General features: G+C 47.1%; 2 protein-coding genes and 2 pseudogenes across 2 annotated transcripts; 1 reads left to right on the forward strand and 3 right to left on the reverse strand.

Annotated features, from left to right (window-relative positions):
• Positions 1-8,007: 8,007 nt before the first annotated feature.
• Positions 8,008-10,183, forward strand: LOC123075871 (MEIOTIC F-BOX protein MOF-like). The gene is made up of 4 exons (XM_044498373.1): positions 8,008-8,995; positions 9,095-9,358; positions 9,437-9,663; positions 9,835-10,183. Exons 1-4 carry the CDS (start codon positions 8,066-8,068, stop codon positions 10,181-10,183), a joined length of 1,770 nt encoding a protein of 589 aa, XP_044354308.1. The 5' UTR covers positions 8,008-8,065.
• Positions 10,184-38,953: 28,770 nt separating this feature from the next.
• Positions 38,954-65,457, reverse strand: LOC123075878 (probable glucan endo-1,6-beta-glucosidase B; annotated as a pseudogene).
• Positions 65,458-73,519: 8,062 nt separating this feature from the next.
• Positions 73,520-110,958, reverse strand: LOC123075888 (uncharacterized; annotated as a pseudogene).
• Positions 110,959-115,704: 4,746 nt separating this feature from the next.
• On the reverse strand, positions 115,705-119,737 carry LOC123103811 (beta-galactosidase 1). The gene is made up of 11 exons (XM_044525494.1): positions 119,504-119,737; positions 119,093-119,368; positions 118,890-118,982; positions 118,627-118,779; positions 118,432-118,520; positions 118,191-118,296; positions 117,997-118,084; positions 117,740-117,861; positions 117,276-117,634; positions 117,000-117,088; positions 115,705-116,875 (listed from the first exon to the last, which is right to left on the reverse strand). Exons 1-11 carry the CDS (start codon positions 119,669-119,671, stop codon positions 115,923-115,925), a joined length of 2,496 nt encoding a protein of 831 aa, XP_044381429.1. The 5' UTR covers positions 119,672-119,737; the 3' UTR covers positions 115,705-115,922.
• Between the last annotated feature and the right edge of the window lie 24,442 nt (positions 119,738-144,179).

Raw genomic sequence — 144,179 nt, forward strand, 5'->3', positions numbered from 1 at the left:
TCAGATCTCACTCTCGTAAGTGACTGTGAAGGGATTGACAACCCCTAAGCGTTGGTTGCGAGTTGCTATCGTTTTGTGTTGGTACGAGGGACTTGTGCGTGGTCTCCTACTAGATTGATACCTTGGTTCTCAAAAACTGAGGGAAATACTTACGCTACTTTGCTGCATCATGCTCTCCTCTTCGGGGAAATCCAACGCAGTGCTCAAGAGGTAGCAAGAAGAATTTCTGGCGCCATTGCTGGGGAGGCTCACGCAAGCAAGTGAACCATACCAAGTACCCATCGCAATCCCTATCTCTCGCATTACATTATTTGCCATTTGCCTCTTGTTTTCCTCTCCCCCACTTCACCCTTGCCATTTTATTTGCCATCTCTTTCCCAATCTCCTCCTCTCTTTCCCGTTTGCCTTTTTCTCGTTGCCTTTCTGGTTGCTCGTGTGCTAGTTTACTTATTTGCCGCTATGTCTGAAATTGGGGAGATTATCATCAATATGGACAATAATGATAACACAAAAAATCCCGAGGCTCCGGCTGATGAACCTCCTATCTTGCATACCAAAAAGTTTCGAATCGGTAGTGGTAACATCATTGACAAAGGTGTTATTCAAGATTTCTTTACTTGTGCCGGTGCTTTACCTTCCATGGGCTGTTCTATTGTTCATAGAACTGGTAGTCTTGCAGATGCTATAGCTATGCTTGTAGTTGAACTTGAAAGACAATTTATGCATATGCATCCTTGCATACAGAGAATTTTCTTAGAATTCTCTAATATTGAGCACTCTTCTATTAAGCGCGCCGTTACTATCTTTTTGGCTCATGAATTCAGATTTATCATAAGAGAAGTCAAATAAATCTTTGCGCACTATAGGGTGGACGCCGGTCATCCACCCATAGAAGCAATCCTCTATGATCAAGAGGAAATTAGACGTTTTCAATCTTCGGACTATGTCGCTTTCAATGAAAACTTTAGAAAAAAGGTCCCTATGAATGTCTTGGTTGATTGCATTAACGAGCTTAATAATGATTTTTCCCTTAGAAATAATGAGCTAGGATACTCTCTCGAGTATAAGGTCACAAAATTTTGCCAAAAGAATGATTTCAGTGATGAAATAGTTGTGCACTATGAAGGGCCAAGGGAGGAACCCATTCCTCCCGTGATTGATCTTGGGGATTTTTGTCCCGCTAAATTTAGCCCTTTTGATTATTTTTGCTTGCCTCAAAGGAAACTTGCTGACGAACATAGAGAATACGAGATGAGCTTTCAAGATATATCTTATTATTACGGCACTACCTAGATCTATCCTTGCTTTTATGCCTAGCTAGGGGCGTTAAACGATAGCGCTTGTTGGGAGGCAACCCAATTTTATTTTGTGTTTTTTGTTTTTTATTCTGTTTAGGAATAAATAATCCATCTAGCCTCTGTTTGGATGTGGTTTTATCTTTTAATTCGTGTTTGTGCCAAGTAGAACCTATAGGATAACCTACGATGATAGTTGATTTGATTCTGCTAAAAAACAGAAACTTTGCGCGCACGAATTTAGTTATGATAAATCACAGGAACGACCTTTTGCGTTGATTCTTTTTGATGCTGTTGAATAAACAAATTTTACAGGACTTCCCATTTTGGTAGAATTTTTAGAGTTCCAGAAGTTTGCGTTAGTTACAGATTGCTACAGACTGTTCTGTTTTTGACAGATTCTGTTTTTCGTGTGTTGTTTGCTTATTTTGATGAATCTATGGTTAGTAAAATAGTTTATGAACCATAAAGAAGTTGGAATATAGGTTTAACACCAATATAAATAAAGAATGAGTTCATTACAGTATCTTGAAGTAGTATTTTGTTTTCTTTCTCTAACGGAGCTCACGAGATTTCTGTTGAGTTTTGTGTTGTGAAGTTTTCAAGTTTTGGGTGAATTCTTTTGATGGATTATGGAACAAGGAGTGGCAAGAGCCTAAGCTTGGGGATGCCCATGGCACCCCCAAGATAATCCAAGGACACAAAATGTCAAAGCTTGGGGATGCCCCGGAAGGCATCCCCTTTTTCGTCCACTTCCATCGGTAATTTACTTGGAACTATATTTTTATTCACCAACATGATATGTGTTTTGCTTGGAGCGTCTTGTATTATTTGCGTCTTTGCTTGTTAGTTTACCACAATCATCATTTCTGTACACATCTTTTGAGAGAGCCATACATGATTTGGAATTTTTTTTAGAATACTTTATGTGCTTCACTTATATCTTTTGAGCTTGATAGTTTTGCTCATAGTGCTTCACTTATATCTTTTGAGCGTGATAATTTTTGCTCTAGTGCTTCACTTATACCTTTTAGAGCACGGTGGTGGATTTGTTTTAAAGAAACTATTAATCTCTCATGCTTCACTTAGATTATTTTGAGAGTCGTTAATAGCATGGTAATTTGCTTAATGTTAATATACTTGGTGTTCAAGGTATGTGAACCTTTATTTTTGAGTGCATTGAATACTAAGATAAGTTTGATGCTTGATAATTGTTTTGAGACATGGAGGTGATAAAATTAGAGTCATGCTAGTTGAGTAGTTATGAATTCAAAGAATACTTGTGTTGAAGTTTGTGATTCCCGTAGCATGCACGTATGGTGAACCGTTATGTGATGAACTCGGAGCATGATTTATTAATTGATTGTCTTCCTTATGAGTGGCGGTCGGGGACGAGCAATGGTCTTTTCCTACCAATCTATCCCCCTAGGAGCATGCACGTAATACTTTGCTTTGATAACTTCTAGATTTTTGCAACAAGTATATGAGTTCTTTATGACTAATGTTGAGTCCATGGATTATACGCACTTTTTCCCATCCTTCCACCTTTGCTAGCCTCTCTAATACCGCGCACTTTTCGCTGGTATCATACACCCACCATATACCTTCCTCAAAACAGCCACCATACCTACCTATCATGGCATTTCCATAGCCATTCCGAGATATATTGCCATGCAACTTTCCACCGTTCCGTTTATTATGACACGCTCCATCATTGTCATATTGCTAGCATGATCATCTAGTTGACATCGTATTTGTGGCAAAGCCACCGTTCATAATTCTTTCATACATGTCACTCATGATTCATTGCATATCCCGGTATACCGCCGGAGGCATTCATATAGAGTCATACTTTGTTCTAAGTATCGAGTTGTAATTGTTGAGTTGTAAGAAAAATAAAAGTGTGATGATCATCATTATTAGAGCATTGTCCCAAGTGAGGAAAGGATGATGGAGACTATGATTCCCCCGTAAGTTGGGATGAGACTCCGGACGAAAATAAAAAGAAAAGAAAAGAAAAGAGGCCATAAAAAAAGAAAGGCCCAAATAAAAAAAATGAGAGAAAAAGAGAGAAGGGACAATGCTACTATCCTTTTACCACACTTGTGCTTCAAAGTAGCACCAAGATCTTCATGATAGAGAGTCTCTCATTTTGTCACTTTCATATACTAGTGGGAATTTTTCATTATAGAACTTGGCTTGTATATTCCAATGATGGGCTTCCTCAAAATGCCCTCGGTCTTCGTGAGCAAGCAAGTTGGATGCACACCCACTTAGTTTCTTTTGTAGAGCTTTCATATACTTATAGCTCTAGTGCATCCGTTGCATGGCAATCCCTACTCACACACATTGATATCTATTGATTGGCATCTCCATAGCTCATTGATACGCCTAGTTGATGTGAGACTATCTTCCCTCTTTTTGTCTTCTCCACAACCACCCTTGTATTCCACATAGTGCTATATCCATGGCTCACGCTCATGTATTGCGTGAAGATTGAAAAAGTTTTGAGAATGTCATAAGTATGAAACAATTGCTTGGCTTATCATCGGGGTTGTGCATGATTTAAATATTTTGTGTGGGGAAGATGGAGCATAGCCAGACTATATGATTTTGTAGGAATAACTTTCTTTGGCCATGTTATTTTGAGAAGACATGATTGCTTTGATTAGTATGCTTGAAGTATTACTATTTTTATGTCAATATGAACTTTTGTCTTGAATCTTTCGGATCTGAATATTCATATCACAATTAAGAAGATTTACATTGAAATTATGCCAAAGTATCACTCCGCATCAAAAATTCCTTTTTATCATTTACCTACTCGAGGACGAGCAGGAATTAAGCTTGGGGATGCCTGATACGTCTCCAACGTATCTATAATTTTTGATTGCTCCATGCTACTTTATCTATTGTTTTGGACTATATTGGGCTTTATTTTCCACTTTTATATTACTTTTGGGACTAACATATTAACCGGAGGCCCAACCCAGAATTGCTGTTTTTTTTTGCCTATTTCAGTATTTCGAAGAAACGGAATATCAAACGGAGTTCAAACGGAATGAAACCTTCGGGAACGTGATTTTTCAACCGAACGTGATCCAGGAGACTTGGACCCTACTCCAAGCAGTGCCAGAGGCGGTCACGAGGGTGGAGGGCGCGCCCCCCTACCTCGTGGGCCCCCTGACGCTCCACCGACGTACTCCTTCCTCCTATATATACCTACATATCCCCGTACGATCAGAACAGGAGCCAAAACCTAATTCCACCGCCGCAACCTTCTGTATCCACGAGATCCCATCTTGGGGCCTGTTCCGGAGCTCCGCCGGAGGGGGCATCCACCACGGAGGGCTTCTACAATAACACCATAGCCCCTCCGGTGAAGTGTGGGTAGTTTACTTCAGACCTTCGGGTCCATAGCTAGTAGATAGATGGCTTCTTCTCTCTTCTTGGATCTCAATACAATGTTCTCCACCTCTCTCGTGGAGATCTATTCAATGCAATCTTCTTTTTGCAATATACATGCAACACAAAATACAACTCAACCCCCCCCCCCCCCCCCCCCCCGCGCAGTCGAAGCGTCGCCAGAGACACAGAGTCTGGACCGAAACTCCCCAAAGACGGAAGTAGGCAACCCCTTAGTCATCACATCAGCAAACTATTGCGACGTCGGCACATGAAGAACCCGAGCACGGCCAAGGGCAACCTCCTCGAGCACGAAGTGAATATCGAGCTCAATATGCTTCGTACATCGATGGTTGCTACCTCTTGAGCACTGCGTTGGATTTCCCCGAAGAGGAGAGGATGATGCAGCAAAGTAGCGTAAGTATTTCCCTCAGTTTTTGAGAACCAAGGTATCAATCCAGTAGGAGACCACGCACAAGTCCCTCGTACCTACACAAAACGATAGCAACTCGCAACCAACGCTTAGGGGCTGTCAATCCCTTCACGGTCACTTACGAGAGTGAGATCTGATAGAGATAATATTTTTGGTATTTTTGATAGATAGATGCAAAGTAAAAAGTAAAGGCAAAGTAAAACAAAGCAAGTAAATAAAGTGATAGAGATTGATATGATGAGAATAGACCCGGGGGCCATAGGTTTCACTAGTGGCTTCTCTCAAGAGTATAAGTATTCTATGGTGGGTGAACAAATTACTGTTGAGCAATTGACAGAATTGAGCATAATTATGAGTATATCTAGGCAATGATCATGTATATAGGCATCACGTCCAAAACAAGTAGATTGAAACGATTCTGCATCTAGTACTCATCGACCGCTATCCAGCATGCGTCTAGAGTATTAAGTTAAAAAAAGAGTAACGCCTTAAGCAAGATGACATGATGTAGAGGGATAAATTCATGCAATATGATAAAAACCACATCTTGTTATCCTCGATGGCAACAATACAATATGTGCCTTGCAACTCCTTCTGTCACTGAGTAAGGACACAGCAAGATGACATGATGTAGAGGGATAAATTCATGCAATATGATAAAAACCACATCTTGTTATCCTCGATGGCAACAATACAATATGTTCCTTGCAACTCCTTCTGTCACTGAGTAAGGACACCGCAAGATTGAACCCAAAGCTAAGCACTTCTACCATTGCAAGAACTACCAATCTAGTTGGCCAAACCAAAAAGGATAATTCGAAGAGACTTGCAAAGATAACTCAATCATACATAAAAGAATTCAGAGAAGAATCAAATATTTTCCATAGATAATACTGGATCATAAACCCACAATTCATCGGTCTTAACAAACACACCGCAAAAAGAAGATTGCATTGAATAGATCTCCACGAGAGAGGTGGAGAAGATTGTATTGAGATCCAAGAAGAGAGAAGAAGCCATCTATCTACTAGCTATGGACCCGAAGGTCTGAAGTAAACTACCCACACTTCACCGGAGGGGCTATGGTGTTATTGTAGAAGCCCTCCGTGGTGGATGCCCCCTCCGGCGGAGCTCCGGAACAGGATGTGGTTTTTATCATATTGCATGAATTTATCCCTCTACATCATGTCATCTTGCTTAAGGCGTTACTCTTTTTTTAACTTAATACTCTAGACGCATGCTGGATAGCGGTCGATGAGTAGTAGATGCAGAATCGTTTCAATCTACTTGTTTTGGACGTGATGCCTATATACATGATCATTGCCTAGATATACTCATAATTATGCTCAATTCTGTCAATTGCTCAACAGTAATTTGTTCACCCACCATAGAATACTTATACTCTTGAGAGAAGCCACTAGTGAAACCTATGGCCCCCGGGTCTATTCTCATCATATCAATCTCTATCACTTTATTTACTTGCTTTGTTTTACTTTGCCTTTACTTTTTACTTTGCATCTATCTATCAAAAATACCAAAAATATTATCTCTATCAGATCTCACTCTCGTAAGTGACCGTGAAGGGATTGACAGCCCCTAAGCGTTGGTTGCGAGTTGCTATCGTTTTGTGTAGGTACGAGGGACTTGTGCGTGGTCTCCTACTGGATTGATACCTTGGTTCTCAAAAACTGAGGGAAATACTTACGCTACTTTGCTGCATCATCCTCTCCTCTTCGGGGAAATCCAACGCAGTGCTCAAGAGGTAGCAACCATCGACGTACGAAGCATATTGAGCTCGATATTCACTTCGTGCTCGAGGAGGTTGCCCTTGGCCGTGCTCGGGTTCTTCATGTGCCGACGTCGCAATAGTTTGCTGATGTGATGACTAAGGGGTTGCCTACTTCCGTCTTTGGGGAGTTTCGGTCCAGACTCTGTGTCTCTGGCGACGCTTCGACTGCGCGGGGGGGGGGGGGGGGGGGGGGGGGGGGGTTGAGTTGTATTTTGTGTTGCATGTATATTGGAGTTGTGGCCCACGTCCTAGCCTCGTATAGTTGAGGTAGAGGCCTTCCCTTGTAAGTATATATACGTGCACGAGCACCCCATCAATACAACGACTATTGTATTGCAAACTTTCCCGTCTACATCGGCAAATGTGGACTGGACGGCACGGAGTGGTCAACTGCAGACGGCCTTACCATGTGGCTCGTCTTTGCCGGGTGCCCCATACGTGATCTCGGAATACGCTCTATAAACCGAGTTCTTTGGTCTAAACTGAGTGTCGCCTTGTGGGGGCTCGGCAAATTCTCTGATATGCGGTGCGCCAGTGTGTGCCGTGAGCCGTACTCAACTTAGATGTCTTTTGCCGTGATCATGTGTTCGCGTACTCGGTATAGACAAAAGAACTCGGCAACGATAATTTTTTCAGTAGTGTGAACTACCCTGATTGATGATGAATAGATCGGAAGTTGTCATGGAAAAAAATTCTTCCTTGCTTTAGCAAAACTTTTGTTTTGTTTTGTGTCTTAGGGAGAAACATACTGCACGAGTTTGGATTCAGGCATGCAACCGTACGTAGTACCCTTTCCTAAATATAAATCCTTCTAGAAATTTTAACAAATGACTACATATGGAGCAAAATGAGTGATTCTATACTCTAAAGTATGTCCATATATATCCGTATGTGATAGTCCATTTAAATGTGAAATCTCAAAAAAAAAAGTGTATGTTTAGGAACGGAGGGAGTATTAGTTTTTCTTTTAGGGAAGAGGGCGATTTTAATGGTACCAACTCCGTAAACCCCCGCTTGTTTCTTGGAAAGGAATCCGTTCATATATTGGACGACTTTTTTTTGATACGGACATTGGACGACTTCGATCTGTAGGGATACGTAGAGAAGGGGAGGCCGGGAAACAACCAAAGCAGCGTGCATGAGATGAGAGAATCTCCGGCGGGCGACCGGCTGAGCAACCTGCCGGACTGCCTCCTCCACAGCATCCTGTCCCGTCTCAACTGTCGGCAGGTGGTGCAGACCCTAGCGCTCTCGCGGCGATGGCGACACCTCTGGCTCGACGTGCCGTGCCTCCACATCGACACCCGAGAGTTCCGGATCCGATCTGCGCATGAAAACCAGCACCAACACGGGAACAGGATCGAGCAGCAGAAGGAGCGGGAGGTGGAGTTTGGCAAGTTCGAGGACTTCGTCGACTACCTCCTGTTCCACCGCAGCGCCGCCAGGTCGACGCTGGATACCTTGCGGCTGCACATCCATGACAACTTTGGCCGGATCACGACCTACGGCCGGTGGGTTCGCCGCGGCCTCAGGTGCTCCCCGGAAACGCTCGACGTCTCCCACGGCGGAGAGCGCGAAGTTGTCGTGTTACCTCCGCTGTCTTCCTCCTCCGGTGCCCATCGCCTCACAAAGCTACGCCTTGTTCGCGTGCTCCTCCCCTGGAATTTCGAGGAGCTGCTCAGCTCGGGCCTTCCCGTCCTGGAAGACCTGGAGATCAGGAGCAGCTCGTTGCACGGGGTCTCCGGTATCGCGTCCACCAGTCTCAAGAACCTCATTGTCGACCCCTACAGCTGCACTGCAGACTATGGCAACCTGAGCACCGCCTTTGCTGTGGTCGTCCCACGCCTCGCCTCTCTGCACCTCGGCCTTGAGCAATGCGGCAGCTACAGGAGCCAACGGTACCGTGATATCACCGTGGCGCCTTCTCTTCTTCTCCAAGCATCCATCCGCCTCTCAGCCAAGATGGATGATGAGAAACCGGAGGTGGCTGCATACTTGCTAACAACCTTGTGCAAGCTTCTCAGCTCTCTATCCAACGTTAGTAGATTGGAGTTGTCAGGCTTCCAGAAAACAGTAAGTATCTTCTCTTAATTGTTTGTATATGATGCATCGTTTCACTACTTAATTCACGTCAAAATTAACTCGATTGGTTTTGGTGTTTCCAACACACAGATGGTAGCCAAGCGCACGTCACATGCACCTCCTCCGTCTGCATATCCTGGGTCTCCATTTTGGACAGCTCCCCATCCTTTTCAGGGGACCGCGGCGGCGATACTTGTGGCGATACTAGACAAGGATCATTATGGCTTACCAGTATTCGATAACCTAAGAACCCTTATCTTTGATAAATGTGTGATGGGCAACATCATCAACACATTACGTCATTTTCTGACATACACCCCTGTCATCGAGAAGCTTCTTGTGCAACATTGCAAGGTAATTCTAAGCACCTTTTATCTTGATCCATCTTAGCTCTTATGGGTGGTGCTAACATTCTTAAATCCATTCGCGTAGTGCGGAAAGTTTGTGGTTTCTTCGGAAGAGAAGAAGCAACAAGAGAGCCGAAAGCTGAGTGCAGCCTCCAGCCTGAAGCTAGTAGAAATTAAGTACATAGATGATGATCGTCATGACGACCGTCTAGGAAGAGGACAAGGTACTCGACGCATCAATAAGATTTTGCCCATGCTAGAAGAGATGCTGCCGGCAACCACCATTATCCGAGCTACCAGAGATGAAAAAAAGTAGGTATTTTGATTATCTTTATTACGGTTGCTTCTAGCATCCTCTCCCCACATGGAAACACGATATTTGATAAAAAAATAAGTTATTTGCAAATGCTAGTTATACGTAGTTTGTTAACTTTTGATAGTTAGGTAGATATTTGCAACTACTAATTCGTGTAAAAAATGCAGCGCATCCATGGCCTGGAATGAGCCATGGAATGTCGACTCCTCAAGCGACAGCGACACCAGCAGTCCCGCTTTAAGCGAGGATTTGGGTACGCCGCCACTGCCCGACACCAGCAGTCCCGCTTTAAGCGAGGATTTGGGTACGCCGCCACTGCCCTTCGTCCCTTACACTTTGGACGACTTCAACTTTATCAAGGTCATCGAAGGGACAAAGGAGACCGACTCAGAGTTGGAGTATCCCAGGTTAGAGGAGGAGTTGGACAAGGACAACGACGACCATCCGATGGTCAGCAGCAAGCGTCCTCGCCCAGATGATGACCCGGATGGGGCATCCAAGAAGAAGAAGGACTAGATGCCAAGTACTCTAGCTAGTCTTAGTTTGAGGGTCCGACTTATGGAACCGTAATTTGGACATTGCTATTTTGGTTGTGGTATGACATGTTATTTATATATCGATGCATGCAAGGTTTTGGTTACCGGTCAAAATTTCAAGATTTCCCATGGTTACCGCATATTTCCGTGCCCCTCGATAAATCAGCATGCAATGGTTTATATGTTTATTTATATATGATGTGTCTCCATTTTGGACATATCCCCATCCTTTGAATCCATTTCAGCGGACGATGATTCTAGACAAGGATCATTATGGCTTACCAATGTTACATTTTGTTTCGAAAAGGAGGATTACCCCAGTCTCTGCATCAAAATGATGCATATAACTATATTATTGATCAAAGTACCCACCAAGTATGTAGTACGATGCAAGAACTCAAAATGAGCTAAAAAGAGATGAACAAAACAACAACCGTCAAAAATAGGACTTGATGACTATGCACATATCTATTGTTCGACTGGCATCCAAACTAGTTGTAGGTATCCGGTGGTACCGTCTCTCAACGGTGGCATCTATATTTCATATGTTTCTTGACTTCCGCATGGCTGAGTAACGATCACATGTGGATCCAACCATTTTCTCTATAGATAACCTACCAAAAGTTTTGTTTATGTTTTGTCTGTTAAAAATCACGTCATTCCGACAGTTCCATATGGCCCAAAGTAATGGGCACACTTCGACTCTAATAAGCGCCGCTAGTTTAGGATCTACCCCATTTAGCCATGTCCAAATTAAAGTGGCTATGGTAATAGGAGGACTGACATTAAAGGCCACATGCACTATGCGCCACAGTAGCTTGGCTAGTGGGCATTCAAGTAAAAATATGTTGGATCGATTCATCTTGATAACAGAAACAACACCGTTTACTACCCTCCTAACTATGTTTTGCCAAGTTATGTTTATAAAACTTCCTTGTGAACAAACCACATAAAAACTGGAGTATCCTAGGTCGGAGGGGCTGGTGGACGAGACAACGATGACGACGACCAGCCAACGGTCAGCGGGAAGCATCCTCACCCAGACGATGGCCATGAGGGGGGCATCCAAGAAGTAGAAGGACTAGATGCCCAGTATTCTAGCTAGTATTAATTTGAGGGTCCGACTTATGAAACCCTTGTTTGGACTCCCAAGCAGACACCAATAACCTAGAGATGAGCGCTGATGGAAGAACAACTGACTCAGGAGGCCCTTCCAGTATAACTTCATCATTTGCCTGAAAAGTTGGTGCCGTGAGTTTTCTCTAACCATTGGGACCAGAAGTCTCTGTTCCAAAGCGATCTCATCTGGAGCCCTATTTTGATACTCTGCTGGAGGGGCAAACCATTGGGAAGGCTATCTTCATTAACCTTACTGCCTCCATGATGATATGTGAGTATGTACCTGTGAATTCCCAATATATAATCTTGGCAACAGTATGGCAACTACTCACCTGGAAAATGAAAATGAACTGCATGCATACATTGATCCTTTTGTGAGAGAATAAACCTGGGGATGTGACTCGCTGATACCCAGGATGTAGTCCTTCACATCTGTTTTGGTGCCGATCATTAGCAACTGAATGATTCAGGATTTTTTGTGTGTGGCAACAGTAGGGTGGACCTAAAGTGTTTTTCCTTGCATACATTTTTGCATGTGAGTAGTGAACCCGCATGTGTTTGAGTTGATCAGTTTAGCAACTAAATAGCTCAGAAAGTAGCATGTACATGTAGTTGTTCTTTAGCTTCGTTAATTTTGGTTTAGTTTCTGGGCAACTGCTTTTGCTGCTGTGTTTTCCAGCCAGTATAGTATTTCTTGTTTATTGCTCTCTCTCTCTCTCTATCTGTCCGGGAAAGTAACACTTATGTATAGATGCATACAGCACTCAGACTTACATACCGATGGTCTTCACCGAGTGTTCTTTTTTGCATTTTGCACTAACATTAAGGAGGAAGGGGTACAAATATTGCCCTCTCTCATGGTGTTTTTCCCCTCTGTGTTTTCTTGAACAGGGGTAAGGGGTGTCGAAATGCTAAGGAGGAAGAAGAGCCGACTGACTTTGGGTGCAAGAGAATATGGTGAGATAGGGCACAATTTTTTGTAAACGTTCCCCATTAGAAAGAATTGAGAATGTAACTGAATGTACAATGCTCATCACAAAATTGATCCATCTTCCACTAAATCCCAACTTTAGCATCATGGCTTAAATATTCCCACTCCACCCTATCATGCACTTTCATCATGTCCAATTTCAACTCACATACCTGGTCTTCCCGATCCCTCTTTTGCTTCATGAAATCTAGCTACTCATACGCTATGATTATATTATTGGAAATAAGACATCCAGGAACGAAGGCCGATTGCTCCTCAAAAATTATCTCTGGCAAGATGAATCTGAGTCTACTAGCCTGAACCTTGGACACAATTTTCAGCACCACATTACATAAGCTAATAGGACTAATAGGACCGAATTGGGCCTTGAACTTTTGGCATAGTCATGGAAGCACCAACATCCTCCAATTTATGCCAGCCAATGATATACTAGTAGTAGATAACAGAAAATAGAAACGTCCAAATTTCCACATAATAAACTTCAAACATAACTCCTTCCATCCAGTATTGCCAAAAGACAGAACCAAAAAATTCAATATACCACATCACAACAATATAAACATAGAACTTAGTTCACTACAACCATTACTTGATCCATTAAATCATGGAGCGGCTACTGACACTACTAGGGAAAGCCCTACTAGTAGCACTGGTTTTATAGATATCAATAGCGCTTGTACAAGGGCTATCAGTAAGGCGCTACAGCTAACTAGTTTTCTAGCGCTACTGCTATACCTAGTTAGCAGTAGCGCTAGGTAGGGAAAAGCGCTACTGATCATAGTAAGTGGCAGTAGTGTTTCTTTTGAAAGGCGCTACTGCTAAATTTTCCTGTATTTTTAAAACTGCAGCTTATTGTCGTTGTATTTGTATAGGTTTTATATATAGTAATTTCATCATATGATTTTATGACCATGATTAGTTATTATAATTTTTAAAATTGCAGCTTATTGTCGTTGTATTTGTATAGGTTTTATATACAGTAACTTCATCATATGATTTTATGATCATGATTAGTTATCCAGAAATAAGAGATGAAACCTCCTACAAGGCTCCTCAGAGCTCAGCGACTCTCGGCCATCGGATCGATTTTTTGATGCGTTCTGGACCGTTGGATATCGCTCCCGATCGACCTCGTCCATCGGATAAAAAAAAGTTACTACTGGAATGAATAGTTACCGTTGTTCGTGCCACCGCGTGTAATTACCGTGCCCCCACCGGGGCATTTTGGTCATTTCGCAGAGGGGTGGTATAAAAGGGGCGGCTCCCGTGGGAAAAAACCCTAGCCGGCTCCCCTCCCCCTCCCGTGCGCCTCCTCTCCCCCTCTCTCTCGTTCCCCTCCCTCCCGCGCGCCTCCTCTCCTCCTGCCCACATCGCCGCCGCCACCGCCACCCACCGCCTCGAACTACGCCGTCGGCATCCATCCACTGCTCCGGCGCCGTCCAGATGCGACCCCTCCCCTTCTCTCCATGGCCACGAATCCACCCCAGTAGCTCAGGCAGCGGTCTGATCCGGCGACCCCTTCCTCCAACTCGCGCCGTACGTCACCCGGAGTGGAGAGGAGAGGCAGATCCCGCTGCCACCGGCGACCTCCCTCCCTCCCTCCTCATATGGACGTACGGGGCAACACCGCCTGAAACCCTAGCCCCGCCCCTCACCCACCCATGGATGGACGGATGGGGATGGGGTGATGACGGCGGCAGCTTCTTTACTGCCGCCGCGGCGGCGGCCCTCGACACCGATGAATGATGGTTCTTCCTCCTCATCCACGACGCCCATCTCCGGCCATGGCAACCTCGGATCTCCGGCCCTGGTTGGTTCCCTCATGTCCTCCCTCCCCTTGTCTTCTCTGTTTCTTCATCTCCCTCCCTCTCGTTCATCCTGTCTTTGATTTGTTTTGTTTTGTGTGCAGGTTGCTCAGATGTTGTTGTTGCTGCTGTAGGTGGATGTGGTGAGCTCCATCCCATCTTTTTACCCTGCTGAAGCACATACTAATTATGTGGAGTTTTTCGAGTATGTTGAAGCAAAACTCATCTGCTTTGATATTCGGCCAAGCACCTGAGCATATGTGTTCCTGACCTTTGTTTCAATTTTTTAGACTGCCAGCTATAAAGGTCACGGAAGAATAGGGCAACATGGATTCATAAACCCACGGTTGGTGGATGGTGAGCTGTTGGTACTCAATGGCAAGGTAAAAAAACATCTGACGCTTTTGGTTTGCATTTGCAGCAGCACTGCTAGAATTCTACTGAAATAAATATGCAGTTATAAGCTCTTTGATTACGTTTTGTTCTTAATTTTTTTTTGAGAATGTGACTGACTAACGTAGTTAAGTACGTTCAAGAATTAATCTTTCTTTTCTACTCTGGTCGTTTGCCGCTGATGTGTAGTCTATCGTATATTTTTTATGGTTGTTGTACCGTAAATTTGATTAATATAACAACAAAGACTTCCCCAATGAAATATCGGAGATCAAAAGGCATATTAGGGAACATGAAACATGAATTTTCTGTTTCGTCGATGCCATGGAAGAACTGCTAAAGTTTCAATCGTTATGTTCCCCCTCAAATTAGTTTGGCGCCGCAGTCTAGCTCTTTGGGTAGCTAAAGGTTAGACCTTTATGCTTTGGACTATAGTGCAAGTTGGTGATTTTTTTCTGTTCAAAAAATAACTTGAAACTACCTCCCCAAATGTTTCTTTTATTTTCATCCATTGTGGACTCATCAGGTACTAACAAACTTCTTTTTGTGATGATGCAAATCATGATTTAATTACCTTTTCCACTAGGCCCAGGGCGAGGCTGCCGGGCTCCGCGCCGAGGTCAAGCGCCTCTAGGGCCTCCTCGACAGCTCCGACTGTGACGCCAATGGCCCCGGGGGCGCCGGTGGGGACCTGTCCACTGTGCACCAGTAGAAGCTCGCCCTCGAGGAGGAGATCAAGGCCCTCAAGGCTTCCACCGCCTCCACTGCCGCTGACAATGAGGGGGTGGAGGAGGAGGCTGTCGCTCGGCCAAGGAAGGTCTGGCGGTGCCTCACGGGAAGGTGGCCACCTCTACCGCTGCTGGAGCCGCCACCACTGCATCCATCGGGGTGGTTCTCCTCAACCTCAAAAGGTAATCTGGTGCTCCGAAACGAGGCGATGGAAGTTTTTGCTCTGCTACTATGTATGGCTCGTATGAGACTGGATAATCTTTTTTTTGTCGGTGGCGCTGTTATTACTGGACTGGTAGTGTTATGGATTTACGTTCTGCTGGTTAGTAGCTTGATTAATCTGGAGAGTTGGGGTCCTGTCGTGAGCCCTTACCGTTTATGCACTTTGCCTTGCCATGGTAATAATATGTGAAGACTACGTGAAAACCCAGCTATTGGTTGATCACTCGTGTTATTGTTCTGCATTCTGCATTTTATTATGCTGCTGCATCTTATTTCTGTTCTTATTTTATAATGGTATGAACTTCTATTTTGCTGCAAGATTGAAGAGATTCTTTTCAAACACAATATATTTTATGTTGTGGAGTAAGTTTAGCCACAACATGGTCTCTATTTTGTCAATCTTCTGTAATCATTTATGTTGTGGAGTAAGTTTTAAACAAATTCAGTAGAGTTCTGAACCATTGCATCAGTAAGTTTTAAACAAATTCAGTTGAGTTTTAAACAAATTACTAGATCATTAAGTTCTGAAGCATTGCAAATTCTGAATTTTTTTAATCGACGACGACGGCTCCTCCCATCGATGACGTGCCGTCTCCTGCAAGCCCCTCGCCTCCTCCTTGACTGGCGGCAGCGCTGACCCCGACGAGGAGCCCATCCTGCACCTCCTCTAGGAACTAGCAGTAAGCCGTTGATTCTCCTCTGGCCCTTCGTATCTACATTCAGTTAAATATTTGATGAAGATTCGAAGAGGTTCTGATTGTGTTGATTTGTTGCTAGGATAGCTTGGTGCTCCCACAAGTAATTTGGGCTTCTGTCTTGATGTAAGCAGTCACTATCCCCTTCTCAGCTTCGATTGAAACTCACCTGGTTGCTAAGATTATTTGGGTTGTCATCAGTTAATAAAAACGGTTACCTTTAACAATAGAAGTAAAGGAAAACGTAAATGGTTAATGTAGACACTTGTGTACGTAGATTGTTTCAAACAGAATAGGCAAGCAGCATTGTGATGACCCCAAAGGATAGTTAAGTAATGCGTGAGTTTCCTTTGCATTTACTGTCCTAACACCCATGAAATTCACTTTATGAAATGTAACCAAGCTTTATGATTTTCAGCACAAGAATCCATCAGAATTCAATAGCCGATAGTCATGCTGACATGATGGATCGGGACGAACCATTTGATCCCATATTTAGCTGACCTATGGGCAACCCATTTGGTATTTTGGAGCCAAATTTTGTTGAGAGAGCCGCTGCTGGTTTCTTTGGTTGGGGACCTCAGGTTACACATTGCAGGGATGTGCGGCAGCTACCTATCACACTAATAATCCTCAAACTGGAAGGTCTGGTCAGTGCAGGGTGTTATCACCTCATGCCACTGTCCATTGTACTTTTAGTTCAGCTTTCACTTCTATACTCAATTTTTTGTATACATAGACTGCTTATTGTGTTGTCTTTTATTATAACTAGTCATCAACCCGTGCACCTGCACGGGCTAGCGACCTTGAGTCAAAAACTTGGTATTTCATATACTTTGAAAAAATAATGAACATCACAAATCTGATATATGTCCAGAAGCACAATCACTTTTTCAGCCTTTGAATCAACGCACAACCATAATCATTGGCAATGTACAAATCTGATATATGTCCAGTACAAAGTGAAGAAATAATCCCTAAGTCGTGGTGGTAATACGCAAAAGTGCCAAAAAAAATTGAGCTTGTAAAATTATTGGAGAAACTGATACATTATTGAAAAACAGAAAAGTACAAATTAAACTGATACATTATATATGTTTGTGAGTGTACATTCTTTAGTCAATATAGAAATTCTTATTCCTTGGTAAATGATCAGAAGTGTCGAGAAGAATTAGGCTGTTATAAAAAGAATTAAATTATGTGCTATTTTAGTCTTCGAGTTTTTTTCAAGGGTTCTATACGAATACTGTCTTGTTTTCATAGTTCGAATAAACACTAACTGTTTTGCAATAAAAAATTAGAAAACGTTTACCTATTACGTATCACTTGTATGCATGCATGCATTCTCTACTATGACCGATTTCTATTCTCATATACGTACAGATTCGCTCGCTGGTAAATCTGCAAGTCATGCCAATTTGATTAATCAATTAAGACGTGTCTAATTAAAAAAATCATTGAGATGTGCAGCTAGAAAAGCTACTCGGACGTGTTTTTATAATGAAACCTAGAGGAGACGTGTTGGTACGGGCTTTGTTTTTCCCTTGATGGCATGCGTGTTTACTTTGGAAACTGCAAGTTAATTTTTTTTATTGTAATCTCGACTTATTGGAACTTTGTACTAACGGTGACTATGGCTCTTGTTTTTTGAGGGACTATGGCTCTCTTTTTTCATAGCGTGAAGCATGAGGGCTCCTTTTTTTACCTGATTTACCTTTTTATAATAAGACAGGGTCTATTCTGTATTTTTTTGCTGGATTCTATCCTCTATGGGGACGTGTTAGAATGGGCCTTTTTTATTGCCTTTGTTCATGGCCAGATGGAACGTGTCTATTTTTGAAACTGTGCAAGGACACGTTTATTTGTACCGTAATCTCATAGGACTATTAGTATAGATCTTTTCTTATCCTAGCCGTATATTTAACGATCTTACGGTTATTATTGTTGTTTCTCTAGATTAACGTGAAGCCTCGTATGGTGCCTCCAATTAGTAAATATAAGATTTTCTGCAATAGAAATGCTTGCCATAAATGATAATGTACATCTGCTCTTTTCTAAGAATGAAGTCTGTAACCCTCCTTTGGATAAATGCCTATGAACAAGCCAGTTTTATATACCGACCTGTCCCCATGAACAAGTCAGTTGGTAGTTGTTTCTTCAAATAGCACCCGTTTTGTACTCTAATCATGTGAATTACTCCTATTCATGAACAAGAGAGTATCTGCTCATAATAGAGATCTGCCTCCCCGTGACGAGGAGTTCATTATTTAAATAGTTGTCCATGCCATTTTCAATAAGCATAAGCATTACATAAATATTCATTTTGACCATAGGGCAAAAACAGAGGAAATTGATTATATTCCCGTTTTTCTTAGGACCAGGAGCAGCTGCAGGCTATCACGGAACCAGTTCTTTCATTTGTTCTGCAATGCAGTAGGCACACTCCACAATCTCAGTTCCTAATCTTTGTTATGCGCTGAGAGGAGGGAAGAAGGACATTGCGGTCGCAGCCCTATCGGCACCCTTCTCACCTGATTCACCCGCATCACGCCATGCAGGTGATCTTCTCTATTGATATATTAAGAATATTGACTGCATTTCTTCTCTATGTTTCCGAACATTGTATATATTCTGTGCAGATGATGAAGTTTTTAAACTTCTATCTCCTGTAGCAATAGTCTCTTTTGTTCTTGCAAAAATAGGCAACAGTGTATATGATTGGGCATAATCTGCATACTGAGCACATCGTGTGACCCTTAATTATCTAATGATCATGTATTACAAACAGAGAGAGAGAAAATATTACAGGTTAATACTCGGGTTAACTTTCTCAACATTACTGATTCGAATTGGTTTATGAAGTAAATTCATTGTTCCTCTACCTCCGCCACTTGGTCTTGCATTCATGGGAAAACTTCATATGGGTTCTGGCTACAATAAGTTCTATTTCTATGGGTACTGGAGTAACATTGGTTGATGGTCACAAAATGAAAATGTATGCACAAGTGTCCCTCCTCCTCCAAGTCTGTAGTTTGATACAATACAAGTCTGCAAGTGCTCTGAAATTCTGTTTTTATACCCTGTATATATGGTGCCTAAGTTACAGTAAGTTAGTGGTTAACTGAGCTACTGAAGATTGTACTGAAGATGCATGAGTAACAGTAATCTATTGTTGTTTTGGAGGTGTTGATTGCCATTGTGCAATTTGATTCCGTTTTAAAATAATGCACATCTTGGTTTGGTTCAGTTTGAACGTGTGCAATCAAATTGATTTGAAGTAGAGCTGGATCCACGGTGAGAAATGGATTTATAATAGAGCTGGATCCATTGTTCTGAGTTTCTTATGCAGTAGGGTTGGATCTTTAGACTCACAACATTTCTTTTGCTCTGATTCAGGTTCGTTTTTGTGTATTGCTCTTTACTGTCAAGTCTGGAGTTGGTGGTTCTTGAGTGAGCTGCGGAAGCTACTACCGTCTGTTATCTGCTCCATCTGTGCGCCGACGAACAAGTTAATTAGGTGGCTTGGTGTGTGCTTGTCGACCGCCATGGCCGACAACTCATCGTCCTCGACATTACATTCCTTTGCACATGTGTTTGGCCATCTTTTGGTGCATGCGATGGTCTTGTGGACTGCTGTGTTTGTTGTTTGTGATTCAAGCCATCACTAGCTACTGTGATATGTTGTGCAAACTACTGTCATCTCTAAGAATTATGTAACATTCTTTATGTTGACTACATATTAGTTACACTGATGCACTTTTGGTTCTGGAGCTTTAGCAGAACTATATGGTTTGCTTTTGCTATCTAATAACCCAACTATAGTACTTGCTGAGGACCCATCATCTTGGCTTAATTCTGCAACCAATTATATATCTGTATTTCCAATTTGGCATGAACTTCCACATCAACTGTTCTATTTTGCATCCTGCTTGCTTTGCTTTTGTTATATCCAATTTTACTGCCCCTTTGTATTGCTTTGAGAAAATGTTCCAGGCTATTGATTTAACTTAGTGGGTTGAACTATCATAAGCAATCATTTTAATTCTCATTTGCCAACTGTACTGGGTTCATCCATCCCAAACAATCATTCTAATTCCCATTTGGCAGCATTAAATGCTTTGTTTAAGCGCTTCAATAGTACGTTGAGCCAGGCACCCTCGCGCCAAGGCGCGTTGCCGGTCTAGTTATATATATCAGTGGATGAAATGAAACATGCGGTGCACATCGAAAGTACTACTAATCCAAACTAGATCAAGTTTGGATTAGTAGTACTTTCGATGTGCACCACGTGTTGCCTCCACTTGAATCTAATCCATGTTCATTTCACCCACTCATATATATAATAACTCATCATGCTCACAAATATAACAACATAGCATCACGCATCATCATAATAATAAATAACTCATCATGGTTATCATAATAACAAGTCTTACTCATCATCATTATACAACTTCTATTCGTTATCATAATAACAAGACCTACTCATCATCGTACAACTTCTACTCGTTATCATAATAACAAGTCATACTCATCATCATAATAGTCATCTAACCAACCCTACTTAATTGTTCTTAGCACATGATCATGAGTATTAGCTAGGACCTACTACTACCCTCTCCAAGGTAAAATAGCATAAAACAAGATAGGCCCTGACTCTCCCTTATGGAGAATGGAGATTATCCTGTCTCTAATTCTTGCGCTTCGCACAATGTTGCTTCCAAGTAGCTCCCTATGAGTGTCCATACTTTTTTTTTTCTAATATTTGATTGTCATGTCTTGATCGGTTTTAGAAATCTGGTATGAACAGCAGTGAAGCCTAGGATGACTTGGCCGTAAGCTAATAACATCAAGGCGATCACAATCCTTCGGGATTTTTTGTTGAAAAACATAGTAATAACTTCGTAATTAGCAATGTAGTTTAGCTTTAGAAGAATTTATGCAAAATATGCACGGATGTCATAATAGTAAAATATCTTACCATGCCATCTCCATGGATGTTACCGTAGTTCAACACGTGCACTAGTGGCACGTATTGACCATAGTGTGCAGGAGTTTGATAACTGATATTGTAATTCTGAACATCATTAATAAATAATATAAGATGACCTTCTACTGATAAGTTAATTCTGCGCCATCAGTGTAGTAGGTTCTGTCTACCATATTCCGTACACTTTTTGAAGAATGAAAATAAGATGTTAATGGAAATAAGCTGTCAACTATTTTGAAATAAACAATATAAATTACTTAATAAATATGTTTGAGAAACTCACGTAGAGGTAGAAGTGGAAGCGTATCAACAAGGACACAAATGCCATTGTCTTGATCACCAAGATCGAAGGTGACATACATACCCTCGTAAAAATCATATGCCTTTCACAGTGCTTCCCAATTCGAGCAACCAAAATAGGATACGCTCTCCGAATTGTATAGCCTTACAGCAAAAGCATAACCATGATGGGTCCTGAGATGAATTATCTTTGTCTCCATATTTTCATGATCTTCGAAATCCAGATGCTCAAAGACATAGCGTCTTGCATAGCATGGGATAAGCTAGTCGGATGGTAAAAGACTAAAATTACACGTTGAAGAAGCATAAGTCATGCTTAATTAAGAAAAAAGACTTGTCGTTGTGTACCATTTCAACATCGAAGGTCTCATCGAGCTTAACACTGAAGCGTCGACCGTCTACCAGGTGAGGCCTGTCGCATAGACCCCGGTCGTCACCGCAGTAGTCGCACTCCGGTATCCTATCGTCATCGTCAGACATTTCTTATGTCCATAATTTAAAGATTAAACTTGTAAAATTCAATATATGTACTACAAAAACTAAATTAGATCATTATTATTCATCACGGGTTGACTGTCGGTCTATCGACTCTTGAAAACTGTCATCTCATCTCATGTGGTGTATATGGTGGACACTCCCTCAATGATTTTCGACCTTCGGTGATGGTCGTTACTCCTTCTTCCCCTCGTGCATAACAAAGGTATAGCACCCGGAGAAGAAGGAAAAACGACCCCCCACGACCATAGTCGGGATTCTTCGTCCTCTCTCATATATGGTGCACACTCCCTAACTGATTTTTCGACCGTCGGTGATGGTCGTTACTCCTCCTTCCCCTAGTGCATAACAAAGGTCTGGCACAAGGAGAAGAAGGAGAAACGACCCCCACGACAACAGCCGGGATTCTTCTTCTCTCATATATGATGCCGACTTTCTCCCTCACTCATTTTTTCACTGTCATGTATGGAGCCCCGACAGACTTAAAGTCTACCCAAAATGTTGTTTAATTATCTTTCTACAAAATCCGGGCCACTCGATATTTCCTACATATTCTAGCACAAGTCATACTAAAATTCACGAAAAAATCCGCATGACCTTTGCTAAAAAGGACATATATCGAGCGCCTAAAATTTGTCAGAATGGAAATTAATCAACACTCCGGCAAAACATAGGCCACTGTGAGGTGTTCCCAGCAAACATAGGCCAGTCATGTAGCTACTACTCTACTACAACTATAAAAACATCTACATCATCATCGGCATGGGGATTTGGTTGGTCTCACCTCGAGGTCGGAGGTGGTCGTTGACAGGGACGACGGTGGGGATGATGCAGGGGCTCCTTGATTTCTGCAAAAACAAAATATAAACAAAAACATTATTATCCTCATCGTAGGACTTAGTGAAACCCTATGTGTAAAACATCCTAGGTGTAACCCTAACAATTACTAAAAATACCTTGTTCTAACCCTGAAAATTGAAAAGACCTATACATTTACTAAAAATACCCTAGTTCTAGCTCTACCATCTGTCCATCCATCCATCTATCTATATATCCTCATAAACCCTAGAAAAATACACTAGTTTTTAACTACTGTCTACTTCTTGAATCATAGAAAATGCCCTAATTTCACATAACTTAGAGTTTGAAACCCTATGTCTAACACAAAAACAAAAGACTTACATGTACTGAAAATTTTCTAATATTTTGTTCTATTGTACATTTACTAATTTTCTATTCTATTCAAAAGAAGAAAAATTACTAAAAATTTCCTATTCTATTCAAAAGACCTACATTTACGAAAAAACATATTCAAAAAACCTACATTTACTAAAAATGTCATATAGCATCCTAATACATTTATGTACCTAATGCATTTCTATTACTAAAAAATTCTATACCTAAATTTTTTTACAGAGAGAGGTGGGAGGAGGAGGAGGAGGATGTGAGGGCTTCGGGTGGCTGGGGGAGGGAGGAGAGAGGAGGGAGGAGGGAGTAGGGCGGTCGGAGGAGGTGGGAGGAGAGCATCGAGCGCCGGCGGAAGGAGAGAGGAAGGCCGCCAGAGGGAGGAGAGAGGAGGGCGCAGGCAGCGACAGGAGGAGGCAGGGAGGAAGGCATATACCTTGGGGGCAACGGTGGGTGACGGCAGGCGGCGGCGGCGGCGGCGCGCGGAGGAGAGAGAGCGAGTGAGAGTGCGAGGGGAGAGTGAGGACGCGCATGAGCCGGTGTGGATATGGTGCCCGTAGTAGTAGCGTTGGTTGGTAACCACCGCTACTGCTAAGCTACATAGCACTAGCGCGTTAAGGGAACCAGCGCTACTGCTATGATAAATAGCAGTAGTGCTTTTAATGAATCAACGCTACTACTAACGCTAAGCATGTAAAAAAAGTATCAAAAAAGCATTGGTCATCAATGATCTTTTTGTGTAGCATCTAAATTGTCAGTATGAATCTTCACTAGTTTAGGAACCGACGAAGATTCATATTGCCACAGATCCTACATATACAGTACAATGAAGACCAAGTGGTTGTGATAGTTTGAGAAGCGCCATATTTAAGATGGTAAACATTCCGTTCGTGGTGCGAGGTGGGACTAAACTTGGGTCTAAGAAGGTGGATGAATTTAGCAGTAGCGCTTGTTACAGGAAAGCTCTATTTCTAAGTACTCCCTCCAATCCCTTATACAAGGCCACAAACTCATATTACAGGTACCAAGATAAAATTTAATGACTCCTTTGCAATTCAACTTTTCTTTTCGTTAATCGGGATCATTAATACACCACAAGCATGCAACGAATGAATGGGAAGGAAGTGGTGAAGTGTCATTATGGCTACATGCATGTAAGCATTAAAAAGTTGCTAGTATGAGGAAATATCATTAATTTTTGCCTCGATTACTGTTGGTGGCCTTGTATTGATGCAAAATGTATTTTAGATAGTGGCCTTGTATAAGGGAATGGAGGGAGTACAATAGTAGTAGCGTTGTTTATGTATGAGCGCTACTAGTATACCTAGCCTGTCGGCAACGGTCTGCCAATTATAGTAGTAGCGTGTTTTTTAACTACCCCGCTACTGCTATGTGCATAGTAGCAATGCTCTTTCTGCTCAAGCGCTATTGCTAATTAGCAGTAGCGCTTCCTTTTAAAAAGCGCTAGTGGTAAGCTGTTGTGTATAAGGTTATCCCTAGTAGTGTGAGGGGTGGCTGGGCGCTAGTTGCCGCATGGTTCTGTGCGGTGACGAAGGTGGAGTGGCGTTCCGTCTAAAGTATCAATGACGGCGAGTCTTGGTGGCAAGGTGCAACGGGGTCTCGGCGCTGGATACCATTTGATGGGTGCGTGCTGGAGGCTGGTGTTTTCCAGAATCGTGGTGGCGTCGACGATAGAAGGGTCTGCCAAGATCAGTGCAGTGATTGATCTTGAAGATGGGAATGCGGAATAGGGCTGTGTCAGACTCTTCAGAGTGTGCATGCGGTGCATGTTGAGGGTCTGTCAGGCCGGTTGGTGCTCGTGGCACGAGGTCAGGGACATCAACCATGTAGGTAGGAGGCGGCAGCTTCTGTGAGGAGGGTGGCTTTGGGTTGATCTATGTATTTATTTTGTAAGGCCTTGTTGAATAATGCAATGAAGATGACTGTATGCATCGAACGATGCAGAGGCCGGGCGCCGGGTAATCCTCCTTTTTGAAAATATGCATATGTACATTAAACATGTACTAGTGGGGAATCCAGACTCATGGAACGGTTAGCCTTATCAATTCCATCATTGCCATTCCACTGGTGGAAAAAGAGGCTTCCGTCCAGCCCCATTAGTCGCGAAACTGTAGGAACCGCGACTAATGAAGTCTTTAGTCGCGGTTCGGCAGATGAACCGCGACCAAATGCCTGGGCCCAGGGCGCTCGCGGGCTTTAGTCGCGGTTGGCCAGGCCAACCGCGACTAAAGGTGCCCAAAGGCCTTTAGTCGCGGTTGGCCAGGCCAACCGCGACTAAAGGTCCTCCCTTTTAGTCCCGGTTTGTGGCACGAACCGGAACTAATGGGGTTGAGACCTTTAGTCCCGGTTCGTGCCACGAACCGGTACTAAAGGTCCCATTTTCAAACTCTACCCCCCCCCGTGGGATCGCCTTTTCAGTTTTAAAAAAAATAAAAGAAAATAATGGAAATGTCAAAAAAATAAAAGAAAATAAGTTTCTCATGTGATATGTGGTCTAGTTGTTGGGAAAATTTGCAAATGTGAATTTTGACTTTATTTGCAAAATCTCTCTGAAATTTGTAAAAATGGGCATAACTTTTGCATACTAACTCGGATGAAAAAGTTTTTTATATGAAAAATCATCTACTCGAAAAGTTACATCCAAATTTAACATGGGGAACCCCGTTAAACATTTTCAAAATCCTCAAAAACCTAATAGAAAAAAAGTTACGGGGCTTGTAAGATCTAGAGTGGAAAAAATTGAAAAAAATTCAAACAGTGGGCAAACTATGGTCAAACAATGGTCAAACTAATTATTGTAGAATATTAGTGTTACTAAATAATTATTTTAATTATTTCAATTTTGGTCAAATCTGGTCAAACTGTGGTCAACTGTGGTCAAACTGTGGTCAAACAATGGTCAAACTAATTATTCAAGAAATATTAGTGTTACTAAATAATTATTGTTTTTTAAAACAATAGTTTCAAACTCAAACAGTGAAATGTGTCACTTCATGCTCAAGCAAAATTCCTGAAGGTTAATAGGATTGACATCTTATTATTGTTAGGAAAACAACAAGTGCAGACTTGGAGCGTGGGAGAATAGAACCCGGAAGTTAAGCGTGCTTGGGCTGGAGTAGTGAGAGGGATGGGTGACCGGTTGGGAAGTTAGATGATTTGGAATGATGAGGGGTGATAAAAGAATAAATTGAGAAGTGATGAGGGGTGGTGATTAGAGACTAGAGGTTAAAATAATTCAGAAATTTGAAAAAAAAATTCAATTTTTTTTTCAAAAACCTGTGGCGGCCTTTAGTCGCGGTTAGCCACAAGAACCGCGACTAAAGGTCCTCCGCCCCGAAGGCCACCTGGCGCCCACGTGGACGGGCCTTTAGTCGCGGTTCTTAAGCAACCGCGACTAAAGGGGGGGGCCTTTAGTCGCGCCCGTTCGGTCGCGGTTGCGCAACCGCGACTAATGGCAGTTGCGAACCGCGACCAAAGGCCCTTTTTCCACCAGTGTTCATTCTCTCTTCTTCTTTTATTTTAATCTTGCACTTTAGTATAAGTTACCAATCGCTCGCAACATTTTCAAACTTTCATTTTCACTTTGCTTTGAACCAAGTCATAAACTTTCAAGAACAACTCATAAACCTCAATAAGAGGCTAAACCCCTCCTCGTGCTCCTTGTGGTATCACACTCTTACTTTGAATAGTTACAACTAAACTATGTGCACTTGAAGATCATCAGCTACCAATATGGGGCCCTCCCCGCACAACATCTTCACCGGCGCACTCCGGAAGAGGAGCGCCGGCAAGGTATGACCAAAGCTAGGAAAAGATGGGGTGGAGCGGCAACAAGGGTGGACACCCAGCTGGCGGAGAACTACAGTGGCTAGCAACTGCAGCCCTCGGTTGAGGCTGAGGAGGGTCCCCCTGTATAGGCTCGATGCTAGAGGAATTGTCATCCAAAGGTCGCCGCCACCATCAGACAGATTGAGCGGAAGGTCGGCCTATCAAGGGCAGGGGAGCCTCAATAGAAGGGCCCTCCAAGTCTAGTTGAAGGACAAGCTCCCACCCCACCGTCCTGAAGTAGAATTGCGACATCACAAAACCATCAATCTCGGATGGGTCCGAGCATAGAACCTGGATACACACAGGACCCCCCCCCCCCCCCCCCCCCTCGTTAGTGACCACTCATCTAATGCTACCATCTTACTTATGGCCTCCTAGACCACTATAATGATGTGGTCCTTCTTGGCTTCCTTGGGTATCCCATCAATGAACACATGTGGAGAGAGCGAGGAGGTCACCTCAGTATTGATACTGAAGGGCTTGACGTGACCTTGATCCTGTTAACCTGGAGCGTGATCATGTAACCCCGCAAACACATGTGGAGAGTCTCATCGAAAGTGAGGCCACTGCGATTCCAATGGAATTGTCATTTGCTAAGACAAGTATTTTGTAGTTGTCCTATATCTCTCTAACGTAGGCTGACAAAGCAATCAATTTCTTTTTCCACTTTAGCAACTTCTTTCTTATTGTCTTCTTCTATAATGAATTAGAATTTTTTTTTAATTAGTGTGATGATTAGACGAATTACCCAAGTTGCTAGAAATATGTACATAGAGGATCTGGCATTTGTCGGAAAATATAAAGCAATCGGACAAAACCAATCTATTATTGGTTTCATAGACCAATTTGATAATTGCAGTTATCTTGTTGACTTTAGAGGTCGAATAATGTAGGGGTAACACATTAGAGCACTTTGTCGACGGACAATCACAATAATCTAGTTAATTAAATTTATATTTTCCGAAATTGGACCAAAAAAAGTAGTAATAGAAAAAATTATGTCTTCACATAATCAAGTGGAAGCACGCACAGAGTCGTTCTAAAATAATTTTTAAACAGGGGCTATATAGAACAATAATTTCATACTAAACCTTTATGTTTATTTCAAATTAATTCTACCATGTTAAAAATTAATCGGTATATTTGTTACTATTAACTATAGTAGTTAGTCAGATAACAATGTTTGTAAATAATTTTATATTATTTTTGTTGTAGAGTTGACGTGTATATCATTGCAAATTTCCTGCAAAATTTAAAATGTATGATGTCAAAAAAAATTATCTTTTTAGTTCAAAAAATTCTTTTATATAATACATACACATATATTTGCATGCACACGCTTGTGTTCATATATCTTTTTATATTAATATATATGATGGTAGAGATTTGTAAATCGTATACACTAACAAATATATTAATTGTGGTTTCTAGCTAGGGTACATTAGGCAATCATAGTGATATTTGTGTGACACTGGAGTTAACTTTTCTTTACCATTTGGAGTTATCTTAATGGCGGTCTGTCGCGTGCGCGTCACCTACGCAATCCCACTCCTCCGCACGTTCTGCGTCGTCAGTGAAGCTGCCGGAGAAGACGCCAAGGATATCCTTGCCTTCAGCCTGGGCGGCGTCCTTGCCTTGGGTCCTTGGGAAACCTTCCTGACGATGAGATCTCTGACGCAGTGCGTGCCCATGTCACCGCCGGTTGTGTCCGCCCCACCTCGTGCCTCGCGGCTGCAGTAAGCCTCGAAACTGCCGTGGCGTTCCCGGCGGCAGCAGCCCCATGAGTCGGCCCTGGAAGAGTTAGATTGGAGTTGGGCCAAGCAATCCCCACATGATATTGGTTAATCACCAAGAGAACAGGGGTTATCTTGTGTTTAAGTGGATCGTTGGAGATCCCACCTTTGATCGGTGCCGTTCAGCATATATCTGATGGACCACGACAAAATTTTCAGATTTTTCAGTAGACACCTATTTTCACTGGATACTTCGCCTTAAATCATTTTGAAGCATAATAACACAAACCTCACATCATTACACAACAACTTAGTTTCTCATGTTACTACAGGATATACGGCCTATAGTCCAGCATGGACCAGAAGACCTTCACTTGAAGCTTGGCAGTACCACAAGAGATATCCTTTTTATCTTCACCACGGTGTCGTGGTGTGAATTCAACGTTCCATTGTCTAGTAGCAACAGCACCACCACCAGGGACTGCAAAGCCAAATGTGAGCATACCATTCAGACGGAGGGTCATGACACGCCGCCGCAGCGTGATAACTGCACGGTCTTCACAAGACATCACACCATCTTCGTCACTATTATAAATCACAATCCTAGGCTCGATGCCCTCGATGCCAGCCATGATCTTTCCATAGAAACGTCCCTCGAGTAACTTGATCTCAAAGGTACTCTCGGCCGCATTAAGAAGAGTTGCATACCTCACCTCCACAATACTAAACCAGCTTTCAAGCATTTGATGTGCAACAGCAACCTTTTTGTCTCTAGGCAGAACTCGTCCATCAATCATAAGCAAACCCTTGCTGATTTGCTCGCCTAGAGGCTCCTCGCCAAGCTTGATTTTAAGATCAATCTCCAGATATATGAAATCAAGTAATACCAGACCTCGACCTGGGCCAGTTAAGATCAAATTTTCATCCTGTGAAAAGCAATAGCTCAAAATATTAGATTAAGAAAATCCAAATACCAATAAAACCTGCAACGGAATATACAATAGAGTTACAAACTAAATAAAATCAAGAGGCATGCACATAAGCAGTGATTTTGAAGCAAAGACGTACGTACCATAGACTTGATAGGTTGGCAATTGTCCCCGGTGCGGTTAAAGAGGTACATGCACTTGTGGTCGATGCTGTCTCTAGCGATAATAGTGCCATACACATTGATGGGGAAGCCTTTATCCGAGGAGACTATCTTAACAGAAAGTATGTTTGCAGTGTCTTGGAGTTTCAAACCATGTACATACCTCTTGGTGTATCGCATTGGAGGGATAGGCGCTGCGATGGAAAAAACAAAAGCAGCAGCAGCTAATTGTGAGGGACAAAAGAATTATGTAAAGCAAAAAATGCAATACAATTCAGTTTTCGTATTCACATTAATACTGCGGGAAATTCATTTTTCAGACCATGTTTGCCTCTCATCAACACAGCAAAGTATTCTTATTTCACTTAGCTTAGACAGTACAAATCAAGCCACTCAGCAACAATAGCATATATAGTTGATGCAAACTAACACGAGGCAGATAAATAACAAGACGTGGTAAGAATGAAACATTTCCTGTTAACTTTTACATTAATCAGGCTTTGAGTCGGCAAGCATAACAAGTAAGGGTACTGAACGCAAATCGTTTTTGGTCTCAGGAATCTATAACTATACTACTCTTGTTACTTTTGTTAGTATATTCATTCATTTCAAACAATGAGCCAACAAATGAGCAGTAATCGACAACGCATCATGTGCAATTGTTCTGAATTATCAAATATGGCACTGAATATTGTGCAACTGTTCTAAACATAACTACGCATGCAAGGAAGATTCCAGCAGTGGGGCTAGCAATCCTTTGAAATAGAGTCGGGTCAGGATCTAGGTTTCGATGGGCAACTTACACTCCTCGTTGATGTCGAAGACGCCGAAGTCGTTGAAGGAGTAGCGGGTGTAGACCTTGCGCTTCGTCTTGGGGTCGTACTCGACGATGGATGCCATGACCCGCTTGTGATCTAGGCCTCGCCGCCGTCTCTCCTCCGCCTTCCGCGCCTTCTCCTCTTCCTGCCGCGCCTTCTCCTCTTCCTCCCGCCGGGTCATCTCCAACGCCCGAGCTCGCATGGCTAGATCACTCGCCTCATCGTAGAAGAAAGGCTCCACGAAGCAGTCATCCTCCTCCTCCTCCACACAAGCCATGATCCCTGTCGCCGCCGTCGCCGATGAAGACCTGCTTGCCCGACTCCGCGCCCTCCTCCTTTATGTTCCTATCGCTCTGCTAAATCCTTTAGGCTAGGCCAAGGCCCAACGGGCCTTTGTTCACTGCGCTGCTTCTTTGGATGGGTCCATTTAGCAGAGGAAGCTAGCCGCTGCGACAGCTGACGACCAATTTGTAGGAATTTTCACGAACCTCGAGCAAGATTTTGGGAAGGTTCCGAAGATAGGTATTTCTATATTCTGTTTGTACTGGTTTTGGTTATCGTTCTCTTTCATATTTACTTTTCTTTTTTTAAAAAAAGTTTATTTTTCGCTTTATTAATTAACAACTATAATTAGCTAACATTTTCAAATTATAGAAAAAATTCAAACTTTGGAAAATTTATAAAATTCGTGAAAATAAATTATGTTCATGTGAATTTTGAATACAAGACTAACCTACAAATTGGTGAACATTTAAAATTTTCAAAAAATTTAAAATTTGAGAGCATGTTCTAGATTTGTGAAAATAATTCAAATTTTGAAAGTTATTCAATTAAAGGCTAATTTTCAAATCGACGAACGTTTTAGTAATTCAAGACTATTTTATTTTTTTAATATTTGAAATTTTTACAAAACAATCATGACCATTTGTTTAATTCGGATATTTTTCAAAATCGTAAACATTTTCATATTTGCAGATTTAAATTCAGGAACTTTTTCAGAATCATGAACATTTTTCTAATTTTTATGAATTTCTCAAGGTTCACAAACATTATTTCAATTCATGACATTTGAAAAAAATCATGACATTTTTTGAATTCATAAACATTGTTTCACTTTCAGCTCTGTGATGACCTTTTATTTAGCCAAAGGCATCTTTGTTGTGCTGTAGCTTCGGCTACACTAGACTCTTTATTTATGCATGTGGCCTAGACTCGGCTGAATGTTGCCCTTCGGTTGTGGCAATACCCTCGAAGTGTTATGGTTTGTTCATAGTGGATTGAAGCTCTTTGTGTATAGTGGTGGTGCTCATAGTGCAGACTCTCATTGGTGACACTGGTAGAGGTTGAAGGCCCTCCTTTTCTCTATGGCTACTCATTCTTCTTTGGACGTGCTAGAGATTTTCCACGATGATCTGAGTGGTAGACGTGTGTTATGAAGCTCTCTCGGCTAGGACTCAGATACTTGATGCCCTTATAAAATTTGCTGGTGATTCGTTGTTGGGTATGATAACCTTGGTTGTGCATGCTCTTTGTTTGGGTGTGGACTAGGTTGCTCGTTGCCCTTAGGTTGCGTAAATAATTTTTAGGCGGCATGGTTTTGTCTTGTCCGATTGGACCTCTTCATCTAGGATGGCGGAGCATCTCGAGCATACCGCCACTAGTGAAGCTGAGGAAGTTGAAGTTCCGCCGTTTCTTCCTTTTTTGACACATGCCCTGTTGTCTTCTTGACGCAACTTGTCTTTTTGGTCGTTGTACATGATGTATTCCAAACACTCTTAGCGAAATAAAACAAACCGATGGTGTTTTTCGTAAAAAAAAGTTGCATTCTTCTAAAACGTCATAACCGAAGCCATGCGGAAAGAGATGTAGTAATGAAGAAATTATGTGGAATCCGGACAATACCTGATTAAGATTTTTCTTCTTCTTTACTTTGATGGATCTTGGAGGCTACAATAGGGATAGCCGAGTCCACAGGAGCATGGTACACCAGCCTGCCCGATCATAGCATCCACAATTGGGATAATCTTCAAGAAGTCTTCATCAAGAATCTCCTGATGACCTACAAGCGGACAAGAATGTGTGGCATCTTGCCCTTTGTGTTCAAGAGGAGGGTGAATCATACTAAGAATACCTCCACCGTTTCTCCGTGAAGAAGAACCACCCAAAGGACATCACAAAGGGCGAGGTCATCTCTGCCTTTCAAAAATGTGTCCGGGACGAATTCCTGACTCACATGTTAGGGCGAGTATGTCCTAGGACCACTCACCATCTCTTTGACCAAACCAACAAGTACACCATCGTCATTGAGGCCGTCCACATCTAAAACAGATGACTAAAGAAAAGATAAAAAGGATTCCCATGTCTTTTCAAAGCTAAAGGACAGTGTCAAATAGTCTACGAAAAACAAAAACCACAACAAGCACAAGAGTGGCGTAGGCACTAGTGGAGGTGAACTCATTGACGATGCCGACATTACAATCAACGCTCTAATCATCTATTTGAATGGCGTCAACCACCTCCCCATTCTCTTCACTTCACCTGCTATTTAGTCACCTCACCTCTCCTATCATCAACCGGAGCACACCTCCAATGAAAGATGCCATCCCACTAGGCTATAGTCACGTGTGATAATAAAGGCCCAGTAACCACATTGTGGCCCAAGCCCACGACTCAGAATCCACGTACACATCTTCACCTTGCCGCACAAGACATGCAATCTTCGATAGACGTACCACAAATTCATTAGCTAGGACAATTCTTAGCCGACTCAGGACATGGACCCCCCCCCCCCCCCCCTTTTTTTTTGCGGGGGAAATATTGAGAGCTTTATTGCTTGAAAGTGTTCGCTGGGCAGTCAGCCAGTAGGCTACTGATCAGGAAGCTAGGAGTACTTTCGATCCAGCTTTCGGTCACGTCAATTGTGCAAGCTTGCTTGGCACAAATATGAGCAGGACCATTAGCCGATCTTACAATATGGCGAATATCAAAAAAAGTGAAACTACCAGAGAGCTCTCCAATTTCTAACAAAATGGGTGCCACGACCGATCGAGAGTCGTGGCGATTGTTCCAGAGGTTGGCGACCTCCGAGCAGTCCGTCTCCACAATGACGCGTGAAAAACCCCTTAGACATGCGAAGATAACTCCGTCGCGCACTGCCATCGCCTCTGCAATGAAGGGATCCGTAACTCCGGGGTATGGCTTACTCCATGCACCCAGGAATGAGCTAGAGGATCGGGCGACACCCCTGCTCCTCCTTTGTCATCTTCTCGCTTGATTGCCGCATCGGTGTTGATGGTGACGAAACCCTCTTCGGGTGGCCGCCACCCATGCCCGGACATGGTCAGTGCTAGCTGCCGCGGCACCTCAAGAAGAGATAACGCCTCCTGAGTGCGTCGTACAGAGCTTGCCGGATCAAGCTTATCCTCACCGTGTGTCAATCTGTTCCTCGAGTGCCAAATGGACCACATGACCGAAACGATCACTGCTCGGTCCCTGGAAGTAAAGTGATCATCACAAATGATGTCTTCTGCCCAGGTCACAGGGTGTAGCCGCGGTAACTTGAAGTCGAAGAGCTGCTGCGCTTCTTCCCAAAATTGTCCCGCATGTGAGCACTCCAATAGTGCATGCAATAGGTTCTCCTGTGAAGCCAGACATATCTTGCATAGATTTTGTTGTTCAATGTGCCGGTGCATGAGTGTGCTTTCATCTGGTAAAATGCCTCGAAGCACTCGCCAAAAAAACACACGCACCTTGGGCAACACATTCAATTTCCAGAGATCATTCCACATCCGTTGTTTATCTGTTGAAGATCCGGTAGCCTGCCCTTCCTCTAGAGCCTGAAGCTCGTTACGAGTCACTAGAGCGCGGTACGCCGACTTAACGGTGTAGTTGCCTGATATTTCATGTGCCCAAGCCAAGAAATCATCCCCTCCTCCAGCACGTAGTGGGATATTCAAGATTGCTTCTGCGTCCGGAGTGATGAAGTTTTCACGGATAAGATCCCACTGCCAAGTCCAATTGTCCGTGTCAATGAGGTCGCTTACCAATGTGACGTTTGCTGCGGGTGGGCGAAACAGTGGAGTCATGGTGTGTGTTGATGGTATCCACCGGTCATCCCATATAGAGATTGTCGTTCCATCTCCCACACGTTTGATGAGCCCCGTGATCAAAGCCTCCCTGCCCGCTATGATGGCCCTCCAGGTGGCGGAGGAAGAACTTGGAGTTGTAGCGTGCATGAAGTCTGTGTCGGGGAAGTACCTGCCCTTGAGTACTCTTGCACATAGGGTATTAGGCTTCGTGATCAAGCGCCAGCCTTGTTTACCCAGTAGTGCTATGTTGAAAAGGTGGGGATCTCGAAATCCCATCCCACCCTTACACTTTGGTGTTGTCAGTTCCTTCCAAGAAATCCAGTGCATAGACCTCTTATCGATTGAACTACTCCACCAATACTTGGCCATACAAGACCTCAAGCTCTTGCATACCTTTTTGGTTAACAGGAAGACACTCATGCTGAAAGTTGGGATAGCCTGAATGATTGATTTTAGCAACGTTTCCCGCCCAGCACAAGCAAAGAGTCTTTCTGACCAGCCTTGCATTTTACTTCTGGATCTTTCCCCTATGTGATCGAAGGTGCCGCTGGTGATTTTACCCACTGCGGTGGGGAGCCCCAAATATCTCTCGCTGAATGCCTCGACATGAACATCCAGTATGTTTTTGATAGCTTGCCTGCATCCATGTGTTGTGTTCGGACTGAAGAAAATTGCACTCTTTTCTCTGTTTACTCTTTGTCCCGAAGCCGCGCCATAGATGCGCAATATACTGTTCAATCTTGCCGCACTCCCGGAGTCGGCCTTCATGAAAATGAGGTTGTCATCTGCAAAGAGCAGATGATTTACCCAAGGTGCCCGAAGATTCGCTCTTATGCCTATGTCGACAACACCATAATGTTTTAGAAGACAAGAGAAACCTTCTGCACATAAAAGAAAAAGGAAGGGTGACATGGGGCAGCCTTGGCGCAGGCCCCTGGATAGATCAAAATAAGGTAATAGCTTCCCATTCACCCGAACTGAGAACCGAACGGAAGTCACACACTTCATGATCAGTCTTACAAAATTTGCCGCGAAGCCAAACTTGAGCAAGATAGCTTCCAGGTAGCTCCATTCAACACGATCATACGCTTTCATCATATCAAGTTTGACAGCGCATGCATAGTTCTTCCCCTTCTTCCTCCGTCGCATTGTGTGAATGCTCTCAGACGCCACAAGGACGTTATCTGTGATCAGTCGCCTGGGGATGAATGCACTTTGTTCTTCACTAACAATCTCATCCATGAATTCTCGAAGTATGTTGGTGATAACCTTCACCGCTAGTTTGTATAGGACAGGGCATAACGAGATTGGACGATACTGAGAAATTGACTGCGGATTCCGTACCTTGGGAATTAGTGTGATTGAGGTGTCGTTCATGCCCAACGGTAGTTCTCCCCCGTTCAAAAAATCCAGAACTGCAACGGTTACATCTTCACCAAGAAGTTTCCAGTGTTTTTGAAAGAAACCTGCCATGAATCCATCGACCCCTGGTGCTTTCGATGGTGACATCTGAAAAAGAGCCGTGCGCACTTCGCCTGGTTCGAAGGGTTTATTCAGTGCATCGTTCATGGCGGGTGTGACACGCTCAGGGACATGTGATAGCAGCTCGCTGGCGTCCGAAGGCCCCTGCGATGCATACAATTTCTGGTAGAAGTTCAAAATCTCCACCTGATCCTCCTCTGCATTAGCACAAACTGTTCCATCCGGCCTTCGCAGTCCAGATATCATATTGACTCTCTGTCTCTGTTTCGCTTGCGCTTGAAAGTATCCCGAGTTGCAATCCCCGTCGCGTAGCCATAGCACACGCGAGCATTGACGAAGCCAGATTTCCTCCTGGCGAAGAGCTTCCCGTAATTTGGCCATCGTGTTTTTCTCCTCCTCCGAAGGACCTCGTTCAACTGACTGCCACCGCAATTTATCCAGCTTTTGCTGTAGTTTCCGGACTGTCCTCGCGAGGCATCCGAATTCTTTCTTTCCCCAAGGTTCAAGTTTCTGCTGCATGGCACTCAGAGAGTTCAACACTCCTTGCAGGTTAGGTGTGCGTTGCTGGTCTAACCAGCATTCAGCCACCACGCTCTCATAGTCCAAATGTGTCTGCCACACATTTTCATACCGGAAGGGTCGTTCACCCCTACACATTGTGTCACCGCGCTGCTCCCTATATTCCATGCGCACAAAGCAATGATCTGACTCGACTGCGCTGATGTGACGAACTACAATGTGCCCGAACTGTTGCCTGAATGCCTCGTTTGCGAAGGCCCGATCAATTCACGCTTTTACATTGGCTCCACCCGCCTGACGGTTGTCCCAAGTAAAAGGAACCCCAGTCCAACCAAGGTCTTGGAGCTCACACTCATCAATAGCTTCCCGAAACGCCCTCATCTGCCCCTCTGGACGAGGTGAACGACTATAGTGCTCTTCTCCATAGAGCGTTTCGTTGAAATCACCAATGCATAACCATGCATTGTGAGGAATGGCGTGCAGAGTACGAAGGAACCGCCAACTGTGCTTCCTGTCTTCGACTCTTGGAGCGCCATAGAACCCTGTAAATCTCCACTCAAAAGAGTTTTGATCTTTCTTCCGCACCACTGCATCGATGTGGCCAGAACTAAAGTTTTTAAGTTCAACTGAGACATTTCTTGACCAAAACAATCAGATGCCTCCGCTTAAACCAACACTGTTTACTGCAAAACAACCCTCGAAACCCAAAGTGAACTTCAGGTTCTCCACCCTTGCTGCCCTTATCTTTGTTTCCATGACAAAGAGTAAGGTAGGCCCTTCTTGCTTCACGACGCTGCGAAGCTCCCGAACTGCCTCGGGGTTCCCAAGCCCCCGACAGTTCCAACTGATGACACTCATTGGGATGGGCAGCGCTGCGCCGCAGCTGCTGCCGAGTTCTCTGGTGTAGGTCTCTTTTTCTTAGGCTCTCTCTCCAAGCCCCTAAGCTCATCCCCTTCTGCGTCCCCACTCACTCCCTCTGCCCCTTCTGGGTGTTCACTGTGGTGATGTTCATCGGCAGTAAGGAGTAGAGGGGTTTCAACTCTACGATAGACCTGCTTCGGTACATCCTTCCGTATAGCATTAACCCTGTTTTTTACCAGAGAATTGACCTCTGCAGTTTCTCCCACATTGCTTGAGTTTTTGGATTCTCTCTTGCTGCTGGGTCCAGATTTTTCCTCTTTGTTCTGGTGCTCACCCGATGCAGCTTTCCACTTATCGTCAGGTGCTCTCAGCTTTGGTCCGAACATGAGATCTCCGTTCTTGTCCCGAGGGCCAGGTGCTGGGCAATATAGATCACTATGTCCCAAGCGGCCACAAGAGAAGCAAAAGTGGGGGACTTGTTCATATTGGATATCATATAGTTCCTCTTTCTTTCTCTTGGCCGAGTTGATCAAGATCCACCTCCGGAGAGGTTTATTAACATCGATTGACACTCTTGCTCGCAGAAAACCCCCAATATGGTCAAAGTGGACTGAAGTAGCGTTCTTATCGATCTGCTGAGCAATCAGACGCCCCCAAGAATCATCTCTCAGATTATAGGGCAGATTTGGGATCCTAACCCACATGTGTAGACGGTCAAAAGTGACCTCATCTAGCCTCATATGATCCTCAAAATCAGCAAGAATTACTGCATGCTTGCTAACATGCCACGGCGAGCCCGCCCAGATGCGATCGCGATCTCTCTGGGTCTCGAACTCTGCCACAAAGGTGTTCTCTCCCATGGATCTGAACTGCAGACCCCTAGGGTTTCCCCACGCTGGCCTAAGTGCGTTGCGTATAGTCTGGATGTGTAGTAGATGGCGATGGAGCACCTTCCCGGCCATTAGCCACTTCTGCGGCTTCCCTTCATCAGCATCATCGATCACAAGAGGCGTAGCCTCTTCGTCGGTGATCCCTAGCTTCCCGAGTTCCTCTTCCAGCCTCACCCGGGCCGACCGAGGGGAGTCGGGGTCCGCCCCTCTGCTTGCGCTTGAGGGCGACGCTGCCATCCTTCGTCGGAGATCAGAAGCGGCCCGCCCGATCAAGTCCGGCGGCCGCCGTCAAGTCCCCCCCGAAACCCCAGTCGCCCAAGGGTTTTTAGGTTTCGAGAGGAAAACAGCTCCCCCCCCCCCCCCGTCATTTGAGGAGTGTTACCAGAATAAATTACATCATCAACTTGACTTTACCAGAAAAATTACATCATAAAGCTCGTCCAAATCTTCCAAGTAGTTGCTAGTTAATTCATTCACTAGTGCCGATTTATTTTCCTCAAGCATTTGTAAAGGATATATATCCATTCTTTATCATCCACTCCATACTCCAGTGGTTGTTAACGTTCTTGTAGGTCCAGTAAGCCCATCCAAAGGTGGCTTGCCAATACACATCCATTTGTGCATTCCCGAACCTCTGGTAATCTTCCTTCATTGCACCGGATACCTTCCACTCAGCCACCCATTCACCTGCACAGAACATGGGATGCATGAGATGTTGTAGACCTAGTTAGGTGGTGTTTGGTTTTCTAGTCCTAGGACTTCTTCTAGTCCCTAGGACTTTTTGAAAAAGACTCTCAGAGGGTGTTTGTTTCCAGGGACTTATTGGTTTAGGGACTTAAAAAAGTCTCTATAAGTCCCATTTAAACCAAACAGGAGGGACTTATAGGGACTTAAAGTGGGCATTTGGGATTTATGAAATAAGACTCTCAAGGAGAGTCTTATAGGGACTTATAGTTGTAATATGGTCTTATAGGGACTTATAAGTCCCAGGAACCAAACAGGTAGGGACTTTTTAGGGACTTGGGACTTATCAGTTGGGACTAAAAAAATCCTAGGACTTATGAACCAAACAGGGCCTCAAGGAGGTGCTTCTAAGGTGATGTTTGGTTCTCTAGTCCTAGGACTTTTTCTAGTCCCTATGACTTTTTAAAAAAGACTCTTAAGGAGGTGCTGGGTGTTTGGTTCAGGGACTTTTTAGTCCCAGAGACTAGAAAAAGTCTCTAAAAAGTCCCTAGGAACCAAACGGAAGGGACTATTTCTACAGGGACTAGAAAAAGACTCTACTGGAGAGTCTTTTTTGATTAGTCCCTGGGACTAGAAAAAGTCCTAGGACTTCTAAACCAAACACCCTCTAAGGATTTTTAGCAAAAAGTCCCAAGAAAGTCCCTCATGTTTGGTTTGCTAGGGACTTTTTTAGTCCCAACACAAAAAACTCCTTGAAACCAAACACCCTCTAAGGACTTTTAACAAAAAGTCTCAAAAAGGTCCCACCCTATTTGGTTTGCTAGGGACTTTTTCTAGTCTCAACACAAAAAAGTCCCTGGAACCAAACACCCCCTTAGTTTTCACTGGAAACACTCCTTGTATGAGTTTGCAGAAAAGAATGACGGAGCTACAGGTGGGCGAGGGGGAGCCATGCCCCATATATACTTCAAAGTTTCATGTGAAATAGTAAAAGAAATTGTGTTTGGCCACCACAATGATTGGTAATTTCATCTATTCGTAGCCCCTTCCCTGGCAAAAATTTCATGCATGCTCCAACTTCCAAGCAGGACCCGATTTTTACAATATCACACACTTACCAACAAATGTGAGAGCGCCAATTCTCCTTGAGAGAGTCCTGAGATCATTGGCAATGGTGTTCCTCACGTAATCAATGTTCTGCTGCACAGTGAAAGTATTAAACTTGTTGTCGAACAGTGTGTAGTAGTGCACGTCAATGACATATCTCGGGAACATTCCAGCAAAGTCGAGGAGCTCGGTCGAAGGTGCCGCCAGACGGTTCGACATGATCACATAGGTCGTAAGCAAGTGCTTCCTGACTGTGTTGTACGCGTCTCGGTAGTACCTTTTCAGGCTATCCAGGGACACATCAGGAGCCGGCGGTTCGTTCATCAGCTCCACCGCGAGGAGACCTAGTCGCCTAGCATACCTGTATGTACATCAAATGTGAAGAGGAATTAACAAGGAGATCAAATTACTCAGCTGGTCTCCTGAATGCTAGAAATAATCTTGCCCTGTGCTGCTAGGTTTATTTTAATATGTTATTAAGATATTTGGTATTGCCTTTTTTTATCTTATTACGGCAAACTTCGTAGCCAATCTATATATACTAAGAAAATGTGACTTAAATTTTGTTTCACTTTTTAGGTGAATTAATTAACAGATAGTACATACCTAGCTGCGAGGAAATCGATCACTTACACAGTTTGCACGATGTTAGAGTCGGTGGTTCCCCAGCTCTGTGTGCCGTCCTTTGTAGAGCAGTGCTCATTGGGGCTCTGCCCCCCAGGAGCTGCATGCAAGTCTATGATCATGCCCAGCTTGTGTGCCCTGAATGTACATCCACAAAAATATTCATAAATAGTTCCTTTCAAAAATTATTGATAACAAATCTGATGGCTCTTATTGAAGTTTTTAAATTAGACTACGTACTCTGCCCATCTGAAAGCATTGTCCAAGGCTTGGAGAGAGCCTCCAATGTACGGAGCCGGAGGATTATCGCCGCTGGCGATCCACCATCCCACCGGGATCCTTACTGCGTTTAGCCCATTTGCCGCCATGAAGCTGAAGTCGTCTTCGACGATGTATGTGTTCCAATGGTTCTGCCAAGTGCCAAACATGGAATCAACAAAATTGAACTGCCAACAAATGATACTTATTCAAAATTGCTCGAGATACTAACCTTTATAATTACTAGAACACTGAAATTAAATCAATATAAGAACTCTAAAGACTATGGAGCTACCAATTGAAACACCAGGTAGCTTGCTAGGCTAGAGATACCAACCGAAAAAGAATTGGCAATTTGTTTTAATCGAAACATTAGCTACCAATAAAGAAGTCAGGCTCAGCTTACTTACCCTCATGACCACTGCAGCTTTCTCTGCGCCATAGCCATTGCAGACTTGGTACTCCCCTTGCAGGCCCCCAACACCGACGGGTCATCGTCCCCCCAGCTCGTACTCTCGCCGGAATCAGCCGTCAATGAACCATCTTTGTTTGCCTGCCAACAATGAGAATTGACTTGTAATTTAGGAGTATGAATATAGTACTAAGAAATTAATGAGGTCAACTGAGTAGCACTTCAAAGAAGAAAAGAAAAATATAATGATGTCAACTGATCAGGACAGTGTTTACTCTCAACCAAAAAAAAAACTGATCAAGACAGTGTTACCTGCAGGAAGAGCATCTCCAGCCGTTCGGCCCCCCAGTGCGCCGAAAAAGGGCGGCCTGGGGGCGAGCCGGCACTAGATCGGCCCCTAGGGTTCGGTTCGCTCCCAGTCACAGGCCCACGGTTGCCGTGGGTTCGGCGAAGTACAGTTCAATTTTTTTTTTGCAAACTCGGCGACTTTTGCATGAACTCGGCCATATTTCCTCGAAATTTGTACAAAAACTTGAAAACATACATGAACTACGCCTAATAACTAAAAAGCCTAGCCGCTACCGCCGCCTTCTACATGCCGAGAAGCCTGTAGAAGCGGGTGTAGTCGCCGTCGTCGTCGTCGTCGCGCGCCCTGCTGCAGCCCTCGCCGGGGTCCCTGTATGCCCGACGCTGGTGGCGCACCTGCTCGCGGACGTAGTCCTCCTTCACCCATTGGAGGGCGGACTCGTCGTCGGGGGCCACCATGGCGGTGTGCTCCGGCTTCACGGGGAGCATGTCCGGCTCAGGCTTCGGACGGACCAGGCGGAGGGAGCGCCTCGTCGGTGTTGTCGCTGGCGAGGGCTCGTTGATGACGAGGGCGCCGTTGCGAACGCGACGCCCGAGCGGTGTCCCCTCCGGCTCAGGCTTGACGGGGCGGAGGGTCGGCGAGCCGGAGCCCGACGACGAGGATGACCCCAGCTCCATTCGCCGCGGCATCCAGGAACTACCGCGGTGGCGGGAGAAAGAGGGCCGCGTCGGGTACTCGAGGCGCGGCACGTTGCCGGTTTTGATGTGGTTGAGGACGGCATCGAGTGTGCTGGCGGGGACGCCCCACCACACACGCCGTCCTTCGGAGTTGAGGCGGCCGCGGGGGATGATGCCGTTGACGGAGGCGATCTGCTCCTCGCGGCGGCACTCGAAGTACAGTGTCCATAGCGTTTCGCTGTCGGGCGCGTACCTCGGTTCGTTCCGCTGCTCCTCCGTCAGCGACGAGCGGATGCGGGCGATCTCCGCCCGCCGTGCCGCCCCTTCGGGCACCGGCAGCACCGGGACGCCGGCGGCGCTCAGTCTCCACGAACCCGCACGCGCATGTCGGGGGACGCCGGGTACTGGGCCTCATACAGAAGGCGCGCCTCCGGCTCCTGGAGGTGTCGGCGGCCGAAGCCGTTCGCCGCTCTGCCGTCACCTGGGTATCTCTCCACCATGGCTTCGCTCGTCGGCGGGCAGGGGTGGTGGGGGAGCTCGTGGGCGGGGAGAAGGCTTTCTCATGGGAGGGAGAGGGGGAGGCTGTGGCGCTCACTGGCGGGGAGGGGCGCCTTTTATAGCTGAAGCGGGGTGGCAGGGGGGGCATGCGGGCGGGACACGCGTCAGCGGCGTCTTCAATGCGCCACTCGTGAGGCATCAACGGAGGCTGACCGGCGCGGCAACCTTCACACTGATTCCCGCGGGAACCGAGGCGATGAGGTCGACGAAGCGGCCGTCTCGCTGACTCGGCGGGCCGGTGACTGTTTCGTGCCAAAACACTCGCCCCGGCGCTCCCGGGCGCCCCCCGGCGCGTCGGGTTTGGCCTGGGTCCGCCGGCGCTGATTTCGGCCCAAGCCGGTGAAAAACGGGCTCCTGGGGCGCGACTGGGCCGTTTTTTCGGTGCCGGCACAAAAAAATGCCTGGGGAGGCCGTTCTGGGGGCGCGGCTGGAGATGCTCTAACTTGAACATCTCAGACGGCCCCGGCGAGGTGACCGTCGCCACCAGAATGCCAGTGCTCCCGACGCCCACAAACTAGTTGCCGAACACCTTGAAGTTGAAGGTCGTCTGGTAGATCCGCCAGAGCTTGAAGGTCTCCCAGCCCGATGCAGTAGCCCGGTTCGCGACGAGGGCCCCGCCGCCACCCTGCTCGGCAGCCACATAGGCATTATGCGTCACGGACTTGTACTGCAGCTGGGTGCCATCCTGCTCGGCATGCAGAAATCACGAGATCAAGTTAACACCATATGCCATTTTCTGAGAGAAGTTAGAGAAACTAAGCTAGCTAGGTCAATTGCTTACGAGGAGATCTTTGTTGGGGATGCCGTCAAAGACGGAGGGCAGGATCCAGCCCTCAGTGACATGCCAGCCGCCGAGGTTCACCGCCCGGATTCGGGGGCGAGGAGAAACCGGATTCAGGGGCGGATTAAGTGCTATCTGAGCTTGGGAGAGGCGACACAGCCATGAACAGTAGCACAGGAGGAGGAGACAGACGTAAGAGCATCTCCAGCCGCGCCCTCAGAACGGCCTCCCCAGACGATTTTTTTGTGCCGGAGCCGAAAAAACGGCCCAGTCGCGCCCCAGGAGACCCTTTTTCACCGGCTTGGGCCGAGATCAGCGCCGGCGGACCCAGACCGAATCCGACGTGCTGGGGGGCGCCCGGGGCCGCCGGGGCGAGTGGTTTTCGCGTGAAATAGCTGCAGGCCCGCCGAGTCAGCGAGACGGGCACTTCGTCACCCTCATCACCTCGGTTCCCGCAGGAATCAATGCCAAGGCTGTCGCACTGCCGCCGCCGGTCAGCCTTGCCATTGATTCCTCACGGGCGGCGCGTCACGGGGCGGCGCGGCGACCCCTCCCCTCACGCCACGCGTACACACGGGCGTGGCTATATAAGCCGGTGGCCTCCCTCGCCTCTGGCCACACCAGCCCTAGCCGCCGAGGTCTCCCTCTTCAGTCGGCCGCCTGTCTGAAGGAAATATGCCCTAGAGGCAATAATAAAGTTATTATTTATTTCCTTATATCATGATAAATGTTTATTATTCATGCTAGAATTGTATTAACCGGAAACATAATACATGTGTGAATACATAGACAAACATAGTGTCACTAGTATGCCTCTACTTGACTAGCTCGTTTATCAAAGATGGTTATGTTTCCTAACCATGGACAAAAGAGTTGTCATTTGATTAACGAGATCACATCATTAGGAGAATGATGTGATTGACTTGACCCATTCCGTTAGCCTAGCACTTGATCGTTTAGTATGTTGCTATTGCTTTCTTCATAACTTATACATGTTCCTGTAACTATGAGATTATGCAACTCCCGTTTACCGGAGGAACACTTTGCGTGCTACCAAACGTCACAACGTAACTGGGTGATTATAAAGGAGTACTACAGGTGTCTCCAACGGTACATGTTGAGTTGGCATATTTCAAGATTAGGTTTTGTCACAGCGATCGTCGGAGAGGTATCTCTGGGCCCTCTCGGTAATACACATCATTATAAGCCTTGCAAGCAATGTGACCAATGAGTTGGTTACGTGATGATGCATTACAGAACGAGTAAAGAGACTTGCCGGTAACGAGATTGAACTAGGTATTGGATACCGATGATCAGACCTCGGGCAAGTAACATACCGATGACAAAGGGAACAACGTATGTTGTTATGCGGTTTGACCGATAAAGATCTTCGTAGAATATGTAGGAACCAATATGGGCATCCAGGTCCCGCTATTGGTTATTGACCGAGAATGGTTCTAGGTCATGTCTACATAGTTCTCGAACCCATAGGGTCCGCACGCTTAAGGTTTCGATGACAGTTTTATTATGAGTGTATGAGTTTTGATGTACCGAAGGAGTTTGGAGTCCCGGATGAGATCGGGGACATGACGAGGTGTCTCGAAATGGTCGAGACGTAAAGATCGATATATTGGACGACTATATTCGGAGTTCGGAAAGGTTCCGAGTGATTCGGGTATTTTCGGGGGTACCGGGGAGTTACGGGAATACGAGGAAGAAGCATTGGGCCTCTTGGGCCAAGTGGTGGAAGAGAGGAGGAAGGGCGCGCGGCCCCCCTAGCCCAAACCGAATTGGACTAGGGGGCCGGCCCCCCTTTCCTTCTTCTCCTCCCTCTCCTTCCTTCTCCTTCTCCTCCCCTTCCTTCCCTTCTCCTAGTAAGGACTTGGAAAGAGGGGGGAATCCTACTTGGAGTAGGATTGCCCCCCTTGGGCGCGCCTCCTCTCCTTGGCCGGCCCCCACCCCCTTGCTCCTTTATATACGGGGGCAGGGGGGCACCCCATGACACACAAGTTGATCTACGGATCGTGCCTTAGCCGTGTGCGGTGCCCCCCTCCACCATATTCCACCTCGATCATCTCGTCGCGGAGTTTAGGCGAAGCCCTGCGTCGGTAGAACATCATCATCGTCACCATGCCGTCGTGCTGACGGAACTCATCTCCGGAGCTCGGCAGGATCGGAGTCCGGGGATCATCATCGAGCTGAACGTGTGCTGAACTCGGAGGTGCCGTACGTTCGGTACTTGGATCGGTCGGATCGTGAAGACGTACGACTACATCAACCGCGTTGTGCTAACGCTTCCGCTTACGGTCTACGAGGGTACGTGGACGAACACTCTCCCCTCTCGTTGCTATGCCATCACCATGATCTTGCGTGTGCATAGGAAATTTTTTGAAATTACTACGTTCCCCAACAGTGGCATCCGAGCCTAGGTTTTATTGTTGATGTTATATGCACGAGTAGAACACAAGTGAGTTGTGGGCGATATAAGTCATACTGCTTACCAGCATGTCATACTTTGGTTCGGCGGTACTGTTGGATGAAGCGGCCCGGACCGACAGTACGCGTACGCTTACGCGAGACTGGTTTTATCACCGTGCTATGCACACAGGTGACTAGCGGGTGTCAGTTTCTCCAACTTTAGTTGAACCAAGTGTGGCTACGCCCGGTCCTTGCGAAGGTTAAAACAGCACCAACTTGACAAACTATCGTTGTGGTTTTGATGCGTAGGTAAGAACGGTTCTTGCTCAGCCCGTAGCAGCCATGTAAAACTTGCAACAACAAAGTAGAGGACGTCTAACTTGTTTTTGCAGGGCATGTTGTGATGTGATATGGTCAAGACGTGATGAGATATAAGTTGTTGTTTAAGATGATCATGTTTTGTTGAAGTTATCGGCAACTGGCAGAAGCCCTATGGTTGTCTCTTTGTTGCATAAAGATGCAAGTGCCAAATAATTGCTTTACTTTATCGCTATGCGATAGCAATAGTTGCAAGAGCAATAGTTGGCGAGACGACCATGTGATGACACATTGATATAGATCAAGATGATGAAGATCATGGTGTCGTGCCGGTGACGATAGAGATCATGACAGTACTTTGGAGATGGAGATCAAAGGCGCAATATGATCATGGCCATATCATGTCACATATTTTGATTGCATATGATGTTTATCTATTATACATCTTATTCTTGCTTTGATTGACGGTAGCATTTTAAGATGATCTCTCACTAATTATCAAGAAGTGTTCTCCCTGAGTATGCACCATTGCCAAAGTTCGTCGTGCCCAGACACCACGTGATGATCGGGTGTGATAAGCTCTACGTCCATCTACAACGGGTGCAAGCCAGTTTTGCACACGCGGAATACTCAGGTTAAACTTGACGAGCCTAGCATATGCAGATATGGCCTCGGAGCATGGAGACCGAAAGGTCGAGCGTGAATCATATAGTAGATATGATCAACATAGTGATGTTCACCATTGAAAACTACTCCATCTCACGTGATGATCGGTTATGGTTTAGTAGATTTGGATCACGTGATCACTTAGATGACTAGAGAGATGTCTATCTAAGTGGGAGTTCTTAAGTAATATGATTAAATGAACTTAAATTTATCATGAACTTAGTCCTGGTAGTATTTTGCAAATTATGTTGTAAGATCAATAGCTTGCTTTGTTGCTTTCATATGTTTATTTTGATATGTTCCTAGAGAAAACTGTGTTGAAAGATGTTAGTAGCAATGATGCGGATTGGATCCGTGATCTGAGGTTTATCCTCATTGCTGCACAGAAGAATTATGTCCTTAATGCACCGCTAGGTGACAGACCTATTGCAGGAGCAGATGCAGACTTATGAACGTTTGGCTAAGCTTAATATGATGACTACTTGATAGTTTAGTGCACCATGCTTAACGGCTTAGAATCGGGACTTCAAAGATGTTTTGAACATCATGGACCATATGAGATGTTCCAGGAATTGAAGTTAATATTTCAAGCAAATACCCGAGTTGAGAGATATGAAGTCTCCAACAAGTTCTATAGCTAAAAGATGGAGGAGAATCGCTCAACTAGTGAGCATGTGCTCAGATTGTCTGGGTACTACAATCGCTTGAATCAAGTGGGAGTTAATCTTCCAGATAAGATAGTGATTGACAGAATTCTCTAGTCACCATCACCAAGTTAGTAGAACTTCGTGATGAACTATAGTATGCAAGGGATGATGAAAATGATTCCCGAGTTTTTCATGATGATGAAATCGATGAAGGTAGAAATCAAGAAAGAACATCAAGTGTTGATGGTTAACAAGACCACTAGTTTCAAGAAAAGGGCAAAGGGAAAGAAAGGGAACTTCAAGTGGAAAGACAAGCAAGTTGTCACTCCCACGAAGAAGCCCAAAGCTGAACCAAAGCCTGAAACTGAGTGCTTACACTGCAAAGGAAATGGTCACTGGAAACGGAAATGCCCTGAATATTTGGTGGATAAGAAGGATGGCAAAGTGAACAAGGGTATATTTGATATACAGGTTATTGATGTGTGCCTTACTAGTGTTTATAGTAGCCCCTGAGTATTTGATACTTGTTCGGTTGCTAAGATTAGTAACTCGAAACAGGAGTTACAGAATAAACAGAGACTACTTGAAGGGGAAGTGTCGATGAGTGTTGGAAGTAGTTCCAAGATTGATATGATCATCATCGCACACTCCCTATACTTTTGGGATTAGTGTTAAAGCTAAATAAATGTTATTTGGCGTTTGCGTTGAGCATGAATATGATTTGATCATGTTTATTGCGATATGGTTATTCATTTGAAGTTAGAGAATAATTGTTGTTCTGTCTACATGAATAAAACCTTCGATGGTTACACACCCAATGAAAATGGTTCATTGGATCTCGATCGTAGTGATACACATATTCATAATATTAAAACCAAAAGATGCAAAGTTAATAATGATAGTGCAACTTATTTGTGGCACTGCCGTTTAGGTCATATTGGTGTAAAGTGCATGAAGAAACTCCATGCTGATGGGATTTTGGAATCACTTGATTATGAATCACTTGATGCTTGCGAACCATGCCTCATGGGCAAAATGACTAAGACTCCGTTCTCCGGAACAATGGAGCGTGTTGGGGAACGTAGTAATTTCAAAAAATTTCCTACGCACACACAAGATCATGGTGATGCATAGCAACGAGAGGGGAGAGTGTTGTCTACGTACCCTCGTAGACCAAAGCGGAAGCGTTAACACAACGTAGAGGAAGTAGTCGTACGTCCTCCCGGTCCAACCGATCCAAGCACCGTTACTCCGGCACCTCCGAGTTCTTGACACTTCATGTGACCTTGTTAATCAAATAACAACTCCTTGTTCATGGTTAGGAAACATAACCATCTTTGATTAACAAGCTAGTCAAGTAGAGGCATACTAGTGACACTCTGTTTGTCCATATATTCACACATGTATTATGTTTCCGGCTAATACAATTCTAGCATGAATAATAAACATTTATCATGATATGAGGAAATAAATAATAACTTTATTATTGCCTCTAGGGCATATTTCCTTCAGTCTCCCACTTGCACTAGAGTCAATAATCTAGATTACACAGTAATGATTCTAACACCCATGGAGTCTTGGTGTTGATCATGTTTTGCTCGTGGAAGAGGCTTAGTCAACGGGTTTGCAACATTCAGATCCGTATGTATCTTGCAAATCTCTATGTCTCCCACCTGGACTAGATCCCGGATGGAATTGAAGCGTCTCTTGATGTGCTTGGTTCTCTTGTGAAATCTGGATTCCTTCGCTAAGGCAATCGCTCCAGTATTGTCACAAAAGATTTTCATTGGACCCGATGCACTAGGTATGACACCTAGATCGGATATGAACTCCTTCATCCAGACTCCTTCATTAGCTGCTTCCGAAGCAGCTATGTATTCCGCTTCACACGTAGATCCCGCCACGACGCTTTGCTTTGAACTGCACCAACTGACAGCTCCACCGTTTAATGTAAGCACGTATTCGGTTTGCGATTTAGAATTGTCCGGATCAGTGTCAAAGCTTGCATCAACGTAACCATTTACGATGAGCTCTTTGTCACCTCCATATACGAAAAACATATCCTTAGTCCTTTTCAGGTATTTCAGGATGTTCTTGACCGCTGTCCAGTGATCCACTCCTGGATTACTTTGGTACCTCCCTGCTAGACTTATAGCAAGGCACACATTAGGTCTGGTACACAGCATTGCATACATGATAGAGCCTATGGCTGAAGCATAGGGAACATTTTTCATTTTCTCTCTATCTTCTGCAGTGGTCGGGCTTTGAGTCTTACTCAACTTCACACCTTGCAATACAGGCAAGAACCCTTTCTTTGCTTGATCCATTTTGAACTTCTTCAAAACTTTGTCAAGTTATGTGCTTTGTGAAAGTCCAATTAAGCGTCTTGATCTATCTCTATAGATCTTAATGCCCAATATGTAAGCAGCTTCACCGAGGTCTTTCATTTAAAAACTTTTATTCAAGTATCCCTTTATGCTATCCAGAAATTCTATATCATTTCCAATCACTAATATGTCATCCACATATAATATTAGAAATGCTACAGAGCTCCCACTCACTTTCTTGTAAATACAGGCTTCTCCAAAAGTCTGCATAAAACCAAATGCTTTGATCACACTATCAAAACGTTTATTCCAACTCCGAGATGCTTGCACCAGTCCATAAATGGATCGCTGGAGCTTGCACACTTTGTTAGCTCCCTTTGGATCGATAAAACCTTCTGGTTGCATCATATACAACTCTTCTTCCAGAAATCCATTCAGGAATGCAGTTTTTACATCCATTTGCTAAATTTCATAATCATAAAATGCAGCAATTGCTAACATGATTCGGACAGACTTAAGCATCGCTACGGGTGAGAAGGTCTCATCGTAGTCAACCACTTGAACTTGTCGAAAACCTTTTGCAACAAGTCGAGCTTTGTAGACAGTAATATTACCGTCAGCGTCAGTCTTCTTCTTGAAGATCCATTTATTCTCAATTGCTTGCCGACCATCGGGCAAGTCAACCAAAGTCCATACTTTGTTCTCATACATGGATCCCATCTCAGATTTCATGGCTTCAAGCCATTTTGCGGAATCTGGGCTCACCATCGCTTCTTCATAATTCGTAGGTTCATCATGATCTAGTAGCATGACTTCCAGAATAGGATTACCATACCACTCTGGTGCGGATCTTACTCTGTTCGACCTACGAGGTTCTATATTAACTTGATCTGAAGTTCTATGATCATCATTATCAACTTCCTCACTAGTTGGGTTTGACGTCACAGAAACCGGTTCCTGTGATGTATTATTTTCCAACAAGGGAGTAGGTACAGTTACCTCATCAAGTTCTACTTTCCTCCCACTCACTTCTTTCGAGAGAAACTCCTTCTCTAGAAAGGATCCATTCTTAGCAACAAATGTCTTGCCTTCGGATATGTGATAGAAGGTGTACCCAACTGTCTCCTGGGTATCCTATGAAGACACATTTCTCCGATTTGGGTTCGAGCTTATCAGGTTGAAGTTTTTTCACATAAGCATCGTAGCCCCAAACTTTAAGAAACGACAACTTTGGTTTCTGGCCAAACCATAGTTCATAAGGTGTCATCTCAACGGATTTCGACGGTGCCCTATTTAACGTGAATGTGGCCATCTCTAAAGCATAACCCCAAAACAATAGCGGTAAATCTGTAAGAGACATCATAGACCGCACCATATCAAGTAAAGTACGATTACGATGTTCGGACACACCATTACGCTGTGGTGTTCCGGGTGGCGTGAGTTGCGAAACTATTCCACAATGTTTTAAGTGTAGACCAAACTCGTAACTCAAATATTCTCCTCCACGATCAGATCGTAGAAACTTTATTTTCTTGTTACGATGATTTTCAACTTCACTCTGAAATTCTTTGAACTTTTCAAATGTTTCAGACTTATACTTCATTAAGTAGATATACCCATATCTACTTAAATCATCAGTGAAGGTGAGAAAATAACGATATCCGCCACGAGCCTCAACATTCATCGGACCACATACATCTGTATGTATGATTTCCAACAAATCTGTTGCTCTCTCCATAGTACCGTAGAATGGCGTTTTGGTCATCTTGCCCATGAGGCACGGTTTGCAAGTACCAAGTGATTCATAATCAAGTGATTCCAAAAGTCCATCAGTATGGAGTTTCTTCATGCGCTTTATACCGATATGACCCAAACAGCAGTGCCACAAATAAGTTGCACTATCATTATCAACTCTGCATCTTTTGGCTTCAACACTATGAATATGTGTATCACTACTATTGAGATTCATCAAAAATAGACCACTCTTCAAGGGTGCATGACCATAAAAGATATTACTCATATAAATAGAACAACCATTATTCTCTGATTTAAATGAATAACTGTATCACATCAAACAAGATCCAGATATAATGTTCATGCTCAACGCTGGCACCAAATAACAATTATTTAGGTCTAATACTAATCCTGAAGGTAGATGTAGAGATAGCGTGCCCACCGCGATCACATCGACTTTGGAACCGTTTCCCACGCGCATCGTCACCTCGTCCTTTGCCAGTGTTCGCTTAATCCGTAGTCCCTGTTTCGAGTTGCAAATATTAGCAACAGAACCAGTATCAAATACCCAGGTGCTACTGCGAGATCTAGTAAGGTACACATCAATAACATGTATATCACATATACCTTTGTTCACCTTGCCATCCTTCTTATCCGCCAAATACTTGGGGCAGTTCCGCTTCCAGTGACCAGTCTGCTTGCAGTAGAAGCACTCAGTTTCAGGCTTAGGTCCAGACTTGGGTTTCTTCTCTTGAGCAGCAACTTGTTTGCTGTTCTTCTTGAAGTTCCCCTTCTTCTTCCCTTTGCCCTTTTTCTTGAAACTAGTGGTCTTGTTAACCATCAACACTTGATGCTCCTTCTTGATTTCTACCTCCGCAGCTTTCAGCATTGCGAAGAGCTCGGGAATCGTCTTATCCATCCCTTGCATATTATAGTTCATCACGAAGCTCTTGTAGCTTGGTGGAAGTGATTGAAGAATTATGTCAATGACGCTATCATCCGGAAGTGTAACTCTCAGTTGAATCAAGTGATTACAATACCCAGACATCTTGAGTATATGCTCACTGACAGAACTATTCTCCTCCATCTTGCAGCTATAGAACTTATTGGAGACTTCATATCTCTCAATCCGGGCATTCTTCTGGAATATTAACTTCAACTCCTGGAACATCTCATATGCTCCATGGCGTTCAAAACGTCGTTGAAGTCCCGGTTCTAAGCCGTAAAGCATGGCACATTGAACTATCGAGTAGTCATCAGCTTTGCTCTGCCAGACGTTCTTAACGTCGTCAGTTGCATCAGCAGCAGGCCTGGCACCCAGCGGTGCTTCCAGGACGTAATTTTTCTGTGCAGCAATGAGGATAATCCTCAAGTTACGGACCCAGTCCGCGTAGTTGCTACCATCATCTTTCAACTGAGCTTTCTCAAGGAACGCATTAAAATTCAACGGAACAACAGCACGGGCCATCTATCTACAATCAACATAGAAAAGCAAGATACTATCAGGTACTAAGTTCATGATAAATTTAAGTTCAATTAATCATATTACTAAAGAACTCCCACTTAGACAGACATCTCTCTAGTCATCTAAGTGATCACGTGATCCAAATCAACTAAACCATAACCGATCATCACGTGAGATGGAGTAGTTTTCAATGGTGAACATCTTATGTTCATCATATCTACTATATGATTCACGCTCGACCTTTCGGTCTCCGTGTTCCGAGGCCATATCTGCATATGCTAGGCTCGTCAAGTTTAACCTGAGTATTCTGCGTGTGCAAAACTGGCTTGCACCCGTTGTAGATGGACGTAGAGCTTATCACACCCGATCATCACGTGGTGTCTGGGCACGACGAACTTTGGCAACGGTGCATACTCAGGGAGAACACTACTTGATAATTTTTAGTGAGAGATCATCTTAAAATGCTACCGTCAATCAAAGCAAGATAAGATGCATAAAGGATAAACATCACATGCAATCAATATAAGTGATATGATATGGCCATCATCTTCTTGTGCTTGTGATCTCCATATCCGAAGCACCATCATGATCACCATCGTCACCGGCGCGACACCTTGATCTCCATCGTAGCATCGTTGTCGTTTATGCCATCTATTGCTTCTACGACTATCACTACCGCTTAGTGATAAAGTAAAGCAATTACAGGGCGTTTGCATTTCATACAATAAAGCGACAACCATATGGCTCCTGCCAGTTGCCGATAACTTCGGTTACAAAACATGATCATCTCATACAATAAAATATAGCATCATGTCTTGGCCATATCACATCACAACATGCCCTGCAAAAACAAGTTAGACGTCCTCTACTTTGTTGTTGCAAGTTTTACGTGGCTGCTATGGGCTTAAGCAAGAACCAATCTCACCTACGCATCAAAACCACAACGATAGTTTGTCAAGTTGATGCTGTTTTAACCTTCACAAGGACCGGGCGTAGCCACACTCGGTTCAACTAAAGTTGGAGAAACTGACACCCGCTAGTCACCTGTGTGCAAAGCACGGCTGTAAAACCAGTCTCGTGTAAGCGTACGCGTAATGTCGGTCCGGGCCGCTTCATCCAACAATACCGCCGAACCAAAGTATGACATGCTGGTAAGCAGTATGACTTATATCGCCCACAACTCACTTGTGTTCTACTCGTGCATATAACATCAAACCATAAAAACCTAGGCTCGGATGCCACTGTTGGGGAACGTAGTAATTTCAAGAAATTTCCTACGCACACACAAGATCATGGTGATGCATAGCAATGAGAGGGGAGAGTGTTGTCTACGTACCCTCGTAGACCAAAGCGGAAGCGTTGACACAACGTAGAGGAAGTAGTTGTACGTCCTCCCGGTCCGACCGACCCAAGCACCGTTACTCCGGCACCTCCGAGTTCTTGACACGCGTACAGCTCGATGAAGCACCCCGATCTCTGATCCAGCAGAGGCGCGGGGAGGAGTTCCGTCAGCACGACGGCGTGGTGACGATCTTGATGTTCTCCTGTCGCAGGGCTTCGCCTAAGCACCGCTACAATATGACTGAGGTGTAATATCGTGGAGGGGGGCACCGCACACGGCTAAGGAACGATCTCAATGATCAACTTGTGTGTCTAGGGTGCCCCCCTACCCCCGTATATAAAGGAGGGAGGGAGGAGGAGGCCGTCCGAAGGGGGAGGCGCGCCCTAGGGGGGCAAACCTACTCCAAGTAGGTTTGGCCCCCCCTTTCCTATTCGGAGTAGGAGAAGGAAGGAAGAGGGGGGAGGAGAGAAGGAAAGGGGGGGCCGGCCCCCCTCCCAATTCGGATTGGGCTTGGGGGGGGGGTGCGCCCCCTCCCTTGCTCCTTCTCCCTCCATCCCACTAAGGCCCAATAAGGCCCATATACTTACTGGGGGGTTCCGGTAATCTCCCGGAGCTCCGGTATATTTCCAATCTCACCCGGAACCTTTCTGGTGTCCAAATATATCCGTCCAATATATCAATCTTTATGTCTCGACCATTTCGAGACTCCTCGTCATGTCCGTGATCACATCCGGGACTCCGAACAACCTTCGGTACATCAAAATACAAAAACTCATAATGAAACTGTCATCGAAACCTTAAGCGTGTGGACCCTACGGTTCGAGAACAATGTAGACATGACTGAGACATGTCTCCCGTCAATAACCAATAGCGGGACCTGGATGCCCATATTGGTTCCTACATATTCTACGAAGATCTTTATCGGTCATACCGCACAACAACATACGTTGTTCCCTTTGTCAGCGGTATGTTACTTGCCCGAGATTCGATCGTCGGTATCCAATACCTAGTTCAATCTCGTTACCGGCAAGTCTCTTTACTCATTCCGTAATACATCATCTCACAATTAACTCATTAGTTGAAATGCTTGCAAGTCTTAAGTGATGTGTATTACCGAGAGGGCCCGGAGATACCTCTCCGACATTCGGAGTGACAAATCCTAATCTCGAAATACGCCAACTCAACAAGTACCTTCGGAGACACCTGTAGAGCACCTTTATAATCACCCAGTTACGTTGTGAGGTTTGGTAGCACACAAAGTGTTCCTCCGGTAAACGGGAGTTGCATAATCTCATAGTCATAGGAACATGTATAAGTCATGAAGGAAGCAATAGCAACATACTAAACGATCGAGTGCTAAGCTAACGGAATGGGTCATGTCAATCAGATCATTCAACTAATGATGTGACCTTGTTAATCAAATAACAACTCCTTGTTCATGGTTAGGAAACATAACCATCTTTGATTAACAAGCTAGTCAAGTAGAGGCATACTAGTGACACTCTGTTTGTCCATATATTCACACATGTATTATGTTTCCGGTTAATACAATTCTAGCATGAATAATAAACATTTATCATGATATGAGGAAATAAATAATAACTTTATTATTGCCTCTAGGGCATATTTCCTTCAGAGCGAGCAACTGACTTATTGGAAATAATACATACTGATGTATGCGATCCAATGAGTGTTAATGCTCGTGGTGGGTATCGTTATTTTCTGACCTTCACAGATGATTTGAGCAGATATGGGTATATCTACTTGATGAAACATAAGTCTGAAATAGTTGAAAGGTTCAAAGAATTTCAGAATGAAGTGGAAAAATCATCGTAACAAGAAAATAAAGTTTCTACGATCTGATCGCGGAGACGAATATTTGAGTTACGAGTTTGGTCTTCAACTTAAAACAATGTGGAATAGTTTCACAGCTCACGCCACCTGGAACACCACAACGTTATGGTGTGTCCAAACGTCATAACCGCACTTTACTAGATATGGTGCGATCTATGATGTCTCTTACTGATTTACCGCTATCATTTTGGGGTTATGCATTAAATACAGTTGCATTCACATTAAAAAAGGGCACCATCTAAAGTTCGTTGAGACAACACAATCTGAACTGTGGTTTAGCAAGAAACGCAAGTTGTCGTTTCTTAAAGTTTGGGGCTGCGATGCTTATGTGAAAAAGTTTCATCCTGATAAGCTCGAACCCAAATCGGAGAAGTGCGTCTTCATAGAATACCCAAAGGAAATTGTTGGGTACACCTTCTATCACAGATCCGAAGGCAAGATATTCGTTGCTAAAAATGGATTCTTTCTACAGAAGGAGTTTCTCTCGAAAGAAGTGAGTGGGAGAAAAGTAGAACTTGATGAGGTAACTGTACCTTCTCCCGAATTGGAAAATTGTTCATCACTGAAATCAGTTCCAGTGATTTCTACACCAATTAGTGAGGAAGCTAATGATGATGATCATGAAACTTCAGATCAAGTACTACAGAACCTCGTAGGTCTTCCAGAGTACGGTCCGCACCAGAGTGGTACGGTAATCCTGTTCTGAAAGTCATGTTACTAGACCATGATGAACCTACGAACTATGAGGAAGCGATGATGAGCCCAGATTCCGCAAAATGGCTTAAGGCCATGAAATCTGAGATGGGATCCATGTATGAGAACAAAGTGTGGACTTTGGTGGAGTTGCCCGATGATCGGCAGGCCATATTGTATAAATGGATCTTCAAGAGGAAGACAGATGCTGATAGTAGTGTTACTATCTACAAAGCTAGACTTGTCGCAAAAAGGTTTTTGACAAGTTCAACGTGTTGACTACAATGAGATTTTCTCAACTGTAGCGATGCTTAAGTCTGTCCGAATCATGTTAGCAATTGCCACAATTTATGAAATCTGGCAAATGGATGTCAAAACTGCATTCCTTAATGGATTTATTAAAGAAGAGTTGTATACGATACAACCAGAAGGGTTTTTCAATCCTAAAGGTGCTAACAAAATATGCAAGCTCCAGCGATCCATCTATGGACTGGTGCAAGCATCTCAGAGTTGGAATATATGCTTTGATAAGTTGATCAAAGCATATAGTTTTATACAGACTTGCGGTGAAGCCTGTATTTACAAGAAAGTGAGTGGGGGCACTACAACATTTCTGATAAGTATATGTGAATGACATATTGTTGATCGGAAATAATGTAGAATTATTCTGCAAAGCATAAAGGATACTTGAATAAGAGTTTTTCAAAGAAAGACCTCGGTGAAGCTGCTTACACATTGAGCATCAAGATCTATATAGATAGATCAAGACGCTTGATAAGATTTTTCAATGAATACATACCTTGATAAATTTTTGAAATAGTTCAAAATGGAACAGTCAAAGAAGGAGTTCTTGCCTGTGTTGCAAGGTGTGAAATTGAGTAAGACTCAATACCCGACCATGGCAGAAAATAGAAGAGAATGAAAAGTCATTCCCTATGCGTCAGTCATAGGTTCTATAAAGTATGCTATGCTGTGAACCAGACCTATTGTATACCTTGTTGTAAGTTTGACAAGGGAATACAATTTTAATCTAAGAGTAGATCACTGGACAGCGGTCAAAAATATCCTTAGTGAGGACTAAGGAGATATTTCTCGATTATGGAGGTGATAAAAGAGCCTGTCGTAAAAAGTTACAACGATGCAAGATTTTACACCAATCCAGATGACTCTAAGTCTAAATCTGGATACATATTGAAAGTGGGAGCAATTAGCTAGAGTAGCTCCGTGCAGAGGATCATGGACATAGAACATTTGCAAAATACATACGGCTCTGAATATGACAGACCCGTTGACTAAACTTCTCTCACAAGCAAAACATGATCATACCTTAGTACTCTTTGGGTGTTAATCACATAGCGATGTGAACAAACCCTTTGGGTGTTGATCACATGATGATGTGAACTACGGGTATTAATAGATGTGAATATTGGTGTTAAATCACATGGCGATGTGAACTAGATTATTGACTCTAGTGCAAGTGGGAGACTAAAGGAAATATGCCCTAGAGGCAATAATAAAGTTATTATTTATTTCCTTATATCATGATAAATGTTTATCATTCATGCTAGAATTGTATTAACCGGAAACATAATACATGTGTGAATACATAGACAAACATAGTGTCACTAGTATGCCTCTACTTGACTAGCTCGTTTATCAAAGATGGTTATGTTTCCTAACCATGGACAAAAGAGTTGTCATTCGATTAACGGGATCACATCATTAGGAGAATGATGTGATTGACTTGACCCATTCCGTTAGCCTAGCACTTGATCGTTTAGTATGTTGCTATTGCTTTCTTCATAACTTATACATGTTCCTGTAACTATGAGATTATGCTACTCCCGTTTACCGGAGGAACACTTTGCGTGCTACCAAACGTCACAACGTAACTGGGTGATTATAAAGGAGTACTACAGGTGTCTCCAAAGGTACATGTTGAGTTGGTGTATTTCGAGATTAGGTTTTGTCACTCCGATCGTCAGAGAGGTATCTTTGGGCCCTCTCGGTAATACACATCATTATAAGCCTTGCAAGCAATGTGACCAATGAGTTGGTTACGTGATGATGCATTACAGAACGAGTAAAGAGACTTGCCGGTAACGAGATTGAACTAGGTATTGGATACCGATGATCAGATCTCGGGCAAGTAACATACCGATGACAAAGGGAACAACGTATGTTGTTATGCGGTTTGACCGATAAAGATCTTCATAGAATATGTAGGAACCATTATGGGCATCCAGGTCCCACTATTGGTTATTGACAGAGAATGGTTCTAGGTCATGTCTACATAGTTCTCGAACCCGTAGGGTCCGCACGCTTAAGGTTTCGATGATAGTTTTATTATGAGTGTATGAGTTTTGATGTACCGAAGGAGTTCGGAGTCCCGGATAAGATCGGGGACATGACGAGGAGTCTCGAAATGGTCGAGACGTAAAGATCGATATATTGGACGACTATATTCGGAGTTCGGAAAGGTTCCGAGTGATTCGGGTATTTTCGGGGGTACCGGGGAGTTACGGGAATACGAGGAAGAAGCATTTTGCCTCATGGGCCAAGTGGTGGAAGAGAGGAGGAAGGGCGCGCGCCCCCCCTAGCCCAAACCGAATTGGACTAGGGGGCCGGCCCCCCTTTCCTTCTTCTCCTCCCTCTCCTTCCTTCTCCTTCTCCTCCCCTTCCTTCCCTTCTCCTAGTAAGGACTTGGAAAGAGGGGGGAATCCTACTAGGAGTAGGACTGCCCCCCTTGGGCGCGCCTCCTCTCCTTGGCCGGCCCCCTCCCCCTTGCTCCTTTATATACGGGGGCAGGGGGGCACCCCATGACACACAAGTTGATCTACGGATCGTTCCTTAGCCGTGTGCGGTGCCCCCCTCCATCATATTCCACCTCGATCATATCGTCGCGGAGTTTAGGCGAAGCCCTGCGCCGGTAGAACATCATCATCGTCACCATGTCGTCGTGCTGATGGAACTCATCTCCGGAGCTCGGCAGGATCGGAGTCCGGGGATCGTCATCGAGCTGAACGTGTGCTGAACTCGGAGGTGTCGTACGTTCGGTACTTGGATCGGTCGGATCGTGAAGACGTACGACTACATTAACCGCGTTGTGCTAACGCTTCCGCTTACGGTCTACGAGGGTACGTGGACGAACACTGTCCCCTCTCGTTGCTATGCCATCACCATGATCTTGCGTGTGCGTAGGAAATTTTTTGAAATTACTACGTTCCCCAACACTGTCGGTGTCAAAACCGGCGGATCTCGGGTAGGGGGTCCCGAACTGTGCGTCTAGGCGGATGGTAATAGGAGACAAGGGACACGATGTTTTTACCCAGGTTCGGGGCCTCTCGATGGAGGTAAAACCCTACTCCTGCTTGATTGATATTGATGATATGGATAGTACAAGAGTGGATCTACCACAAGATCAAGGAGGCTATACCCTAGAAGCTAGCCTATGGTATGATTGTTGTAATGGTTGTGTTGTCCTACGGACTAAAACCCTCCGGTTTATATAGACACCGGGGGGGCTAGGGTTACACAGAGTCGGTTACAATGGTAGGAGATCTACATATCCGTATTGCCAAGCTTGCCTTCCACGCCAAGGAAAGTCCCATCCGGACACGGGACGAAGTCTTCAATCTTGTATCTTTATAGTCTTGGAGTCCGGCTGACGATGATAGTCCGGCTATCCGGACACCCCCTAGTCCAAGACTCCCTCAGTAGCCCCTGAACCAGGCTTCAATGACGATGAGTCCGGCGCGCATATTGTTCGGCATTGCAAGGCGGGTTCCTCCTCCGAATAACTCATAGAAGATTGTGAACACCAGGATAGTGTCCGGCTCTGCAAAATAAATTCCACATTCCACCGTAGAGAGAATAATATGTACACAAGATCAATCCGCTGACGTATTTTGTGGCATGACGTCACACCACCTCCAAGCCTTTACTTGAATAGTTTTTTATTATACCACCTCAGCGCGTTTAGCGAAGCGGTTTTCTTGGCACGTCTTGTCGAAGCAGAGATCGTGTTCCCCTTATTCCGGGATTCCCATCAATATGGACGTGGGTAACCCTACCGCGCCATTGATGGTGGCGCTTGGGAGATAAGCGAGTTTTACCAGGCCGGTGGGGACGCATAGTCTTCGTCCGCCCATATATAAGGGGATAAGGATCCACCTTTTCACCTACGCCTTCTTCCTCCTTTGCTTATCCATCTCCGCGCACTCGAGCTCCAGCGTCCAAGTCCGCGCATCTCGTCTCGACCTGCTCCGACCATGTCTGGAGCGGGAGGCAAATGGTTGGCCTCCTCCGTTACGGAGGAGCACATCGCAAAGCTGCGCAGCGCCGGATATCTTTCCAGCGACATCGCGCACCGGCTACCCGACGAGGGGCAGCTCATCCCCACCCCCAGGCCCCATGAGAGGGTTGTATTCCTTCCCCACTTCCTCCGCGGACTGGGCTTCCCACTTCATCCCTTTGTCCGGGGGCTCATGTTCTACTACGGCCTGGACTTCCACGATCTGGCGCCAAACTTTATCCTCAACATCTCGGCGTTTATCGTCGTGTGCGAGGCCTTCCTCTGCATCCGGCCTCACTTCGGCTTGTGGCTCAAGACCGTCAATGTCAAGCCGAAGGTGGTGAAGGGCGCTCAAGCGGAGTGCGGAGGCGCCATGGTGGGTAAAATGCCCAACGTCACCTGGCTCGAGGGGGCCTTCGTGGAGTCCATCAAGGGATGGCAATCGGGGTGGTTCTACATCACCGAGCCGCGCGACCCTAAATGGGTAGCGGCCCCCGAGTTCAGATCTAGTATCCCTATGCAGCTCACCTCCTGGAAAGAGAAGTGATTGCTATGGGGTAGTTCGGAGGAGCTGACAGGACTTCAGTCCTGACTCCAGACCCTGGTGAACAAGAAGCTTAGGCTTGTCAATGTGATCCAGGTCATGCTCGTCCGCCGGATTCTCCCTTGCCAACAACGGGCCTTCAATTTGAGGGAGTTCGATCCGGCACAGCACCAGGCCTTGAGCGGGCTCTTCGACACGACGTACAAAGCTGCCTGGAGGGTGCTGTTCAAGGGCGGAGAAGCCCCCGCGTCCGCGACAGAAGATCGCGGATTCAGCACCAAGCGCCCGGCCGGCGAGGTAAGCTTTGTTATCCTCTATGGGACAGTTATTTTCTTTCATAGTTTAGTTCTATGTGGGATCTAAAACTCCCAATGCCTTTGACAGGACTGGCAAAGGACGTCCGGACAGGTAGACTGTCCGGCTCCCCTTCCCGAAGACCCAGCGGACGCCCGTTTAACGGGGCTGCTAGTCCCGGCACTCTATGTGGTGCCGGAGAAGAAGGCCAAGAAGAAGGCCACGGGAACTCGAAGAAGTTCCCAGCGCCAGGTGATATCGGACTCATCGTCCGATGGCTCCAAGGCGGACTCCTCCCCCGAAGACAAGGAGGAGAAAGAGGACTCTCTCCTGGAGGAGGGAGAGAGGAAGAGGAAGGCTTCCCCAATGGGGGAGGCCGAAGGGTCCAAGAGGGGAAGGACCCATCCCCCGGATAGCTCCGCCAACGCCAACGTTGGCGACGAAGAGTGGCCCTCAAGGGCCAGGCCTCCGGCAAGATCGTAAGTATTCGGATTCCTGAATGATTTATAATTTATTTTTTGTGTCACATAGTGTCCTTCTAATGCCGCACACTACCTGTAGTCCGGCCGATGATGATCTTCCCGCTTCGTCGAGCGGGTCCTTGGCTCCGTCGGACGTGGATTCCATTCCGACCGCCTCCACCCCTCGTGCTGACGACGCCAAGGTGGGATCCCAGGAGGGGACCCATCAGGAGGAGGACCCGGAGGTGCCGCAAGGCAGCCTCCCGGACTCTGCGCCGGACTCCATGCCAGAACCCGCAGTGGTTCCGGAGCCCGGCCGGCGGCCCCTTCGTAAGAAGGGCAAGACCGTGACGCCGGCAGCCTCCATCCAACCGGAGGCACCGGACAACTTGTTGGAGGCGCTCAACGGCGCTTCCATCGAGGAAGAACACTGCACTATTATGAGTGCGGTGATTCAGAAGGTTCAGCTCGCCAAGGGCGGGCTGACCGAAGCCAGCAGTAGCCTTCTAACAGGCTTTGAGGTAAGAATTTTACAATATGTAATGTAATACTGCATAGACAGTAACCCCTGATGCTCGGTTCGGTGTTCGGAAAGAAAAACCGGACTGAGGATCTAAAAAAGTTATACGCAGGAGTACTAAAAATTATGTCAATATGGGTTTGCAGGCTGCGCTGCTGATCTCTGCCGCACTGACTGTAGAGGTCGGTGCTTTGAAGTAGGACCTCGAGCGGTCCGAGCGAGAGCTCGGCCTTGCCAAGAAGCAGCTCGAGGATAAAGAAGGTGAGTAACACCACTTTAAAATTTGTACCTTACAGAAAAGGATTTTGGTTGCAATAGAATTGATAAGGATAACGTGGGTACTGCAGGGGCCACGAACGAGGTGGCGACCCTGAAGTAGGCCGTGTCCGCGGCCGAACGCAATGCGGCTGCGGAACGAGCGGAGCGAGAGAAGCAGGAGGCGCGGGTGGCGGAGGTGCGGCAAGAGCTCCAGGCTCTCATGGAAAAGCATGAGAGTTTGGAGCGCGACTCGAAGACTCGAGAGTCCGAGCTTGCCTCGGCTCTTGAAAGTGCCAAAGCCGCTAAGGCCGAGGCCCGTAAGGCCCTCCAGGAGATTGAGGATGTGAAGAAAGTAGCGGCGGGTAAGGCATTTTTCATGCAAAGCAAGCATGTTAATGTAAATTACCTGTTACTTACCCAAATTCGGAGCTCTCCAGGGGCGTTTGCAGATCTGCCTTGCAGTGTGTCTGATGCCGCTGCATTCTACAGCGGCGAGGAGGGGAGCTCAACGGAGAAGGTCTTCTGGTCTCAGTACGCTGAGGCCGAACATCCGGTGCCCCCTAGCGACCAGCTGAAGCAGCTGGTCGAGCTCCACAAGGTAGCCGAGTAGGCCATGAAGGGACTCATAGTCCGGCTGTGGCCTGGAGAGGCCATGCCTGGGAGCTACTTCGGCCTCGTGCGGCGGCTAGTGGATGCGTGCCCCTGGGTGGAGGTCATCAAGCGCTCCGCCTGTATTGAAGGTGCCCGTAGGGCTCTTGCCCGCGCAAAGGTGCACTGGGGTAGGCCAGATGCGGAGAGGCTTATCACTGACGCGCCGCCAGCGGGCAAGGAGTATCGTACGCCCGAGATGTACTATAAGACTGTCCTGAAGGGTGCCCGCAAGATTGCGGATGAGTGCCCCAGAGATGTAATTATTGAGTAAACTCGCAATACAATTCAGTTTTCGTATTCACATTAATACTGCGGGAAATTCATTTTTCAGACCATGTTTGCCTCTCATCAACACAGCAAAGTATTCTTATTTCACTTAGCTTAGACAGTACAAATCAAGCCACTCAGCAACAATAGCATATATAGTTGATGCAAACTAACACGAGGCAGATAAATAACAAGACGTGGTAAGAATGAAACATTTCCTGTTAACTTTTACATTAATCAGGCTTTGAGTCGGCAAGCATAACAAGTAAGGGTACTGAACGCAAATCGTTTTTGGTCTCAGGAATCTATAACTATACTACTCTTGTTACTTTTGTTAGTATATTCATTCATTTCAAACAATGAGCCAACAAATGAGCAGTAATCGACAACGCATCATGTGCAATTGTTCTGAATTATCAAATATGGCACTGAATATTGTGCAACTGTTCTAAACATAACTACGCATGCAAGGAAGATTCCAGCAGTGGGGCTAGCAATCCTTTGAAATAGAGTCGGGTCAGGATCTAGGTTTCGATGGGCAACTTACACTCCTCGTTGATGTCGAAGACGCCGAAGTCGTTGAAGGAGTAGCGGGTGTAGACCTTGCGCTTCGTCTTGGGGTCGTACTCGACGATGGATGCCATGACCCGCTTGTGATCTAGGCCTCGCCGCCGTCTCTCCTCCGCCTTCCGCGCCTTCTCCTCTTCCTGCCGCGCCTTCTCCTCTTCCTCCCGCCGGGTCATCTCCAACGCCCGAGCTCGCATGGCTAGATCACTCGCCTCATCGTAGAAGAAAGGCTCCACGAAGCAGTCATCCTCCTCCTCCTCCACACAAGCCATGATCCCTGTCGCCGCCGTCGCCGATGAAGACCTGCTTGCCCGACTCCGCGCCCTCCTCCTTTATGTTCCTATCGCTCTGCTAAATCCTTTAGGCTAGGCCAAGGCCCAACGGTCCTTTGTTCACTGCGCTGCTTCTTTGGATGGGTCCATTTAGCAGAGGAAGCTAGCCGCTGCGACAGCTGACGACCAATTTGTAGGAATTTTCACGAACCTCGAGCAAGATTTTGGGAAGGTTCCGAAGATAGGTATTTCTATATTCTGTTTGTACTGGTTTTGGTTATCGTTCTCTTTCATATTTACTTTTCTTTTTTTAAAAAAAGTTTATTTTTCGCTTTATTAATTAACAACTATAATTAGCTAACATTTTCAAATTATAGAAAAAATTCAAACTTTGGAAAATTTATAAAATTCGTGAAAATAAATTATGTTCATGAGAATTTTGAATACAAGACTAACCTACAAATTGGTGAACATTTAAAATTTTCAAAAAATTTAAAATTTGAGAGCATGTTCTAGATTTGTGAAAATAATTCAAATTTTGAAAGTTATTCAATTAAAGGCTAATTTTCAAATCGACGAACGTTTTAGTAATTCAAGACTATTTTATTTTTTTAATATTTGAAATTTTTACAAAACAATCATGACCATTTGTTTAATTCGGATATTTTTCAAAATCGTAAACATTTTCATATTTGCAGATTTAAATTCAGGAACTTTTTCAGAATCATGAACATTTTTCTAATTTTTATGAATTTCTCAAGGTTCACAAACATTATTTCAATTCATGACATTTGAAAAAAATCATGACATTTTTTGAATTCATAAACATTGTTTCACTTTCAGCTCTGTGATGACCTTTTATTTAGCCAAAGGCATCTTTGTTGTGCTGTAGCTTCGGCTACACTAGACTCTTTATTTATGCATGTGGCCTAGACTCGGCTGAATGTTGCCCTTCGGTTGTGGCAATACCCTCGAAGTGTTATGGTTTGTTCATAGTGGATTGAAGCTCTTTGTGTATAGTGGTGGTGCTCATAGTGCAGACTCTCATTGGTGACACTGGTAGAGGTTGAAGGCCCTCCTTTTCTCTATGGCTACTCATTCTTCTTTGGACGTGCTAGAGATTTTCCACGATGATCTGAGTGGTAGACGTGTGTTATGAAGCTCTCTCGGCTAGGACTCAGATACTTGATGCCCTTATAAAATTTGCTGGTGATTCGTTGTTGGGTATGATAACCTTGGTTGTGCATGCTCTTTGTTTGGGTGTGGACTAGGTTGCTCGTTGCCCTTAGGTTGCGTAAATAATTTTTAGGCGGCATGGTTTTGTCTTGTCCGATTGGACCTCTTCATCTAGGATGGCGGAGCATCTCGAGCATACCGCCACTAGTGAAGCTGAGGAAGTTGAAGTTCCGCCGTTTCTTCCTTTTTTGACACATGCCCTGTTGTCTTCTTGACGCAACTTGTCTTTTTGGTCGTTGTACATGATGTATTCCAAACACTCTTAGCGAAATAAAACAAACCGATGGTGTTTTTCGTAAAAAAAAAGTTGCATTCTTCTAAAACGTCATAACCGAAGCCATGCGGAAAGAGATGTAGTAATGAAGAAATTATGTGGAATCCGGACAATACCTGATTAAGATTTTTCTTCTTCTTTACTTTGATGGATCTTGGAGGCTACAATAGGGATAGCCGAGTCCACAGGAGCATGGTACACCAGCCTGCCCGATCATAGCATCCACAATTGGGATAATCTTCAAGAAGTCTTCATCAAGAATCTCCTGATGACCTACAAGCGGACAAGAATGTGTGGCATCTTGCCCTTTGTGTTCAAGAGGAGGGTGAATCATACTAAGAATACCTCCACCGTTTCTCCGTGAAGAAGAACCACCCAAAGGACATCACAAAGGGCGAGGTCATCTCTGCCTTTCAAAAATGTGTCCGGGACGAATTCCTGACTCACATGTTAGGGCGAGTATGTCCTAGGACCACTCACCATCTCTTTGACCAAACCAACAAGTACACCATCGTCATTGAGGCCGTCCACATCTAAAACAGATGACTAAAGAAAAGATAAAAAGGATTCCCATGTCTTTTCAAAGCTAAAGGACAGTGTCAAATAGTCTACGAAAAACAAAAACCACAACAAGCACAAGAGTGGCGTAGGCACTAGTGGAGGTGAACTCATTGACGATGCCGACATTACAATCAACGCTCTAATCATCTATTTGAATGGCGTCAACCACCTCCCCATTCTCTTCACTTCACCTGCTATTTAGTCACCTCACCTCTCCTATCATCAACCGGAGCACACCTCCAATGAAAGATGCCATCCCACTAGGCTATAGTCACGTGTGATAATAAAGGCCCAGTAACCACATTGTGGCCCAAGCCCACGACTCAGAATCCACGTACACATCTTCACCTTGCCGCACAAGACATGCAATCTTCGATAGACGTACCACAGATTCATTAGCTAGGACAATTCTTAGCCGACTCAGGACATGGACCCCCCCCCCCCCCCCCTTTTTTTTGCGGGGGAAATATTGAGAGCTTTATTGCTTGAAAGTGTTCGCTGGGCAGTCAGCCAGTAGGCTACTGATCAGGAAGCTAGGAGTACTTTCGATCCAGCTTTCGGTCACGTCAATTGTGCAAGCTTGCTTGGCACAAATATGAGCAGGACCATTAGCCGATCTTACAATATGGCGAATATCAAAAAAAGTGAAACTACCAGAGAGCTCTCCAATTTCTAACAAAATGGGTGCCACGACCGATCGAGAGTCGTGGCGATTGTTCCAGAGGTTGGCGACCTCCGAGCAGTCCGTCTCCACAATGACGCGTGAAAAACCCCTTAGACATGCGAAGATAACTCCGTCGCGCACTGCCATCGCCTCTGCAATGAAGGGATCCGTAAGTCCGGGGTATGGCTTACTCCATGCACCCAGAAATGAGCTAGAGGATCGGGCGACACCCCCTGCTCCTCCTTTGTCATCTTCTCGCTTGATTGCCGCATCGGTGTTGATGGTGACGAAACCCTCTTCGGGTGGCCGCCACCCATGCCCGGACATGGTCAGTGCTAGCTGCCGCGGCACCTCAAGAAGAGATAACGCCTCCTGAGTGCGTCGTACAGAGCTTGCCGGATTAAGCTTATCCTCACCGTGTGTCAATCTGTTCCTCGAGTGCCAAATGGACCACATGACCGAAACGATCACTGCTCGGTCCCTGGAAGTAAAGCGATCATCACAAATGATGTCTTCTGCCCAGGTCACAGGGTGTAGCCGCGGTAACTTGAAGTCGAAGAGCTGCTGCGCTTCTTCCCAAAATTGTCCCGCATGTGAGCACTCCAATAGTGCATGCAATAGGTTCTCCTGTGAAGCCAGACATATCTTGCATAGATTTTGTTGTTCGATGTGCCGGTGCATGAGTGTGCTTTCATCTGGTAAAATGCCTCGAAGCACTCGCCAAAAAAATACACGCACCTTGGGCAACACATTCAATTTCCAGAGATCATTCCACATCCGTTGTTTATCTGTTGAAGATCCGGTAGCCTGCCCTTCCTCTAGAGCCTGAAGCTCGTTACGAGTCACTAGAGCGCGGTACGCCGACTTAACGGTGTAGTTGCCTGATATTTCATGTGCCCAAGCCAAGAAATCATCCCCTCCTCCAGCACGTAGTGGGATATTCAAGATTGCTTCTGCGTCCGGAGTGATGAAGTTTTCACGGATAAGATCCCACTGCCAAGTCCAATTGTCCGTGTCAATGAGGTCGCTTACCAATGTGACGTTTGCTGCGGGTGGGCGAAACAGTGGAGTCATGGTGTGTGTTGATGGTATCCACCGGTCATCCCATATAGAGATTGTCGTTCCATCTCCCACACGTTTGATGAGCCCCGTGATCAAAGCCTCCCTGCCCGCTATGATGGCCCTCCAGGTGGCGGAGGAAGAACTTGGAGTTCTAGCGTGCATGAAGTCTGTGTCGGGGAAGTACCTGCCCTTGAGTACTCTTGCACATAGGGTATTAGGCTTCGTGATCAAGCGCCAGCCTTGTTTACCCAGTAGTGCTATGTTGAAAAGGTGGAGATCTCGAAATCCCATCCCACCCTTACACTTTGGTGTTGTCAGTTCCTTCCAAGAAATCCAGTGCATAGACCTCTTATCGATTGAACTACTCCACCAATACTTGGCCATACAAGACCTCAAGCTCTTGCATACCTTTTTGGTTAACAGGAAGACACTCATGCTGAAAGTTGGGATAGCCTGAATGATTGATTTTAGCAACGTTTCCCGCCCAGCACAAGCAAAGAGTCTTTCTGACCAGCCTTGCATTTTACTTCTGGATCTTTCCCCTATGTGATCGAAGGTGCCGCTGGTGATTTTACCCACTGCGGTGGGGAGCCCCAAATATCTCTCGCTGAATGCCTCGACATGAACATCCAGTATGTTTTTGATAGCTTGCCTGCATCCATGTGTTGTGTTCGGACTGAAGAAAATTGCACTCTTTTCTCTGTTTACTCTTTGTCCCGAAGCCGCGCCATAGATGCGCAATATACTGTTCAATCTTGCCGCATTCCCGGAGTCGGCCTTCATGAAAATGAGGTTGTCATCTGCAAAGAGCAGATGATTTACCCAAGGTGCCCGAAGATTCGCTCTTATGCCTATGTCGACAACACCATAATGTTTTAGAAGACAAGAGAAACCTTCTGCACATAAAAGAAAAAGGAAGGGTGACATGGGGCAGCCTTGGCGCAGGCCCCTGGATAGATCAAAATAAGGTAATAGCTTCCCATTCACCCGAACTGAGAACCGAACGGAAGTCACACACTTCATGATCAGTCTTACAAAATTTGCCGCGAAGCCAAACTTGAGCAAGATAGCTTCCAGGTAGCTCCATTCAACACGATCATACGCTTTCATCATATCAAGTTTGACAGCGCATGCATAGTTCTTCCCCTTCTTCCTCCGTCGCATTGTGTGAATGCTCTCAAACGCCACAAGGACGTTATCTGTGATCAGTCACCTGGGGATGAATGCACTTTGTTCTTCACTAACAATCTCATCCATGAATTCTCGAAGTATGTTGGTGATAACCTTCACCGCTAGTTTGTATAGGACAGGGCATAACGAGATTGGACGATACTGAGAAATTGACTGCGGATTCCGTACCTTGGGAATTAGTGTGATTGACGTGTCGTTCATGCCCAACGGTAGTTCTCCCCCGTTCAAAAAATCCAGAACTGCAACGGTTACATCTTCACCAAGAAGTTTCCAGTGTTTTTGAAAGAAACCTGCCATGAATCCATCGACCCCTGGTGCTTTCGATGGTGACATCTGAAAAAGAGCCGTGCGCACTTCGCCTGGTTCGAAGGGTTTATTCAGTGCATCGTTCATGGCGGGTGTGACACGCTCAGGGACATGTGATAGCAGCTCGCTGGCGTCCGAAGGCCCCTGCGATGCATACAATTTCTGGTAGAAGTTCAAAATCTCCACCTGATCCTCCTCTGCATTAGCACAAACTGTTCCATCCGGCCTTCGCAGTCCAGATATCATATTGACTCTCTGTCTCTATTTCGCTTGCGCTTGAAAGTATCCCGAGTTGCAATCCCCGTCGCGTAGCCATAGCACACGCGAGCATTGACGAAGCCAGATTTCCTCCTGGCGAAGAGCTTCCCGTAATTTGGCCATCGTGTTTTTCTCCTCCTCCGAAGGACCTCGTTCAACTGACTGCCTCCGCAATTTATCCAGCTTTTGCTGTAGTTTCTGGACTGTCCTCGCGAGGCATCCGAATTCTTTCTTTCCCCAAGGTTCAAGTTTCTGCTGCATGGCACTCAGAGAGTTCAACACTCCTTGCAGGTTAGGTGTGCGTTGCTGGTCTAACCAGCATTCAGCCACCACGCTCTCATAGTCCAAATGTGTCTGCCACACATTTTCATACCGGAAGGGTCGTTCACCCCTACACATTGTGTCACCGCGCTGCTCCCTATATTCCATGCGCACAAAGCAATGATCTGACTCGACTGCGCTGATGTGACGAACTACAATGTGCCCGAACTGTTGCCTGAATGCCTCGTTTGCGAAGGCCCGATCAATTCACGTTTTTACATTGGCTCCACCCGCCTGACGGTTGTCCCAAGTAAAAGGAACCCCAGTCCAACCAAGGTCTTGGAGCTCACACTCATCAATAGCTTCCCGAAACGCCCTCATCTGCCCCTCTGGACGAGGTGAACGACTATAGTGCTCTTCTCCATAGAGCGTTTCGTTGAAATCACCAATGCATAACCATGCATTGTGAGGAATGGCGTGCAGAGTACGAAGGAACCGCCAACTTTGCTTCCTGTCTTCGACTCTTGGAGCGCCATAGAACCCTGTAAATCTCCACTCAAAAGAGTTTTGATCTTTCTTCCGCACCACTGCATCGATGTGGCCAGAACTAAAGTTTTTAAGTTCAACTGAGACATTTCTTGACCAAAACAATCCGATGCCTCCGCTTAAACCAACACTGTTTACTGCAAAACAACCCTCGAAACCCAAAGTGAACTTCAGGTTCTCCACCCTTGCTGCCCTTATCTTTGTTTCCATGACAAAGAGTAAGGTAGGCCCTTCTTGCTTCACGACGCTGCGAAGCTCCCGAACTGCCTCGGGGTTCCCAAGCCCCCGACAGTTCCAACTGATGACACTCATTGGGATGGGCAGCGCTGCGCCGCAGCTGCTGCCGAGTTCTCTGGTGTAGGTCTCTTTTTCTTAGGCTCTCTCTCCAAGCCCCTAAGCTCATCCCCTTCTGGGTCCCCACTCACTCCCTCTGCCCCTTCTGGGTGTTCACTGTGGTGATGTTCATCGGCAGTAAGGAGTAGAGGGGTTTCAACTCTACGATAGACCTGCTTCGGTACATCCTTCCGTATAGCATTAACCCTGTTTTTACCAGAGAATTGACCTCTGCAGTTTCTCCCACATTGCTTGAGTTTTTGGATTCTCTCTTGCTGCTGGGTCCAGATTTTTCCTCTTTGTTCTGGTGCTCACCCGATGCAGCTTTCCACTTATCGTCAGGTGCTCTCAGCTTTGGTCCGAACATGAGATCTCCGTTCTTGTCCCGAGGGCCAGGTGCTGGGCAATATAGATCACTATGTCCCAAGCGGCCACAAGAGAAGCAAAAGTGGGGGACTTGTTCATATTGGATATCATATAGTTCCTCTTTCTTTCTCTTGGCCGAGTTGATCAAGATCCACCTCCGGAGAGGTTTATTAACATCGATTGACACTCTTGCTCGCAGAAAACCCCCAATATGGTCAAAGTGGACTGAAGTAGCGTTCTTATCGATCTGCTGAGCAATCAGACGCCCCCAAGAATCATCTCTCGGATTATAGGGCAGATTTGGGATCCTAACCCACATGTGTAGACGGTCAAAAGTGACCTCATCTAGCCTCATATGATCCTCAAAATCAGCAAGAATTACTGCATGCTTGCTAACATGCCACGGCGAGCCCGCCCAGATGCGATCGCGATCTCTCTGGGTCTCGAACTCTGCCACAAAGGTGTTCTCTCCCATGGATCTGAACTGCAGACCCCTAGGGTTTCCCCACGCTGGCCTAAGTGCGTTGCGTATAGTCTGGATGTGTAGTAGATGGCGATGGAGCACCTTCCCGGCCATTAGCCACTTCTGCGGCTTCCCTTCATCAGCATCATCGATCACAAGAGGCGTAGCCTCTTCGTCGGTGATCCCTAGCTTCCCGAGTTCCTCTTCCAGCCTCACCCGGGCCGACCGAGGGGAGTCGGGGTCCGCCCCTCTGCTTGCGCTTGAGGGCGACGCTGCCATCCTTCGTCGGAGATCAGAAGCGGCCCGCCCGATCAAGTCCGGCGGCCGCCGTCAAGTCCACCCCGAAACCCTAGTCGCCCAAGGGTTTTTAGGTTTCGAGAGGAAAACAGCTCCCCCCCCCCCCCCCCCGTCATTTGAGGAGTGTTACCAGAATAAATTACATCATCAACTTGACTTTACCAGAAAAATTACATCATAAAGCTCGTCCAAATCTTCCAAGTAGTTGCTAGTTAATTCATTCACTAGTGCCGATTTATTTTCCTCAAGCATTTGTAAAGGATATATATCCATTCTTTATCATCCACTCCATACTCCAGTGGTTGTTAACGTTCTTGTAGGTCCAGTAAGCCCATCCAAAGGTGGCTTGCCAATACACATCCATTTGTGCATTCCCGAACCTCTGGTAATCTTCCTTCATTGCACCGGATACCTTCCACTCAGCTACCCATTCACCTGCACAGAACATGGGATGCATGAGATGTTGTAGACCTAGTTAGGTGGTGTTTGGTTTTCTAGTCCTAGGACTTCTTCTAGTCCCTAGGACTTTTTGAAAAAGACTCTCAGAGGGTGTTTGTTTCCAGGGACTTATTGGTTTAGGGACTTAAAAAAGTCTCTATAAGTCCCATTTAAACCAAACAGGAGGGACTTATAGGGACTTAAAGTGGGCATTTGGGATTTATGAAATAAGACTCTCAAGGAGAGTCTTATAGGGACTTATAGTTGTAATATGGTCTTATAGGGACTTATAAGTCCCAGGAACCAAACAGGTAGGGACTTTTTAGGGACTTGGGACTTATCAGTTGGGACTAAAAAAATCCTAGGACTTATGAACCAAACAGGGCCTCAAGGAGGTGCTTCTAAGGTGATGTTTGGTTCTCTAGTCCTAGGACTTTTTCTAGTCCCTATGACTTTTTAAAAAAGACTCTTAAGGAGGTGCTGGGTGTTTGGTTCAGGGACTTTTTAGTCCCAGAGACTAGAAAAAGTCTCTAAAAAGTCCCTAGGAACCAAACGGAAGGGACTATTTCTACAGGGACTAGAAAAAGACTCTACTGGAGAGTCTTTTTTGATTAGTCCCTGGGACTAGAAAAAGTCCTAGGACTTCTAAACCAAACACCCTCTAAGGATTTTTAGCAAAAAGTCCCAAGAAAGTCCCTCATGTTTGGTTTGCTAGGGACTTTTTTAGTCCCAACACAAAAAACTCCTTGAAACCAAACACCCTCTAAGGACTTTTAACAAAAAGTCTCAAAAAGGTCCCACCCTATTTGGTTTGCTAGGGACTTTTTCTAGTCTCAACACAAAAAAGTCCCTGGAACCAAACACCCCCTTAGTTTTCACTGGAAACACTCCTTGTATGAGTTTGCAGAAAAGAATGACGGAGCTACAGGTGGGCGAGGGGGAGCCATGCCCCATATATACTTCAAAGTTTCATGTGAAATAGTAAAAGAAATTGTGTTTGGCCACCACAATGATTGGTAATTTCATCTATTCGTAGCCCCTTCCCTGGCAAAAATTTCATGCATGCTCCAACTTCCAAGCAGGACCCGATTTTTACAATATCACACACTTACCAACAAATGTGAGAGCGCCAATTCTCCTTGAGAGAGTCCTGAGATCATTGGCAATGGTGTTCCTCACGTAATCAATGTTCTGCTGCACAGTGAAAGTATTAAACTTGTTGTCGAACAGTGTGTAGTAGTGCACGTCAATGACATATCTCGGGAACATTCCAGCAAAGTCGAGGAGCTCGGTCGAAGGTGCCGCCAGACGGTTCGACATGATCACATAGGTCGTAAGCAAGTGCTTCCTGACTGTGTTGTACGCGTCTCGGTAGTACCTTTTCAGGCTATCCAGGGACACATCAGGAGCCGGCGGTTCGTTCATCAGCTCCACCGCGAGGAGACCTAGTCGCCTAGCATACCTGTATGTACATCAAATGTGAAGAGGAATTAACAAGGAGATCAAATTACTCAGCTGGTCTCCTGAATGCTAGAAATAATCTTGCCCTGTGCTGCTAGGTTTATTTTAATATGTTATTAAGATATTTGGTATTGCCTTTTTTTATCTTATTACGGCAAACTTCGTAGCCAATCTATATATACTAAGAAAATGTGACTTAAATTTTGTTTCACTTTTTAGGTGAATTAATTAACAGATAGTACATACCTAGCTGCGAGGAAATCGATCACTTACACAGTTTGCACGATGTTAGAGTCGGTGGTTCCCCAGCTCTGTGTGCCGTCCTTTGTAGAGCAGTGCTCATTGGGGCTCTGCCCCCCAGGAGCTGCATGCAAGTCTATGATCATGCCCAGCTTGTGTGCCCTGAATGTACATCCACAAAAATATTCATAAATAGTTCCTTTCAAAAATTATTGATAACAAATCTGATGGCTCTTATTGAAGTTTTTAAATTAGACTACGTACTCTGCCCATCTGAAAGCATTGTCCAAGGCTTGGAGAGAGCCTCCAATGTACGGAGCCGGAGGATTATCGCCGCTGGCGATCCACCATCCCACCGGGATCCTTACTGCGTTTAGCCCATTTGCCGCCATGAAGCTGAAGTCGTCTTCGACGATGTATGTGTTCCAATGGTTCTGCCAAGTGCCAAACATGGAATCAACAAAATTGAACTGCCAACAAATGATACTTATTCAAAATTGCTCGAGATACTAACCTTTATAATTACTAGAACACTGAAATTAAATCAATATAAGAACTCTAAAGACTATGGAGCTACCAATTGAAACACCAGGTAGCTTGCTAGGCTAGAGATACCAACCGAAAAAGAATTGGCAATTTGTTTTAATCGAAACATTAGCTACCAATAAAGAAGTCAGGCTCAGCTTACTTACCCTCATGACCACTGCAGCTTTCTCTGCGCCATAGCCATTGCAGACTTGGTACTCCCCTTGCAGGCCCCCAACACCGACGGGTCATCGTCCCCCCAGCTCGTACTCTCGCCGGAATCAGCCGTCAATGAACCATCTTTGTTTGCCTGCCAACAATGAGAATTGACTTGTAATTTAGGAGTATGAATATAGTACTAAGAAATTAATGAGGTCAACTGAGTAGCACTTCAAAGAAGAAAAGAAAAATATAATGATGTCAACTGATCAGGACAGTGTTTACTCTCAACCAAAAAAAAAAACTGATCAAGACAGTGTTACCTGCAGGAAGAGCATCTCCAGCCGTTCGGCCCCCCAGTGCGCCGAAAAAGGGCGGCCTGGGGGCGAGCCGGCACTAGATCGGCCCCTAGGGTTCGGTTCGCTCCCAGTCACAGGCCCACGGTTGCCGTGGGTTCGGCGAAGTACAGTTCAATTTTTTTTTTGCAAACTCGGCGACTTTTGCATGAACTCGGCCATATTTCCTCGAAATTTGTACAAAACTTGAAAACATACATGAACTACGCCTAATAACTAAAAAGCCTAGCCGCTACCGCCGCCTTCTACATGCCGAGAAGCCTGTAGAAGCGGGTGTAGTCGCCGTTGTCGTCGTCGTCGCGCGCCCTGCTGCAGCCCTCGCCGGGGTCCCTGTATGCCCGACGCTGGTGGCGCACCTGCTCGCGGACGTAGTCCTCCTTCACCCATTGGAGGGCGGACTCGTCGTCGGGGGCCACCATGGCGGTGTGCTCCGGCTTCACGGGGAGCATGTCCGGCTCGGGCTTCGGACGGACCAGGCGGAGGGAGCGCCTCGTCGGTGTTGTCGCTGGCGAGGGCTCGTTGATGACGAGGGCGCCGTTGCGAACGCGACGCCCGAGCGGTGTCCCCTCCGGCTCGGGCTTGACGGGGCGGAGGGTCGGTGAGCCGGAGCCCGACGACGAGGATGACCCCAGCTCCATTCGCCGCGGCATCCAGGAACTACCGCGGTGGCGGGAGAAAGAGGGCCGCGTCGGGTACTCGAGGCGCGGCACGTTGCCGGTTTTGATGTGGTTGAGGACGGCATCGAGTGTGCTGGCGGGGACGCCCCACCACACACGCCGTCCTTCGGAGTTGAGGCGGCCGCGGGGGATGATGCCGTTGACGGAGGCGATCTGCTCCTCGCGGCGGCACTCGAAGTACAGTGTCCATAGCGTTTCGCTGTCGGGCGCGTACCTCGGTTCGTTCCGCTGCTCCTCCGTCAGCGACGAGCGGATGCGGGCGATCTCCGCCCGCCGTGCCGCCCCTTCGGGCACCGGCAGCACCGGGACGCCGGCGGCGCTCAGTCTCCACGAACCCGCACGCGCATGTCGGGGGACGCCGGGTACTGGGCCTCATACAGAAGGCGCGCCTCCGGCTCCTGGAGGTGTCGGCGGCCGAAGCCGTTCGCCGCTCTGCCGTCACCTGGGTATCTCTCCACCATGGCTTCGCTCGTCGGCGGGCAGGGGTGGTGGGGGAGCTCGTGGGCGGGGAGAAGGCTTTCTCATGGGAGGGAAAGGGGGAGGCTGTGGCGCTCACTGGCGGGGAGGGGCGCCTTTTATAGCTGAAGCGGGGTGGCAGGGGGGGCATGCGGGCGGGACACGCGTCAGCGGCGTCTTCAATGCGCCACTCGTGAGGCATCAACGGAGGCTGACCGGCGCGGCAACCTTCACACTGATTCCCGCGGGAACCGAGGCGATGAGGTCGACGAAGCGGCCGTCTCGCTGACTCGGCGGGCCGGTGACTGTTTCGTGCCAAAACACTCGCCCCGGCGCTCCCGGGCGCCCCCCGGCGCGTCGGGTTTGGCCTGGGTCCGCCGGCGCTGATTTCGGCCCAAGCCGGTGAAAAACGGGCTCCTGGGGCGCGACTGGGCCGTTTTTTCGGTGCCGGCACAAAAAAAATGCCTGGGGAGGCCGTTCTGGGGGCGCGGCTGGAGATGCTCTAACTTGAACATCTCAGACGGCCCCGGCGAGGTGACCGTCGCCACCAGAATGCCAGTGCTCCCGACGCCCACAAACTAGTTGCCGAACACCTTGAAGTTGAAGGTCGTCTGGTAGATCCGCCAGAGCTTGAAGGTCTCCCAGCCCGATGCAGTAGCCCGGTTCGCGACGAGGGCCCCGCCGCCACCCTGCTCGGCAGCCACATAGGCATTATGCGTCACGGACTTGTACTGCAGCTGGGTGCCATCCTGCTCGGCATGCAGAAATCACGAGATCAAGTTAACACCATATGCCATTTTCTGAGAGAAGTTAGAGAAACTAAGCTAGCTAGGTCAATTGCTTACGAGGAGATCTTTGTTGGGGATGCCGTCAAAGACGGAGGGCAGGATCCAGCCCTCAGTGACATGCCAGCCGCCGAGGTTCACCGCCCGGATTCGGGGGCGAGGAGAAACCGGATTCAGGGGCGGATTAATTGCTATCTGAGCTTGGGAGAGGCGACACAGCCATGAACAATAGCACAGGAGGAGGAGACAGACGTAAGAGCATCTCCAGCCGCGCCCTCAGAACGGCCTCCCCAGACGATTTTTTTGTGCCGGAGCCGAAAAAATGGCCCAGTCGCGCCCCAGGAGACCCTTTTTCACCGGCTTGGGCCGAGATCAGCGCCGGCGGACCCAGACCGAATCCGACGTGCTGGGGGGCGCCCGGGGCCGCCGGGGCGAGTGGTTTTCGCGTGAAATAGCTGCAGGCCCGCCGAGTCAGCGAGACGGGCACTTCGTCACCCTCATCACCTCGGTTCCCGCAGGAATCAATGCCAAGGCTGTCGCACTGCCGCCGCCGGTCAGCCTTGCCATTGATTCCTCACGGGCGGCGCGTCACGGGGCGGCGCGGCGACCCCTCCCCTCACGCCACGCGTACACACGGGCGTGGCTATATAAGCCGGTGGCCTCCCTCGCCTCTGGCCACACCAGCCCTAGCCGCCGAGGTCTCCCTCTTCAGTCGGCCGCCTGTCTGAAGGAAATATGCCCTAGAGGCAATAATAAAGTTATTATTTATTTCCTTATATCATGATAAATGTTTATTATTCATGCTAGAATTGTATTAACCGGAAACATAATACATGTGTGAATACATAGACAAACATAGTGTCACTAGTATGCCTCTACTTGACTAGCTCGTTTATCAAAGATGGTTATGTTTCCTAACCATGGACAAAAGAGTTGTCATTTGATTAACGAGATCACATCATTAGGAGAATGATGTGATTGACTTGACCCATTCCGTTAGCCTAGCACTTGATCGTTTAGTATGTTGCTATTGCTTTCTTCATAACTTATACATGTTCCTGTAACTATGAGATTATGCAACTCCCGTTTACCGGAGGAACACTTTGCGTGCTACCAAACGTCACAACGTAACTGGGTGATTATAAAGGAGTACTACAGGTGTCTCCAACGGTACATGTTGAGTTGGCATATTTCAAGATTAGGTTTTGTCACAGCGATCGTCGGAGAGGTATCTCTGGGCCCTCTCGGTAATACACATCATTATAAGGCTTGCAAGCAATGTGACCAATGAGTTGGTTACGTGATGATGCATTACAGAACGAGTAAAGAGACTTGCCGGTAACGAGATTGAACTAGGTATTGGATACCGATGATCAGACCTCGGGCAAGTAACATACCGATGACAAAGGGAACAACGTATGTTGTTATGCGGTTTGACCGATAAAGATCTTCGTAGAATATGTAGGAACCAATATGGGCATCCAGGTCCCGCTATTGGTTATTGACCGAGAATGGTTCTAGGTCATGTCTACATAGTTCTCGAACCCATAGGGTCCGCACGCTTAAGGTTTCGATGACAGTTTTATTATGAGTGTATGAGTTTTGATGTACCGAAGGAGTTCGGAGTCCCGGATGAGATCGGGGACATGACGAGGTGTCTCGAAATGGTCGAGACGTAAATATCGATATATTGGACGACTATATTCGGAGTTCGGAAAGGTTCCGAGTGATTCGGGTATTTTCGGGGGTACCGGGGAGTTACGGGAATACGAGGAAGAAGCATTGGGCCTCTTGGGCCAAGTGGTGGAAGAGAGGAGGAAGGGCGCGCGGCCCCCCTAGCCCAAACCGAATTGGACTAGGGGGCCGGCCCCCCTTTCCTTCTTCTCCTCCCTCTCCTTCCTTCTCCTTCTCCTCCCCTTCCTTCCCTTCTCCTAGTAAGGACTTGGAAAGAGGGGGGAATCCTACTTGGAGTAGGATTGCCCCCCTTGGGCGCGCCTCCTCTCCTTGGCCGGCCCCCTCCCCCTTGCTCCTTTATATACGGGGGCAGGGGGGCACCCCATGACACACAAGTTGATCTACGGATCGTGCCTTAGCCGTGTGCGGTGCCCCCCTCCACCATATTCCACCTCGATCATCTCGTCGCGGAGTTTAGGCGAAGCCCTGCGTCGGTAGAACATCATCATCGTCACCATGCCGTCGTGCTGACGGAACTCATCTCCGGAGCTCGGCAGGATCGGAGTCCGGGGATCATCATCGAGCTGAACGTGTGCTGAACTCGGAGGTGCCGTACGTTCGGTACTTGGATCGGTCGGATCGTGAAGACGTACGACTACATCAACCGCGTTGTGCTAACGCTTCCGCTTACGGTCTACGAGGGTACGTGGACGAACACTCTCCCCTCTCGTTGCTATGCCATCACCATGATCTTGCGTGTGCATAGGAAATTTTTTGAAATTACTACGTTCCCCAACAGTGGCATCCGAGCCTAGGTTTTATTGTTGATGTTATATGCACGAGTAGAACACAAGTGAGTTGTGGGCGATATAAGTCATACTGCTTACCAGCATGTCATACTTTGGTTCGGCGGTACTGTTGGATGAAGCGGCCCGGACCGACAGTACGCGTACGCTTACGCGAGACTGGTTTTATCACCGTGCTATGCACACAGGTGACTAGCGGGTGTCAGTTTCTCCAACTTTAGTTGAACCAAGTGTGGCTACGCCCGGTCCTTGCGAAGGTTAAAACAGCACCAACTTGACAAACTATCGTTGTGGTTTTGATGCGTAGGTAAGAACGGTTCTTGCTCAGCCCGTAGCAGCCATGTAAAACTTGCAACAACAAAGTAGAGGACGTCTAACTTGTTTTTGCAGGGCATGTTGTGATGTGATATGGTCAAGACGTGATGAGATATAAGTTGTTGTTTAAGATGATCATGTTTTGTTGAAGTTATCGGCAACTGGCAGAAGCCCTATGGTTGTCTCTTTGTTGCATAAAGATGCAAGTGCCAAATAATTGCTTTACTTTATCGCTATGCGATAGCAATAGTTGCAAGAGCAATAGTTGGCGAGACGACCATGTGATGACACATTGATATAGATCAAGATGATGAAGATCATGGTGTCGTGCCGGTGACGATAGAGATCATGACAGTACTTTGGAGATGGAGATCAAAGGCGCAATATGATCATGGCCATATCATGTCACATATTTTGATTGCATATGATGTTTATCTATTATACATCTTATTCTTGCTTTGATTGACGGTAGCATTTTAAGATGATCTCTCACTAATTATCAAGAAGTGTTCTCCCTGAGTATGCACCATTGCCAAAGTTCGTCGTGCCCAGACACCACGTGATGATCGGGTGTGATAAGCTCTACGTCCATCTACAACGGGTGCAAGCCAGTTTTGCACACGCGGAATACTCAGGTTAAACTTGACGAGCCTAGCATATGCAGATATGGCCTCGGAGCATGGAGACCGAAAGGTCGAGCGTGAATCATATAGTAGATATGATCAACATAGTGATGTTCACCATTGAAAACTACTCCATCTCACGTGATGATCGGTTATGGTTTAGTAGATTTGGATCACGTGATCACTTAGATGACTAGAGAGATGTCTATCTAAGTGGGAGTTCTTAAGTAATATGATTAAATGAACTTAAATTTATCATGAACTTAGTCCTGGTAGTATTTTGCAAATTATGTTGTAAGATCAATAGCTTGCTTTGTTGCTTTCATATGTTTATTTTGATATGTTCCTAGAGAAAACTGTGTTGAAAGATGTTAGTAGCAATGATGCGGATTGGATCCGTGATCTGAGGTTTATCCTCATTGCTGCACAGAAGAATTATGTCCTTAATGCACCGCTAGGTGACAGACCTATTGCAGGAGCAGATGCAGACGTTATGAACGTTTGGCTAAGCTTAATATGATGACTACTTGATAGTTTAGTGCACCATGCTTAACGGCTTAGAATCGGGACTTCAAAGATGTTTTGAACATCATGGACCATATGAGATGTTCCAGGAATTGAAGTTAATATTTCAAGCAAATACCCGAGTTGAGAGATATGAAGTCTCCAACAAGTTCTATAGCTAAAATTTGGAGGAGAATCGCTCAACTAGTGAGCATGTGCTCAGATTGTCTGGGTACTACAATCGCTTGAATCAAGTGGGAGTTAATCTTCCAGATAAGATAGTGATTGACAGAATTCTCTAGTCACCATCACCAAGTTAGTAGAACTTCGTGATGAACTATAGTATGCAAGGGATGATGAAAATGATTCCCGAGTTTTTCATGATGATGAAATCGATGAAGGTAGAAATCAAGAAAGAACATCAAGTGTTGATGGTTAACAAGACCACTAGTTTCAAGAAAAGGGCAAAGGGAAAGAAAGGGAACTTCAAGTGGAAAGACAAGCAAGTTGTCACTCCCACGAAGAAGCCCAAAGCTGAACCAAAGCCTGAAACTGAGTGCTTACACTGCAAAGGAAATGGTCACTAGAAACGGAAATGCCCTGAATATTTGGTGGATAAGAAGGATGGCAAAGTGAACAAGGGTATATTTGATATACAGGTTATTGATGTGTGCCTTACTAGTGTTTATAGTAGCCCCTGAGTATTTGATACTTGTTCGGTTGCTAAGATTAGTAACTCGAAACAGGAGTTACAGAATAAACAGAGACTAGTTGAAGGGGAAGTGTCGATGAGTGTTGGAAGTAGTTCCAAGATTGATATGATCATCATCGCACACTCCCTATACTTTTGGGATTAGTGTTAAAGCTAAATAAATGTTATTTGGCGTTTGCGTTGAGCATGAATATGATTTGATCATGTTTATTGCGATACGGTTATTCATTTGAAGTTAGAGAATAATTGTTGTTCTGTCTACATGAATAAAACCTTCGATGGTTACACACCCAATGAAAATGGTTCATTGGATCTCGATCGTAGTGATACACATATTCATAATATTAAAACCAAAAGATGCAAAGTTAATAATGATAGTGCAACTTATTTGTGGCACTGCCGTTTAGGTCATATTGGTGTAAAGTGCATGAAGAAACTCCATGCTGATGGGATTTTGGAATCACTTGATTATGAATCACTTGATGCTTGCGAACCATGCCTCATGGGCAAAATGACTAAGACTCCGTTCTCCGGAACAATGGAGCGTGTTGGGGAACGTAGTAATTTCAAAAAATTTCCTACGCACACACAAGATCATGGTGATGCATAGCAACGAGAGGGGAGAGTGTTGTCTACGTACCCTCGTAGACCGAAGCGGAAGCGTTAACACAACGTAGAGGAAGTAGTCGTACGTCCTCCCGGTCCAACCGATCCAAGCACCGTTACTCCGGCACCTCCGAGTTCTTGACACTTCATGTGACCTTGTTAATCAAATAACAACTCCTTGTTCATGGTTAGGAAACATAACCATCTTTGATTAACAAGCTAGTCAAGTAGAGGCATACTAGTGACACTCTGTTTGTCCATATATTCACACATGTATTATGTTTCCGGCTAATACAATTCTAGCATGAATAATAAACATTTATCATGATATGAGGAAATAAATAATAACTTTATTATTGCCTCTAGGGCATATTACCTTCAGTCTCCCACTTGCACTAGAGTCAATAATCTAGATTACACAGTAATGATTCTAACACCCATGGAGTCTTGGTGTTGATCATGTTTTCCTCGTGGAAGAGGCTTAGTCAACGGGTTTGCAACATTCAGATCCGTATGTATCTTGCAAATCTCTATGTCTCCCACCTGGACTAGATCCCGGATGGAATTGAAGCGTCTCTTGATGTGCTTGGTTCTCTTGTGAAATCTGGATTCCTTCGCTAAGGCAATCGCTCCAGTATTGTCACAAAAGATTTTCATTGGACCCGATGCACTAGGTATGACACCTAGATCGGATATGAACTCCTTCATCCAGACTCCTTCATTAGCTGCTTCCGAAGCAGCTATGTATTCCGCTTCACACGTAGATCCCGCCACGACGCTTTGCTTTGAACTGCACCAACTGACAGCTCCACCGTTTAATGTAAGCACGTATCCGGTTTGCGATTTAGAATTGTCCGGATCAGTGTCAAAGCTTGCATCAACGTAACCATTTACGATGAGCTCTTTGTCACCTCCATATACGAAAAACATATCCTTAGTCCTTTTCAGGTATTTCAGGATGTTCTTGACCGCTGTCCAGTGATCCACTCCTGGATTACTTTGGTACCTCCCTGCTAGACTTATAGCAAGGCACACATTAGGTCTGGTACACAGCATTGCATACATGATAGAGCCTATGGCTGAAGCATAGGGAACATTTTTCATTTTCTCTCTATCTTCTGCAGTGGTCGGGCTTTGAGTCTTACTCAACTTCACACCTTGCAATACAGGCAAGAACCCTTTCTTTGCTTGATCCATTTTGAACTTTTTCAAAACTTTGTCAAGGTATGTGCTTTGTGAAAGTCCAATTAAGCGTCTTGATCTATCTCTATAGATCTTAATGCCCAATATGTAAGCAGCTTCACCGAGGTCTTTCATTTAAAAACTTTTATTCAAGTATCCCTTTATGCTATCCAGAAATTCTATATCATTTCCAATCACTAATATGTCATCCACATATAATATTAGAAATGCTACAGAGCTCCCACTCACTTTCTTGTAAATACAGGCTTCTCCAAAAGTCTGCATAAAACCAAATGCTTTGATCACACTATCAAAACATTTATTCCAACTCCGAGATGCTTGCACCAGTCCATAAATGGATCGCTGGAGCTTGCACACTTTGTTAGCTCCCTTTGGATCGATAGAACCTTCTGGTTGCATCATATACAACTCTTCTTCCAGAAATCCATTCAGGAATGCAGTTTTTACATCCATTTGCTAAATTTCATAATCATAAAATGCAGCAATTGCTAACATGATTCGGACAGACTTAAGCATCGCTACGGGTGAGAAGGTCTCATCGTAGTCAACCACTTGAACTTGTCGAAAACCTTTTGCAACAAGTCGAGCTTTGTAGACAGTAATATTACCGTCAGCGTCAGTCTTCTTCTTGAAGATCCATTTATTCTCAATTGCTTGCCGACCATCGGGCAAGTCAACCAAAGTCCATACTTTGTTCTCATACATGGATCCCATCTCAGATTTCATGGCTTCAAGCCATTTTGCGGAATCTGGGCTCACCATCGCTTCTTCATAATTCGTAGGTTCATCATGATCTAGTAGCATGACTTCCAGAATAGGATTACCATACCACTCTGGTGCGGATCTTACTCTGTTCGACCTACGAGGTTCTATATTAACTTGATCTGAAGTTCTATGATCATCATCATCAACTTCCTCACTAGTTGGGTTTGACGTCACAGAAACCGGTTCCTATGATGTATTATTTTCCAACAAGGGAGTAGGTACAGTTACCTCATCAAGTTCTACTTTCCTCCCACTCACTTCTTTCGAGAGAAACTCCTTCTCTAGAAAGGATCCATTCTTAGCAACAAATGTCTTGCCTTCGGATCTGTGATAGAAGGTGTACCCAACTGTCTCCTTTGGGTATCCTATGAAGACACATTTCTCCGATTTGGGTTCGAGCTTATCAGGTTGAAGTTTTTTCACATAAGCATCGTAGCCCCAAACTTTAAGAAACGACAACTTTGGTTTCTGGCCAAACCATAGTTCATAAGGTGTCGTCTCAACGGATTTCGACGGTGCCCTATTTAACGTGAATGTGGCCATCTCTAAAGCATAACCCCAAAACAATAGCGGTAAATCTGTAAGAGACATCATAGACCGCACCATATCAAGTAAAGTACGATTACGATGTTCGGACACACCATTACGCTGTGGTGTTCCGGGTGGCGTGAGTTGCGAAACTATTCCACAATGTTTTAAGTGTAGACCAAACTCGTAACTCAAATATTCTCCTCCACGATCAGATCGTAGAAACTTTATTTTCTTGTTACGATGATTTTCAACTTCACTCTGAAATTCTTTGAACTTTTCAAATGTTTCAGACTTATACTTCATTAAGTATATATACCCATATCTACTTAAATCATCAGTGAAGGTGAGAAAATAACGATATCCGCCACGAGCCTCAACATTCATCGGACCACATACATCTGTATGTATGATTTCCAACAAATCTGTTGCTCTCTCCATAGTACCGTAGAATGGCGTTTTGGTCATCTTGCCCATGAGGCACGGTTTGCAAGTACCAAGTGATTCATAATCAAGTGATTCCAAAAGTCCATCAGTATGGAGTTTCTTCATGCGCTTTATACCGATATGACCCAAACGGCAGTGCCACAAATAAGTTGCACTATCATTATCAACTCTGCATCTTTTGGCTTCAACACTATGAATATGTGTATCACTACTATCGAGATTCATCAAAAATAGACCACTCTTCAAGGGTGCATGACCATAAAAGATATTACTCATATAAATAGAACAACCATTATTCTCTGATTTAAATGAATAACTGTATCACATCAAACAAGATCCAGATATAATGTTCATGCTCAACGCTGGCACCAAATAACAATTATTTAGGTCTAATACTAATCCTGAAGGTAGATGTAGAGATAGCGTGCCGACCGCGATCACATCGACTTTGGAACCGTTTCCCACGCGCATCGTCACCTCGTCCTTTGCCAGTGTTCGCTTAATCCGTAGTCCCTGTTTCGAGTTGCAAATATTAGCAACAGAACCAGTATCAAATACCCAGGTGCTACTGCGAGCTCTAGTAAGGTACACATCAATAACATGTATATCACATATACCTTTGTTCACCTTGCCATCCTTCTTATCCGCCAAATACTTGGGGCAGTTCCGCTTCCAGTGACCAGTCTGCTTGCAGTAGAAGCACTCAGTTTCAGGCTTAGGTCCAGACTTGGGTTTCTTCTCTTGAGCAGCAACTTGTTTGCTGTTCTTCTTGAAGTTCCCCTTCTTCTTCCCTTTTCCCTTTTTCTTGAAACTAGTGGTCTTGTTAACCATCAACACTTGATGCTCCTTCTTGATTTCTACCTCCGCAGCTTTCAGCATTGCGAAGAGCTCGGGAATCGTCTTATCCATCCCTTGCATATTATAGTTCATCACGAAGCTCTTGTAGCTTGGTGGAAGTGATTGAAGAATTATGTCAATGACGCTATCATCCGGAAGTGTAACTCTCAGTTGAATCAAGTGATTACAATACCCAGACATCTTGAGTATATGCTCACTGACAGAACTATTCTCCTCCATCTTGCAGCTATAGAACTTATTGGAGACTTCATATCTCTCAATCCGGGCATTCTTCTGGAATATTAACTTCAACTCCTGGAACATCTCATATGCTCCATGGCGTTCAAAACGTCGTTGAAGTCCCGGTTCTAAGCCGTAAAGCATGGCACATTGAACTATCGAGTAGTCATCAGCTTTGCTCTGCCAGACATTCTTAACGTCGTCAGTTGCATCAGCAGCAGGCCTGGCACCCAGCGGTGCTTCCAGGACGTAATTTTTCTGTGCAGCAATGAGGATAATCCTCAAGTTACGGACCCAGTCCGCGTAGTTGCTACCATCATCTTTCAACTGAGCTTTCTCAAGGAACGCATTAAAATTCAACGGAACAACAGCACGGGCCATCTATCTACAATCAACATAGAAAAGCAAGATACTATCAGGTACTAAGTTCATGATAAATTTAAGTTCAATTAATCATATTACTAAAGAACTCCCACTTAGACAGACATCTCTCTAGTCATCTAAGTGATCACGTGATCCAAATCAACTAAACCATAACCGATCATCACGTGAGATGGAGTAGTTTTCAATGGTGAACATCTTATGTTCATCATATCTACTATATGATTCACGCTCGACCTTTCGGTCTCCGTGTTCCGAGGCCATATCTGCATATGCTAGGCTCGTCAAGTTTAACCTGAGTATTCTGCGTGTGCAAAACTGGCTTGCACCCGTTGTAGATGGACGTAGAGCTTATCACACCCGATCATCACGTGGTGTCTGGGCACGACGAACTTTGGCAACGGTGCATACTCAGGGAGAACACTACTTGATAATTTTTAGTGAGAGATCATCTTAAAATGCTACCGTCAATCAAAGCAAGATAAGATGCATAAAGGATAAACATCACATGCAATCAATATAAGTGATATGATATGGCCATCATCTTCTTGTGCTTGTGATCTCCATATCCGAAGCACCATCATGATCACCATCGTCACCGGCGCGACACCTTGATCTCCATCGTAGCATCGTTGTCGTTTATGCCATCTATTGCTTCTACGACTATCACTACCGCTTAGTGATAAAGTAAAGCAATTACAGGGCGTTTGCATTTCATACAATAAAGCGACAACCATATGGCTCCTGCCAGTTGCCGATAACTTCGGTTACAAAACATGATCATCTCATACAATAAAATATAGCATCATGTCTTGGCCATATCACATCACAACATGCCCTGCAAAAACAAGTTAGACGTCCTCTACTTTGTTGTTGCAAGTTTTACGTGGCTGCTATGGGCTTAAGCAAGAACCAATCTCACCTACGCATCAAAACCACAACGATAGTTTGTCAAGTTGATGCTGTTTAACCTTCACAAGGACCGGGCGTAGCCACACTCGGTTCAACTAAAGTTGGAGAAACTGACACCCGCTAGTCACCTGTGTGCAAAGCACGGCTGTAAAACCAGTCTCGTGTAAGCGTACGCGTAATGTCGGTCCGGGCCGCTTCATCCAACAATACCGCCGAACCAAAGTATGACATGCTGGTAAGCAGTATGACTTATATCGCCCACAACTCACTTGTGTTCTACTCGTGCATATAACATCAAACCATAAAAACCTAGGCTCGGATGCCACTGTTGGGGAACGTAGTAATTTCAAGAAATTTCCTACGCACACACAAGATCATGGTGATGCATAGCAATGAGAGGGGAGAGTGTTGTCTACGTACCCTCGTAGACCAAAGCGGAAGCGTTGACACAACGTAGAGGAAGTAGTTGTACGTCCTCCCGGTCCGACCGACCCAAGCACCGTTACTCCGGCACCTCCGAGTTCTTGACACGCGTACAGCTCGATGAAGCACCCCGATCTCTGATCCAGCAGAGGCGCGGGGAGGAGTTCCGTCAGCACGAAGGCGTGGTGACGATCTTGATGTTCTCCTGTCGCAGGGCTTCGCCTAAGCACCGCTACAATATGACTGAGGTGTAATATTGTGGAGGGGGGCACCGCACACGGCTAAGGAACGATCTCAATGATCAACTTGTGTGTCTAGGGTGCCCCCCTACCCCCGTATATAAAGGAGGGAGGGAGGAGGAGGCCGTCCCAAGGGGGAGGCGCGCCCTAGGGGGGCAAACCTACTCCAAGTAGGTTTGGCCCCCCCTTTCCTATTCGGAGTAGGAGAAGGAAGGAAGAGGGGGGAGGAGAGAAGGAAAGGGGGGGCCGGCCCCCCTCCCAATTCGGATTGGGCTTGGGGGGGTGCGCCCCCTCCCTTGCTCCTTCTCCCTCCATCCCACTAAGGCCCAATAAGGCCCATATACTTACCGGGGGGTTCCGGTAATCTCCCGGAGCTCCGGTATATTTCCAATCTCACCCGGAACCTTTCTGGTGTCCAAATATATCCGTCCAATATATCAATCTTTATGTCTCGACCATTTCGAGACTCCTCGTCATGTCCGTGATCACATCCGGGACTCCGAACAACCTTCGGTACATCAAAATACAAAAACTCATAATGAAACTGTCATCGAAACCTTAAGCGTGTGGACCCTACGGTTCGAGAACAATATAGACATGACTGAGACATGTCTCCCGTCAATAACCAATAGCGGGACCTGGATGCCCATATTGGTTCCTACATATTCTACGAAGATCTTTATCGGTCATACCGCACAACAACATACGTTGTTCCCTTTGTCAGCGGTATGTTACTTGCCCGAGATTCGATCGTCGGTATCCAATACCTAGTTCAATCTCGTTACCGGCAAGTCTCTTTACTCATTCCGTAATACATCATCTCACAATTAACTCATTAGTTGAAATGCTTGCAAGTCTTAAGTGATGTGTATTACCGAGAGGGCCCGGAGATACCTCTCCGACATTCGGAGTGACAAATCCTAATCTCGAAATACGCCAACTCAACAAGTACCTTCGGAGACACCTGTAGAGCACCTTTATAATCACCCAGTTACGTTGTGAGGTTTGGTAGCACACAAAGTGTTCCTCCGGTAAACGGGAGTTGCATAATCTCATAGTCATAGGAACATGTATAAGTCATGAAGGAAGCAATAGCAACATACTAAACGATCGAGTGCTAAGCTAACGGAATGGGTCATGTCAATCAGATCATTCAACTAATGATGTGACCTTGTTAATCAAATAACAACTCCTTGTTCATGGTTAGGAAACATAACCATCTTTGATTAACAAGCTAGTCAAGTAGAGGCATACTAGTGACACTCTGTTTGTCCATATATTCACACATGTATTATGTTTCCGGTTAATACAATTCTAGCATGAATAATAAACATTTATCATGATATGAGGAAATAAATAATAACTTTATTATTGCCTCTAGGGCATATTTCCTTCAGAGCGAGCAACTGACTTATTGGAAATAATACATACTGATGTATGCGATCCGATGAGTGTTAATGCTCGTGGTGGGTATCGTTATTTTCTGACCTTCACAGATGATTTGAGCAGATATGGGTATATCTACTTGATGAAACATAAGTCTGAAATAGTTGAAAGGTTCAAAGAATTTCAGAATGAAGTGGAAAAATCATCGTAACAAGAAAATAAAGTTTCTACGATCTGATCGCGGAGACGAATATTTGAGTTACGAGTTTGGTCTTCAATTAAAACAATGTGGAATAGTTTCACAGCTCACGCCACCTGGAACACCACAACGTTATGGTGTGTCCAAACGTCATAACCGCACTTTACTAGATATGGTGCGATCTATGATGTCTCTTACTGATTTACCGCTATCATTTTGGGGTTATGCATTAAATACAGTTGCATTCACATTAAAAAAGGGCACCATCTAAAGTTCGTTGAGACAACACAATCTGAACTGTGGTTTAGCAAGAAACGCAAGTTGTCGTTTCTTAAAGTTTGGGGCTGCGATGCTTATGTGAAAAAGTTTCATCCTGATAAGCTCGAACCCAAATCGGAGAAGTGCGTCTTCATAGAATACCCAAAGGAAATTGTTGGGTACACCTTCTATCACAGATCCGAAGGCAAGATATTCGTTGCTAAAAATGGATTCTTTCTACAGAAGGAGTTTCTCTCGAAAGAAGTGAGTGGGAGAAAAGTAGAACTTGATGAGGTAACTGTACCTTCTCCCGAATTGGAAAATTGTTCATCACTGAAATCAGTTCCAGTGATTTCTACACCAATTAGTGAGGAAGCTAATGATGATAATCATGAAACTTCAGATCAAGTACTACAGAACCTCGTAGGTCTTCCAGAGTACGGTCCGCACCAGAGTGGTACGGTAATCCTGTTCTGAAAGTCATGTTACTAGACCATGATGAACCTACGAACTATGAGGAAGCGATGATGAGCCCAGATTCCGCAAAATGGCTTAAGGCCATGAAATCTGAGATGGGATCCATGTATGAGAACAAAGTGTGGACTTTGGTGGAGTTGCCCGATGATCGGCAGGCCATATTGTATAAATGGATCTTCAAGAGGAAGACAGATGCTGATAGTAGTGTTACTATCTACAAAGCTAGACTTGTCGCAAAAAGGTTTTTGACAAGTTCAACGTGTTGACTACAATGAGATTTTCTCAACTGTAGCGATGCTTAAGTCTGTCCGAATCATGTTAGCAATTGCCACAATTTATGAAATCTGGCAAATGGATGTCAAAACTGCATTCCTTAATGGATTTATTAAAGAAGAGTTGTATACGATACAACCAGAAGGGTTTTTCAATCCTAAAGGTGCTAACAAAATATGCAAGCTCCAGCGATCCATCTATGGACTGGTGCAAGCATCTCAGAGTTGGAATATATGCTTTGATAAGTTGATCAAAGCATATAGTTTTATACAGACTTGCGGTGAAGCCTGTATTTACAAGAAAGTGAGTGGGGGCACTACAACATTTCTGATAAGTATATGTGAATGACATATTGTTGATCGGAAATAATGTAGAATTATTCTGCAAAGCATAAAGGATACTTGAATAAGAGTTTTTCAAAGAAAGACCTCGGTGAAGCTGCTTACACATTGAGCATCAAGATCTATATAGATAGATCAAGACGCTTGATAAGATTTTTCAATGAATACATACCTTGATAAATTTTTGAAATAGTTCAAAATGGAACAGTCAAAGAAGGAGTTCTTGCATGTGTTGCAAGGTGTGAAATTGAGTAAGACTCAATACCCGACCATGGCAGAAAATAGAAGAGAATGAAAAGTCATTCCCTATGCGTCAGTCATAGGTTCTATAAAGTATGCTATGCTGTGAACCAGACCTATTGTATACCTTGTTGTAAGTTTGACAAGGGAATACAATTTTAATCTAAGAGTAGATCACTGGACAGCGGTCAAAAATATCCTTAGTGAGGACTAAGGAGATATTTCTCGATTATGGAGGTGATAAAAGAGCCTGTCGTAAAAAGTTACAACGATGCAAGATTTTACACCAATCCAGATGACTCTAAGTCTAAATCTGGATACATATTGAAAGTGGGAGCAATTAGCTAGAGTAGCTCCGTGCAGAGGATCATGGACATAGAACATTTGCAAAATACATACGGCTCTGAATATGACAGACCCGTTGACTAAACTTCTCTCACAAGCAAAACATGATCATACCTTAGTACTCTTTGGGTGTTAATCACATAGCGATGTGAACAAACCCTTTGGGTGTTGATCACATGATGATGTGAACTACGGGTATTAATAGATGTGAATATTGGTGTTAAATCACATGGCGATGTGAACTAGATTATTGACTCTAGTGCAAGTGGGAGACTAAAGGAAATATGCCCTAGAGGCAATAATAAAGTTATTATTTATTTCCTTATATCATGATAAATGTTTATCATTCATGCTAGAATTGTATTAACCGGAAACATAATACATGTGTGAATACATAGACAAACATAGTGTCACTAGTATGCCTCTACTTGACTAGCTCGTTTATCAAAGATGGTTATGTTTCCTAACCATGGACAAAAGAGTTGTCATTCGATTAACGGGATCACATCATTAGGAGAATGATGTGATTGACTTGACCCATTCCGTTAGCCTAGCACTTGATCGTTTAGTATGTTGCTATTGCTTTCTTCATAACTTATACATGTTCCTGTAACTATGAGATTATGCTACTCCCGTTTACCGGAGGAACACTTTGCGTGCTACCAAACGTCACAACGTAACTGGGTGATTATAAAGGAGTACTACAGGTGTCTCCAAAGGTACATGTTGAGTTGGTGTATTTCGAGATTAGGTTTTGTCACTCCGATCGTCGGAGAGGTATCTTTGGGCCCTCTCGGTAATACACATCATTATAAGCCTTGCAAGCAATGTGACCAATGAGTTGGTTACGTGATGATGCATTACAGAACGAGTAAAGAGACTTGCCAGTAACGAGATTGAACTAGGTATTGGATACCGATGATCAGATCTCGGGCAAGTAACATACCGATGACAAAGGGAACAACGTATGTTGTTATGCGGTTTGACCGATAAAGATCTTCATAGAATATGTAGGAACCATTATGGGCATCCAGGTCCCACTATTGGTTATTGACCGAGAATGGTTCTAGGTCATGTCTACATAGTTCTCGAACCCGTAGGGTCCGCACGCTTAAGGTTTCGATGACAGTTTTATTATGAGTGTATGAGTTTTGATGTACCGAAGGAGTTCGGAGTCCCGGATAAGATCGGGGACATGACGAGGAGTCTCGAAATGGTCGAGACGTAAAGATCGATATATTGGACGACTATATTCGGAGTTCGGAAAGGTTCCGAGTGATTCGGGTATTTTCGGGGGTACCGGGGAGTTACGGGAATACGAGGAAGAAGCATTGGGCCTCATGGGCCAAGTGGTGGAAGAGAGGAGGAAGGGCGCGCGCCCCCCCTAGCCCAAACCGAATTGGACTAGGGGGCCGGCCCCCCTTTCCTTCTTCTCCTCCCTCTCCTTCCTTCTCCTTCTCCTCCCCTTCCTTCCCTTCTCCTAGTAAGGACTTGGAAAGAGGGGGGAATCCTTCTTGGAGTAGGACTGCCCCCCTTGGGCGCGCCTCCTCTCCTTGGCCGGCCCCCTCCCCCTTGCTCCTTTATATACGGGGGCAGGGGGGCACCCCATGACACACAAGTTGATCTACGGATCGTTCCTTAGCCGTGTGCGGTGCCCCCCTCCACCATATTCCACCTCGATCATATCGTCGCGGAGTTTAGGCGAAGCCCTGCGCCGGTAGAACATCATCATCGTCACCATGTCGTCGTGCTGATGGAACTCATCTCCGGAGCTCGGCAGGATCGGAGTCCGGGATCGTCATCGAGCTGAACGTGTGCTGAACTCGGAGGTGTCGTACGTTCGGTACTTGGATCGGTCGGATCGTGAAGACGTACGACTACATTAACCGCGTTGTGCTAACGCTTCCGCTTACGGTCTACGAGGGTACGTGGACGAACACTGTCCCCTCTCGTTGCTATGCCATCACCATGATCTTGCGTGTGCGTAGGAAATTTTTTGAAATTACTACGTTCCCCAACACTGTCGGTGTCAAAACCGGCGGATCTCGGGTAGGGGGTCCCGAACTGTGCGTCTAGGCGGATGGTAATAGGAGACAAGGGACACGATGTTTTTACCCAGGTTCGGGGCCTCTCGATGGAGGTAAAACCCTACTCCTGCTTGATTGATATTGATGATATGGATAGTACAAGAGTGGATCTACCACAAGATCAAGGAGGCTATACCCTAGAAGCTAGCCTATGGTATGATTGTTGTAATGGTTGTGTTGTCCTACGGACTAAAACCCTCCGGTTTATATAGACACCGGGGGGGCTAGGGTTACACAGAGTCGGTTACAATGGTAGGAGATCTACATATCCGTATTGCCAAGCTTGCCTTCCACGCCAAGGGAAGTCCCATCCGGACACGGGACGAAGTCTTCAATCTTGTATCTTTATAGTCTTGGAGTCCGGCTGACGATGATAGTCCGGCTATCCGGACACCCCCTAGTCCAAGACTCCCTCAGTAGCCCCTGAACCAGGCTTCAATGACGATGAGTCCGGCGCGCATATTGTTCGGCATTGCAAGGCGGGTTCCTCCTCCGAATAACTCATAGAAGATTGTGAACACCAGGATAGTGTCTGGCTCTGCAAAATAAATTCCACATTCCACCGTAGAGAGAATAATATGTACACAAGATCAATCCGCTGACGTATTTTGTGGCATGACGTCACACCACCTCCAAGCCTTTACTTGAATAGTTTTTTATTATACCACCTCAGCGCGTTTAGCGAAGCGGTTTTCTTGGCACGTCTTGTCGAAGCAGAGATCGTGTTCCCCTTATTCCGGGATTCCCATCAATATGGACGTGGGTAACCCTACCGCGCCATTGATGGTGGCGCTTGGGAGATAAGCGAGTTTTACCAGGCCGGTGGGGACGCATAGTCTTCGTCCGCCCATATATAAGGGGATAAGGATCCACCTTTTCACCTACGCCTTCTTCCTCCTTTGCTTATCCATCTCCGCGCACTCGAGCTCCAGCGTCCAAGTCCGCGCATCTCGTCTCGACCTGCTGCGACCATGTCTGGAGCGGGAGGCAAATGGTTGGCCTCCTCCGTTACGGAGGAGCACATCGCAAAGCTGCGCAGCGCCGGATATCTTTCCAGCGACATCGCGCACCGGCTACCCGACGAGGGGCAGCTCATCCCCACCCCCAGGCCCCATGAGAGGGTTGTATTCCTTCCCCACTTCCTCCACGGACTAGGCTTCCCACTTCATCCCTTTGTCCGGGGGCTCATGTTCTACTACGGCCTGGACTTCCACGATCTGGCGCCAAACTTTATCCTCAACATCTCGGCGTTTATCGTCGTGTGCGAGGCCTTCCTCTGCATCCGGCCTCACTTCGGCTTGTGGCTCAAGACCGTCAATGTCAAGCCGAAGGTGGTGAAGGGCGCTCAAGCGGAGTGCGGAGGCGCCATGGTGGGTAAAATGCCCAACGTCACCTGGCTCGAGGGGGCCTTCGTGGAGTCCATCAAGGGATGGCAATCGGGGTGGTTCTACATCACCGAGCCGCGCGACCCTAAATGGGTAGCGGCCCCCGAGTTCAGATCTAGTATCCCTATGCAGCTCACCTCCTGGAAAGAGAAGTGATTGCTATGGGGTAGTTCGGAGGAGCTGACAGGACTTCAGTCCTGACTCGAGACCCTGGTGAACAAGAAGCTTAGGCTTGTCAATGTGATCCAGGTCATGCTCGTCCGCCGGATTCTCCCTTGCCAACAACGGGCCTTCAATTTGAGGGAGTTCGATCCGGCACAGCACCAGGCCTTGAGCGGGCTCTTCGACACGACGTACAAAGCTGCCTGGAGGGTGCTGTTCAAGGGCGGAGAAGCCCCCGCGTCCGCGACTGAAGATCGCGGATTCAGCACCAAGCGCCCGGCCGGCGAGGTAAGCTTTGTTATCCTCTATGGGACAGTTATTTTCTTTCATAGTTTAGTTCTATGTGGGATCTAAAACTCCCAATGCCTTTGACAGGACTGGCAGAGGACGTCCGGACAGGTAGACTGTCCGGCTCCCCTTCCCGAAGACCCAGCGGACGCCCGTTTAACGGGGCTGCTAGTCCCGGCACTCTATGTGGTGCCGGAGAAGAAGGCCAAGAAGAAGGCCACGGGAACTCGAAGAAGTTCCCGGCGCCAGGTGATATCGGACTCATCGTCCGATGGCTCCAAGGCGGACTCCTCCCCCGAAGACAAGGAGGAGAAAGAGGACTCTCTCCTGGAGGAGGGAGAGAGGAAGAGGAAGGCTTCCCCAATGGGGGAGGCCGAAGGGTCCAAGAGGGGAAGGACCCATCCCCCGGATAGCTCCGCCAACGCCAACGTTGGCGACGAAGAGTGGCCCTCAAGGGCCAGGCCTCCGGCAAGATCGTAAGTATCCGGATTCCTGAATGATTTATAATTTATTTTTTGTGTCACATAGTGTCCTTCTAATGCCGCACACTACCTGTAGTCCGGCCGATGATGATCTTCCCGCTTCGTCGAGCGGGTCCTTGGCTCCGTCGGACGTGGATTCCATTCCGACCGCCTCCACCCCTCGTGCTGACGACGCCAAGGTGGGATCCCAGGAGGGGACCCATCAGGAGGAGGACCCGGAGGTGCCGCAAGGCAGCCTCCCGGACTCTGCGCCGGACTCCATGCCAGAACCCGCAGTGGTTCCGGAGCCCGGCCGGCGGCCCCTTCGTAAGAAGGGCAAGACCGTGACGCCGGCAGCCTCCAACCAACCGGAGGCACCGGACAACTTGTTGGAGGCGCTCAACGGCGCTTCCATCGAGGAAGAACACTGCACTATTATGAGTGCGGTGATTCAGAAGGTTCAGCTCGCCAAGGGCGGGCTGACCGAAGCCTGCAGTAGCCTTCTAACAGGCTTTGAGGTAAGAATTTTACAATATGTAATGTAATACTGCATAGACAGTAACCCCTGATGCTCGGTTCGGTGTTCGGAAAGAAAAACCGGACTGAGGATCTAAAAAAGTTATACGCAGGAGTACTAAAAATTATGTCAATATGGGTTTGCAGGCTGCGCTGCTGATCTCTGCCGCACTGACTGTAGAGGTCGGTGCTTTGAAGTAGGACCTCGAGCGGTCCGAGCGAGAGCTCGGCCTTGCCAAGAAGCAGCTCGAGGATAAAGAAGGTGAGTAACACCACTTTAAAATTTGTACCTTACAGAAAAGGATTTTGGTTGCAATAGAATTGATAAGGATAACGTGGGTACTGCAGGGGCCACGAACGAGGTGGCGACCCTGAAGTAGGCCGTGTCTGCGGCCGAACGCAATGCGGCTGCGGAACGATCGGAGCGAGAGAAGCAGGAGGCGCGGGTGGCGGAGGTGCGGCAAGAGCTCCAGGCTCTCATGGAAAAGCATGAGAGTTTGGAGCGCGACTCGAAGACTCGAGAGTCCGAGCTTGCCTCGGCTCTTGAAAGTGCCAAAGCCGCTAAGGCCGAGGCCCGTAAGGCCCTCCAGGAGATTGAGGATGTGAAGAAAGTAGCGGCGGGTAAGGCATTTTTCATGCAAAGCAAGCATGTTAATGTAAATTACCTGTTACTTACCCAAATTCGGAGCTCTCCAGGGGCGTTTGCAGATCTGCCTTGCTGTGTGTCTGATGCCGCTGCATTCTACAGCGGCGAGGAGGGGAGCTCAACGGAGAAGGTCTTCTGGTCTCAGTACGCTGAGGCCGAACATCCGGTGCCCCCTAGCGACCAGCTGAAGCAGCTGGTCGAGCTCCACAAGGTAGCCGAGTAGGCCATGAAGGGCCTCATAGTCCGGCTGTGGCCTGGAGAGGCCATGCCTGGGAGCTACTTCGGCCTCGTGCGGCGGCTAGTGGATGCGTGCCCCTGGGTGGAGGTCATCAAGCGCTCCGCCTGTATTGAAGGTGCCCGTAGGGCCCTTGCCCGCGCAAAGGTGCACTGGGGTAGGCCAGATGCGGAGAGGCTTATCACTGACGCGCCGCCAGCGGGCAAGGAGTATCGTACGCCCGAGATGTACTATAAGACTGTCCTGAAGGGTGCCCGCAAGATTGCGGATGAGTGCCCCAGAGATGTAATTATTGAGTAAACTCGCAATGTGTTATCCTGTGCGCTGAAAACTTTGTTCATATGCGCTAAGCAACGCTTATTGATTTAAAATATTACCTTTTGCACGACCGTTTATAAAATCTGAGAGATGGCAAGTCGTCGGCTTCAGCCCCCATGCCACGAGTGCTGGGGTGTTCGGGATAAACTTGAGCACTCTTGTTCCCATTTTTGGGTCCATCTAGGGAGGCGCTCAACACAACGAACAAGGCAACCGGACTTATAATGCTTGAACACTCTCACTTAGCCATAGAATTCTATAATTTTAAATTTCGGCGAAGCCCCTAGTATTCGGAAGACCGAGTTCGGGGCGCTATCCACGCCTGGGCCGGACATAGCCAGTTCCTCGCTCGAAGCGGCATAAGTCTTTAGGGACTCGAAAAGACCTCTCGAACAGCGACCAGTCTCTCGCCTTATCATGATAGTCAGTTTTAGCTTTCTCCACTGAGGCGCTCGCCCAGCTCAACCGGGGCGCAATCGCAGTGGTTCTCCCAGTGCTACCTTAGCCGAGAGAACGGAACATAAGGTACCAAAACATGGGAGCCGGGCAAACCCAACTATCGATCCAAGACATGATTCGGAGCCGATGCATATAATGCTATAAGTTCGGGGTGCCGCACTTGTGAAAGTGTTCAGACTTATCACACCATAATGCGGGAAACATAAGCCCCTGGTGTATTCGGCCGTACCAAAAATGTACGGGTGCAAGATGTCAAGAATATATATGTAAAAAAGGTAATGCAATTATAAACAAAAAGTGATGCATTGTTTATTCAAAAGATTCTGCCATGAGTGCAGAACGATACAAATAGGGCGGTAAGCAAGGGCTGGACTATTAGAAGTGTCTCCCTCCAGGGGTAGGCTGCGGAATGGTGTATTTAACAATTTTAATGCTCGTAATGAAGACCACCTGAGTGTTCGTCGTAGCATGTGTCTCTCCCTGGCTGTTGCATCATGAGTTCGGCAGATCTACTGCCAGACAGGGCCTCTGGTGAACGGAGTCCTGTGAAAAAATAAAATAGGAAGAAAAAAGAGTGACACACTTGGGAGCCCCTGGTGTGGTTAAGCCGCACTCTAGGCCTGTCGTGGTCGTGCCCCTCCCCCTATGCCCATGGTATATTCAGAGCGTAATGATGTACGCGAAGAGCTGGTCTTGCAATCATGCAAGTGCTGGGGTTGGGGCCGCATTGCTACGCGTGCTCGGAACATGCCAGGTGGTCTTGATTGATGTTACTCCGGGCGCATTTGGCTATGTCCGGTCGTTTAACGGCCGGACTCGAAAATTGCCTTAAAAGGCTGCTTTGTACTTCTGCCGCGAGAGCCGCTATGTGCTCCTCTGTTCGGAGGGAGCGTTCAGTATTTCCGTTGACCGTGATTACTCCGCGAGGGCCTGGCATCTTGAGCTTAAGGTATGCATAATGCGGCACCGCGTTGAACTCTGCAAACGCGGTTCGTCCGAGCAGGGCGTGATAGCCACTGCGGAACGGGACTATGTCGAAGATTAACTCCTCGCTTCGGAAATTATCCGGGGATCCGAAGACCACTTCCAGTGTGACTGAGCCTGTACAATTGGCCTCAACACCTGGTATGACGCCTTTAAAGGTCATCTTTGTAGGTTTAATCCTTAAGGGGTCTATGCCCATCTTGCACACTGTATCCTGATAAAGCAGGTTCAGGCTGCTGCCGCCGTCCATCAGGACTCTGGTGAGGTGAAATCCATCGACGATTGGGTCTAAGACCAATGCAGCGAATCCACCATGACGAATACTGGTAGGGTGGTCCCTTTGATCGAAAGTGATCGGGCAAGAGGACCATGGATTGAACTTTGGGGCGACTGGCTCCATCGCATATACGTCCCTAAGTGCACGCCTCCGCTCCCTCTTGGGTATGTGGGTTGCGTATATCATGTTTACCGTCCGCACTTGTGGGGGGAAACCCTTCTGTCCTCTACTGTTCGGCGGCCGGGTCTCCTCCTCGTCGTCGCTGTGCAGCCCCTTGTCATTGTTTTCGGCAACTAACTTGCCTGCCTGCTTGAATACCCAACAATCTCTGTTGGTGTGAGTAGCTGGCTTTTCGGGGGTGCCATGTATCTGGCAAGAGCGGTCGAGTATTCGGTCCAAATTGGACGGACCCGGAGTAGTTCTTTTGAATGGCTTCTTCCGCTGACCGGGTTTAGAGCCTCTGAATCCGGCGTTGACCGCCGTATCCTCATTGGTATCGCTGTTAACGCGGCGTTTGTTTTTGTTTCAACGCGACCTGCCATTGTGGTCCTTAGTATCCGGACTGCCAGCATTTTTTTGAGGTTGTTGCTGCGAGCTAGCCAGCTGTCCTCTCCCGCACACAAGCGGGTCATGAGTGATGTGAGGGCTGCCATGGATTTCGGCTTTTCCTGTCCTAGGTGCCGGGCCAGCCATTCGTCGCGGATGTTATGTTTGAAGGCTGCGAGGGCCTCTGCATCCGGACAGTTGACGATTTGATTTTTCTTTGTTAAGAACCGTGTCCAGAACTGTCTGGCCGATTCGTCTGGCTGCTGAATTATGTGGCTTAGGTCATCGGCGTCTGGTGGTCGCACATATGTGCCCTGGAAGTTGTCGAGGAATGCGGCTTCTAGGTCCTCCCAACACCCAATTGACTCTGCGGGCAAGCTGTTAAGCCAATGCCGAGCTGGTCCTTTAAGCTTGAGTGGGAGATACTTGATGGCGTGGAGATCGTCGCCGCGGGCCATATGAATATGAAGGAGATAATCTTCGATCCAAACTACGGGGTCTGTTGTGCCATCGTAGGATTCAATGTTCACGGGTTTAAACCCTTCAGGGATTTGATGATCCATTACTTCTTCAGTGAAGCATAGTGGGTGTGCGGCGCCTCTGTATTGAGCAATATCACGACGTAGCTCAAGAGGGCGCTGTCTGCTGTGTTCGGCCCGGCCGGAGTTGTTGTATCCGGCGCGACGGTAGTCGTCGTGGGTCGTGGGGCGCCCACGTGATCCGTAGATAGATCTGGATTGTCTTGCCTTGTCCTCCAATATATCCCGCAAGTCCGGCGCATTCCCTCATGGCTTCGTACTTTTCGAGCGGTGTCGGGGTACGGTCTTGATGGAGGATCTAGATGCCTCTCTGTCGCGACCACGGGGTGGTCGGTCTGCCGTATTGTGCGCTGGTGATGAAGGTATGTATGCTTCCTCCTCTAGTCGGGGGAGCAACTTGCGTTTTGGGTAGCTCTTGGAGGGGCGTTCGAGTTCATACTCTTCGGCCGCGAGGACCTCGGTCCATCTGTCGGCCAGCAGGTCTTGATCAGCTTGAAGCTGTTGCTGCTTTTTCTTTAGGCTATTTTCCATGGCGATAAGCCTGCGTTTAAAACGCTCTTGTTTGACGGGATCCTCTGGCACGACGAATTCGTTGTCGTTGAGGCTTGCCTCGTCTCCGGAGGGAGGCATGTAGTTGTCATCCTCCTCGTCTGCCGCTCTCTCTCGAGGGCTGGCATCCCCGTCCTCCTATGCTGAATCTTGCTGGAGGGGGTTGTCTTCGGCATTCTCTTGGGTGTTATTATCTCCGGTGCCGGAATCTCCATTCTTATTGTGGCAGGATTTAGAGCGACGCCGCTGACGTCGGCGCCTGGGCTGTTTCTTAGAAGAATCTGCCTCCGCTGCTTCTTCGTCGTCCCCATCTTTTGGGGTGTCCACCATGTATATGTCGTATGACGAGGTGGTCTTCCAGTGTCCTGTAGGCGCTGGTTCTTGATCGTCTCCGGCATCGTCGTCCATACCGTCGATGTCTTCGGAGTCGTAGTCTAGCATATCGGTTAGATCGTCGACAGTGGCTACAAAGTGGGTGGTGGGTGGGCTTTGAATTTCTTCGTCGTCCGCATCCCAACCATCCTGACCGCAGTCCGGCCAGGGCTCTCCTGATAACGAGAGATGCTTTAGCGAACTTAGGATGTCGCCAAAGGGTGAGTGCTGAAAGATGTCCGCGGCGGCGAACTCCATGATCGGCGCCCAATCGGATTCGATTGGCAGGGGCGCAGGAAGTTCGGAGTCCGACAAGGAGTCCGGCGCCTCGGAGTCATGAGCTTTATAAGGAACAAGGTCAGTATTCGGCTCCATCACCGTAGAAGTTGCAGCTACCGAGGCGGTGTCCAGCCACCTATCCTCGATCTACGCGGTCTGCTCCGAACTATGGGTCAGAGCGGACTCGTGTGCGGCCTCCAGGGCACTATCCGGCGGCAGAGCTAAATCATGTCCATCGTGACAGCGCGGCACGCTCGGCTATGGCTCGAATCCATCGAAAATCAAGTCTCCACGGATATCGGCCGTGAAGTTTAGGCTTCCAAACCTGATCTGATGGCCAGGGGCGTAGCTTTCGATCTGCTCCAGATGGCCAAGCGAATTGGCCCGCAGTGAAAAGCCGCCGAACACGAAGATCTGTCCGGGGAGGAAAGTCTCACCCTGGACGGCGTCGTTATTGATTGAAGAAGCCATCAAGCCTATCAGTGACGACACAGAGGAACTCTCAGTGAAAGCACCAATGTCGGTGTCAAAACCGGCGGATCTCGGGTAGGGGGTCCCGAACTGTGCGTCTAGGCGGATGGTAACAGGAGACAAGGGACACGATGTTTTTACCCAGGTTCGGGCCCTCTCGATGGAGGTAAAACCCTACTCCTGCTTGATTGATATTGATGATATGGGTAGTACAAGAGTGGATCTACCACGAGATCAAGGAGGCTAAACCCTAGAAGCTAGCCTATGGTATGATTGTTGTAATGGTTGTGTTGTCCTACGGACTAAAACCCTCCGGTTTATATAGACACCGGGGGGGCTAGGGTTACACAGAGTCGGTTACAATGGTAGGAGATCTACATATCGTATTGCCAAGCTTGCCTTCCACGCCAAGGAAAGTCCCATCCGGACACGGGACGAAGTCTTCAATCTTGTATCTTCATAGTCTTGGAGTCCGGCTGACGATGATAGTCCGGCTATCCGGACACCCCCTAGTCCAGGACTCCCTCACCACCACCGAGCCCTCTCTCTCCCTCCCTCTTCCTCACTCCGACACCCGATGGCTGCGCGTTTCCCCGGCGACGCAGCGGCGGCCAACGGCTTCGGCCGCCGCTCGCTCCACGACTGGGAGTCGTGGCTTCTGTTCAAGGACAACATTCCGGCGCCGCCGGACATGCGCACTGGGCCGACGGGGTGGAGGCTCAGCAACGGGGAGTGCCCTGTTCCCCCGTTGCCCGACGCCGAGGCGCGCCCTCCTACTTTGCCGCCGAGGACAACCGCGTGCGCGCCTCCCTCACCGACGAGCAGCTCGCCTTCCCCCAATATGCCACCGACAACAACATGGCATGGGCGGCATACTTCGTGCGCCGTCAGGAGCATAGGCTAGCGTCCACCAACGGGGCGCCGGTGGTGGGCGGCACGAAGAACAGCGAGGGGTGCCGCGTGTGGTGGGGCGCCCCCGGCCGCACGCTCGAGGGCGTGCTGGCGTACCTTGATGGCGGCAACGAACCGCCGCTGGCATACCCTCCCTCGGCGGCCGCCTCGGCCCATCGCCGACGCGTTGGGCAATGGATGCCCACGAGGTTCAGTTCCTCCTCGTCTTCCTCCTCGCACTCCTCCTCACGCTCTTCTTCCCACCCCTCTGGCTCTCTGGCACTGCTCAGCGTCAAGGCCGAGCCCGCGGCGGAGACGCCACTCGGCCGGCGCACTCGCAGCGCCAGCATCATCATCAACGAGGGCGGCCGGCGCGCCACCTCGTCGGCTCCTCTGCATTTCGTCAAGCCAAAGACGGAGCCGGGGCTCGCGGCCATGAAAATGGAGCCAGGGCTCCCCGCCGTGAAGACGGAGCACGGCGACATGGAGCTCGACGACGAGGCGGCCCTGAAATGGGCGCGCAAGGACTATCTAAAGATGAAGATGGAGCGTCAGTGGGCCGCCCTGCAGCGCTTAGAGCAGCGCCGCCGGGGGCGCGACGAAGGAGGCGTCGTCGTCCTCGAAGACAGCGACGACGACGACGCGCCGCTGCTGCCGCCAGTCCGCCATGGCGACGCCGGGCAGGGGTCCAGCAGGGACGGCCGCGTCAAGGAGGAGAAGGCCGCCGCCGACGACGGCGGCGAGGATGGCGGTGACGACGGCGATTACTTCGCGTTCATCGAATTTTTTTTAGATAAATTTGCTATGTAAGCCGCGAACATGTTTAATATATGTCAAAGTTTCCCGAAATTTAGCCGTGTTTAACCGAACTTCGTCGAATGGTTTTTGTAAAAAAAAATAGACGCATCTGGGGGCGGCCCTGGGGCCGGCGACTGGGAACCAACTCGGCCACAGACCGTTTTTTTGCGCCGGCTCGGCCCCAGACGATGATTTTACGCGCCCCTGGGGGCCAACGGCTGTTGATGCTCTAAGAGGTCTTCATCTCGTGACTACCTAGCTTCTTTGTAACGCAAAAGCTCTGCGTCTGTTGTAATCCTATGATCTGCTCAGGTCGCTTAAATAGGAGATTAAGTGGGTCAGTGAAGAGAATATCTCAGGGGTATATGGCAGAGTGAGCTGGACAAGTAAGGAGGCTCCAGCTCCGCAAGTGTATACATATTCTCTTGTATTTTCCATTTGTTTAAATTTTTAACACATTTTTTGCAACATATTCGATGGGCCTCATGAACCATTTATTTTTCGAAAGTAAAATCTTCTCAAAATAGTTTCGATGAACAAAAAATATATCAATTTGAATTACTTCATCACTGTCATTTTTTCAAAAAACATCTACATACATATTTCATAATAATCACATAAATTTCTATTGTTCCAGTCATATTTGGATCAATTTGAGAAACATTGCATACATGCACCACATATTTCATTGTTTCAAAAGAGTTTACAAACACAATTTATAAATAATCATAGAAAATTCTATTAGTCCAGTCATATTTGAATCAATTTCACAAAACTTTACAAATACAATTCATAAATATTCACACAAATGTCAATTACTCCGGTCATATTTCAATCAATTTCACAAAAAACGTTATAAATAACATTCATAAATATTCACAGAAATTCTTAGGCGATTGCCGGTCGGTTATACTGTAAATTTACTAAAATAGTTCATAAGTAAAGCCCATATAGACAAGAAGTAGGGATAGTAATGATGGATGTACCCGCTTTACAGATAACCACTTAACAAGCATTAGCATGAAATTATAAACAAAAGGAAAACTACCAGGGGAGCCAACTTAATTAAACACCCCTGACAAGAACAACTAAGAGCCGACGACTCCACGATCGCCCTAAGCAAGGCACTTTACACACTAAAGATCTCCATAATTGCAAGTAGAGGACTTCAATATAAAATATATCAAATGAATATCCCCGTGATGGAAGCTTTGTTCTGACTATTCGACAAGGCGTATGGCAATGTCGCAAACCCCAAGCCATAAGAGACAACGGGATGGTCCGAGGTGCCTTGCACGATAACGAAAAAATTTCCATAAGATGAAGGGGCCCATGTGAGCCTAATCGTACCCCTGCCGCTAGACCCAAAAAATGATAACATGTAATATGAGGTACATGTGAAGAAAATGTGGTCTTGGTCTTCAGGCTTTCGACACTATGGACATAACCTATCCCCTGGGCCATGGCTTTTCTTAATTTCATCCCCGCTGTGCAGCCTAGACTAGATCAACTACCAAAGGCATTTTATCTTTTTTGAGAGGTACCCTAGGTTTCCAAATATCCTTGCATTCCAAGGTGCTAGCACCGCTCTGAGGAGCTGATTAGAGGGAATTTATGGGGAATTTTCTTGACTTTTGACGCACCCTATAAGTGGAGACCCACCGTGACCAACTACAAATGTGCGAGCCATGCTTTGAGCTCTCCACTACTGGGGCATCTCCTAATGGATTGCCGAAATCCGGACTGGCTATGGTCAAAACAAAGAAAATCTGAATGAAGATCCCTATGATGAAAGCTTTTGTTCCTATTATTCCACAAGGCGTATGGTAATATCGCAAACCCCAGCCATTAGAGATAACGAGAATGATCCGAGATGTCTTGCATTATAGCAAAGAAATCCCCATAGGATATAGAGGCCCACGTAAACCTAATCATACCCCTGCCAGGACACACAAAAAAACGACGACCTAGTACATGATGTCAAACTATGTTAAACAGTGACCGTGTGCATCATTCAACGCAAAGGTCAAGTGTTATCTTCCTTGTGGAATTTCTGTTACCAATAGCACTCCGCTCAGGATGGGTGTAAGTTTATACTAGCATAGCCCGCGCGGCGGCACGCCGCGCCCTCGATGTGTTATATTTATACATATCATATTATTTATATATAATGGGTGTTGTATTTATAACGACATAATTGATGGTTAGAACCCAAAAAGAATAGTATATGCGGTGGGTCCAGTAATATAAGACGGAAAAGAAGTACATTTATTGCAGCCATGAACGATATATACTGATACACGAAAAGGTACACGCTGATACATTACTAATAAGATCTACTTATTGGCACCGTATACAATCCGTTTGGAAAGAATACATTTGTTATCACCATGAGTGCTACATCTGGCAAGATGGGAGTATACATTGTCATTTCTGTCAACACATTACATTCATTCGTCATTTGTATCATTCTAGTGTAACCTCATGCAGGATTGATACGTGTAAATAAATGACGTGAAGCTTTTGCAAATTTTTCCACGTGACCTATAGGTGGATTAGCACCAGTGTAAGAACTAATTAGATCAACAGTCTATAGACGCCAGGGTACATATGGAGAGGTATGATATTCGAAAAATTGTCACATATCCTTGCCAAGATTTTAGTCTGCCTTTTCAATTGACTTTGTTGGGCATTGTTATGTTAGGAAGGATGTTTCTTTGACATAGTAGCAGTATTTGCTATTAGATGATAATTATATAATTATATATTGTATAAATATATATTTCCATGTTGATCCAGCGTTTCTTTATTTATATTGGCTGCAAATTCTTGAACTGCATTATGTGCATGTGCTTATTTTATTTTAAAAGATGATCAAAAGCATGCAAGTGTAACAGAAGAACAAATAATTAAAGAGGCAACAGATGAAGAAGGTTACCTTGGTTCACAACTTTTTCCCTTGTAAGACCTTGTTTACTATGTTATTGAATATATGTTATTGTACATATCTACTGTAGAACTTGCACTCGTCTTTTGGAATATTAAGTGCTTATATTTTTATATGGGCCAAAAAATGCTAAAGTTTTTAAAAAGTTCTTATATTTTTATGACATTATAAATTGTCAGAAAAGATGTTGGCTAGTAAGGTTGGAACGTTTTAATGGTAATGGCATTATTTAATTTGGAAAAAATTATAGCTAAGTGGCCTCTTATTTATAATGTCATAAGAGTGTAATGGAAGTAACCAAAAAAATTGGGAGTACCAAGAATGGTTGTATATTTCTTTATAGAGTTAAACTTGGCATTAAATTTGTTTAGCACAAAAGTTATGTTATTTGGAAGAGAATAACAATGGAATACATGATCGATATGGAGATGTAAAAACTGCACTGATGATAAATCATGCTTAGTATAAAAAGAACATAGTTTAAGTACATATAGCATGTTGCATGAATAATAAAGAGGTTGTACAACTTCATGTTGCGTCCTCCTGTGCTGGGTTAGTGCATGTGCTTGCCAAATTTGCTGGATACGTATTTTTTCCGGACATGGACCGGTGAACACGGTTAATGGGTCATCAGTGATTGGCGATGCGGATACATGTAGAGAGGTAAGATGTCGAAAATATTGTCCCGTATTTTTTTATAACATCTTCATCTGCCTTGTGAATTATTCCTGATGGGAGGTAACTTTTTGATGTTCCATGTTAAACTGATACTGCTTGGTTCGCCTGAGTTCTTGGGCTTATTGAAGTTCTGTTTTACTGCACCTGGAGCTTGAAAGTTATAACCGTTAATGTCTTTGTTGGCATGCTTCTTTTTTTCTTGAGACCGGGACCCGAAAATCCACGCTTTAAATGGCTATCAGTCCCAGTAATCAGAACCACCTAAAACATCAGCACTCACCAGAAGCATCCGAACTCAAAGCGGTGGTCGATTGATTTAAAACTGAGAAAGAACCAACACGACACCGACACACCGTTGACCACCGTGGATATAACAACACCAAAGTAGCAAAACGCAACATGTTCACAGTAAAACTTTTTATTAAAATAAAACGATGTGGTAGAAAGCAACGTGCGACTTGAAGGACTTGATCGATTGTGGATTTTGCTATCCATCATTTTCCATAGTAATGAAAATGCTCTTGGCTCGACATAGCCTGTTCTATTCGTTCCGAACCAAATTTGCGCTGGGTTTAAGTAACATAGTACACGATGGAGCTCGAGAGGACAGAATTTTTTATGAAGAAACGGCTAGAGAGAAACATGCCGAACAACACGCTTCAAATCCCCACATCCAACATGCACGAAAGGAAAAAAATATAGAACCGCTTACCCTAATCAGCCGGAGCACTAATCTTAGTAGAAAATAACTCGAACACACACACACACACGTAATCACATCAGTTCCTATTCTCATGCATGCACATAGTCAAATCGTCTCCGGAACCTCAGCCACCACTGCATGCTCACACGGGCAACAAAAGAGGAAACCACCAATCACATGCAGAGCGTACCCCCAAACTGATCAGAAAAATAAATCGCTACGCGCACACATGGAGCATTGTGTTGGCGAGAAGGCACGGTAACAGTCTAATTGAATTGACTCAGTTTAGCTATATGCACAAGTAGTTAGAGAATAAGGATAGGAGGTTAGACTTGGGCGCGTACAAGTACAATGTGTCAACAGCGATGATGGCGTACTTGAGTCTCTTCTTGGAGCGGTCAACACGGCGACCCCGGGAAGTAGGTGCAGAGGTTCATTCAGTGAACCGTCTTCTCCATCGCGCGGACACTGCAGCATGGCGCCATCACCTTGATGACTTGAGAACCTGCAGCTGGATACGGTTGCCATCTACACGGCGCTGCTCTCCGGCCCGATCCCGCCTGAGCTCGTCGAGTTCCTTGCGCTGCAGCAGGCATCGGCTGCCCTAGCAACCGTCCGCTTCCAATTCCTCACGCTCTCTGAGACGCCTACGCGTGCTCTAACGGCCACCGCACGCACGCACTAGTAGTCGTTGCGCCGCGAGCTCCGCCTGGACGCGCACCACCGCAAGCACCCACCACCCACTGTCGACCTGCACCGCCGTGACGCGCTGCATGAGCTCCTCCGTGTCCTCGTGCTCGCCATCGCAGAGTCGCGCGTGCCCTGCGCTGGCCGTCACCATGGCCGCCGAGCGTGAGCTCCACAGCGCGCCATCGGGGCCTCGCCGAACGTCAGCAGCACCGCTTCCGGCCACACAGTCTGGAGGCCTCCCGTAGCCGCCACCGTCGCACCTGCAACCGTTATGCCTCCTGCCTCATATTAACGCCCAAGCGGAGAGGAAGCCACACAAGAGAAAGAAGGGAAGAGGGTCTCACCGGAGAAATCAACCTCACCTGGACTTCTGCTTGTCGAAAGGCTTCGTCGGTGAACCGCAGAAGGCCGTCGAGACCCACATCGCTTGCTGGCGGCCGGCCCCGGTACCACGCACCTTGCTGTCCAAAAGTGTGTGCTCCATCGCCGAGGGGCCGCCGATGATGGCATGAACCGCGACGTCTAGCAGGTTAGACTCGTCGCATGTCCAGCGCCGCTGACCATGAAACATTGCATGCTGCTAGCAATCGAATGCAACTTAGGGCATGTACAATGGTTGATAAGATAGTCTTATCTTAAGTTTTCCATGTGATTTAGATATGACAAAAAAATTTATTTACAATGGGTCATCTCTTAGCCTTATTTTTAATAATTAGCAATTCCTAAAAATATGGTGAGACACATTATGCTCAGAGATCACCTCTTGTCTTCTCTTAAATAAGAGAAGACAAGCCTTTTCTTAGGAGTTCTCTCTCCTCCACCTCATCATCTAAGCTACGTGGCACTCCTAAGATAGCATCATTGTACATGCCCTTAAAAGAAATCCTGTATTTATAGTCCGGTGGAAACTCCAGAAAGTACCCCCCATCGGACTATCGAGATGGCACCAGCAACACCCAACCTATCATGTTTCAAAACTTGCAATAGACAGATCCTCAAAAAGAAAACTTGCAATAGACAGACCATGGCAAAAATAAACTCACAACCGTCTACCCAACCGATGCATGCACAAAGCCAAACTGAGAACCAACTCCTAATGATGCATGCATGCAGATCCAAACGGCCACCGCCCGACAATATCTACAGACAAAATGCAAGGTTGACCAGGCCACCCAAAATCGCTAACCGCACCCAACCGCACCCAAGAATTAAGCACACAAGTTTAAAAAATTTGAAACGAAATCTTAAATGTACAAAGCAGTTCTACACCACCAAGTACCAAACAAATAGCACGTGTCACATGCGGTATTCACCATACATCATTTTCACACAAGTGGCTAAACCTTAGAGCAAAATCTTTGCCTGAAATAGAGGCTTGGGTATGTCGGTATTTGTTTTACAGGTATATATTACTGGTCAACACGTGATTTCAGCCAAGAAAGAAAACAACTCGTTGGGGCGCGTATCTCAAACTAGCGAAATATATACGAGCATAAACGCTAATCCAAGCGGGGCCTATGTTGGGAGAATTTGAGTCCCGGCTCTCAGTTTATCATTCCATTTAGACATTTCATCTTTTTTTGTGTGTGGGGAATTTGGAAATTCATCTTGTCAACAACAGAGGATAGGTACCGACTTTTATCCTTAATAATAGAAGCCCATCGAGACAATATTGACATGTACTGAGGGTTGACTCTCGTACCAGATGTGGACACCTGAGCGACGGCGGTGAGCCCGGCACGTTGCCGGAATATACACAGCTGAATCATCCATTAGTTTGGCCGGCCGACAGCAGAGGTCCATGTGCCCGCACGTTAGGGCTGCTACGGTTGAGTCTCGCTCCGTGTTGACTCCGCTTACTCTATTAAGTGGAGCGGCATGTCGCTGGTTAAGGCTCTCCCCAGTGCAAGCTCAATCGCCGTTATATTATTGCCAACTACTCCCTCCGTATAATATAAGAGTCTCTTATATTATGGGACAGAGGGAGTATGTGTTATATGAAGGTGTTACTGGCGATGCAACATACATGTAGACGAATACGAATGATGCATGTACGACTAGTGAACAAGAGCCCTGCATTATCACATGCATAGGAATGATACATGAGATGCGTTCAGGTAACAAGTTTAGTAATACGTAGCACCGCAGATGTGGCATCTAAAATTCTAGGTGCTCCTTGTCTGGTAACTCTTAAGTATATACTACAACTTGCAAATAGTGAATAATACTATTTGTAGCGTGTCGTGGTTTTGTCACGGCAGATGCCCTCGTGAAAGGATTTAAGTGAGAGACCATGGCTACGATGATTAGCTTAAAGGGGTTGAGCGGGACGAGAGACACGAGTTTACCCAGGTTTGGCCCCTCACCGACGAGGTAAAAGCCTAATCCTGCTTTGTCTTGTATTGATTGAGTATCGATTACAAGGAAGCGAAATCGATTAACCTAGCTCTCGATTGATTGTCCACTTGAGTTTACCCGCCGCAGGGTCTTGCCTGTATATACATAGGTCGAGCCTCTGGGCTTATAAAAGTCCAGGTCGGATCATATAACGTGACCGACTTGGGTTCTAAGTCGCCTTGCCTTGCTAGGCAAGTCGCCATTGGGCGGCTCACAACTCCGGGTTACAGCATCATCTCTGGGTCTTGGGCCTTCAACAGGCCCGCCTCGTAAGCCGCCTCCAGTCTTCATATCTTATCTTCTTGGGCCTACTTAGGCTTTCCCTTATGAGTCGGCAACACTGTAACCTGGCTCCTCCTAGGCGGGTCACACCGTGGGGTATATCCCCAACATTAGGCCCCAGATTTATTTGAACTTGTTCATGTCAATCTTCATCCTCCGGTTGGCGTGCTATATATTAAAGAAGAAGATCCAGGATGGCTGATACAACGCCTTTCGGCAACATGCTACCCCTTGAGGTTAGCACCCACATTCACCGTGACAACACCGACAACTAACCCACCTTCGCTACACTGAAGCCAAACAATGGCGAAGAGGACGGACAAAGAACACACAGGCCGCGTCCCCCCTATATCAAACACCTCAAAACACGACAAAAACACCTAACCAAATTAGATCAATACACTTTCCAATCTTGGTACCTGAGGATCGGCAAGCGGATAGCGGGAGCTAGCCCGACCCGAAGAAGACGCCGTGGAAGAGGTGTCTATGATGGAGTACATACGCCCCGGATGCTCTTGCCCACAGCGACAACCCACACATGACAACTTGGCACCCCAAGACTCGCCGTCGAGGTGAGCGAGGCAGCCCACCAGCTGCTCCTCCGGACGCACCCCGAGCACCTAGGCAGCACCTCCAAGAAGGGGACGTGCCGAGACGTTGCCGCTGCCTGGCCCGGCGAACCGAGCCTAGGGTTTCCCCCGGTGCTAGAACAAAGGATGGAGAAGGTCATGACAACGCCCCCAGGGAGGAGACGGCGCCTACAAGCGTCGCCGTTTTCCACAGCCGTGGCAGCGCCAGATTTCTCCTTAGCCGTGTCCATCAGTTTCTGGAGCGCGGGAAACTAGAGGGGGGGGCAAAGCTGCCACCTTGGGCCATCACCATGAAGAGGGGGGGGGCAGATGCCACCGCGGCGTGAAAACCGGCGTGCCCACCACATCCCCTAGTCGAGGAAGACTAGGGCCTGCATCCACCCGCCACAACCCTACTGCTGCTCGGACAGGGTGTGCAGCACCGCTGCCAAGATACCACAACACACAGCCGTGGCGCCCGTCTAGCCTCCTCATCCCTCGTTCGCCCCGGGAAGAAGAGGGCGAGTCCCACCGCAGCCTGGGGCCGCCGCCCCAGCGTACAACACCGATGCAACAGCGACGGGAGCCCCGACGCCACCTGCAGCCTACGCGGCCAGATCTGGCCAGGCTAGACAAGGACGACCCAACGGCCACGCGCGGCCATCCTCTCCAGCAAGCAGCGCTGCCAGCTCCGGAGCCGCTCCGACACCCCCAGACATCCACCTAGTCGTGCAGTCCATGGCCACCATGCAAGATCCGAGCCATGGCCATACCGTCGCCGAGCGCCGCCAAAATTGACTATATGCTGCCCCTACAACCATAGAAGCCGGCCCATCCCACTAGGTCTCCGGGCCGCCGGCTCGGCGTCCACCCGCTGCCAGCCTGGTGCCTCATCCAGGGCCGCCGCTCCGCGCCAGAAGTGGGTCCTGCCGCACAAGAGGAGAGGGCCCGCCGCCGCGCGAGCTTCGCCCGCCGACGTTGCCCAGCAGCGGCGAGGAAGAGGCTGCAGTAGGGGGTGGTGGAGGCGGCGCTAGGGTTCGCCCGAGCCGCCCCTGGGAGCAACACGGATGCGGCTTTCTTGGACACCGTTCAACTTCAATTTTAGGTATGAAATCTAAAATTCAAGATGCTCCTGGTCTGGTATGACTATTTTTTTCCTTTTTCTTTTCTTTTTGCGAGGGTGGTCTGCTATGACTCTGGAGTAGGAGTATATAGAACTTACAAGTACTGAATACATTTGATCAATCTGCTGCTAACAATAGCTTATGTGTTCTGTTCTGTACTCATATCTCCGTTGCTAACAATATGCAATATTATGTTTACTCCACCTACTAATTAAGATCCAACGATAGCCGATGGTGCTTATATGCAGTTATGAAGACTTATCATGATACTTTGAAGTATGCTGATGACCATCTTACGCCACATTTGATCATTTATTTACATGGTGTTCTTTTTGCAGGAATTGCATCGTGTTTTTTGAAATGTCATAACAATCATTTGGCTCCAATAAGATTTAGTTAAAGAAGTTTACCACACATACGTTAACTAAATAATATTTGTTATGGTATAACCTTATTTTTTTTCAAACTACATGATGAGTACATATGAAACTTGAAATTTGATTTCTCAAACACTCGTGCTCACATCTGCGATGGCCTCTATGCTAGTTAATAAGGCAGTTTCTGCAATAAACAGTAGTAATAAAGTAACATATAACCTTTTTGGTAAAGCAATGGAAAATACACTTATTATTTAGATGTACCAGAAGTTTGATATACAAACTTTTATTAATGACAACTGTATTTGTTTCTGCCAAAAAAAATGAAACAACAATTATCTAAAAAACACTATTTCAACTATAGCGGATGATGCTTGGTTTTTAAAAGCACAACATAAATATTCCCACGTTGTTTCTTAAAAATGTAAAACACACACACACACACACACACACACACACACACCTTTTACTAAATTAAAATTTAATTTGTGAAGTCAAATTGTTTGTATTGCTTACCACATGTGTAATGTGATATTTAATTTGTGAAGCTATTTAGACCGGCCGGATGTATAATAATTAATAAGAAATAAAAATTGCCTGAGTATATATCGTGCGTTTGTTTCTCGTACAGAAAATCTTCACCGTACCATGGCAAACTGAGCAGCCAAAATCATGGCAACAAATTCTAGATTTAACCTTGATCCATCGAAAAACACATGAATTGGACCATGCATTTGTTCTGGCCTAGCCTAAAAGACACTAACTAATTTTATTCATTCATTTGGATCAGCAGGTGGCCTGCACGGTGAGCACGCCCGAGTCACACCCGGACCCAGCGCGGAAGTCCTCCGTGTGCCGCACCGCGCACGACTCCTTGCCGACGCACGCCGCCGTGAATGCCGCCAGCGCCGCCTTGGACTCGCAGCCACCCTCGTAGGCGCCGCACTTGCCGCGAGCAACGCCGAGGCTGGCCACGTCGACGCTGGAGATGGTCCTGCCGTGGCTGCACGCCAGCGCCACCTCGTCACCCACCTCAGCGGCCTCCGCGCACGCCGCGCCTACGGCCACCGTGTGGAAGTTCACCCTCGTCGGGTCGCCGCCGGCCTCCTCAAACAGCACCATCGTGTTGGGCTCGCCGGCCCTGAGGAACGACCGCGGCACGTGGTAGAAGCGCTGGGACGGCTCGTTGCAGCCGGTGAGGCACTTGAGCCCGTCGCCCTCCGCCTTGAAGGTGCCGCGGTAGTCGCACTGCTTGCAGCCGCCCATGTCCGCGGCGACGTAGGACGGCCAGTAGCGGCCCAGGTTGTTGCCGTTAACCCACACCACGCCCTTGCCGAGCCCGAGCAGGTCCGCCACGACGGGCTCCTTGCCGGCGGGCGCCTCGAACGTGGCCTTGTACCAGGTGAATGGGCGGTGCACCGGGATGGTGCCGTTGAGGCCTCCGCTCCATTGGCTGCGGTCGTCGGCCTTGTCGAGGTGGGTCTCCCTGTACTCGCCGGCGAGGCCGGCCTTGTAGGACCAGGAGCTGTTGGAGAGGTCGTAGGCGGTGGTGTTGGTGACCGTGTCGACGAGCTTCACCGGGCCTCCCGCGATACCGGCGGGCATCATCTCAAACAGCGCGCCGTAGTTCTTGAGGCCGATGGTGCCGCTGAGGAGAGAGATGTAGTTCTTCCCCGAGTGGAGCTTCACGGGCGTCTCCATCTGGAAGACGAATCCACCATTAGGAGAGTGCTGCTTCCCTGCAAGTTAATCAAATCAGTTAATAGCTAGCTTCATCAAATTGATCAGCGTGCCAGCATCCACAACAAATATTAATCAAAGTGAAAAGGAGAGAAGAAAACATATATATTTTGTGTTACTCACCAACAAGCTTGCCGTTGACGAAAGCGTAAAGCTCATGCCCTGTGGTGTTGACGTGCAACTTGTAGGTCGCTTCCCCCTTATGCTCAAAGCTGCGCATTTTGAGCATCAGAAACTAGTTTATATTTTTCAAACTTATGAATACATTAATTTGCAGTAGTGTTTACAGTAAAAAAAATCTGCGTCATCAGAGACGAATGTACATAAAAATCTGGCAACAATGCAAATGCATATAGTTAACACATGATGGGTTCAGACGTAATTTATGTGCTTGATTACCTTGTCCTGTACCATAGGTAGTCGCTCTGGTCGCCGGACGTGGCGATCTGCTCGAGCAGCTCGTTCTTCCTGAAGTTGCCCTTCTCGTCAGTCATGAAAGGCTGGAGGTTCTCGGGCATCCACGACCAGGCCAGGCCCTCCCTCACCGTTTCCACCTCCGGCCTCTTCACCATCACCGACGTCTGCGTCTTGATCTTGGCGCTGTTGTACGCGACGGTCTTGCAGTCCGGCAGGATGCTCACGGACCACGCGGGCACGACGTGGGTGGCTCCGCCGTCGAGGGTCACATTGACCTCCTTGTCGTCGAACTTGTTGCTGATGAAGCAGGCGGAGGAGTTGTCCAGCGTGTACTTGGTCACCTATGTGTTCATATTGATGAACCAAAAGAATTGATTTTGTTGTGAATACCATTAAAAACACCAATAGGATTTTTTTTTTTGTATATGTATGTCAATATTAGTTACCGTGACATTGCTGCTGCTGATGTTGGTGTCCTTGTAGTCGCCATGGAGCAAGATCTTCTCCATGGATTTCAGGACATTGTGGAGGTCCTTGAGGTGCCCATATTTTGGCTGCCTGATGTTACCTGAAAGATCGTCATTGGTGACAGGCGAGATTAACTAATTGGATGCGCCAAGAACAGAGATTATTAATTATTTACACATTGCAGAATAACCTTGCAGCAATGCAATGAAAAAAGAACAAGTGATCGTTCACACACCATATTCATCAAGAGGGGCGTCGTAGTCATAGCTGGTTGTGATGTAGGGGCCGCCTGAGGTGCGGCCAAAGTTTGTGCCACCATGGTACTGATCATATACACATTGACGATCAACATGTCAAATAATGTAAAACTCATGGATTAATTGGGGGAAAACTAGTAACCCATGGATTACTTATATATAAATGAATCACCATGTAGTAGTTCTGGAGCGATCCGCGCTTCTGGAAGAACATGGCGACCGAGAAGGCGATGTCCTCGGCGGACCGGTGGAAATCAGGCTTGTCCCATGCTTTGAACCTAATTATTTGATTATTAAGGTACAATGTAACGAGTTTGAAATTCAACATAGTTGTAAGTGCTAACTAATTTCTTGTAGATTTCATAAGAAAAAAACGGATGAAAAAATTAATAATGGACCAAGAATGGACGTACCAGCCAGTCCAGTTCTCAGTCCAGATCTTGGGGATGTCCGTTCTCTTGGGGAACCAGTCGTGGCAGTAGAACCCGTTGCAGGTGTTGATCTGAAAGAATTCATTAATATATATAGTTTGAAACCAAAACACGTGCTATAAATAAATAATTTAAGAGTTTTCCAAGAAAAAAGAAATCAAATAAAAGTGAACTGACCACGTTGGGCGGGACGTCGTCGTCCTGCTGGCACATGATCCACGGCACGCCGACGTTCTGCTTGTTGGCCATGGCGGCGCACCAGTGGATGTACTCGGACGCCGACTCGTTGTTGTTGAGCTTGCCCATGATGTTGCCGTACTCGTTCTCGATCTACGTACACGTACGTGCATGCATGGTAATCTAGCTTATTAGTGCTAGTTAAGTTGTACGTACTAGTATATGTAAACTGTATATATATTACTTGATGGAAGATGAGTTACCTGGGAGAGGATGATGGGGCCTCCCTGGCCGGCGAACATCTTGGCCTCCTTGAGCTTGTCCACGATGAGGGTCGTGAAGGTCTCCATTTCTCGCTGCATTTATTTGTTTGTTTACATATCATGGTTAATTATCCTGAACTCTCTCTTCTCATTTCACGTCAAAAAATAATTAGTTTATTCAGAACATTTCAGCACGCGTATACCTCGAAGGGGTGGTTGTGCATCCTGAACTGCATGCCGGAGATCTCGCGCAGCCATGCCGGCAGGCCGCCGTAGTTCCACTCGCCGCAGATGTAGGGGCCGATGCGGAGGATGGCGTACATGCCGGCGTCCTGGATCTCCTTGAAGAAGCGCACGATGTCGTAGCTCCCCTCGAAGTTGTACTCCCGGCGCCGCGGCTCGTGGCCGTTCCAGAACACGTACGTCTGGATGGCGTCGAGCCCGCCCTCCTTGGCCTTCCTGATCAGATCCGGCCACATCTGCACGCAAAGATCGACACACGTATAAGTTCATTCATCCACGGAAATGAACACGGGACGATGGATCGATCTCTTTTGTGTGTGTGACAGTGTGAGTGTGGTGAGAGACAGATGGATCGATCACCAGGAGCATACCTCCGGCGTGCTCCTGGGGTAGTGGATGGAGCCGGAGATGACGATGCGGCGCTCGCCGTCGATGACCAGCGCCCGGTCATTGTACGCGACCTCCGTGCCGCTCACGCCGCGGCCGCCGGCGGCCGCGGCAAGCAGCAGCACAAGCGGGAGCAACGACACACGCTCCATGGCAAGAAGCGCTCGAGTATAGATAGAGAGGAGAGGAGAGGAGTGAAGCGGATGTGAATGGGAGGCGCTACTCGCCGTGTATTTATAGTGTGTGGAGGTAGATCAAAGATAATAAGATAAGCACGCACCCACGCACGCACGCATGCAGCTAACAAATTCGCGTGTAGGGTGGTTGGTTAGTCCCGCCGGCTTATCCACTGCGCGCGCCGCGTCCGCCTAATCTTTCTTTTTTTGAAGGGAGCCTCATCTATTTTTTATCGTGTGGGTAGATAACTGGAGCTTTTTTTTCTTTTCCACCACATCCATGCGATCGATCGGCCCGACCTAGCCGGCGTCTCGGTTAATCGGATAATTATAATTCATTGAAAATATTAAGAATTTAATTATCGCTCCCAACGATGTAGTACTATCTATACGGAAAAGCCCGCTCAAATGTTTATTTTTTTGCTCTTGTGACTCAAAACGAGGGTCGAGCTCTAGAGGAAGGGACGGTAGTGGGAACATCAGCTTCGCAAAAACAGTTGTGGACTACTCTATGGAAACTCAAAGTGACCCCAAGAGTTCAGGTATTCATGTGGCGAGTTCTCAGAGGGATTCTCCCTAACTATGCCAACATGCAATACCACCATATTCGCACCAGCTCTAGGTGCGATCTGTGCAAGACAATGGATGAAGACCTCATGCACGCACTCATACATTGCACGCATGCACAAGCTTTTCGGGTTGCAGTTAAGGAAGTCATTGGACTAAAGCTTCCACGGCTACACCATGATACATGGGCGCGAGATTTAGTGCTCGACACTACATTCTCAGACCCAGACAGATGCAAGATAATTACAACCATGCACTCGATCTGGACCTCGCGGAATCGCTGGACGCATGATGAGGAAGGGTACGATCCAGCCCAAGCAATAAAATGGGCACGTGATGACCTAGCCATACTCGATCTTCCTCCAACACAGCGACGCAGCGGGAGTCTCTAGAATTGGAATCCACCGCAGCCTGGATGGATCAAAATCAACACAGACGGCGCCCTCGACACTCAGCTTCAGGTTGGAGGCATGGGAGGAGTTGCTCGCTCACATCTCTCTTTCACTGGTGCATGGAGCAAGCCTCTCCCTGGTGTAACCGACCCTTTCATTGCCGAAGCCCTAGCCCTGCGAGAGGGAGTGATATTTGCCCAACTGAGGGGCTTCTCGCACGTGGCAGTGGAGGTGGATTGCTTGGAGGTAGCGAACCTCTGGAACTCGCATCACAGTCCAAGATCGATTGTGAAGCCTATCTTCGATGAAATCGAGGAAAGAGCTGCAAACTTTGTTTCCTTCTCGATCCAGCATGTCGCAAGAGAAGCCAACAGTTCGGCTGATCTATGTGCTAAACATGCAACTACCATTTCTATATCAGATGTTTGGCTGGACTCTTGTCCACCCTTCTTAGTTAGCAGCTTCCTAGCTGATTGTAACCGAATTTCTATCAAGCAATAAAATCCTTGATTCGCGTCAAAAAAAAAGCTAAAGTGGAGTATTAAAAACCTTTACAAATATGCTAAGTTTTTGTACGTGTGCTTTCGTAAATTAGTAAACTAGTAAACGTTACAAATTAATAGACGTGTGGTTAGGTGTATGAATTTTCGTAAACCAACACACATGTGTGCGCCGCGTACGTCCGAACGGGATGGTTAATTAGCTTATTGGCTGCCTTATCCACGTGCACATTTGGAGGGTTCTCAACAAAAATGTATCCACGCGTGCATGCAGGAATGGATCGATGGAGCGATCCGGAAGGACAATTTTTTTTTTTTGACGGGCAGTAGACTTTATTTCTCATAGAATGGGTATATCATTTACTCGAAACAGCGTTCGTCCCGCTTTATAAATAAAGCAACCGATAGTCCTGCTTTGTTGGCAGCTTACCAACATGGAGAAACGGCGGTACCAACATACATAGTCTGCTGGGGCCACACACAGGCAATCTCAAAATAAAAACATAAGAGAAAGCATACACAAGACCACCAAGTGGTCGACAGATCAAGCGGGCACTGGTGAAGTTGGTCGACAAGCCGTAGTATGTCATTCATCCAGCATCCGCCCAAGGCGCGCCTGATCCCATTGTATAGCCAGCGGTTGGCAATGTTTGAAGAACACCATCTTATTACACATCGTTCATAGTGTCCAAGAAAGCGCATCAAAGATCAGCCATAAGAGGCGTCTGGCCTGGAGGAAGCTGGCAAGTTTCGACGCCTCCCACTCAATCTCGAAGGCCTCCAGGACAAAGCTCCACAGCAACCTAGCCTCAAAAGAGGATATGGGTCCTGTCATGGTCCTAAGATTGACAGTAGAAAGGGGGGTAGGTATGGAGAGGCAAGATCTCAGGTATGGTGGAGTTGTACACACAGGATTTACGAGTTCAGACCCTTCACAGTGGAATTAAAAGCCCTACATCTCGATGCCCAGAGGCGGTCGACTGGATTATATGCGTGTGGTGTTACAGGGGGTGTGAACCCTTGTGCCAGAGGAGGGGGTGGCTTATATAGAGTGTGCCAAGACCCCAGCCATCCCCCATTACAAGGGGTTCAATGTACATAAAGACAGGGCGTTACTGATAACGCTAGCCATGATATTAATGATCTTAAAGACTATGGAGTGAACGCCTGACCGTTGCAGTGCCGAGTGACTCCTGGTCTTCAATAGGTCGAGTGGTTCCTTGTATGGCCGAGTGACCTCAGGTAAGAGGGATACCCGAGTGATATGGTCGGTCGAGTGGATTGCACTCGACGCCTTCCTTGGGTACTTCTTGTTGTCTCTTGGATTTCTTTGCTTCTAGGGTAGTGACCTTGGGTAGAGCGTATAGGTCAGGCCTATGACCCTACGCTAGGTCTGTATCCTCATCATTAGCCCCCGAATGGATTAAGGTTCGAGCGGAAAGAAGGTTGAATTTGATCTTGGTTCGAGCCTTGCGCCTCACGAGTGTTTTTACACAGGATGGAAGACTCACGTTGGAACTTCAGCTTCGATTCAGTCGCCTTGATCGATTCAGAAAGTTGCCGAGTGAATTTGTTACACTATCTGTCGAGTGTTGTTTCGGGGCGCAGAATCTTCGGCGCGATTGATTGCAGTGTATCCCGGATTCCGCGGGATTCAAAATTTCAGGGAAGCGCGCGGGACGGCGCGTGCCGAAGTAAGCGGGGTGGATAAACGGGAGCGCCTAGATCTCCGCACCACCTTTTTCGCCACATACGCCGCGAGAGACTGTTGCGGGATTTGACAGGATCGCCTGGGCCCACGCGTCAGCCACTCGGAAGCGGCCCTTTATTAGGCGACGGGGCCGAGGCGCCTGCACTGTACGCCTCTGTTTTCCCCCTTCTTCCTCTGCTTCTCCACCGCATTCGGCTCCTCCGCTCTCAACGCCGCCGCTCCGCCACCATGGTGAAGGACAAGACGGCGGCACTGGAACGCGCGAAGAAGGCGACGGGGACGGCGAAGGGCAAGAAGCAGAATCGCGGGTCGTCGTCGAGCTCGGCGTTGCCGCCAGGATGGATCCAAGGCAATTGGATCCGGTCTTCGCTCCGGCAGGAAGATCTGGACGAGCTAGTGGAGTCCGGGCTGATCGCCAAGGGTGCAGCGAGGCTGCCTGAGGGGGGGACGGAGCCGCTGATGGGGTTATGTACCTAGGGTAGGGCCATGGACCTGATCCAAGTACCTTACCCAAGGACACCCTTAGAAGAAGTCACCTTCCAGTCGACCAACGAGGGACACACTCGACTGACTTGAAGGACTCGACCACGAAGACTCACTCGACCACCAGAAGGTCAAGAGGCACTCTGCACTGCAACGACCTGTAATGAAGTAGACTTTATGATAGTAAAGACACTTTATGTGGGGCGTTACCAGTAACGCCCCAGACTTAACTCACCTTAAACCCTCTCCTACGTGGGCTGGCTGGGGTCCTGGCGCACTCTATATAAGCCACCCCCCTCCACAGGCAGAAGGGTTCGGCACCTTGTAACTCATATACTCATAATCCACTCGACCGCCTCCGGGCTCCGAGACGTAGGGCTATTACTTCTTCCGAGAAGGGCCTGAACTCGTACATCCCTTGTGTTTACAACCTCTCCATAGCTAGGACCTTGCCTCTCCATACCTACCCCCCCACTCTACTGTCAGGCTTAGAACCACGACAGTTGGCGCCCACCGTGGGGCAGGTGTTTTAGCGATTTTGTGGAGAAGTTGCGATTCTTCCGAGTACTTTCATCATGGTGTCTGCTGGAGTTTTGGTCGAGGGTCAAGAGATCCGTCTCGGCACTCTCACCTTCATCGCCGACGACTCCGCATGGCTCCAGGAGGCTCCACTCGACGTTGATGCGCTCCCCGTCCGCGGTGCGACGCATTTTCGCGCATATGTCTGCGGCGTTCTGCTGCGGTAACCGTCGACCCAGTATCGGTCGGCCCCTCCATCGTCCACCCTCCCGGTATCCCGCCAGCGCAAGCGCTCGGGCCGGTCGAGGCTTCAGCGATGGGTGAGGCACGCGGTGGCTCGCCAATCGGCCACCACCCAAGTTGCGGCAATCGAGCCCGACGAGCCTCTCTACGGCTTGTTCGATCTGTCGACTGGCTCCGTAGAGACTGCATCCGAGTGCTCAGCAGTAGTAGTGATCCAGCGGCGGAAATCTTGATGGTCGACGGGCCCCACAGTCCCCCTGGCTTCGCCCGTGGTGGTGGAGCAGGTGACGGCGGCGACCCTACACGAGGCTACGAAGAGTACCAGCCCGAGCCACTCGACTCTCTGCAAAGAGAGGAACTTCGCCGCAGGAACGAGGATCCCCTGCGTATTCCCATCACAGGAGAAACCCCTGAGGCTCGTGCCTTGGAGGAGGCGCGTCTGGCCAATTTGGCCAAGCGCACTCGACTGGAGAACCTTCAGCGAGCTCTCGACGAGCGCGCGCGGCAACGAGTTCCCGACAACAGTCGACGTCAACTCTTCCCGCCGACTCAGGTATATGAAACCCCAATTCAGAATTTAGCAGCTGCGACCCGTATAGCAGAGTCCATCCAGCCTTCGCAGTCGGAAGCTGGCAGAGGTTTGCTGCAGATCAGGGATCTGCTCCGGGCAGCAGGAGATCAGAATTCAGCCGTGTCTCAGTCGCGCAACAGAATTCACAGTCGATCCGTCACTGTGAATACGGTTCAGTCGGCTCATAGCCCCAGATCGCCTCCGCGGCGTGAAGGGCGCGAGAATCGACGAGATCAATATGGCGACAGACTCGACCGAGATGATAGGCGTCGAGTGCTCTATTCCCCTCTGAGGGGTGGGTCTTACGCTCCTCGGCAGCCAGATGATAGGCGTCAGTACAGTACAGGGCGTAGGGTTCCTGTCGACCCCAGAGAACCAGGCTTCGACGCGCGATCCATTATCGTGCAAGGGTTGGTTGACCGGAACAGAGCCCATCGAGGTGGACTCGATAGAGATGTACCCACAAGCAGTCGAGTGCATGTTTCTGGTCCTGAATGTTTTAGCAGAGCTATCAGAGCCGCAGTTATCCCTCCCAATTTCAGGTTGGCAACAGGAGTCAGCAAGTTCACTGGCGAGTCTAAGCCTGAAACTTGGCTTGAAGACTACCGAGTGGCAGTTCAGATTGGTGGTGGGAACGACGAGGTGGCCATGAAGCATTTGCCCCTCATGCTGGAAGGTTCTGCCAGGGCATGGTTGACTCAATTACCTCCTAGCAGCATTTACACTTGGGAAGATCTGTCCCGAGTGTTCATCAGAACGTTTGAAGGGACTTGCAAGCGACCAGCTGGATTGACGGAGTTGCAAGTTTGCGTGCAGAAGGCTAATGAGACTCTCAGAGAGTATATTCAGAGGTGGATCACTTTGCACCACACTGTGGAGAATGTGTCCGATCATCAGGCAGTCTGCGCCTTCAAAGATGGTGTCAAGAACAGAGAACTGAGTTTGAAGTTTGGTCGAACCGGTGACATGACCTTGAGTTGGATGATGGAGATTGCTACCAAGTACGCCAACGGCGAAGAAGAAGACCGACTCCGAAGCGGCAAGCACAAGCCGAGTCAGTCGGAAAAAGGAAACACCAGTCGGAAACAGAAGCGGAAGGCTGAACCGGCAGCTCCTGGAGAGGCTCTGGCCGTGACTCAAGGAAAGTTTAAGGGGAAACCAAAAGGATCCTGGAACCCCAAGAAGGTAAAGGATAAAGAAGGGAACAACGTAATGGATATGCCATGTCACATCCATACGAAGAAAGACGAAGAGTGGAATATCATCTACCCGAAGCACACCACTCGCCAATGTCGACTCCTGATCCAGCAGTTTCAGGGAAAACAGTCTAAGGACAAGGAGAAGGAGTTGGACAAGGCCGAAGACAAGGAGGACAGTGAGGGAGGATATCCGCATATCAACTCCACTCTGATGATCTTTGCAGATGTGGAAAGCAGAAGTCGACTGAAAGTGATTAACCGAGAGGTGAACATGGTTGCCCCCGCAAAAGCAAATTATCTGAAGTGGTCTCAAACACCCATCACATTCGACCAATTTGATCACCCGACTCATATTGCCACCCTTGGGAGGCAAGCTTTGGTGGTCGATCCAGTTGTCGAAGGCACTCGACTGACAAAGGTGCTGATGGATGGTGGAAGTGGGCTGAACTTATTGTATGCAGACACATTGAAAGGTATGGGCATTCCGATGTCCCGACTGAGCACTAGTAACATGAGCTTTCATGGAGTTATACCAGGGAAGAAGGCCGAGTCACTCGGCCAGATAGCTTTGGACGTGGTGTTTGGTGATTCGAAGCATTTTCGCAAAGAAAAGTTGACATTTGAGGTCGTGGATTTTTAGAGTGCATATCATGCCATTTTGGGGAGACCAGCTTACGCGTGGTTCATGGCTCGACCATGCTACGTATACCTCAAATTGAAGATGCCCGGTCCCAAAGGAGTGATCACTGTCACCGGTGATAGGAAAAAGGCAGAAGAGTGCTTTCAGAAGGGCTCCAAGATTGCCGATTCCCAGGTGACAGCAGTCGAGTTCGAAGAATACAAGCAAAACGCAGATCCGAGTGATTTGCTGCGATCCAAGAAGCCCGCCACAGAGTCTGCATTCCAGTCGTCCGGTGAGACGAAGCCTGTTCACATTCACCCGACCGACCCCGAAGCAGCTCCGACCCGCATCTCCACAACACTCGACCCAAAATAGGAAGAAGCGCTCATCCAGTTCCTCCGTGAGAACTGGGACATTTTTGCATGGAAGCCCGCTAACATGCCAGGTGTTCCCAGGGGACTGGCTGAGCATCGCCTAAGAGTCGACTCATCTGCCAAACCAGTCAAAGAGCATCTTCGGCGGTCCGCCGTCCAAAAGAGAAAAGCCATTGGTGAAGAAGTGGCTCGACTGTTGGCGGCAGGATTTATCCGAGAGATATACCACTCCGAGTGGCTTGCTAATGTCGTCATGGTTCCTAAGAAGGACAAGTCGCTCCGAATGTGCATTGATTTCAAGCACATAAACCGAGCCTGCCCGAAAGATCATTTTCCTCTCCCTCGCATAGATCAAATTGTTGACTCGACCGCGGGATGTGAGAGGCTATCTTTTTTAGATGCCTACTCCGGGTACCACCAGATCCGTCTGTACGGACCCGACGAGGTAAAAACAGCTTTCATCACTCCATTCGGGTGCTTCTGCTATATCACCATGCCATTCGGCCTCAAGAATGCCGGAGCCACATTTATGCGAATGATTCAGAAGTGTCTACTCACTCAAATCAGTCGGAATGTGGAAGCATATATGGATGATATCGTTGTCAAGTTGCGAAAAGGTTCCGACCTGCTCGCTGATCTCGCCGAAACATTTGCCAACCTCAGAAGGTACGATATCAAGCTCAATCCATCGAAGTGCACATTTGGAGTTCCTGGTAGCAAGTTACTCGGTTTTCTCGTTTCTGAACGGGGAATCGACGCTAACCCAGAGAAGATTGGCACTATTCTCCGAATGAAACGCCCTGTGCGAGTGCACGATGTCCAGAAGCTTACTGGATGCTTGGCCGCATTAAGTCGATTCATCTCACGACTCGGTGAAAAGGCATTGCCTCTTTACCGACTGATGAAGAAGGCAGACAAGTTCGAGTGGACTCCAGAAGCTGATGCAGCGTTTGCTGAGCTAAAAGCTCTGCTCTCCACCCAGCCGGTGCTTGCTGCTCCAATCAGCAAAGAGCCTCTGTTGCTCTACATCGCAGCCACAGGACAAGTCGTCAGTACTGTGCTAACGGTCGAGCGGGAAGAAGAAGGAAAAGCTCTCAAAGTTCAGCGCCCAGTGTATTATTTGTCTGAAGTCTTGACTCCATCCAAGCAGAGATATCCTCATTATCAGAAGCTTGTGTATGGAATATACATGACCACAAAGAAGGTTGCTCATTATTTCTCTGACCATTCCATCACAGTCGTCAGCGACGCTCCACTATCAGAGATTTTGCACAACAGAGATGCAACTGGTCGAGTGGCCAAATGGGCGATTGAACTTCTTCCCCTTGATATCAAGTTTGAGGCAAAGAAAGCCATTAAGTCCCAGGCAATAGCAGATTTCCTCGCCGAGTGGATTGAACAACAGCAGCCGACTGAAGTTCACTCGGAGCATTGGACCATGTTCTTTGATGGCTCTAAGATGTTGAATGGTTCCGGTGCTGGGGTTGTCCTGGTTTCCCCCAGAGGAGATAAGCTCAGATATGTGCTCCAGATTCACTTTGATTCCTCCAACAATGAGGCAGAATATGAGGCCCTCTTATATGGGTTGCGCATGGCCATTACACTCGGCGTCCGTCGCCTAATGGTCTATGGCGACTCGGATTTAGTGGTCAATCAGGTGATGAAAGAGTGGGACGTGAGAAGCCCAGCCATGACTGGATACTGCAGTGCAGTGAGGAAGCTGGAAAAGAAGTTCGAGGGGTTGGAGCTCCATCATATACCCCGACTGAAAAATCAAGCAGCTGATGATCTAGCAAAGATAGGTTCCAAGAGAGAAGCCATTCCGAGTGGTGTGTTCTTGGAGCATATACACACTCCGTCAGTCAAAGAAGATCCTTTCACCGAAGAAACTCCGCAGCCCAAGAGTGCCACAGATCCGACTGAAGTTGAAGTCCCAGCGGTGGTCGACTTGATCATGGAGGTTTTGGTGGTCATTCCCGACTGGACGATTCCGTATGTCGCATATATCTTGAGGAAAGAGCTTCCGGAGGATGAGGAAGAGGCTCGACAGATCGTCCGTCGATCTAAGGCCTTTACCGTAATCAAAGGACAATTATACAGAGAAAGCGCGACTGGAGTCGGTCAGAAGTGCATAACACCAGAAGAAGGTCGACTCATCCTCAATGATATTCACTCGGGGACCTGTGGTCATCATGCGTCCTCTCGGATCATCGTGGCCAAAGCATACCGAGCCGGATTTTACTGGCCAAAGGCGAATGAGATGGCAAAAGAGATAGTGGATAAGTGCGAGGGATGTCAATTCTACTCGAATATGTCACACAAGCCTGCGTCGGCTCTGAAGACCATCCCACTCGTCTGGCCTTTCGCAGTATGGGGATTGGACATGGTCGGCCCTTTGAGAACAGGACGAAGTGGCTTCACGCATGTACTGGTGGCAGTCGACAAGTTCACCAAGTGGATCGAGGCTAAACCAATCAAGAGCCTTGACACCGGTACTGCTGTTAGCTTCATCAGAGAACTAATATTCAGATATGGAGTCCCGCACAGCATCATTATGGATAATGGGTCGAACTTTGACTCAGAGGAATTCAGAGCTTTCTGCGACTCCCAGGGCACACGGGTCGACTACGCATCAGTCGCCCATCCGCAGTCGAATGGACAAGCAGAGCGAGCTAATGGACTGATTCTTAAGGGATTGAAGCCTCGACTGATGCGTGATCTCAAACACGCGGCTGGAGCTTGGGTCGACGAACTTCCCTCTGTACTCTGGGGACTGCGGACCACACCTAATCGGTCGACCGGAAGAACTCCATTCTCTTGGTCTACGGAGCTGAAGCAGTCTTGCCAAGTGATCTTCTCCATAATGCTCCCCGAGTTGAAATCTAACAATGAAGCAGAAGCTGAACAAGCGCGGCAGGACGCAGTCGACCTTTTAGAGGAAGAAAGGGAGATGGCTCTGATCCGGTCGACCATCTACCAACAAGATTTGCGCCGTTTCCACGCCAGAAATGTGAGAGGTCGAGCCTTCCAGGAAGGGGATTTGGTTCTCCGAGTGGATCAGCACAAACCACACAAGCTTGCTCCTTCTTGGGAAGGCCCCTTCATCGTCACCAAGGTCCTCCACAATGGGGCGTACCGTCTTTACAACGTCGAGCATAATATCGACGAGCCCCGAGCTTGGAACGCGGAGCTACTCCGCCCATTCTACACTTAAGTTTTATCACTCGGATGAGTTGCAATAAAGTACTTTTGTAGTTCATGGACCTCAAAATAATAGTGTCATAGTCCCTCCATAATTTCTGTCACTTTTTATTTTTGTCCACATAAAATTCCCCCTCAGTGGGTGACTTAGCTGCGAATCCGTTTCGCCTAAGTTTGTGAAAATCCTACCGAGAGGTGAGCCAGACTCCCACTCGGAGGCTTAGCCGCGAATCCGTTTCGCCTAAGTTTATCAAAATCCTACCGAGTGGTAAGCCAGCCTTCCACTCGGAGGCTTAGCTGTAGTCCAAGGACTCGCCTAAGTTTATCAAAATCCTACTGAGTGGTAAGCCAGCCTTCCACTCGTGGGCTTAGCTGCAGTCCAAGGACTCGCCTAAGTTTATCAAAATCCTACCGAGTGGTAAGCCAGCCTTCCACTCGGGGGCTTAGCTGCAGTCCAAGGACTCGCCTAAGTTTATCAAAATCCTACCGAGTGAAGAGCAATCCTCTCACTCGGGGGCTTAGCTGCAGTCCAAGCACTCGTCTAAGTTATCAAAATCCTACCGAGTGAAGAGCAACCCTCTCACTCGGAGGCTTAGCTGCAGCCCTGTGCTCGCCTAAGTTATAAAAATCCTACCGAGTGAAGAGCAACCCTCTCACTCGGGGGCTTAGCTGCAGCCCTGTGCTCGCCTAAGTTATAAAATCCTACCGAGTGAAGAGCAACCCTCTCACTCGGGGGCTTAGCTGCAGCCCTGTGCTCGCCTAAGTTATAAAAATCCTACCGAGTGAAGAGCAACCCTCTCACTCGGAGGCTTAGCTGCAGTCCAAGCACTCGCCTAAGTTATAAAAATCCTACCGAGTGAAGAGCAACCCTCTCACTCGGAGGCTTAGCTGCAGTCCAAGCACCTCGCCTAAGTTATAAAAATCCTACCGAGTGTGGAGCAACCCTCTCACGCGGGGGCTTAGCTGCAGCCTGTGCTCGCCTTAAGTTGTAAAAATCCTACGAGTGGAGAGCAACCCTCTCACTCGGGGGCTTAGCTGCAGCCCTGTGCTCGCCTAAGTTATAAAAATCCTACCGAGTTGAAGAGCAAACCCTCTCACTCAGAGGCTTAGCTCAGTCCAAGCACTCGCCTAAGTTATAAAAATCCTACCGAGTGTGGAGCAACCCTCTCACTCGGGGGCTTAGCTGCAGCCCTGTGCTCGCCTAAGTTACAAAAATCCTCCGAGTGAAGAGCAACCCTCTCACTCGGAGGCTTAGCTGCAGCCCTGCACTCACCTAAGTTATAAAAATCCTCGGAGTGAGGAGCAACCCTCTCACTCGGAGGCTTAGCTGCAGCCCTGTGCTCGCCTAAGTTATAAAAATCCTACCGAGTTGGTAAGCCAGACTTCCACTCGGAGGCTTAGCTGCGGCCCAGTGCTCGCCTAAGTGGATTGAAGAATAAGTCGATTGCAATAAAGGCGCCTTGCTTTGAACCTGCAAAAGACATTTCGAGCCAAAGGCAATCGTATTCAAGCACCAAATTCAAGTTTGAATCGATATCTAAAGGAACCGAAAGTGCTCAGGCGTTAAGCCCGTTAAGGTTTGTCGGTTACAATTCCACTCGGCATACCGAGGCAAATTTAAAGCGTCGAGCCAGAAGAAGTTTTTTACCCTCCCGTGGAGGGCTGGAAGGTGCAACGAATTCATCAAGGTCAATTCCGTCGGCGATCCGAGTGGCAGCTGCAAGGAAAGTTTCCATAAAGGACCTGAAGTCGTGCTTCTTGGTATTGGCCACCCGAAGGGCCGCCAGCTTCTCTTCTCGCGCATCTTTGCAGTGGACTCGGGCCAGACACAGAGCGACATCTGCACCACACCGAGCCGAGAACTTCTTCCACTCCTGCACTCGACCAGGGATCGTGTTCAAGCGGGCCATCAGCGACTCAAGGTCATTCTGAAGTGTCTCCTCAGGCCAGAGCGTCGAGTCGATGCGCGATGTGGCGGCCTTCAGCCTTGCGAGATAGTCCACGACAGCTGCAACACGGGACTCCAGTCGGAAAACTTCCATGGCAACTTCGTCGTTCACCGGAGAATTGACGGGGTCGAGGTTTGGCTCCAGCCGGCTAGTTTCTTCTTCAAAGTTTTGACAAAATTCTGCAAGGGTGACCACTAAGTCATGGAGATGGTCGAATGGAAAAATCACAATTGGAAATGTCTGCCAAACATAGAGGTTTACCTTCAAGCATAAGAAACAGCTTCCTGCAAGTCCACTCAGGAAGGCCTCCAGATCAGTTTTCTTCCCAGTCAATTTGCTGACTTGGTCGGTCAGGGCAGCTTTATCAGTTTTCAGTCGACTGACCTCCTTGTTGGCAATCCCAAGAGCAGCTTTCAGATTGGTATTGTCTTGTTCAAGCTTGGTGACTGAAGCTAACTTCTCGTCAGCAAGCTTGATCTTCTCAGCTAGCTCAAGGTCTTTCTTCTGTTGGGCCTCCCTTACCTTACCTGCAAGTTAACAGCAAGATCAGATTTTGAAACAAGCAAGGGGAAAAGCAGTCGTCAGGGTCTCACCAAACATACCTTCGGTCTCCTCCTTTGCCTTTGTCAGCTTCTCCTGAACCAGCTTCAAGCTCAGCTCGACTTGAGTATGCTTGTGTTCCAGCTCTGAGTAGCGAGCCACAAGATCACAAGAGTTCTGTGAAGAACCAATCGACTAAATGTCAAATATAATTCACTTCCGAGTGAAAAAGGGAAAAACACACGTTTCTAAGACTACAGCCGAATACAAGCATTCGACCGTAGTCTCGGGGACTACACCCAGTGGGTGCACTCAGCGTGCCCCCACTAATCCTGTTGAAGACAAAGTCGACCAGTCGACCTCAAAAAAAAGTGCGAGATGCATTCTCTAAGACTGTGATCAACTGCAAGCAGTCGACCACAGTCTCGGGGACTACACCCAGTGGGTGCACTCAGCGTGCCCCCACCGGTTCGTGAAATCCAGTCGACATAGTCGACTGACAACAAGATTGACATCAATAAAGCCTAAGGCCGACTGCCAGCAGTCGACCTTAGCCTTGGGGACTACACCCAGCGGGTGCACTCAGCGTGCCCCCGCTAACACGGAGTTTAATCGACAACACCCAGTGGGTGACTGCTATAAATTCCGGAAAGGAAAAGTTTTTGGCAGCATATCCAATAGAACAAACTGTGGTCGACTGACCTGCACATTGCTTTGAAGGGCAGAACTGGCGTCATAAGCTGCCTGGCTCGCATCCCGGATGGTCTTCAATTGCTCCATCATGATTCCCGCCTGGCGTATTGCCTCCTTCGCCGCGCTGGCTTGGTCTTCCGGGACATGGTGCATCGTGAAGAGGGAGGGCTGCTGAGCACTCATCAATGGATCTGCGAAGGACACCGTGTGTCGAGTGGCGTTCTCTTCCTCCGCAATCAGAATCTCAGGCGCCGTCACATCCTGGGGCACCTTATTGGCGGACGCTTTCCTGCTCCTCCTGCGTGCCAGTGGTTCTTCATCCTCATCGTCATCAGGGAGATTGATAACAGTATTGGGTGGAGCTACGAAGAAGAATCAGGATCAGAGATCGCGAATCAGTCGACTAAAAATGACGTTGAGTGCACAGTACCTGGGTTCGAAGTTGCTGCGTCCTCCATCTCGTGGTCGTCAGCCCGGGCAGAGGTTTCAGAAGTAGCAGCACTGCAACTCCAAAGGATCAGTCGACTAACTTCAGCGTCGACCAGAGACAAAGTTCACACAAAATGAGAAGATTCAAACAACACGATTACCCTGATATGGTAGGGATGGACACCTTCATCTTCGGCAGGAGCTTCATCGGCTTCGACGAGGCCGCCCTGGGCTGCTTCGGCGCCTTTTCAGTCGGCGCTGGAGAGGTGGTCCGAGGGCGCTTGGTCGACTGTGCAGCAGTTGCAACCCCCTTGCCACGTTCAGTCGAAGGGTCGTGGACGAGCTTCGACCGCCTTTCCGAGCGCGGTGGCACGACCTCCTCCTCTTCCTCCTCGTCTTCGACGTCATCGTCGTCGCCGTCGTCATCATCATCGTCGTCGTCGTCCCCTGCAACGTTCGAGTCCCACTCCTCCTCTTCCTGGCTCTCACCCCCGCTCGCCTCACCCTCCTCAGTCGGAGTTTGTGCCCCATTGGGCATCGAGTACAGCTCGGTGAGAGCCTAGCAGATATCAAGACAAGGATCAGTCGACCAGTCGTCAGGATAAACAGAAATGAATGCGACAAGAACGCAGTGGAGGGCAGAGCAAATGTACCTTGTTTGGATCGCTGTTGTGGTCGAGTGGTGGAATCCTTCTGGCTCCACGTGGGTTGTCTTTGTTTCCGGTAACGGCTACCATCCATATTTCCAGAGTGACATCGTCGACTGCTTCTGGATGAACTCGAGTCTCGTCTTCGGTCCCACAGTACAACCACATGCAGTGGCTCCGGAACTGAAGAGGTTGGATGCGACGCCTGAGGAAGACCTCCAAGAGGTCCATGCCCGTCACTCCCTCCCGAACCAACTGCACCACGCGCTCCATCAACATCTTCACATCAGCTTTCTCCTCCGGAATCAACTTCAGAGAGGAGGGCTTGTTCACTCGGTCCATGGTAAACTGTGGGAGTCCACTCGACTGCCCTGGCGTCGACTGGTCCCGGCAGTAGAACCAGGTCGACTGCCGGCCTCTGACCGACTCGGGAAAGGTCATGGGCGGGAAGGTGCTCTTATTCCTCACCTGGATCCCCAGACCCCCACACATTTGGACGACTCGGGTTCTCTCATCACCTGGGCTCGCTTTCTTCACGGTCTGAGAGCGACACGTGAATATGTGTTTGAACAAACCCCAGTGCGGTCGACAGCCCAAGAAACCCTCACACATGGACACGAACGCAGCAAGATAGGCAATGGAGTTTGGGGTAAAGTGGTGGAGCTGCGCTCCGAAGAAATTCAAGAAGCCACGAAAGAAAACACTCGGCGGCAAGGAAAACCCACGATCAACATGGGTGGCCAAAAGCACACACTCACCCTCTTCTGGCTGAGGCTGCCACTCCTTCCCCGGAAGCCTCGCAGCTCCGTGAGGGATCAAGCCCTCGTTGGCCATGTCGAGGAGGTCATTCTCTGTGATGGTCGACTGGATCCAGTCTCCTTGGACCCAGCCTTTCGGCAGGCGGGATCTGGACGAGGACCCTCCGCGGCTGGTGGATCTCCCCTTCGCCTTCTCCGACGCCGACGCCTTCTTTGCACGCTCCAGCGCCGCCCTCTTCTCCTTGGCCATGGTCGCCGGCGAGATGCGCGAAGGGAAGTGGTGCGGGGGCGAGAGCGAGCACGCTGGGCGGGGAAGAAGGAAGCGGAGAGAGGGAGAGAATGCTGAGGCGCAGCACAGAAATCCTCGCCGGGCACATTTATAAGGTCCCTTCCGAGTGGATGACAGGTGGGCCCGTCGATCTAATCATATCTGGGAGCAGTTATGCAGACGGGATACGTGGCGAAAAAGGCGGCGAGGAGATCGAGGCGTCTATGCCCCGTCCCATCCGAACGCCGCGGTCCGCCCCGCTTCGCGCGCGTCCCCAAATTTCGCATCCCGCGGAATCCGCGAACAGCAAATCAGTCTGTCAGACGCGGTGTTCCCGGCGATCCGTCGCTCGGAGATTGTCGAAACCCGAAAGATCACTCGACGCAAAAACAGAATGGATCGAGTCGACTGAAGGCAAGTTGCTCCCTGTCGATGAAGAGATTCTTTGGTCCAGGACAACGCACGACCAGAACGCAAAGGTTAATCGGAAACAACATCAACTCCTTCCTCACTCGAAGCCTCAATCCATTCGGGGGCTAATGATGGGGTTATGTACCTAGGGTAGGGTCATGGACCTGATCCAAGTACCTTACCCAAGGACACCCTTAGAAGAAGTCACCTTCCAGTCGACCAACGAGGGACACACTCGACTGACTTGAAGGACTCGACCACGAAGACTCACTCGACCACCAGAAGGTCAAGAGGCACTCTGCACTGCAACGGCTTGTAATGAAGTAGACTTTATGATAGTAAAGACACTTTATGTGGGGCGTTACCAGTAACGCGCCAGACTTAACTCACCTTAAACCCTCTCCTACGTGGGCTGGCTGGGGTCCTGGCGCACTCTATATAAGCCACCCCCCTCCACAGGCAGAAGGGTTCGGCACCTTGTAACTCATATACTCATAATCCACTCGACCGCCTCCGGGCTCCGAGACGTAGGGCTATTACTTCTTCCGAGAAGGGCCTAAACTCGTACATCCCTTGTGTTTACAACCTCTCCATAGCTAGGACCTTGCCTCTCATAACCTACCCCCCACTCTACTCTCAGGCTTAGAACCACGACAGCCGCAGCCTCTACCGGGTGAGTGTGTACTGCGCGCCACCCACGTCGATCGGGGCTTCTCACTTCCTCCACACCCCTTCTTCCGGGGTTTTTTGAACTTCTTCGGTACCCAACTCCATCACTTTTCTCCCAATACCATCACGTACCTTGCTGCATTCGTGTCTATGTGCGAAAACTTTCTGGGGTGTCGACCGCACTGGGGTCTTTTCAAGCATATTTTCACCATCCGTTCTCAGTCGGTGAAGAAAGAAAACACGAGTGACGAGAAAACACATGCCATTCAGATGTGTGGGGGTTTGGGTATCCAGAAGAGGCAGAGGAGCTCTTTTCCTTCCATGACCCTTCCTGAATCGGTTAGGGGCTGGCAGTCGACCTAGTTCTACTGCCAGGACTTCGTAACTCCAGGTCAGTCGGCCGAACTTCCCCACTTCACCTTTGACCGTGTTCAGACTCCTTCCTCGCTGAAAGTGACTGCTGCTGAGAGGGTGGAGACGAACATGCTAGTTGAGAGGATGGTCCAACTGATCAATCAGGGCGTCACTTGCATGGACCTGCTGGAAGTATTCCTCAGTCGACGCATCAAGCCTCTTCAGGCCCGTGACCATCCTATGTGGATGTACTCTGGGGCCGACGACACTGCTCGGGTTCACCCAGAAGAAGTACCGGCCAAGACAGTGGCCATGTGGTTGAAGAGCATTATAGGCAACAAGGACAACCCCAGAGGAGCCGGGAGAGTCGTCCCCTTCAGTGATGACAATCAGCCTGACAAGGTGTGTCCTCCATTCCGACTGTTTTTTAATACTCATTCCGACTGTTCTTGAGTCCGACTGACTTTTACTCGACTTCTTGTCTTGTAGGTTTTTACTGACATGTATTCGATGCCCAATGGCGAACAAGTTCTGGAGCAAGGCCAGGAGAGAGAGGCCAGTATGGAGGAGAGCGGTGAATGGGAATCTTCGGATGAGGAAGACGAGGAGGAAAGCGAGGAGTCAGACGACGAGGAGGCGGTCGACTCGCCGCCTCACTCTGAACACCGATCCAAGCAACACCACCACCCGACGGGCGGGCGCGAAAAGAACGTGGCCCTAAGCTCCCAAACGCAGAAGCGCGCCCGGACGTCGACTCCGAAGCCAATAGAGAAAGTCGCCAAGCAGCCCAAGGTTGCTCCTCCAAAGGCTCGGAAGACTCTGCCGAGGATCAAGATGGACGTCCCTGTTGCCTCGGGGTGAGCATCTTTCCTGTGCTGATCTCCGCCGACTGATTCTTCTGTTCTGACCGAATGGATCGTGTACCTTTCCAGCCCTACTTCTGTCGCGACTGACATGGATGTTGACAAGGCTCCAGGAGATGAACAAATCGACGATACAGAAGAGCCCCCTCAAAATGTTTAAATTTTTTTTTGCCTGCATCGAGCTAAAAATGGAGTATTAAAAACCTTTACAAATATCCTAATTTTTTGTATGTGTGTTTTCCTAAATTAGTAAACTAGTAAACGTCACAAATAGACGTGTGGTTAGGTGTATGAATTTTCGTAAACCAAGACACACGTGTGCGCCGCGTACGTCCGCGCGGGATGGTTAATTAGCTTATTTGCTGCCTTATCCACGTGCACATTTGGAGGGTTCTCAAAAAAAAAATGTATCCACGCGTGCATGCAGGAATGGATCGATGCAGCGATCCGGAAGGACAAAAAAAAATTTGACAAGCAGTAGACTTTATTTCTCATAGAATGGCTATATCATTTACTCAAAACAGCGTTCGTCCCGCTTTATAAATAAAGCAACCAACAGTCCTGCTTTGTTGCTAGCTTACCAGCATGGAGAAACAGCGGTACCAACATACATAGTCTGCTGGGGCCACACACAGGCAAACCCAAAATAAAAACATAAGAGAAAGCATACACAAGACCACCAAGTGGTCGACAGATCAAGCGGGCACTGGTGAAGTTGGTCGACAAGCCGTAGTATGTCATTCATCCAGCATCCACCCAAGGCGCGCCTGATCCCATTGTATAGACAGCGGTTGGCAATGTTTGAAGAACACCATCTTATTACGCATCGTTCATGGTGTCCAAGAAAGCGCATCAAAGATCAGCCATAAGAGGCGTCTGGCCTGGAGGAAGCTGGCAAGATTCGACGCCTCCCACTCAATCTCGAGGGCCTCCAGGACAAAGCTCCACAGTGAACTAGCCTCCGTGCAGGAAAAGAGGATATGGGTCTCATTTTCCAGAACGCCACACAAGGGGCACAACCCACTACCCAGGTCATGCCGCTTGAGCACCTTCGTCCCAGACAAGAGGCGATCCCTCAACAATTGCCAGACAAAATAACATATCATTTACAAGGAGATGACAAACAAAGTCGGGGATAGAATCTTCCCAAGAACGAGAAGTTCGGCTATGAAAAGAACTTTTTGCTATAGAACTAGCAACAAAGTTTGCGTCATGGGAGCAATGCATAAAGCATATTTTTGGTAAAGTCCGTCCCCAATTGCATACACTCCATAATTACCGCCACGTCCAGACCAAAATAATCGTCCATCAATTTTACCGATTCAACTCCAAACATGTAGTCGACTCGATTTCCACCATGTTGCTACCAATATTTGCTGCAAGAAACATGCCATTTCTGATAGCAATTATCTCTTTCGAATCGATGTCTCGGACATAAGGTAAAAACCAGTTTGCAGCTGCTATGAAATATCTATGTGCATCCCGGATGCAGCTCCACAACAACCTAAGAGAGTTTCGGAATGGAATGATGCATCGACAATTATTTTAACGGGCCCATGGCAAGGCTTCTTCCACATGTGATCAAGCTTCTGGATAGGCAACTCAGATGTCATCGACTTAATATAATTTGCAGCGAACAGCAGAAGACCCTGATATATAGTGCAGTTCATGTTGGAAATATGCGCCATAATATTTGTATTATTATATTTTTCACATTCACAATTATAGAGTTTGTATTCTATGCTATGAGTGCTATGATCCTGGAATATGCGATTCGGTGGAAAACTCATATGCACGTGTAGAATGATAAACGGTAAATAAAATGTTCATTGTCTTGCCTCTAGGACTAGCTCAAGTGTTGCTGATTATCACGTTTTCCAGATCTTAGGATGTCGTTAAGTATAACGATGATCCTAAAAGAACATTGAGATTATGACGTTAGAAGAATGTACATATTGAATCGACCCAAACTTATTTGTTATGAATTGGGTTAATGTCGCATGTATTTAATTGTAATAACACAGAGTGTTAACGTGTGACTTTGCTCATTTGAGGATGAGAGTATCGTAGTCACTTCTTACCGCACGGTGGGCTTTGGGGTTGCTCAAACGTCACCTGTAACACTGTGATCATAATGACAACTTACGGGTTCAACGAAAAGTTTGGCAAGGGACTAGATAACTCGAGAGTGGGATTTGCTCCTATGACGATAGAGAGATATTTTTAGGGCCCTTTGTGTGACGGCATCAATCACCGTCTGGCCGGACATAGGTGACTATATCACAGGGATGACGAAACACAATAACGAGAGACAAGAACAAACCGGTAATCAGGATTTCGGTATAGTGAGCATGGTGATGACTCAGGAGGATACCGATACATCCAGGGTTTTGTGAAGTATCGCGAAGCAAAGGAAACATCACATAATAACCAAAGGTTCACCCGAATATCATTCCTGTGCTCATAGGGACCGACATGGACATCCACGGTCCCGCTATTGGTCATCAAGCGAACAGTTTCATTCATGTCTAAGAGTTACCGAACCAACGCGTTCACAAGCTTGAGGAAATCACGATCTTCTGAGTGTTAGTAGAACAAGAATCATGAGAATATATTTGCGGAATTATATGATGAATATTCGGGATAGTTCCGAGAGGATCCGGAAGCGTCTCGGGGTCAATGGAAGGGTTTCGGAGAGTATCAGGTAATACCGATAAATTATATATAGGTGGGAAAAAATTCAGGAGGTGTTAAAATATTTAGAACATTTTCTGTTTAATTTATCAATGGGTCAAAAAAGTCCAAGAGGTGGAAGGCAACTTGGGCCACAAAGCCCCAAGTGGGGGAGGATGCCGAAATTGGACAAGGGGGGGGGGGGGATTCCTCCTCCCTCTCCTAGGCCGGCACCCAAAGGGGGACTCCTTCCCCCTTGGTGGCAACCCCTTCTCTCTCCTCAAACTTATATACTAGAGGATTTTGTCCTTTGAGACACACAAGTTTTGGAGCCTCCTCTAGTTCTTCTAGTTCTATTTCTAGTTGGTCCTAATTGACTAATTAGAGCTAGGCTAATCCTCTCGTCCTCATAATTATAACCTCCGTGTGGTTCTAATCTCCTCCCACTAATTCTTCGGTGACGATAGTGAAGGAAATATGCCCTAGAGGCAATAATAAAGTTATTATTTCTTTCCTTATTTCATGATAAATGTTTATTATTCATGCTGGAATTGTATTAACCGGAAACATAATACATGTGTGAATACATAGACAAACATAGTGTCACTAGTATGCCTCTACTTTACTAGCTCATTAATCAAAGATGGTTGTGTTTCCTAGCCATAGACATGAGTTGTCATTTGATTAACGGGATCACATCATTAGAAGAATGACTTGATTGACTTGACCCATTCCGTTAGCTTAGCACTTGATCGTTTAGTATGTTCCTATTGCTTTCTTCATGACTTATACATGTTCCTATGAATATGACATTATGCAACTCCCATTTACCGGAGGAACACTTTGTGTGCTACCAAACGTCACAACGTAACTGGGTGATTATAAAGGAGCTCTACAGGTATCTCCGTGAAGGAAATATGCCCTAGAGGCAATAATAAAGTTATTATTTATTTCCTCATATCATGAGAAATGTTTATTATTCGTGCTAGAATTGTATTAACCGGAAACATGATACATGTGTGAATACATAGACAAACATATAGTCACTAGTATGCCTCTACTTGACTAGCTCATTAATCAAAGATGGTTATGTTTCCTAACCATAGACATGTGTTGTCATTTGATTAATGGGATCACATCATTAGGAGAATGATGTGATTGACATGACCCATTCCGTTAGCCTAGCACTTGATCGTTTAGTATATTGATATTGCTTTCTTCATGACTTATACATGTTCCTGTAACTATGAGATTATGCAACTCCCATTTACCGGAGGAACACTTTGGGTGCTACCAAATGTCACAACGTAACTGGGTGATTATAAAGGAGTACTACAGGTGTTTCCAAAGGTACATGTTGGGTTGGCGTATTTCGAGATTAGGTTTTGTCACTTCGATTGTCGGAGAGGTATCTCTGGGCCCTCTCGGTAATGCACATCACTATAAGCCTTGCAAGCAATGTAGCTAATGAGTTAGTTACGGGATGATGCATTACGTAACGAGTAAAGAGACTTGCCGGTAACGAGATTGAACTAGGTATTGAGATACCGGCGATCGAATCTCGAGCAAGTAACATACCGATGACAAAGGGAACAACGTATGTTGTTATGCGGTTTGACCGATAAAGATCTTCGTAGAATATGTAGGAGCCAATATGAGCATCCAGGTTCCGCTATTGGTTATTGACCGAGAATAGTTCTAGGTCATGTCTACATAGTTCTCGAACCCGTAGGGTCCGCACGCTTAACATTACGATGACAGTTTTATTATGAGTTTATAAGTTTTGATGTACCGAAGTCTGTTCGGAGTCCCGGATGTGATCACGGACATGACAAGGAGTCTCGAAATGGTCGAGACATAAAGATTGATATATTGTAAGCCTATGTTTGGACATCGGAATGGTTCCGGGTGAAATCGGGATTTTACCGGAACACCGGGGGTTACCGGAACCCTCCCGGGGGTTAATGGGCCTTAGTGGGCCATGAGGGAGAAGAGGAGGGCCGGCCAGGGCAGGCCGCGTGCCCCCTCCCCCTAGTCCGAATAGGACAAGGAAGGGGGGGCGGCGCCCCCCTTTCCTCTTTCCCCTCCCCCCTTTCCTTCTCCACGAAGGCAAGAGGGGGGAGTCCTACTCCCGGTGGGAGTAGGACTCCTCCAGGCGTACCCCTAGGGGGCCAGTCGCACCTCCCCCCTCCCTATTTTATATACGGGGGCAGGGGGGCACCCTAGAACACACAAGTTGATCTTCAAGATCATTCCTTAGCCGTGTGCGGTGCCCCCCTCCACCATATTCCACCTCGGTCATATCGTCGCGGAGTTTAGGCGAAGCCCTGCGCTGGTAGAACATCATCATCGTCACCACGCCGTCGTGCTGCCGGAACTCATCCCCGACACTTTGCTGGATCGGAGTCCGGGGATCGTCATCGAGCTGAACGTGTGCTGAACTCGGAGGTGCCGTACGTTCGGTACATGGATCGGTCGGATCGTGAAGACGTACGACTACATCAACCGTGTTGTCATAACGCTTCCGCTTACGGTCTACGAGGGTACGTGGACAATACTCTCCCCTCTCGTTGCTATGCATCACCATGATCTTGCGTGTGCGCAGGAATTTTTTTGAAATTACTATGTTCCCCAACAGTGGCATCCGAGCCTGGTTTTATGCGTAGATGTCATATGCACGAGTAGAACACAAATGAGTTGTGGGCGATACAAGTCATACTGCTTACCAGCATGTCATACTTTGGCTCAGCGGTATTGTGAGATGAAGCGGCCCGGACCGACATTACGCGTACACTTACGTGAGACTGGTTTCACCGTTACGAGCACTCGTTCTTAAAGGTGACTGGCGGGTGTCTGTCTCTCTCACTTTAGCTGAATCGAGTGTGGCTACGCCTGGTCCTTGCGAAGGTTAAAACAGCACTAACTTGACGAACTATTGTTGTGGTTTTGATGCGTAGGTAAGAACGGTTCTTGCTCAGCCCGTAGCAGCCACGTAAAATTTGCAACAACAAAGTAGAGGACGTCTAACTTGTTTTTGCAGGGCATGTTGTGATGTGATATGGTCAAGACGTGATGCTATATTTTATTGTATGAGATGATCATGTTTTGTAACCGAAGTTATCGGCAACTGGCAGGAGCCATATGGTTGTCGCTTTATTGTATGAAATGGAAACGTCCTGTAATTGCTTTACTTTATCACTAAGCGGTAGCGATAGTTGTAGAAGCAATAGATGGCGTAACGACAACGATGCTACGATGGAGATCAAGGTGTCGCGCCGGTGACGATGGTGATCACGACGGTGCTTTGAAGATGGAGATCACAAGCACAAGATTATGATGGCCATATCATATCACTTATATTGATTGCATGTGATGTTTATCCTTTATGCATCTTATCTTGCTTTGATTGACGGTAGCATTTTAAGATGATCTCCCACTAAAATTATCAAGAAGTGTTCTCCCTGAGTATGCACCGTTGCGAAAGTTCTTCGTGCTGAGACACCACGTGATGATCGGGTGTGATAGGCTCTACGTTCAAATACAACGGGTGCAAAACAGTTGCGCACGCGGAATACTCAGGTTAAACTTGACGAGCCTAGCATATAACAGATATGGCCTCGGAACACGGAGACCGAAAGGTCGAGCGTGAATCATATAGTAGATATGATCAACATATTAATGTTCACCGTTGAAACTACTCCATCTCACGTGACGATCGGACATGGTGTAGTTGATATGGATCACGTAATCACTTAGAGGATTAGAGGGATGTCTATCTAAGTGGGAGTTCTTTAGTAATATGATTAGTTGAACTTAAATTTATCATGAACTTAGTACCTGATAGTATT

This window comes from Triticum aestivum, chromosome 1B (genome assembly GCF_018294505.1).
Source record: "Triticum aestivum cultivar Chinese Spring chromosome 1B, IWGSC CS RefSeq v2.1, whole genome shotgun sequence".
Taxonomy (NCBI): Eukaryota; Viridiplantae; Streptophyta; class Magnoliopsida; order Poales; family Poaceae; genus Triticum; species Triticum aestivum.

Coding starts and splice junctions, on each gene's coding strand:
- LOC123075871 (XM_044498373.1), top strand. CDS start 8,066: ATGAGAGAATCTCCGGCGGGCGACCGGCTGAGCAACCTGCCGGACTGC. Junction 8,996..9,094: donor TGTCAGGCTTCCAGAAAACA/GTAAGTATCTTC, acceptor TCCAACACACAG/ATGGTAGCCAAGCGCACGTC. Junction 9,664..9,834: donor GCTACCAGAGATGAAAAAAA/GTAGGTATTTTG, acceptor TAAAAAATGCAG/CGCATCCATGGCCTGGAATG.
- LOC123103811 (XM_044525494.1), bottom strand. CDS start 119,671: ATGGAGCGTGTGTCGTTGCTCCCGCTTGTGCTGCTGCTTGCCGCGGCC. Junction 117,089..117,275: donor TACCTATGGTACAGGACAAG/GTAATCAAGCAC, acceptor CAAAATGCGCAG/CTTTGAGCATAAGGGGGAAG. Junction 116,876..116,999: donor CGTCAACGGCAAGCTTGTTG/GTGAGTAACACA, acceptor ATTAACTTGCAG/GGAAGCAGCACTCTCCTAAT.